The 121,356-nt window shown below is 38.6% G+C and overlaps 3 pseudogenes; all 3 read left to right on the top strand.

The window, feature by feature from the left end:
• The first annotated feature begins 17,605 nt into the window (after positions 1 to 17,605).
• Positions 17,606 to 21,698, top strand: LOC143389491 (transcription factor AP-2 gamma pseudogene; annotated as a pseudogene).
• A 4-nt stretch (positions 21,699 to 21,702) lies between these two features.
• Positions 21,703 to 98,288, top strand: LOC143389492 (semaphorin-4C-like; annotated as a pseudogene).
• LOC143389730 (small nucleolar RNA U13) lies at positions 89,143 to 89,251 on the top strand (annotated as a pseudogene).
• Positions 98,289 to 121,356: the final 23,068 nt, after the last annotated feature.

Raw genomic sequence — 121,356 nt, 5'->3', positions numbered from 1 at the left:
CTATGATGTAACGACTCCAATTTCCTTAGGTACATACTCAGAATTACTAACACTGAATTATTAGGCATTTTAATTTTGAATTTTTTGCAGAACCTTAACACCATTTTCAATAAAATCTTTATTCTATTTATGCTCTCACTGACATTTGTACAAGGTCCATGCTAATATGATCTGGAGTACCTACTATCTTTTACTAGGTACATTTTTTGTTGTTTTAGTCCTAAGTATTCTTTTTATTTACTTATCTTTAGTTGCAGGTGAATACAGTGCCTTTATTTTATTTTTATTTATGTCTATGTGGTGCTGAGGATAAACTCAATGTCTCACACATGCTAGGTGAGCACTCAAACACTGAGCCACAACCCTAGCCCCTAAATTTCATATTTTTATCTTAGCCATTCTGACAGCACTGTGCAGGCTGCAGGAAATTAGCTATCTGACTGATGCATTAAATTTTGCATATAATTTTGTTAGATTCCAAGCTGTTAAGTAGCCAGAGGAAGAGCGTATTCTAAATGTGTTCTGGGTTAAAACAAAGATCTGTGATTTTTAACTCATTTTGTGCAATACTGCTGTATATTTTAGATCTTGGAAGTAGTTACAAACAATGTAAATCCAGTTGTTTGCAATCTATGGAGATTTGCACAGGGTCAGTGACCTTTGCTTCTAGATCTTGGAAGTTTAGGATATACTACCTTGAGCAGAGGAGCTAAACTTAGACATTCAGTGCATGGACAAACTCATTTTGGGGAAATTATGTAGGCCTGAAATTATTACTGAAGTGAGCAAGGTAGTCGTGGCTCAGAAACTGCTGAGCTGTCAATTATTCTATTAGTGGTTTGCTGAATGTTTCCCTATTAAACATGTAATTGAAGCAAGAGAGAAACTCATGTTTTAGAAGTGGAAGTTGGCACTTATCTAGGGATAAACTAATACCTTTGAGATGTAATTCCTCTTCCCTGGTTTCAGGTGATGAAACACATGGAGAGAATTGCTTAGCCAACATCTCAATTTTGTTCATTAATTTTTATATGGTGCTGAGGACAAACCAAGTGTCTCACATGTGTGTGGCAATTGCTCCACTACTGAGACACAGACCCATCTCCAATTTATAAATTTTTTTAACATTTTAATTTGTGTAACTTTAAAAAAATTCTTTTTTTTCTTTGTGACTTTTAGGTTTGAAAACAATTGTGTCATTCTATTCAAAAGTAGACCCCAGTATTATTGTTGTTTTGAGACAGGGGCTTTTTAGTCACATAGGCATCCCATTGTTCCAGCAGCTTCCTTTAGAGAGAATATCATTTATCTACTTATCAGCAGTGGAAACTCTCATTTATCATTGTGTAATTGTTGTCTTTTTAAAATTCCCACTTCAGTTCCACAGGTCTAATTATTCATAATATTTTAAGGTGTACACTGATTTCTCTAAGTTCATAACATACAGTAATGTGTGGCATAATCTTCTTTTGGTCAGGGATGGAAACTGTGAATAATGATAGCTACAACCTATAGACTATGCTTGTAGTAATATAAAATATAAATATCACTACATGGTATGTTGTTTGCAAAAATTACAAAATCACTTTTGAATGCATTCCGCAGAAGGTATGCCTATCACTTAAGGAGACACACTTGTACACATACTATATATTACAAGTAGAAATACAATTAGTATATGATTATTACATTTCGTATTTACCAGAGCTCTTTCAATTTTATTTGTCATATTAAAGCACCACCATCTGATATTACTGACAGTTGGGCATTAGTTCATCTTGAATATCTTTCAATTTTTGTTATTTTACGTAGTATTTGCTATATTCTCTCTCTCTCTCTCTCTCTCTCTCTCTCTCTCTCTCTTTCTTTTTTTGTAAAATTCACCTTTTCTAAACTACAGAGATTCGTACAATATGCTAATGAAATTTAGATACTCTTAGAAATATAATTAAGATTTTAATTTCTAATTTTTAAGCTCAGCTTTATATGAGGGTCAGGGGCCTAGTAAAACATTTGTATAGAATCTTATTGGTGCATATCTGTTTTTCCCAGAAGCAGAATTGGTGGTTAAGAGGGCATGCCTGATTAGGTAGTGCCAAACCATGTTACAAAGTAGCTTTATAAAATTATGTGGCCACAAGCAGTGTTTGACAATTCCAGTCACTTAATATTTTTGCAATTAATAGGTCTTTATTAATATGTGTATACCTTTATTGTCATTGTTTTTAACATTCTGCTGGGTATACAATACTCTCTGCATTCTGAATGTTAACATCTCTCATCATATTGACATACATGTATATATATATATATTTACTCATTATTTACAATGTTTTCTCCCTGTTAAGTGCTTTTTAAAACCTGTTTTTTTTTTGTACGGCGGAGGTACCTGGGATTGATCTCAGGGGCACTCAACCACTAAGCAACATTACCATGTCTATTTTTTGGTAAAATTATTTAGAGACAAGGTCTCATTGAGTTTTTTATTTTTCCACCATTGTTGAGGCTGCCATTGAACTCATGATCCTTTTGTCTCAACCTCCCCAGCTGCTGAGATTAGAGGTATGCATCACTACTTTTGGCTATTAAAAAATCTTTTGACTATTGTATTTCTTTGTTGATTTTTTTATAGCTATATGTACTATCTCCAGTATTCTTCACTACGAGCCTTTTACTAGAAATGGGTGATACAAACATTATCTCTATTTCTATGTCATACTTTCATATAGTCTTAATTACATTATTTGGTCTACATAATCCTAATTCTAATAAAGTTCAGCATGAGTTCCTTGTACTTGTTTTTATATTTTATTTAATTTTCATATTAAATGTAATAATACTTTTCCAGTAACACAATAATTTTCTTTTTCTGCAAAATTAACTTTTGAATTTGAATCTATAGATTTTCTGTGTAAGGTAAGATCATATATATTGTTTGTTTACTTTATTTGTTTTTTTTTATTTTTGGCACAAGAGATTATATTTAGACATACTTTACCACTAAGTTAAATTCCCCAACACTTTTCATTTTTTATTTACGGACAGGGTGTCGCTAAGTTTCTTAGGGACTCACTAAGTAGCTAAGTTTGGTTTTGAACTTGTAATCTTTCTGGCTCAGCCTCCTAAATCACTGAAATTAATGGCAAGTACAGCTACTTCTGGTGGAAAATATATATATATATACATATATTTAATATACATTTATTTCACCCAGAAGCTTGGTTTGGAATATTGGTGATGATGTAAAACAGCAAAAACTACATTTTTCCATCACATTTATACCATATCAGAATTTGCATATACACACCTCATTGTACTTTTGCGAGTTTAGTAAAGTTTGAGTACTTATTTTTTAATTTAGAAATTTAAAAAAATGACATTCCTAGAGCTTAGCATGTTATCCACCAATAATGAATACTTATCAAAGGAGCATGTTTCAAGGTAATGTGGTGCAAACCTGTTTTCTCAGTGGCTGGGAATGCTGAAGCAGGAGGATTGAAAATTCATAGCCAGCCTCAACAATAGTGACGCACTAAGCGAATCAGTGAGACCCTGTCTCCAAATAAAATACACATATTGCTGAGTACCCCTGAGTTCAATTCCCAGTACAAAAAGCAAAACAAAACAATAGAACAATGCAAAAAACCCCAATACAACAATACAAAACTAACAATACAAAACAAACAAAGAGTCTGTATACTTAGTGAATGACATTCACAGATTTTTCCTGTGAGGTTTTTGATTCAAACATGAAGATTCTCATTTCCTAAGCAAATGTTACACATAGAGCAAAGGAGAAATACCTAACAAATATTGAGGAAAAATATTCAGCAAACATATTAATACAATGTTGATAGATAAAAACCCAAGATAGAACTTATGAATACTTTGTACTTGGAGAAATTCAAAATATGATTGGCTTTAGAACTGGGTTTTCATTTGAATCAAATGTAAATTTACTGGAAAATTTGAGTCACTTCCAGGGCAGCATAATTAAAGTCTTCCATAGGATTTAAAAAATCTTTTTTTGAAAATTAAAGTTATGATACACAAATTGGAATGTTTTTGAGAAGAAAATTTCACAATGCCATTCCCTATAAATTCCAGGGGAGAAGTTGGGATAGCTTAAGATTCTCAGCATCACATTCTGTACCAGGTGGAAATGGAAAAGGCAGTGTCTGAAAATTTTGTTAATTTTTCTTCTATGTAAATATTTTTAACATTATAGGGAGAGTAAATTCAATAAAACTTGGTTAATTTACTTATATGCATCAAACACCATCAAACATTGTAAAAATAAGTTTAAAATTTTTATGTTTTTAGGTTTTTGGGTAAATAAAACAAAAATTAGTTTCTTACTATTGAATAAATTTCATAAAAATTTAAAAACCTCACATTATTCTTACTTATTTTACTTGTGACAATTTTCAATAAGTTTCTTCTCATTTATAATTTATGTATTACACACCTCTCTATTAGAAAATAAAATATTGATTTTAAGAACAATCAAATTTTTGTGCCTTTATGTATTAGGTTTGTTTGTGTGTGTGTGTGTGTGTGTGTGTGTGTTTGTGTGTTGTACTGCAGTTGTCCACTGCTTCATGACACCAGGCCTGGAATAAACATCTCAACATAAATGTTCCTTTATAGATTATTCAAATCAAATTAATGGGGCTCATATTACCACCAGATATAAAGTCACAATGAGATGATGAACTGAGAAGACTCAGGTACCTGAGAATGAAATGGAAAGTAGGGTAAAACCAAATGTCTAACAGAAAATGTTCACTCCCTCCATAGCATGATCTTTATAATAACATTTTTAAAATAACTTTTTTCCAAATGTATTTTTCCAGACACATTTTTACCATAATTCTCTTAAATCCTGTCTTTAAAACTAAACATTTCTACCTTTCTCCCTGGATCCCTTAACAAATATGTGATTGCATGAGACTCTGGGAATCCAAGAAATATAAGATGGTACCAGAAACTTGCAGAAGATATTTATATGTCATTTTATGGATCTCACCATTATTTGGGAGTTCTTGGGCTCTTTCACATATGCTTAATCCCAACTTTTTTGTTGCTACTACTCTTTTTCATGATGTGACCCTAAAGTTTTTTGGTTTGGAAAGAGTTGAACTTCACTTCAGCAGAAATAGTAGATGCTTTGTCTTCAAGATGAGAAGGAACCAGTAATAAATTATCTGTCAATGTAGCTCCCATTTTATTCCAAATTTAGAGGAGACAGACTTAGAAACATTGCCAATTTATGATGAATATAAGGCTTTTGGTTGCCTCTTTGCATGCTCAAATTGTATGTGTCATGTATCCTGTGATTTAGAAATTTTCCCTTTTATATGCACTTATAGCCCGGCGCCTCTAAGCCTTATTTGTACTAGGTTTTAGCTGTGGACTATGAAGATTTAATTAAAACAAAAACAAAAACAAAACTTATATTGTTCATACAGCTCTCTCATGTAGGTTTGACTCAAACACACATTGAAGTGAATATTTGAGTAAACTGAAGACTGTGTAGAAATTTCTGTGTTTTTTTCCCATGAATACCATAAGATAAGATGCATGTCTCTCTTCCATTTAGTGGAGAGCAGGAGCCTAAGTTATCAAATTAGCACTTAATTAACCCAGATGAGTTTTCCATTGACCAGCCCAAATCCTTTTTAAAATTGTCTACCTCTTTAACACTATTGGGTTTCTGGTCATCTTCTGTTTTTTTTTTTTTTTCTTTTTTTTGTACCTTCTTTAAAATAATCAGTCAACTCTGTTATTGAAGTTTACTTCACCTCACTCTCTTTTTTTCCAATACACTAACATATTACTGTTCAATATATTTTAATAAATGAAGTTAATTAATGGCTATGTTTATTTTAAAAAATAGGAAATTATTTTCTCACCTGCATATGGCTGGAAAATTTCCCTTGTTTTCAAATGAGAATAGGTCGTAAAAATTAGTCTTGTGAAGTATGATGAAAATGATGATTCTAAGCCTTCTATATAATATATACATTTCCAAACTCTTTGCAGGGAGATACATGACAATATTCAGGACCAATAAAGTACATTCAATCAAAGCAGACATACAATTGTTCAACTGGAATGTTATCCAGATGATTTAGCACCACAAATCTATATATTTGAGAATCTCTGAAACACAGTATATGAGAAGGTGAGTGAAAACTAAGTCCTCTAGTAGCACTGAAATTGGTTTTAATTTTTAATGTATAATTAGTCAAATCAGGTGTGCCTTGCTATTTCCTCATCTTTTTCAACAACATGAAATGGAGTATTTAGACACTGACTTCAAGTGACAAAAGTGAATTTAAAGGAAATGATATCACAGAATTTTTCAGAACAAAATCATAGAAATGTGAGAACACCTGAATATATATATATATATATATATATATATATATATATATATATATATATATATATATATTTTTTTTTTTTTTTCTTTCTTTCTATATATATATATATATATATATATATATATATGTATGTATATGTATATATATACATATTTGCACAAATGTGAGGGTAAAGTCAGTGGCCCAAAAGAATTGTTGGTGAAATATAATTATAACATGAAAATAATTAATTAGTGAGGTTGATGCATGGTTCTACAATTTTGGAAGATGATAACAGGGGTATAGTAAATAACATAGTTAAACTCTCAGAATGTGCCTCTTTACTCTTTACCTAAAATTTATTTTGGGTTTGGTGATTTCTGAATTTTCTCTGTTCAGGATATCAAAGGTGATGTCCTCTAATATCTTATCCTGTCTCACATTTGTGGCAGATTTACCATCTTTTTTGTCTGCAGACCTAAGGAATCATCTCACTCATTCTGGGAAAAGATCTGACTTTCCTAAATATTTGTTTGAAAGAAATAGTTTATTGAAGAATATTTCATAATCATTTTTAGAGTACTTTATTTTTTCTACATTTTATTGTTGTATTTTAGTTATACATAATATTGAGATGTGTTGTAAAACATTCAAACATAATACACAATAGAATTTTCTCACCTCCTACTCCTTGGTCCTTTTTCTTGACTGATCTCCTTTTGATTTTCAGGCAATTTACCCTCACTTTTTATCTTATTTTTTGCTACCTAGTTTCCATATATGAAAAAAATGGCCCTTATTTTACTTAACATGATGGTCTCTAGTACCATTGATTTTCCTGCAAGGTCATAATTTCTCTTTTCTTTATGGTTAAATAAAATTCCATAGTGTATATATAGCACCTTTTTCTTATTTTTTTCATTCATAGTTGGTCATAAAGGCTGATTTCATAGTCTGAGTATTTTTAATTATGCTGATATATATATATATCTTAAACATGGATATATATAGTAAAATGACATTCTTCAGAATAAATAATGAGAAGTATAGCTGAGTCATATACTCATTCCATGACTAGTCTTCTTCAGGAATATATATATATATATATATATATATATATATATATATATATATATATATATATATAGAGAGAGAGAGAGAGAGAGAGAGAGAGAGAAAGAGAGAGAGCTAATAAAATTTACTAAATGAAATAAAATTCTTCACAATTTTTTGTATACACATTCGCTTCCCTTAAATTTAACAGCCCGAAGGATGCATATGCTTAGAGAAGCTAGAACCTTCTTTCAAGAAGTTTTAGTGGACATTTTTTTTTATTTTGGAGATTGAATCTAGGGACACTTAACCATTGAGCCACATCCTTAGCCCTTTCTTATATTATATTACAGACAGGGTCTCACTGAGTTACTTAGGTCCTTTCTAATTTGCTGAAGTTGACTTTGAACTCATGATACTTCTTCCTGAGTCCCCAGAACCACTGGGATTACTGTTTTGTGCCACCATGCCCAAACAATGAACAATTTTTAAAATTTTTTTCTTCTTTTTTTATTGATTTTATTGATTTTTTATTGATTTATTTTATAGATTTTATTTATTGATAATTACCCTTCTGATGGAAATGGACTGGATTTTGGTGTAGTTTTAACTTGCATTCTCTAAGTGATAAAGATAATAATAATAATAATAATATATTTATATATTATATATAATATATATATATATATATATATATATATATATATATATATATATACCCTGTAATTTATCTTCTTCTTTAAAGTGTCTTGGCAGTAACTTGAAGAACTTTAAGTGTAATTTCATGTAACCCTGTATCATTGTTATGCATTTTATTGCCCATTAACAACTACTTCCTAACAGTACTCACTCTACTTAGTGATACATTCTCCTCATGATTTTTCAGGTTCACATTACTGTTCCACTAGGGTGAGGAACAACCTGTGTCTCCATTTTCAATATCATTCATCTTTGTCAGAACAAGAGAGACATATTCCATTTAACAGAAAGTGTGGAGCTGTAAAGCTTTCAGCTGCCCTGAAAGAATCACTGTTCTTTTTTCACAAGGCATAATCCATCTTCTTTCAGTCCTGGTAACAAGTTCTCCAGAATACCCTTTTAAAGATACCTTGAAGATCTCCAAGCACCACATTTAAAAAACTTCATATTATTTTAGAATCTGCTTTCTCCCATTCTCTGGCACTCTCACATCCAGCAAACTCATCACTACATTAAGAATTCTTTTAAAGTCCAATGTATACTATTGGACTTTAGGCGATATATATATATATATAGAATTGGGAAATCTTAGGCCCTTTCAGGTAAGTGAAATCTACTTGGATATTTTTTTTCAACAAACTTATGCATGAGATATAGGTAAAAAATTCTTATTTTGAGGAACATGAATTTCAATTTTTTTTCTACCCCCGAAGCTGTAGTGGGTTGTCATCTATTCACATTGTATAGTCTAGAGTGGGCTTATTCATTGGCTTTAAATACTCTAGCTTTATTTACTTATGGAAGTAACTTTCTATTTGAATAATTAACAAAATCTTTTGGCAATTAAAATATTATTTTAATTTAGAATTTTTTTATTTTCAAAAAAAAAAACATAATCAAAAGGTGAATTTATTTGTTGAAATGAGCATGATGCCAATCATTGAACCAATGGGTTCTGTAGAATAGAAAGAGATTGTTCACCAGTCATGGGGCAGTGGGAACCCCTAGTCAAACCCTCCTTCCTGAGCATATGGTTAAGGGGCATTTGTAGGATAAGGAAGCCAGTAGTCTGCTGCAAGGAGACAGACTGGAGGTACTGAAGTGAAATAACTGGGGGTTGCACCTGCTGCATCAAACTCGGAATTTTATATGCCAACCTTTCAGATGATGGTGGGCTCAGCATGCACTGAGGGTGGAACTTTTGACATGCTAGTGTCAGAAGGCCACCATCAGACATTTGTGAAGGCCCAGTGAAGTGTCAATAGATGAAGTTGCCTCCACATTCCTTGAAAACAAAAAAAGTGACCACTACTATTGTGATCCTATTGTTAGATATTTCAGCTAAGCTATTGGTACACACTGCTCAGCTGGGTGACTTCTAAAATTTGAGCCATAAGCAAGTAACAAAGAGTGGAAGAAGTCACAGAATTTTTCTAGGCTTGCCCTGTTGTACTGGGAGGCTTCTTTCTGTATAGGACTTCTCTATATGCAAATGTAACTTCACTAGTTTTTAATTGTTCTCTTACGTCAGTTAAATTTGTAGCTCAGCCAAACACCTTGTTGGATTATTGGTGATGTTAACCTCATCTTGGTTTCTCGCACATTGCCTCTTTCTTCTTCTGTTTTCTGTTTTCTAGAAAGCATCTCAAGGTCCAGCCTACCGTAAGGAGAATTTGGATTATGCCTCACTTTTTACAGGGTGGTTATCCAGGTACCTGGTGACATACCATCACAGCAACTAGAATATGTTTGGGAGAGTATTTTGAGGCTGCACAAGTATTCAATTTCTCCTTGAAGTTTTCATACCAAGTTTGGTTTTTAGTAGCTTTTTTCCTGATTATAATGTTCTGGTGAAGACTATTTCTCTTATTCCTTCTTTGTTTATTATCTATAATTCTTTTATATGAGGAAGACTTAATTATCCAATCATAAGTTTATGTTATTGTGGATGAAAAGTTATTTCATTAATTGGGCTATAATCGAATGCAATTATGATTTATTTTGTTAATTCAGCTAACAATATTTGGTCACTGAGAGTTCTTTCATTTGGCTCCCATATAATTTTAATACACCCAACCCCTTTTTACTTTCCCTATTTTTTCTTGTCTACATGTCCTATGCTAAACTTTTATTCTCCCTGCCTTGTTCCTAGAATGCAGCACTTCTACTAGAAAGTGTTACTTAGAAACTTAGGTCTGGCTGGGTGCAAGGTATTCTCATTGCTTCTACCCTAAGCACTCTCAAAGAGAAACCCAGAAAACATGTATATAAACTCACTAGGTTTAAAGACAGGCCTCCTCTGCAGTCTATTACTGGGACCCTGAACATGATTTTTTAAATTATGGTTCCTTGGCTTCAGTGCTTTGAACTGAAGAACTTCTAAAGGACCTCAGAAGCAGAATTTTTGATGTCTTTAGTTCTTCCTCCTCCTGCTCTTCTTCCCCACAAAGGAGAAGAATTTTCCCCCATCACTGTGTCCCAGTTGACCTTCTTTTATTTTATCAAGGAAACAATAATTTCCCAGGGAAGCTGCAAGAAACACCATGAAAACTGGAGGATGCCCCAAAGTCTTCAAAATCCACACAGGAAGACATTCATACCCCAGTTGCCACAGTTACTTACAAAAGGAGGATTCAGCCCTCCTGCCTCATGTTTGTATTGGAAAATATGAAACCATATCCTCCTGTTCACAAAGACGTAGACCAAGCTTTGATGGTCTCACTACAATTAAGCTAACGCTCCTGACACCAACCTATATTTCAAGTGCCCAAAGCTCAGAGGCAGGTTGTCAAAAAGTCATTAGGCCAGCACAGCTCCATGTTTGTGGAATGTTTACCGTGTCCCCTACATTTGGGATTTCCTCTGCCACCCCAAGGTTGTGAGCTCCTAAGAATTTTCCATTCGAGATATGTATTCACAGATTTTCTTCCTCTCCTCCTCTCATTGTTTCTTACTTGGGGTGATAGTCATGTCAAGGCATAATTCTGATTGAGAGCGGGAAGATTTTTGTGTCGCACATGTTGGCATACATTTTAGACTCATTTTCCATTTTTCTGTTTGAAATATTGAATCTCTGATACTAATCCATACCCTATTAGACTCTGACTACTTATCCTAAATTGGATAAAAATAATCCTAAAAGAATAGAAGTATTGGCAGTTCATTGGAGGCATGGTGTATATTTGGACTTGCCTTTTGCTTTGTCAACAATACCTATTATAAAACCAGTCACATTTTCCTTGTAATACTTCTCAATGAATTTTCAATGTTAACAAATATGTAACTTCCTGACTGCCTGTCTCTGTCGCCTGGGTCACATTATATATTTTTATATACATATATATAATCCTACTTGCTATCACAGGTACATTCTTGAGAATACTCTGACTTTGGCAAATAAAAATTCTGTGAAGAAATCACTCCCCCAAAACACTGATTGTATTGAAAATTCAAAATATGGTGAGCTTCATACTTCAACAAGTTTATATATAAAACCATGCATGTGTCTACTTTATCTTAAAATAGATTCTCAGATTCTTGCTCATGGCTTCTTCAGTAGTGCTGTGAATACGCTAAGAGACTGTGTTTGGCATGATTGCTGACTTCCCTTTCTATCTTGGATAATATTTTCTCAGTCATGGTTTTAACTATTCCTGAAGTCTTATGTGATATTCCAGCAGTGCAGTCCTCTAGGGTTCCTTTTGTGGCAGTATGGTTTGCTTGTGAGATGTGCCCAAAAGCTGGTGAGTGAGACCATGCAAGGTATATAGGTGAAATAATTGGGTTATGAGAACTTAACCCGAACTGTGTATTTTTCCCTGATGGTGTTTAATGGGATGGTAACTGCAGGCAGGTAGAATAATGGCTTGAGAAGGTGGGTCAATGATGCATGTATTTGGGGTATGTATTTTTGATCTGGTGAGTGAGTCTCTTTCTCTCTTGTTTCGTGGTGCCATGTCCTGAGCTGCCTTCCTCTACCACAGTCTCCTGCCGTGATATTCTTTCTCACTTGGGGTCCTGAGTAATGGAGCCAGCTGTCTAGGGACTGCAATCTCACCATGAGCCCCCAAATAAACTCTTCTTTCTAAAATTGTTCTTGTTGGGTCTTTTGGTCACAGAAGTAACAAAGCTGAGTAAACCAAGGGGCCCCTGGATTCTTGGCATTCTTGGGGACAATAAGCAGCATACTTTTAGTAATCTCACTGACTTCTTTTTAGTTACTTTAAATACATGATTACATATGGCCCTTAGGATAAAAGAATTTTTAGGACTAAAACAAGTTATTAGAAGAAAAACAGATTCTTAAATGAACATTTCACTTTTTAAATCCTGAAATGAGAGAAGCGGGTTCAAATTCTTTCTGTGATAGTCTGTAGTGACTACCAATGGCTTCTATAAGAACTGCCTGATATTATTCCAATAAATGAGAAAATCATGGAATTTGACTTAACTCCATCTCAGAAGTGAGTCTTGTCCAGGGTGGCTGGAGCAGCAAGACCAGGTCTCCCTGACTGAGCTGGGTCTGGATTCGAGGTATGAGCATAGGTCTTATGTTTGAGAGACCAAGCAGGAGACAATGTCAATTTACTGCTGCATCTTTGCTGACCTGATGGAAGGGAAGGAGGCCCTCACCCTACATGAACACTAGGAGACACCAATGGGAAATGTCCATTCCAAAACTCCCAACTACTTCAGGAAGAGCATGCACTGGAAGTCTTTGATCATCTCACTCAGGGTTCCCACACATTCCATAGCAAAGACATGACCTTTTAAAAATGCCTGCTTCCTGGAGAATGGAGGGCCAATGACCTTCATGTTCTCAGGTAGTGTGGCCACACCAAGCCTCTGGGGAGCCCTTCCACCAGGTGGTCAATGCCTTCAGGAAATATTGATCATGCATATGAGACCATCAAAAGCAAAGACTTTTTAAAGTAAACCAAGTTATAGGATTAGCTCTGTAACATTCTTGTAGTTAGCTGTCCAATGGTGCTCTCCACCTTCAAGATGAAAGCCACTTTCTGTCCTGTGACAGATTGAGGTTCCTCCTAACCTCAATCCAAGTCAGTTTTTCTTACCACTGTATTTGGCTGCAGTTCTTCTGTGTAGTTAAGGTATGCATCATTCATTCAAAGCCTTGTAGTGTAGTTTTTGAATCTCTGGACATCAACAGAGATATCTGAAGTCTTTTGGTCACAGAAGAAACAAAGATGAGTAAAACAAGTGACCCCCAGACTTCTGTCATTCTTGGGGACAATGAGATAGAGAAAATTTAAAGTCTGAGGTCATTCTTGTTGCAAGGTTTAAAATTAGATCTGTCATCTCAATTTGCTTAAAAGTTTAAAGCTGGAAGTATTTGTAACAAAAGCCTATGAAATTACTCTGAATTGAGGATTCAATAATTTGAAAGTATAGTTCTAATACTGAAACTTAGATAGTGCCAGAGTACATGGATTTTATGCAGTGAGAATATATTGTGCTTCATGGAATTTTCCAAAGATAGAAATAACTACTGCTTCTTTTTTGAAGAAAAGTAAAATTTTGAAAAGTTCATGCAATTACCAAACTAAGAAGTTCAATGCACACACTGGGTTATGCCCCCCTGTGCTACTGGGCTCTTAAAGAGGCACAGAACGATCCCAAGAAGTAAGAGGATGATGTGACAATTTTACAGAAGCCTGCAACTTCCTGCCACTGCTGTCACCAGGGGGCCCAAATTTCCAACCCTAAGGCCAATTGGCTTACAGAGCCCAGCATGGGGCACATCTCAGTGTGTCATGGCTGCAATGCACTAGTTTGGATGGATCCCAAGCTTCCATGAGAGGAACTTCTAGAGGCCTCAAGGGCATCTGTATCATGGTCCTCCTTGATGACTGTCATTGGTTTGTGCTAAACCAGCAGGACCTGAGCTTCAGTCAGAGACTTCAAGTGTCTCATACAGTTTCTTCTCTGCATTTTCTTTTTACCCACATTAGTATAAATGCTATTTGCAAAATTGAGACTGGAGGGTGTTCCCCCCAGGGCTGCAAACACCCCAGCTACAGCATGTTGTTTCCCAGTCCCATGAGAGAGCTGGAGGTCTCTGTGAAGGCTTTGGGCACTTCACTACTTCTGTGGTGGGGAGGGACATATAGAGGGCAGCCCATGCCTATGAGCTGGGGAAAGACAGAGGACAGGCCACCTGCCCACAGCACAGGAGTATCCCTCAGATGTGTCACAAGGGTATTCCTTTACTCTTCAACCCGGGTGACTCTGGATTCTCTGGTGCCATCCCCAAGGCCAGATACTCTTGCTCCTCTGGGTATTGAGGATGGAACCGAGAGCCTTGCACATACAAGGTGAGTACTCTACCACTGAACCACAACCCCAGCCCAATGTTTTGTTCTTTAATTAAAACTCACCCCTGTTATTTTTGTGAAACTGTGACAGTAATCTTCAGATAGAAAATTCTGGTTTTATTTTTGGAGCTTCTTATGCATATGCTATTATTGTATAAATTAGCGTATACTTGCATTTGGAAACATGGTTAAATATGTTTTACCTCAGAATAAGGGTAAATAGAAAGATGGTATGATAATCTCCATATTAAAAAGGGAAAATGATTCATTAACCAATTGGATTTAAAACATTCTGGTGTATGACATGATTGATTGCATTTAAGAATAAATACAGCATTCCATTTAAAATAGAGATGATTATTCTTCAATAATAAAATAAAGGATTGTGTCCAACTACAACTAAAAGACAAATATTAAAAAAGAACAAAACATTGGAATATAAACTTGTTCTTGTTAGGGTCTGTAAACAAGTCAGGATGGTGCCTGGCATTTTGCAGAGGGAGTGGTTTGTGGAGTAAGGCCAGCGAGCCATTAAGTATGGAGATTCCTTATTGGTTTACTGTTGTATCTAGTTTATGTTAATTAAGATAAGCTGTGTGGAATATATATATATATATCCCTCCTGTCCTACAATAAACGGCTCCCCACTCCTGCTGTATCAATGTACACAAGTTGTTTGTCACCCCCGGTTATTTTGCTGCAGCCTGACTGCGGCATGTTTTTAAATTATTTTGCAAATCAGTCCAAGACATAATAAAAAATTTTAAGAATACACGTAGCCAGACATGGTGGTGCACACCTGTAACCCTAGAGTCTCTGGAGGCTGAGGCAGGAGGATCTTGAGTTTAAAGCCAGCCTCAGTAAATTAGTGAGGCCCTCAGCAACTTAATGAGACCCTATCCATAAATAAATATTTTAAAAAGTGCTGTGAATGTTGCTTAGTGTTCAAGTACCTTAGGTTCAGTTGCCTGGAGAGAGAGTAAGAGAGAGAGAGAGAGAGAGAGAGAGAGAGAGAAATGTAAAATGGACATATAATAATATATGTAAACTGCCTAGCATCAGATCCATTTGTGTCACAGCCATTTAACAAATGGTAGCTTAGATCCTGCAAGATCAGCTGGCTTGCCGTGGAATTCATGAATCTTCTGAATTAAGTTCTAATTGTTGGGTTTGCTATAACTTGTTTTATTACCCTATTTTAGCAACAGTACATTCAACTTTATCTAATAATTGTAATATGTGTGTGTGTGTGTGTGTGTGTGTTTTGTTAAGTTATAAGCACCACTAAAGGCATTCAAAGCTTTTAAAATACAATGTAATTTGAATTTTTAAAGTAGCCTTATTGGATTATAACTTACATATCATAAAATTCACCTGGTATAAAAATTCAATGCAAAGTGTAAAATTCAATATTTTTGGTAAGTTTTCAGAGTTGTGCAAATAATACCATACTAGTTTTAGAAAATTTCCACATTTCCCCAAAGATCTTCCAAATCCATGTACTCTCAGTTCCCATACTGCAGATTTTATAACGTATTAAGTTTTGCTTTTTATTCAAGAATGTTAGGTGTGAGGTGGAGAAGAGATGTAAGGGATCTAAGCACAGAGGCTAGAATCTCTCTCTTTCATTTCCTCCCTACTTTTATGTATCATGTTTATATTTATTTAACACTCAGTTTATACCATATTTCCTACTGCCCTCTGCCAGTTCAATGTCACTCATGAAAAGGGCTGTCATCTATAGTGTGCTAATGGAGTTAAGTAGTTTAGTGGTTAAAACACCTAAGATTTATTTTAGTCTACAGGACACATTTCTGAAATGTTTTTATGTATAATTTAAAATTTAAACACATGGAAGAGAAAAACATTTAACAAACACAAGTAATATCACCTTATTTTACATGGTGCCCAACTAATTAATAAGTACTTTAATGTCCTTGATTTAATTAATTTACTATTTTTTTATGTCTACCTTACAAGAAGAGAATTTAGACAAAGCAATAGTTTGTTAACAGCAAAACTAGGATTCAAAACTAAGTATATAAAGTCACATATGGGAGAATACTGATAACTAACAGTGAAGGTAGTGAAGGTGTAGGTTGTAGAGATAGAGAACAGAGATAAATACACAGGTGCACAGAGATTCCATATGATCACAGAGATCACATGGTATAATCATATAAAGAAGCTTTCAGTTCTTCCTCACACTCAGGAATAACTTCTCAGCTCTTTGGTATCCTAACATATTTCCCTGAAGGATATTTGAAATATATTGTCTTAAGTTTGCTCAACTATAGGCATAATGGTATCATCCTTGAAAATAGTCTTGCAAGTGAAGCATGGAGGCTCATAGAGATATTTAACTTGGTCTAATTGTGATAGTAAATATGATAGTATATGTGACTCCATTTTGTTTTGTGACTCCATTCTGTAAAACAAACATTCCAAGTACATGAGTAATGACTGGGGCAAGATGTTCTTTTCCTTTTGCTACAGAAACATTTAAGAACATGGACCTAATGGGGCATTGTTTCTGTAACTAGGGTAATGGGGCCCTGTTTCTGTAACTGGGGCAATTGGGTTAACTGTGATTGGTTAGGCTTCCCTCTACCTGACTGCATTCTCCCACTTCTGTAACCTGGCTTACTTGCATTGACTAGACCCCCATATGTCCCTTTTGCAGTTTTCAGGCTTATAAGGAGTGCCCTTGCAATTGTTCAGAACTGATCAGTAGAACATCTTTATGTTCTGGTCACTCACCACCAGTGTGCTTCAATAAAGGTTTGATTCAATTATATGTGAGTGGTCTAGAAGTCAGTTTATGAAACCCAGGACAAAGCTTTAACTATAACACTGGCATGTATAAGAAACTTAGCAAATTCTGCCTTGTGGTGGTATCAGGCAGAAAGCAGCTGTTTACTAGAACAAACAGGTATGGTCACTCTACCTCAGCACATAAACTCAAAATGGAGAAGCTCACAGCAAACTACTGCTTTGCAGAATGGAGTAAGAAAGGTTTAGGCACAGACTGAGACAGGTGTTCTATACACCATGGAGTCATTAGGGCAGGCACAGTCTGACAGCTGCTGTTCTATACTCCATGGAGTAAATCAGAGCAGTCACAGCATGAGAACTACTGTTGTGTGCACCATGGAGTCACTCAGGGTAGGCACAGCCTAAGAACTGCTGTTGTGTGCACCATAGAGTCACTCAGGGCAGGTGCAGCCTGAGGACTACTGTTCTACACACCATGGAGTCACTAGAAAAGGCACAGCCTGAGAACTACTCTTTTACACAGCATGGAGTCACTCAGTGCAGGCACAGCCTGAGAACTAATATTTTGTACACCATGGAGTCACCCAGGGCATGCACAGCCTGAGAACTGCTGTTGTGTACACCATGGAGGCATCCAGGGCAGGTAAAGCCTGAGCACTGCTTTTCTACACACTATGGAGTCACTAGGGCAGGCACAGTCTGAAAATTAATAATTGATTATTACCCAAATTAAGAAGTGAATTACAACTCTGAATAGGAAACACTTGGAATTTAGTCTTTGAGTGACTCCTTTAAGCACATGTTGGTGGCCCTAATGGGGAGAATCACAGCCTCTGGAACAGGAGTCCACTATATTTTTCCTTTGCTAGCAAAGCAAAAACTTATTTTTCCTTTTCTCAAAACCATGTTCTCATCATTGGATTGGAATCAGGGATCAGGACTGAGCTTTCAATAATAAAATGCCACTAGGCAACTGAACTCCAAAAAGGGGGGATATAGCTGTTTATTTTCAGAAGTATCTTTGCTTTGTTAGTATAAAAAAGGATATTTTAACCTTATCACTAAAAGCTACCCCACTGAATTAATGTTTTAGTGCACTTTACTACCTAAGAATATACCTACTCTAGTTCTTCCTTGGAAACTACATCAAGTGCCTGAACTAGAAAGAAAGTTCCATTTAATTCTGGTGAAGTGCTCAGATATGCCCAAGAAATTATTGCTACATTAATATATATATATTTAGTTGTAGATAATTTTATTTTATTTATTTTTTTCTATGTGATGCTGAGGATCAAACCCAGTGCCTTAAAATTAATGTTTTCCAATGCATATTTTTCCGTTTTACTACTCATTTGGGTGTGAACAATCTGTTAATCATACATAATTTTTGAGAAACCTATAGGATCACTTAATAAAACCCAAACAAACTCATTATGCAATACTAAACCTAACATTACCACCAGAATTGGAGCTATTTCCAATCCATGCCTGTATATTAATATGAGATTACATGTACACTTAAAACATTTTCATTTTTTTTAAATTTGTAAGAAATATATTATGTATAAGTCCTGAGTTATATTCATGAATCAACTGGAGAAAAATTAGTAAACATACATATTTCCCTATCAAAACACCATAGTTATCAAAGTTTTTAAGAGGTATAGTGAAAAAAATGCATGTTATCTGATATTCATATTCATTTCATAACAGTAATGTGACTGACAGATAATTCAATATGAATCCTCAACTTATGTTAATACCAAAATTGAATTTGTAGGACATTTCAGTATACCTATGAACTCCTATGTGTTTCTTGAGTAAAACATTGAATATTCAATGCCAATGGTGACTGTAGATTTTTTGTCTTCTTCATCTTCTATATTCTGCCATTCTCCATTTAAAAATACTAATAATCATATAACATATGAGATACATTTCTATATCTCAGAACTTATATATTTTTATCAAATTTCATACATATTTTCCAATGTATCTGCTTATGGATTCTCATGGGGGCTGACATTATCATTCACTACATCACTCAAAACCTACTATGAAAGATAATTCATTATTAAGCCTAAACTCTTTGTTCTCCCCAATAAACCTACATACTGTGCACATTTAAGTGGATGTTGACTAAGACATTCCATTATTAATGGTACACTTACTGTGTCATCATTTATTGACTTATAGGATACATCATTGCATCGCAGAATTTATATATATATATATATATATACACACACACACACTCTCACACACACATACTATGTATCCAAATTCCCCACCTAATGTCCCTCTGTGATTCAGATCATACATGATGTTATGTTTTGGTCTAATTTTTTCACTGATACATTCTTATGTATATTCATGTTTCCCAATACTGATATTTTTCCTCTAGAATGAATCCTCACCCAACTCAAAATTTCGTGTTAACTCTAAGTTTATTCTATTAACTCAATTGAATTTCACAGTATATATAGAGTTGGTGTTGCACGATCTCTTGGCAAAATCTAAACAACCTTATTGTACAATACTAAACCTAATATTACCACAAGACTTAGAGCTATTTTGAATCCATGCCTCTGCATGAATATCAAATTCCATGTGTATTTAAAACCTAACTTAAATTTTTCTGTTTAAATTTGCATGAAATATATTATGTATTCGTCCTGGGATACATTCAGAAAATCCTTATATGTCCCCATTGAGTCATGTGCTAGTACCAATTTTCAGCAGCTAGCAAGAGCCAACCTTTAACTTTTCATGAGTTTTACAAATCAGTGTTAAAATATAGTCATTGGGCTGGGGATGTGGCTCAAGCATTAGCCAGCTCGCCTGGCATGCGTGCGGCCGGGTTCGATCCTCAGCACCACATACAAAGATGTTGTGTCCACCGAAAAATAAAATAAATAAATAAATATTAAAAGAATGCACTGCCTGATACCCTTCATCTTTAAAAAAATAAAAATTAAAAAATAGAATATAGTTATTATTTGAAATTAAATTATGACTCCAACATTTGCGGCTGATGAGCAAGCACGTTTGGCACAGTGTTTGCTGCAAGCTGAACTACCTCTGGAGCACAGGCTTGGACTTACCTGGCTTGGGATTGGATGTCCTGACTTGGTGCTTCTGAATGCCCTGGAAACCCAGTGCCCAGACCTTCCCGCAGGGTTTTGAGGACTCAGCCCCACCCCCACCAGCGCATCTCCCACCTAACTGCAGGGCAGCATCTTTACAGCTCCATCACGCTGCAGTCCCACACTGGAGTCCTGAATACCAGCAGCCACCCTACTTTCCACCGCCCTAGCAGCAGTTGGCTTACACTCAGTCCGTGGATCCCTACTCACATTTGAGCAAAGCCTATGCTGCAACCATTAGCCCCCTGCACCAGCCTGTGGCCGCCAACAGTCAGCAATGGTCCTGGCCTGGCCTCCAGAGTCAGGAGGAGGCCGCCCTGCCTTTACAACTAGGGCGCCTGGCCGGCCTGCTTCCTCAACTTTCTGGGATAGAGGGAAGTGCTGTGGGCATCCTCGGGGATGCCTACAGCCACTCAGATCTGCTGTTGCCCCACATGCACACCCTGAGTGCTACAGGCCTGGCAAAGAACCTGGGGCTCCACAACATGGCTCACCAGATAGAAGAGGTGAAGAATGTCAACCCAAACCTGCCTGGGCATGATCAGACGGTAATCTGCAAAGGTCCCATTTTCCATGGCTTAAAACCCCCTGGGTCTCTCCTGTCAGAAAGAGCTGGTGATAGCCCTGATGAATCCTATGAAGTCTTCTGCACGGCTCTGGGAAGATTGTCTCTCTTCAGCTCCACATCCAAATGTAAGAGACTGTGGCTGAAGTGCAGAGGTGATTGTCACTTTCTGAATGCTTAAAGGCCTCTCTGCTGGGAGGTGTTTTCAAAAAAACAAAGCCCAAAACTGGCTGATAGTTGTGGGAAAAGTTGGACAAGACTGGCCTAAAACTTCCAGCTGGGAGACAGAAAGCTGCTCTTGTGAGCCTCCTGACATTCTTGGTGGAAGGAAAAGCTGTTCACTTGGCTTGGGGCTTTGCATATGGCTGTGAAGTGGAGTTTTCTAGTAAGCCAGTGGCCAAATATTTAACCAGGCCTTACCTAGGAGAGTAAACCAAAATGGCAACGAGAAAGAATAACACTGTGGGAGGCTCAGCAAGTTTGGAAAGAATTCACGGACCTTCTCAATCAAGACCAAACACACAATGGCAACAAAAGGCACTCCCTGGTCTTAGAAACCTACAAACAGAACTGCTTGTCTTATTTTAGCCTGATTACCCACGGGTTTGGCAGCCATGTCATCTGTACTCCTGTGTCTGGGGTGCAGAACTACATCAAAGAAGCCCTGATTCTCATAGACAAATCCTATATTAACCCCAGAGACCAGAGTCCAGCAGATTCTAATAAGACTCTGGAGAAAATTGAGAAGCAGAGGTAGTAAAATGGAGGTGAGCACAGGGCCAGAGGGGAAAGGACAGAGGAATCCATCTCCACTGGGACAGACTGGAGGCACCCTTGCTGGGGGAGGAGATTCCAACCCCTCTTATCCAACTATCCAAAGTCCTCTGTCACTTGAGGCATGCAGGATCTTGACCTGCCCTCTGGGATCCCTGTGGATTCTCTAGCACTGCAGTGTCTGTCCTTGAACACATTATCCCAAGGTGATAAGTATTGGTTTTTGTTTTGTTTTTAATTGTTCAGCCTTTATTTTTTGGAACCCCATCCCTCCTTCCTCTGAAAGTGGTGCTACAGAGTTTTAGAACCTTCTCATAAGTTCCCCAGGGCTGACAAGAAATCATACGCCTAGCTGTTGAAAGTTTAGATTAATGATATTCAGATTATCTACCTACCTCGGTGATGGTGCACTCCAGGAGGAGGCAAAGGTACCATGTGCTCTGCTGCCAGTGAGGAGATGCTACATTGGGGCAAACCCGGTGCACAGAGGGGCCTTCTGGTTGTAGGAAACCTGTAGGAACAATTTCTACTGACATTTCATTTTTATTTTGTCTGTTTTTTTTTTTTTTAACTTTGAAAGTTAACTCTTCAAATGGGTGACTCTTTGGAGTGACACATTCCTGTAAGGAACTGAAAGTTTTATTTGCATATTTATTTCAGATCTTGATTTTTCAAGTAAACTTGAAAAGGGTGAGAACTAAGCATCTGCTGCTGCCTGTCACCCCTCAAAACCCTGTGGAGGCTCTGTATTTTGAGAAACAGTGTGTTGAGTGTACAGACTTATTTATGCATAGTTTAATGGGATCTGTAAATACTGGTGCACTACTTACAAGTTTTTGAGAAATAGGATTCGATTTTAATATTAACTTTTAATGGTGGTGGGGTAATTTATAACATGTCTTAAATTTTATTAATCTATACACAGGGTATGAAGAAGCAAGAGGATACACAGTTTTGTTCTTGGTTTGGAAGATTCTGTTTAATCAGGGATCTCTGTTCAGAAAGCAATAACTTCATATCTCCTTCTTGTGAGGCTCATTCGCTGTAAGGTGAATGTGTGTTATACTTGATATGGATGAAATGGAGGTTTAGAATTGAACTCCCTGCATGTAAATATTCCTCAAAGCAAAGTGTGCATATGATACCTGTATAATAAAAGTATTCTTGATAGAATCTGTGCAAAAATAAAAAAGTAAAATTAAATTATGTAAATGTGAAACTAATCAAATCATATTAAAAATACAGGTAATCAATTATCAAAACTCACCACTTTTGCTTTTTTATGGTGTCTTGCTATGCTCCCTGCACTTCAGGCTGTTTATGTGTCTTCTGTGTGTGTGAGATAGAAGTGTTCCATGGTGTGTGATTGTGTGCCTTTCAGTCACATCACACTGACTTGGCCATGATGGGAATAGTTATAATAGGATAATTACAAAGACTGGAAACTAGGGCTTTTATTTTCCTTATTAGTCTATTGTCAGGCAAAGACTAATAGGCTTATGACCAAGATGGTTCAAATTCTAACCTCTTAACTAAAAAAGAAATGAGAGAAAGAAGAAAGAGGAGAAAGGAGAGCTTCTCCCAGTGTGCTAACCTTCATATGTTGCTTTTCTCTGCAGACATCTATAATGCTCTGCTGGCCTCTGCCTTGCCTTGGGTGTCCTTTAGCAGCTCTTCAGAGATGTCCAGTAGCCATGGCCTTGGCTTTGCAAGTCTAAATCAGCGAATGGTAAGTCAGCTGTTGTCTCTGCTCCTTCCTCAGAGAGAGCTTACATCTTTATTTCTGTTCCTATAGCTCAAAAATTAATTATTTGAGTTTTAATGAAATTGAAGAAATTGGAAATTTCATGTTTTTTTTAATTTTAAATTTATTTTTATTTTATTTGGATAAATTTTTTCCTTATTGGTTGCCAGTAAATACTCATAAAGTAAATTTAGTCAGAATGGATTTATTGGAGCTATTCATTATTTCCAGTTCTACCAAATCTTTTTAGTTTGAGAATAGACTATGAAAAGGTTACTATTCCAGTGAGCTGATCATGAAAAACTAAAATATATAAATAAGTAAAAGAGCCAATGTCAGAGCCAATGGGATTAGTCAGCAGGCCACCACACAATATCTCTGTGATGAAAAGAGTCCATGGCTGCCTGATGGGCAATGAGCACCATCCTGGGACATCATATGAGAGGAAGCCAGGGGAAGGTTGTTCTGATAATAGGGATTTCCTTCCCAGGTAGTATGAAGGAAGCTGTGAACTTGATTTTTGGAGATGTATCATTCTATCTTAGGCCTCCAGTAAATTACTTTCTTTTTTCTGTTGCACAAATAGTAGTTCAGAGGATTAAATAAGTTAATACAATTAAAGATAAATCTTTCTACAAAATTCTAAAGAGGTAGACTGATTTTTCTGTGAAAGGTGAGTTAATTCATTCAGGAATTACAATTTAAAATGAGCTCTACCCCTTCTAAGTACATCATTGTAAGTATTGGTGATGTAGCCTGGAGTTGAGTATTTGCTCCCTTTATGTAATATTCCAAAGATCTGGGTGTAAGTACAGCCTTGAGTTTCTTTATCCCTTTAAAATCAAGCATGATGCTTAGTTATCAGATAGGTTGATAGGAAACAGCCGATACAAGAGGAAAACCCAGAACGTGATATTTAAATATAAAATATTTAAATTGCCCATGATTGTCCTCTCTCATTTTTTAAATGTGCAGGAGCATTCTGTGGCTTGAGAGTTAGACTTCAAATCTCATTCAATATATTGTAAAATATACTGTCATTGAAACCAGAGTTCATCTATTATTTACATTATCAAATTAACATTTTTTGGTCTGGTGATTTATCCAATACCATATTAACACCTAAACTTTTCAGTGGTTGCAAAGATTATAATAACTAAGTAAACACTCAATTTTTTATTTTATTTTTAAAATTTTTTTAAATTTATTTTTTAAATAAATGATAGCAGAAAACATTACAATTTTTATTGCGCATATACAGCACAATTTTTCATCTCAAGTTGTATATAAAATATGTTCACCCTAATTTGTGTCTTCATACATGTACTTTGGATAATGATTTCCATCACATTCCACCATCCTTGATAACCTCCTGCCTCTTCCCTTCTCCTCCTACCCCACTGTCCTATCTAGAATTCATCTATTCCTCCCATGCTCCCCCTCCCTACCCAACTACGAATCGGCCTCCTTATATTAGAGAAAATATTTGGCATTTGTTTGGGGGGATTAGCCAACTTCACTTAGCATTATCTTCTCCAATACCATCCATTCACCTGCAAATGCTATGATTTTATTCTCTTATTGCTGAGTAATATTCCATTGTATATATATGCCACATTTTTTGTCCATTCATTTACTGAAGGGTCAGTTAAATTATTTTTAAAAAGCCCAATGGTCTTGCATGTTGTGTTTCTGATCTGCAGAAACAAAAACCTGTTATGATTCAGGTTTCCCTGCAGTAGGTACTTTGGAGGTCATAAACATATAGACGAAAAAGTCTTCTAGTTTCAAATCTACTTATTTCCATTACTAATAATTTTAAAAAGTTAACAGCTCAGAATATGATAATCATTACAAAATGGTAGTACTAAATTCATCATGTATATTTAGATTACTTTCACTGCATATTTAAGTTAATTTTTCCTAAGAGAGTAGCATTCAGCTGATTAGGTTTAGTGTTTATGGCTGCAACTCTAATTGCATGTAATGTGTGTTTCAATGAATATTCCTTGATATTGCTACCAAACTTCATGCTCATTCCTGAAGTGTGATTTACAAAGCTTAATGTATCAATACTTCTTCTGAAGGATTATTTATGTGTTTTCTTTTATGTGTATGATTTTTCTTTTATACTAATGCATTTTATTTATTTCTGTATTTGTGTTGTTTTCTATTGATTTTTGAAAAGTAATAAAGCATTTCTTAGCAACACTTTTATGACAAATAAAGGAAAGGGGTCTTATGAACTGTACTGCGAAGGCTGAGTATCAAAGTCTGGGCAGGTTCAGGTGTTTCCAGTGACCAAAGACAGAGAGGAAGTTCCCAAGGGGCTGAGCATCAAAGCAAGTGATCTTGTGGCCATATTTGAGTCAGTGATTTTTTTGAGTTTCTTACTGGAAGAGAAAAAATATTGTAGTGATAGTAATGGATTTGTATTATCATTCATCATAGAATTAAATGTTCTTAAAGTTCATTTATTTTTTTATTTATACATGACAGTAGAATATATTTTAACATATAAAAGCAGAGTACAATTTCCCATTCTTTTGGTTGTACATGATGTGGAATTACATTGGTCGTGTATTCATCTTTGAACATAGGAAAGTGATGTCAGATTCATTCTAGAATCTTTCCTATTCCCATTCCCCTTCCTTCCCTTCATTCCCCTTTATCTAATCCAAAGTACTTCTATTCTCCCCCTACCCCAATGTGAGTTAGCATCCACATATCAGAGAGAACATTTGCCCTTTGTTTTTTTTTTGGGGGGGGGGACTGGCTTACTTCACTTAGCATGATAGTCTCTATTTCCATCCATACATTGGCTAATGCCATAATTTCATTTCTCTTTATGGCTTAGTAATATTCCATTGTGTATATATAATACATTTTAAAAGTTTATTTTTAAAAGCTCTGCTTGTGATGATTCTTCTGGAATTCTCATTTAAAGCCTGAGGGTAGGTTCCAGGTATACATTTAATAGAGTGGCCCTGACATAATATGCCTTACATTTTTATTTCAAGAAACATAAACTGTTTAAAAGCTAACATCTCACAATGCCTCCCCTAAAGTTTTTTAAATTGATAGATTTTTTAAATACCTTCATTTTGTTTATTTATATTTATGTGGTGCTGAGGACTGAACACAGTGCCTCACACAGGTGAGGCAAGCACTCTACCACTGAGCCACAACCCCAGCCCCAAAATTGATATATTTTAAGAAGTACAACTTATTTCCAATTAAGAAAATTCATGTCATTAGATACAGGTAAAATTCCTTTATTTAAAGAGACACTTTTATTGTTGTTTACTTTCAGGACAAGTTTAACTGTAATTAAATATCCGTTCAATTTTAATGCCTTGAACATGACTATCATTTTGCACCAAAATATTTTCCTCTTTAATTAGGGGTTATAAGTTTACTTATTTGGATTCCACATTAAAGAAGTACTCTCAATTATAGCTTTTGACCAGAAATGCATATCTAAGGCATTGTTACTGAGATGTATTTGGACTGACATGGTCCAACAAGAATCATATTCTTGCAATTTTTAAAATTATCTATTATTTTTTATTAGTTGCTCACAACAATGCAATGATCATGACATATCATACATTTTAATCAAATGGGGTATAATTTCTTATTTTTTCCAAGTGTACAGGTTGCAGAATCACATGAGTTATACGGCCAGGTATATACATACAGCAACACTAGTGACTATTTTATTCTTCTGCTTTTCCTATCCCCCCTTCCCCTCCTCTCTCCTCCCATCACCTCTCTCTACACAGTCAAATGTGACACATTTCTCTTCCCCCCTCACATCATCATACATGTATTTTGTATAATGATGAGGGTCTTCTTCCACCTTTCATGCAATTGATACAGGTGAAATTACTAACAAAATTGGATTTGACTGTTTACTTTGTTGCCATCAAAATTAAATTTGTATTTTCTAAAATTAAGAGTTGATATGTTTCATATAAAAGCAGATTGCTGAATATGCATTCTATTTACTTTTTAAAAAATTTTAGACCTATGAGGGCAAAGAAATTTTTTATTTTTAAGCTAATATTATGTTTTGTCCTGTTTGTTTTTAACCCTGCAAGATGCACTATGGGTATGAAGTGCTGTGGACAGGCCAAAGGTAAAAATGTGTGTTTTCAATATGTTCATGTGGTAGCACACAGCCCTTTCTTGGCAGTTACATAGCTTTATTTAGTCAGCTTCTACAAACTGCAAAATGGTAGCCTGGGGAAGCACCTTGAATCAACAAGGTTTGTACAGAATCTTCCCTGGAGTAATTATATGGAAGGTAAACATTCATCAGCTCTTGTTCTTTTCTGCTCCTCCTCTAGTTTAAGAGCCTCCATATTCTCCATAGAGCTTACGTTACCAGATGAGATAAACAGAATAAACCGGCCAGGTTTGTTGTAGTCAGCAGCCTTCGGAGAGGCAGTGTTAGGTGTGACTTTGTCTCCAACTATGTCAAATTATAGAAGTACCCTCAGAATCTGGACTCTGCTGGACTCAGTTGCCTGTTTCGGATGGTTGAACACTTTCCAGGAATGCTTAGATTTATTAGTGCTGTTCCTTCCTTGCAAAATGGTATTTGGATGCACAGGACAGTCTCCTGCCCTTGTGGAACTGTATGATAGGAGGAGACATCATGGTATACATCAACTCCTCATGCTGGTCCTTGGCTCTTGCTTGTGCTGAGGAAGTTTGCCTGGCCTTAACCCTGAAAATTAATTAATTACATCTTCTCCTGAAGCCTGTGGTGGACTTTCTAAGTGTTCCCAGGGAGCAGTCATCATCCTGTGCTGAATGTGTCCCATGTCATTTGGCTTTTTGCTTATGGTGTGGCCTCCCTGAAGTCTGTGAGTTTCATATATGGCCTGAGCAGAAAGTCAGGGCCTGGATTATGTTTACTTTGCCACTGTCATGTTGACCTTCTGTTTAGATTCTGTTAAACTCAGCTTACTTCTTTGCCTCCTTTTGATGACCTTTTGATGGAAATTCTGAGTCACTCTGAGCCAGTGGAAAAAAGTACTGATTGGTTTGACCTGGCAAGTTAGGCTCAGAACTGACCTATCAGCTCAGCTGCAACAACTAGTCACTTTGTCCAGTGAAACCATAGAAGCCATGGGAAATGAAAGCTTTACATGACCAGGGAGTGTAAAACCAGGAACTGCAGACTGTCTCTGACTTGGCATGGTCCAACATGTGATTTTTCAGCTTTACTATGGTGTGATAGTGATTTGCATTCTGTAGAAACTGTACTTTGAATTTTATATTTTAACATTTCTTGGGCCACATGATCTTATATTTAGTTTGAACAACCTGTCCTCTATAGCATATTGTGGTATTTGATAGGTTAGGTGTACTTAATGCATTTTTCCATTTATAATGTTTTTAGATGATGGGTTCACCACTTTGCAATGCCATGTTAAGTGAAGGAATATTAGTATTTGGAAAAGGGTGGTAATGGCTGATGACCACTTTGCCCCTACAAGATCATATCCCTAAATTCCATAGGGAAACAAAGCAAAAGCCTGCCTGTAAGTTTCTCATATTCCTCTGACTTTTATGATCTTCTGGGCCTTTGTTACTGAGCAAGGAGTGTGGATTACTTTCCCACCATGTGTTAGGCATTTCTTTCTCCTGAGCAGCCCAAAGTCATCACATCCTACTTTCCTCTTTTCTGAATTGTTTATACTCTCCCTGGATTATCTGGGACTTAATAGTACAATGATCCCTGGCAAACAGCAATAACTAAAGGTGAGGAATGACAATTAGAGCAGCTTATTTCAAAATTATTTTTGTGTATATTATCTGTGTGATTAGTATATCATGGTGACCACAATTTTTCCTTGAAAGTTTTCCAATCATCTTAGAGTAAGTAGTACCCAAGGCTCACTTGGTACCTTCCCAAATGTTGCTGGGAGGCCTTCTTGGGACCAACCACATTCTAACCTAGTTGGGTTGCAAATTCTATTTCTTTTCTTTTTCAAAATAACTATTCTTATTTTTTAGCTTCTTATATTATTCCTGATACACTGCAGTACATTGAGAATATTAGTGTGTGCTCTCTTTATAACCAAGGTGTCTTTGTTTACTTAACCTGTTTATGAATGAAATGCTTGTCCCTGTGGAGGTGTATTTTGCCCATGGCTTGCCATACTTTCAATGGCTCCTCATCCATGCACAAACAACTGCTTTGCCTCTTCTGGGGAATGAGAGATTCCCCTTTTCCCCATTCAGGGATCCTGGTAAAAGGCCTACCAACAAGGAGGGCCTTCATTCCTGGCCAAAGGCTGAGGTTGAATTAGCGACCTTTCATGAGGCAATTTGGATCACTACAGTGCATGTATCCTTTTTAAATCAAAGCACATGGGATTCCTAAATAGCAGGTCTAATTTGTAGCATAGCAATTGCTCCAGACTAATGGAATGTCTCATTTTGCTGAAAGTTAGTGGAGACCTTCCTGAGTAGGGGTTGACTATATTACTGTTTCTGGGACTCCCTCATCTCTCTTCCCCAAAATCATTGAAGTTTGACTCCTATGATGTTGCTCCATGGAAATAAGGTCAAATATCACACTACGGGGACACATGCCCCCTCTTGGACTGTTCTTTATCAGTGGAATTCACCATTTGTGAAACTTGGACTTCCTCTATTTTGCATGTGTATTAGAGCAATATATATCCTATCACAGGGAATCTACGTGTGCCTCTTCTCTCCCAAGACCCTCACAGCACATTTACAAATTGCAGTTAATTAACCTATCATAGTATCTTTAAAGAAAATGTTTTTTCCATCAATGGGATTTCTTTCCCAGAATCATTTGGCAGACCATACCAATAAATAGAATATTTAGTTCTCATGAAATTATTTCTGAGGGCCTCATCCTTGAATTTCCTGCCATGGATGTATACTATATTTAATTTTTGAAAAAAAATAGTGACTAACTAACTTTATTAGAAAAAGTAACAGAGAGCTTTCAGCATTTGGGGTATCTGGCCTCCTGCTTTGCTGGGCAGACTACTAATTGTTATGAGGACAACAAAGGGACATGCTACTGTTCTGATCTCCTGTGTGGCCATATGAAGTCTTATGTATTGAGGTAACTCAGAGGACCTCTGGAAGATGCACACAGATGCTTTCATTGACCCTGATCAGATCTCTGAATAACACCTCACAAATGTGAGGATTTTACATGATAAAATCAGCTTGGTGGCATAACTTATTCATGCATAAATTACATACTGTATATATTCAGATTGTCTATAGGCTTTCTAAGCAATTCTAACTTTATTTTTAATGTGAAAAGTTAGCAGAACTGTTTTAGAATTTGTCAGTAAAGAACTTCCAACAACTAAGACCTGAAAGCAAAAGATCAAAACAGATTTTCAAAATGTCATGGTGCCTCTCTGGCCTCTTTACTTTCAACTTGTCCAGGAGACTGTGCACATGAAAAAACAGAGTAACATACAATAGTGGTAAATTTTTTTTTTAGCTACATAAGTGCGTATCAAATGCCAAAAGGCACTGGAAGCTGTTGCTGGGGATTGTACCCACAAAACTTCAGGAAGCTAGTGGTGACCTCTCAAGCTGAGTTCCCAAACCAGGCTCCTTTGCCCACCATACAGCATGCCAGTCACTGAAATGAGTTTTGTAAAGGAGCAAGAGTTTTCCCACAAGGTAGCCAAACATGAAGATGGGAAACCTAAGTCTCATATTGACCTCCTGAGAACAGGGTTTGAGGACATTTATGGGATATGGAAACAGGGTATTTAAGGCATGGGCATGATTGGAGGTGAGGTAATCAGTGGTTTTTATAGGTGTAATCAACATTCATGGCTCTTCCTGGGTTGTGTGTTCAGAAAATGTCAGCATTAGCATGATATAAGGGTGGAGCTTTGGCCTTTTAACATCAATAGGACACCCATTACATACCTGAACAGGCCCATGGAAAGAGTCCTTTTAAAAAAAACAAAAACAAAAAACAAAACAAAATGAAAAACAGCCTTCTCATGCCTGAAAAGAAACCTAGGTAACGATTATCATTATAAAGCCTGTGCCAGAGGTACTGGCTACAGCAAGGCTGGTAGGAGACTAATATTATTTTGCTAAACTGAGTGACCTTCAGAGATAGCGATTTTTAAAGGGAATAAAAAGAAGTAACTAAGCAAGGAGAATAGGGTCTCAGAGTCAGAGAAGTACAAAGGATTGATTAGTTTAAGTGAGAGTAGGCTAGCTGTGTTTGCTATAGGCAAGTAATTGTCAAATTTAGGGTTCTTCCTTCCCTTGAAGACTTGGGAAAAAAACTCTTCTGATGATTAAGTTCTTGAGAATGACCTGAGTGGGGAATAGGAGGTTGACCTTGATGGAGCCTTTGTGCTTCAGAAGTTACATATTTACTATTGTAGGTCCTTCTTTTACTCCATGCCCAAGGGATGATTGTGGCCCATCTAGCAAGGGTTTGATTTTAAATATACTTTAATTGCCTCAGTATTACTGACATTTAATGAACATCTCAGATTGACCAATAGAAACATATTTTCAATTTATTTTTGAGTTGCTTATTTGCACAGCCACTATAGAGTATGTATGCATTTCATTAGAAACTGTTTTACCATTAGGTTTCCGAGTGTGATTTTTTTTTTAATTATGGATGCACTTTTTGGGAAATTGCACACCAGCTCAGGCTTCTGGAAAATTTCAATAAGCATGGGGAAAGGAGTCAGAGCATACCTCGATGGCTCTAGAGATAAGACTGCATTTTCTTCACCCTGGTAGCTAGAAAGCTTGCATATACATAACTGGAATTGTTCACTGAGGAATCAAAGCTAAAGTAAATACTTTTGTAAATTCCAGGGTTATGTTCAAAATCTCAGGTGTAAATCCCAGAGATCTCTGAGAGAGTGAGCAAGTAGCATGCATCCAGCTGCCTGCATCTTCATGTGAATGCTGCTTATTCTCTGCCTTCCAACTCACACTGATTATCTAGAAACCCAAAAGAGACACCTGTGAATTCAGATGCAGTTAAGTGAGAAAAGAAACAGAGCTGGATCCAATGCCATTAGAAAAAATGTTAACAGTGATTTGGGGGAATACTTACCTTGGCTACAGTTCCAATTTAGCATTTATTTGAGTGACATTGGGATGTCCTGAAGTTGGGCAAATCTTTTAATTTATCTGTGCTCTCATGCTTGTTAGTGCTTGCTTTGCAGGCACAAGGCCCTGGATTTAATCCCAGTACCACACACACACACACAAAAATGAGAAAGCATTCACTTATTTTCACCTTTCATCTCTGAGTATTTTTTTTCTCTTGAAAAAGCTGACACTCCAACAGTCTTTAGGGCAGTGTATTCACAGGGGCCACCAAAGCATTGATCAGTGTAATCATCTTTGGCCCGAATAATGAAGGCAGGGAAAGTCCTGAGCTTTTCACATGATTGTTGCTAGTTTAGTTTTCTTCATCATCTCATCTTCTTCTGCAAATTATTCAGTATTTTTTAGTTACCTCCTGAGGAATCTGTAGTAAAGCTGGAAATGACTGATGACTAAGTCATGGAATTGCTGCAAATTGCAGCACTTGGTGTGACCTCTTGATGTAATTGCCATGAGGGCAGCAATATCTGGTGCAGGCAGCCTGACTGTCTTTCATCAGGTGGTTGTACCTGGAGGGGAATTATTAGGCACTTCACACGTCTTCTTATTGTATCTTCACACAATCCTAAAATAAACTTATCCTAATTTCTTATAGGGGAGAACAATGTTTCTGTGGAAGATGGCTTCCCAGACTTTTGAAGCTTGCTCTGTGCATTTGGGGCCCTGTGGACATGTTTTTATTTCTATAAATAGATTTTTGTTGTTGATGCTTTTGTTTTGTTTATTCTGCCAAGCTTTTTTTGAAGAGGCTGAAGATGGTGAAGAGGAGGCAAGAGACAAGTAGCTAATGCTGTGGGCAGTGGGAGAGCTGTGGTGACAGAAATAGGTAGTTTACAAAATTTAAAAAAAAAAGTTGTGTTAATAAGATGTCCATTTCCTCTTACCCATGAAGAAATGCAAGATACAACAGTGTGCTACACAAAACATTTTCCAGAACCCTTGCATAGAACAGTATTTTCCCAATGGTACCATAGTAAAAACTGTTTTTCATTTTAAATTTGTGCATCTTGTTTGAAATTTCAGATTAAAATGTAAATAGCATATGAGATCTATAATATCACAGCATAGCAAGAGCATAAAACTAAAGAAAGAGAATTATGAAAGAAACAAAAGAAATTAACATAGCTGAATGCCTGGGGGATGCCAGAACCCATGCTCTGTGCTTTTTGCACATTTATTCACCAAATCCTCACATGGGCCCTGCTATGTAAGAATAAAGAAATTGTGTGAAAGATGACACAGATCATTATGAAGTCATAGGCCATCAGCTGCAGGATCCACACAAAAACTGCCTTGTCAGAGCCAGCATGGGGGATTCAGGTCAGAAATGCAATTGTGACTGTGAAGTTAAGATGATTCAGCACGGGGATCCTATTCCTCATTGTGCAGGGGAAGCAGTTTCTCTCAATGTAGGCAGGGACATAAAATGACTAAACCCTTTCAGGGATGTTTCTATGAAATTAAGTCAGTGTCTGTATTTCAGTTCTCCAAAAAATGACAATCCGAAAGGATTGTTTTTTGCAGGGCTATGGGCCTGTACAGGGCCTTGTGCATGCTAGGCAAGTACTGTACCACTGAGCTCTACTTCCATCCCAGGATCAGTGCTTTAAGTTCCCTAAAGATACCATCTACACCACATGACACACCCACTGTTTTGAAATTAATCACAAGGAGATACTCACAGAGGTGAACAGATGGTGTGTTTGCAAACTACTTATTGACTCATTCTTTTTTTAAAATATTTTTTAGTTGTTGATGGACCTTTAATTTATTTATTTTTATGTGGTGCTCAGGATTGAACCCACATGCTAGGCAAGTGCTCTGTCATTGAGCCACAACCCCAGCCCCCCACCCCATTGCCTCGTTCTTTACAATCATCATTCAGCTCATGTAAATAGATGAGCACATGACACATCACTACACCTTCGTTTTATGGAATACTGGAATATGCAGGCCTTTTCTGTTAAAAGAATGAAGTAAATATACTTTTGATAAACAAGCTTTAAGAAACTTTTGGTAAAGCACAGAAAAACAATGTATTACTGTTGGGAGCTGCCACATAGGAAATGAGCACCCCTTAGCCTTGAGTGATGAGAATGTGGAGATGTAGCAAGCCAGCCATAGGCTGTGTGTATGTGAACTATGGACATCGAACACACAAAGTGGACTGAACTGTTGTTGTCCCTCTGTTCTTTGTTCTTTTCACTTGCTCTGCCATAATCCCCACACTCATGAGATGGGTGTGGCCTCCCTAGATGTGAGTCAACCTGCTGACAGCAGAAATCATGAGGCTAGATTCAACCCCCTGAACCCTGACCCTTTGCCTTATTTGAATGTCTTCTCTCCAATAAAAGGGTTCATCTCTCTCTCTCAGTCTCTCTCTCTCTTTCTCTCTCCCTAATTTCATGGACCCCTAAGGTCAGAGGAACCATCACAGGATCCAAATAAAAAGGTATTTGTCTGTCTCTGTGTGGTTATTTCATGCAACCCAGTTCACCTGGAGTGACCTTGAGTGTTTAGTTGTGAGATACATCATACTACATGGTGCAACCATTTGAAATTCTTAGGATTAACATATATACTTTTGTGCACATAAATGTATGGAGTATTTGTGGAAAAATATTTAAGAAATTATTAATGGAATTTTTTTTTCTGGATATAGAAGTAGAGGTAAAGGACATAAAATTATTTCAAGTTTTAAATAACATGCATGCATTGCTGTTCAATTAAATACTAGGATTTGAAATGAACAGAGAAAAAATACTTTAGAGAATTTTAAAAAATTATGGCATTCAATTTTCTATTTTAACCTTTTTTAAAGTATGTAGTTCAGTTGTGTTAAAAATGCTTACATTGTTAGGCTACAGAACTCTGGAACTTTTTTATCTTGCAAAACTAAAATTCTGTACCACTGAATAAAAATTCCATCCCTTTGTCTTTTGGAAGCAAACTTTCTTCTTTGTTTTTATGATTTTGAATATTTTAAATACTTTATACCAAGTGAAATTATACAGTGTATATCCTCTTATTACAGACTTATTTTGCTTAGCATATTGTCTTTAAGGTTTATCCATGTTACGGCATGTGATTAGTTTTCCATTTTTTTATAAAGCTACCTGTATTCTACTATATGTACATTCCACATTTTCTTCATCCATTAATGTGTTCATAAATATTTTGGTTGTTTCTACTTTTTGACTACTGCAAATAATGCTTTGGTGAATATGGGTATACAAATACTTCTTTGATATCTGGCTTTCAATGTTTTTGGGATATATACTCAGAAGTAGGATTGCTGGGTTAGAATGTAGTTCTTTATTAAATTTTTTTGGAGAAACTTTCATGTTTTCCATAGTGGCTGCATTATTTTGCTTTTTTATCAACCACACATATGGATTGTAATTTATGTGCACTCTTCCCATAAAATTGTTTTAATTCATTTCCTTTACCCATTGAAATATAGTAAATAGTTCTTTCTTATCCGTGTTTCTCTTTCGGTGTTTTGTTACTATGGTCAACCATTTCTTAAAAACACTAATATTTGTTTTTATTCTTTGAAGAGAGAGTACCACAATCACATACATAACATTTATTACATATTTATAATTGTTCTATTTTATTATTAGTTGTTGATAATCTCTTACAGTTTCTAATTTATAAATTTAACTTTATCACAATTGTGTATGTATAGGCAAAATCTATATTATTGGGCATCCTCTGGGGTGTCCAAACTTGGCTCACTTTGGGATGAGGGGACAATTGTACCCTTAAGATGTGTAGGGAGACGAAGTCTTCCACGGACCCTGATTTCTTGTTGCATTTTCTTGTTGGATTTCCCAGAAACACAAGGCTCTGGCTGCAGCTTATCCAGGCAAGGTGTATTTGAAACAATAATCCTGAGAAGTTAGGTGCTGTTGCCCCTCAGATGAAAGTCAGGCCTTCTGCTGCTGTCCTTCCTGTGATTCAGGATTCCTCTGCTGTGGAGCACCCTGCTGTGTGCACATGCTGCATTCTGGGTCATTACTTAGGGAGGCCCAGGGTACCCACATGATTTTCACTGAGCCTACTCTCCTCTGTTGTGGGATGTTTTCTAAAATCCTGCCACTGTCTAGAGAGTTTCCTGGATTGGCAGAACTACAGCTTCCTGCCTAAGCTTTCCTTTATGCATCTAAAGCACTTTCAATTGTTTTCTTTTCTCTGGGTCTTCCACGTTGATCTCTTCCTTCAAATTACACCTTTTGCATAAATTCTGTCACATATAGCATGTATATGATAATGGCTAGAAGACATTATTTCTACACTTTTTGCAAAATTTAATGAATTAAAATCAATTTCATACATTTAAAAAACTCATTGCTTTTATAAATTATTGGTTAAGTGATGATTTAGTCTTGAGTTTCCTTCATATCAATATAATCTAAATCATTTATCTCTGTAGTGAATATATTCCTAATACAAGCTCTTTGACAAAAAATAAAAATAAATACCACTGCATTTAAAAATAACTGTTTTTGTTATAGTACCAGGGATTGAACTCAGGGCACTCTACCACTGTGTCACATCTCAGCGCTATTTTGTATTTTATTTTGAGACAGTGTCTTTCAGAGTTGCTTAGCATCTCCCTTTTGCTGAGGCTGGCTTTGAATTTGCAATCCTACTGCCTCAGCCTCCTGATCTGCTAGAATTACAGGTGTGTGCCACTGTGCCCAGCTACCTTTTTAAAAATTAAATTCATACATTATCATTATAAATAATATTGGGGTTCATTTTGACATAATTATACAAGCATGAGTATAATTTGCTCCAATTCAAGCCCCAGTACTCCTCCTTTTTCTCTTCTCTTCACTCCCATTTCTTTTTTTCTACTGGTTTTCTTCTACTTATTTATCATTTTGTTAAAAATAGTCTTAATAGATCTAAATAAAATATATTTCTATTTGAAAGATAAAATAACAAGTCCTCTAGAGATGTATCTAGCTATTAAGTCTGATATGGTGTCTTCATAAATACCGACAAGGACAGCTCCAGGACAGCAGCATGCAGCTCACCTTCTGTTCATATCATAAGTACCCTCTGCTCCCTGATTTGTGATTGGCAAGAATTCCTTTCATTTTTTTCCTTAAGAAAGAAAACAGGTCTTCCCTCGCTAAGAACTGAGGGAGAGCACAGTTTTTAAAAAAATATTAAAAAATCAGGGCACATTTCTAAAACTAAGTTGCAAGCAAAGAAGAAGGGAAGACAGAAGAAATGCCAGAACTTGTCCTCAAAATATGTCTGCAACACACTGAGCAATGCTCAAAATAAATCACATTTTCTGTGCATCAGGCAAATGAAAGTATTTTGGGTTTGAGCACTTGTCTTCTATTTTATATTTGTTTGTTCTTTTTGGAAGTTTGAATTTTGAAAATTCTATACAATTCTGTATTGCAAAAATGTTTTAGAGCTATCAAAAAGATTCTAAGACATGAATACAGGGACTGGGGTTATGGCTCAGCAGTAGTGTGCTCATCTAGCACAAGTGAGGCACTGGGTTTGATCTTCAGCACCATATAAAAATAAACAAAAATAAAGGTATTGCGTACAACTAAAAAAACAAATATTTTATAAAAAGAAGTGAATACAAAATTTCTGTGGTAATATTTTACATCCCTAAGTAATGAATGAAAGAGTTAATTAGCTCTATCTTCTTGAAGTAGATCAATAAGTGTGTAGAATCAATTAGCTTTCACCAATATCCAGACTTTATTGATACACCTTCCTGTCAGTCAGAGCAATGAATCTTAAAACTGAAAGGAAAGAGTTTTGTCTCAGTTTCCTAGGGGTCCTGTACCAAAGTACCAGAAACTGGGTGGTGTGAAATGACAAAAATTTATTCTCTCATAGTTCTTGAGGTTAGATGTCTAAAGACAATGTGCAGGAAGGGATGTGTTCCTCTGAAGGTTCTAGGGAAATATCTGTTCTTAGTTTCTGATACTGTCAGCAATTATTGGTGTTCCTTGGTTTGCAGATGCATCACTCCAATCTGTTATCATGTGGCATTCTATTTCTGTTACATCATTGTTTTAGTCAATGGTGCTTCACTGTGACCAAACAACCTTACAAAAACAACTTAAAAGAGGAACAGTTCATTTTGGCTCATGGATTTAAAAGCTCAGTTCATGGTCAGATAACTCCATAGCTCTGGATCTGAGGTGAGTTGAACAATATGGTACAAAGATGTGGCAGAGGAAGTCAACTCAGGACACAGAAATAAGGAAGAAGAGGGAGAAGTTTAGTCACCAGGGGAAAAATATGAACTCCAAAGGCACATCCTCCAGTGACCTACTTCTTCCAGCCACATCTTGCTGTGCCTAGAGTTATCACTCAGTAAATCCATACCAATGGATTAAACCACTGATTAAGATAAAGCTCTCACAATCTAATAATTTTATATCTCAATATTCTTGTATTGTCTCACAAATGAGCTTTTGACTTCATGTCTAAAACATAACATTCAGCCCAAACCCCTAAAAGCTCATATCTACTTCACAGTGCAAAATAGACTTAAGTCTATTTTAAAGAGACACATAGTCTTAACAGTTTTAGCATTATCCAAAAGTCTAAGTCCAAACCCTCATCTGAGATTCAAAGCAAACTCATGAAAGTTTTTTCCCTGTAAAGATCAAAAGTAAGTCACATATAACCTATATAAATTTGCATAGAGTAAATATTTCATTTCCATAAGAGAGAAATAGGGGCATAGATAGAAGGGATGGAACCAAACAAGAACAAAATCCACCTGGGCAAACAAATTCTGAAGCTCCATGTCCAATATCTGGAACACATGGCACCACAATTTTTCCCAAAGGGCTTGTATAACTTCACATCTGGACTTGCTGCTTGTAGCCGACATGGCCTTCCTCTTTGCTTTTTTTCTGATCTGTTTCTACAGTTTTCCTCAGCAGATGCTCCCTGTTACTAACACCCTTGAGGATCTCCAGTGCAGCTTTGGCTTCCTTCTCAAATATTCATGTATCATGTCTCAGGGCTAGCCCACTAACTCCAAACCTACTGCACTTTGCTGGTCTCCCAGATCTTTCTTAGAAATCCCAGTGGAAGCCTTCATGACCCTAACTTTATCATCCTATATTCCTTCATTAAAAAAGCACCACATGCTTGAAGCCAAGGTCTGCCATCATCTTGAGCAGTACACAAACCTCTTACACTATTGGCTACAGCAGCCTTTGAGTGCCTGGGCAATTGAGCATAATGAAACAACTTCTTAGACCCCTCACCCTGTGCAAGAAGAATCTGCCCATGGCTTCTTGTCAATGAAATTTTTGTTTTACGTCCTTAAATCTGAAATGGGTATGCTCTTTCCAATTTCCAGGATGCCCTCAGTCAATCTTCCTGTTTTCTGTATGCCAATTACTTAGCATCTCTTTAGTGACTATAAACTCTAACAATCACAACTACCTTAGTCCCAGTTTTATTCACACCTTTCTGGCCAAAGTCCAAGATTTTCAAATCTGTGTGCTTTGCTTTCTGTTTCTGATTATCAGGATAAATTGGCTAAAATCCACCAGCAATATCCAAGCCACCACCTGAATGCTGTACTTCCTTGAGATTTCCACCACCAGATTAATTTAATCACATTTAAGTTAAGTGTCACAGAAAGTCTCAAGACATGGGCAAAATATAGCCAAGTTATTTGCCAAACTATAACACTAATGGCCCCTAGTAAAATTTCCAATAAAATCCTCCTCTACTGAAACTTCATGAGCCCAGTTCTATCAGCATTCTGGTGTTTTAAACTCCCAGGAGAATCACAAATTAAATTCTGTTTACAGTATTCTAAAGCTTTCCCAGCTTATGTCTCTAAACTTTTCAAAATCCTTCCCCAGAAAACCAGCTTTGTAAACCACAGGTTCACAGCAATGCCCCACTCTCATTACTGATTTCTCTTTTAGTCAGCTTTGTTTAACTGTGATAAAAAGATGTGACAAGAACTACTTAAAGTAGGAAAAGCTAATTTTGGATGGATTCAGAGATTCAGTCCATCATTGGACAACTCCATAGCTCTGGGCAACAGTGAGTTCTTGCTCTCATGAGATTGGATTAGTCAAAGGTGAGGAAGAGGTGAGGCCAGAGATGAGGCAGAACATTATGGTGGACAGGCATGGGAGAGGAAAGCAACTCATATCATGACAACCAGAAAAGGGAGGGATAGAGGGGGTTGGTATTTCTGATTTTTTCCCAAGGGACAAAATATAAATCCCAAAGGCACACCCCCAGTGTTTCCTTCAGTCACGTACTACCTGTCTACATTTACCATCTAGTTAATTCCTATCAGTGGATTAATTCACTGATTGAGTTAAGACTTTCATAATCTAATTATTTCCCCTCTGAACTTTCTTTATTGTCTCACACATGAGCTTTTCAGGGACACCCCATACCTAAACCATAAGAATTCTTTTCTATTTTTGTTTTTCCTCTTCTTATAAGTGCATTGGTTATACTGTATTAGAGCTCCCCTTAGTCAGCTCACCTTGATTATATCTGCAAAGACATTTTTTTTGAAATAAAGTGACATTTAAAGATTCCTGGAGTTGCTAGGGTTTGAAAATATTTTGTCCTTACCAAAACTCTTGTTGAGACTTGATCCTCAGTGTGGTGGCTTAAGGCCTAAAAGGTGATTAAATCCTTAGGAGTAATTAATGCTTGTCTTGCAATAGTGAGTTCTTGCTCTTATGAGATTATATTAGTCAGTGAGAGAGTGCTTATTCTAAACCAAGTGTTTTGCCTCTTTGCATATACCCACTCATCACTCTCCTAAGTGATGCCATCCTGCATGTTATAATGTAGCATAACTTTATTTTGTACTTTCTAACCTTCAGAATTATGAGTCAAAATGAATATCTTTTCTCTATGAATTATGTGGTCTTTGACTTCTGTCATAGCAATAAAAAGAATAGATTAAGGCAAATTCTTAACAACATGACAACACTTCAACATGATAGTGGTCACTGTAATGGTTAATTTTATGTGTTAAGTTGACTAGGATAAGGAATGCCCAGATAGTTGTCAAAATATTATTTAAGTATATCTTGGAGGTTGTTTTTGAAAGAGATTAGCACTTGAATTGGTAGACTGAATAAAGAGGATTGCCCTCAACCTCATCCAATCCATTTAGGGCCTGATCAGAATAAAAAGTTGTAGGAACAGCAAGTTTTCTTCCTGTTTGAGCTGAGATATTGGTATCCTCCTGCCCTTTGACATTGAGGCTGGTTCTGAGGCCTTTCAGACTCAGATTGGACTTAAACCTTTGGCTTCTTTCTTCTTAGACCTTCAGGCTTAGATCTTGCACACAGCAGACTGTGAGACTTCTTGGCTTTCATAATGTTGTATGCCATTTACTAGAATAAACCTCCATATATCTTCACCTGTTTTATCTGTTTTATGTATCTGTCATCTGTCTGAATTTCCTGTTGATTCTTTCTCTGATTAGTCTTGGAAAATATAGCCAGGAAAGACAAAGGTGGCATAAGTGATAGTTTTCTAAGAGAAGAGGTATTTTCTCATTTTGTTTGATTTGTTTTTTAGAAGGGATGAAGAACTAAGATCTGAGGTTTAATAAGAAATTTATTACAAAATGCTTTTGGACTCTTCATCAAACAGAATGTGTGTGTATAAAAGAACAGCAACTCTGAGGGCTATGTGGCATTAGAACCAGAAAGGAAGCACAAGTTTGAGTCAAGATGAAGAACAGTGGCATATAATATTCTGTGTATCAGGCTTTGTTTTAATCATTTCAATAGTGCCCAAGCATGAGGACAGTGGCCAGAGGTATCCCAGGGCATTGCTCATGTGAGGATGCTGAGTTATGTCATTTTTTCTGGGCTCCTGTTCATAAATGCCTGTCACCTTTTTTCAAGTTTTCACATAGAAGCAAAGATCCCAAACTGTGCAGTGCCTATATGGTTTCTGTCTTCCTAGCAAGGGTGAGACAGAGAACAGGCATGGTTTCCTAAGTTCAAAAGGCAGCATTGAGGAAGCATTCAGTGTTGGGAAAATGCTTTCTTTGTGATTGATGCAGGCAAAGAATCAACAAGGCAAAGGGAGAAAGGATGAATTGAGGATAAATGTGAGAAGTTGGAGGGGTATGATCCACCTTCAGAAGAGGAGGGAGTCTACCTGATTTCTGCAGCCTTACGTCACTTGGCCTCCTAGCTGGTGGTCAAAGAATATGCCTACACTGATTCTTATCTATTTATAATTCATTATATAATTCTCAAATGCCTTTTTAAATTTATGTTCTCATGTAAGGTTAATTTGCAGTTGAGCTTGCTTCGTTTTTGCTTTCTGCTTTGTTTTCTTTCTCCTAATTTTAGCTTCATTATTCCAAGTTATTTCTTTATTCAGGTACCATTTTACTGATTAACACCATTTTATTCTGCATGCCAGAGGCTGATTTTGTAGTCTTCATATCTATTTCATCTATTTGGCAGCCGCATTTTGTTCCCAAGGGATCCAGTCTAAAGGTCATTCACCTGGGAAACTCTGCTCTCAGTGTTCTATTAACTGGATGATTTCAGTTGTAGGTGCTTTCAATCAAAACCAACTGACTGTAGTTGGTTGGTGTAACATCCAAATCATAGATTAGGAGGCTGTAGATCCTTACTTTTCCTCTCAGTGGAATCCTGGGTGTGAAGATTTCTGGGTTTTGTTTGTTTGTTTTGTTTTTTGGTACCAGGGTAATTTCACCACTGCATTACATCCTTATCCTTGTTTATATTTTATTTTGAGACAGGGCCTCAATAGGTTACTGAGGCTAGCTTTGAACTTGTGAACCTCCTGCCTTAGCCTCCTGAACCACTGGGATTACAGGGGTGTGCCACTGTACCCAGTGATTTCTGTCTTTTATTATTCATTAGTTTAAGATGGAAATATTTTAGTAATGGCAATATGTAGATGAAATAGTGGGACTCTTACTGTGTGAAATTTTGATAGGTAGAGAAAATCTTGTTTACATGGCCTGGTGGGTAAGTAGGATGAATACCTTTGTTCCACCACTGGGTGGCTTCATATGAAGTGTAATGGCAAGTGTCCCGATGGCCTGCAAATGGGGATGAGGACAGATGGCAGAGACCCAGAGTGCACAAGAAGTCTCTACTTGTGTGACCAGGTGGATGGGGTCCCATCACCACAGGAAGTTTATATGCCAGAAGCTCTAAACTTCTTTCCGTATCACTAATCACTGTGGGCTTCACTGGCAATCTTCACATTAATGAAGATGTTCCTTTATTTGTTTACTTTTTTATGGTGGTCAAATACACATAATTGACCATTTAAAATCAATTTTCAGTGAATAGTTTATTGGCATTAAATACATTGTCCTTGCTGTTTCATCATCATCATTATCTATCTTCAGAATTATTTGTTTTCCCAAAGGGAAAATGCATAGCCATTCAATACTGACCTTTCTTTTCTGAGCTCCTGTGAGTACCATCATTCTTTCTGTGTCTATGAATTTGGCTACTCTTGATACTGCATAAAAGTAGAATCATATGGTATATGTCATATCATGATTGGCTTATTTCACTCAGCATAATATCTCTCATGTTAGAGAAAGAGAGGGAAAATATATATTTATCTATTCACTTTATTTTAATTAATTTTGTCAGCTCTTGGTTTAATTTGTTCTTTGTCCAGGCACTTTTGGTATAAAATTTTGGCATGATATCTTTTTATTTTCATCAATCTCATTATATTTCTTTTGCAATTTCTTTCTTGGCTCATTGGTAATTTATTTCAAGGTATGTTGTTTTATTTCCACATATTTGTACATTTTCCAGTTTTCTATCAATCATTACTTTGTTTTTTTTCCATTGTGATAAAAAGATACTTTGTATGATACAGATACTTTGAATTTTACAAAATTCATTAATTATTCTCTTATGATTTATGGTGTTGGAAAATGCTGCATGTGCATTTGAGAAAATGTATATGCTTATTTTAAGGCCGAGTGTTTTCTATATCTTGTTAGGTCTAATTGGTTGATGATATTGGCTAAGTTCTTTTAATTCATTTTGATCTTATTCTATTCTGTCCAGCATTGAAACTGTGCTACTGAAGTCTCTGACCATTCTTTTGGGTATATCTAATTTATGTTCAATTTTTGTTCTTTTCATATTTTCATTTTATGTTCAGTGTCAATGATTTCTATTTAATTGAAGGGATTTAATGTTTGCTACATATATATTTATTATGATTTTTACATCATTTTGGTCAATAGATCATGTTACTATGTTATTTGCCTCTTGAAACAATTTTTGGCATCCTCTGTTTTTGACTGCTATTACTAATAACCATGCCTGGCTCTCCTCCAAATTTCATAAACTATATTGTATACTTGAGTCTTAAGTGAGTTCCTTGTAGGGCATTTAGATCAATCCTGTTTTTTTTTATTTAAACCATTACAATAACGTGTACCTTTGTATTGGATAATTGAACCCTATTTTATTTAAAGTAGTGACTTCTACTGATGGCCTTACAATTGTGTGTGAGGATACCGGGGATTGAACTCATGGACACCAACCATTGAGGCACATCCTGAGTCCTGTTTTACATTTTATTTAGAGATGGGGTCTCATTGAATTGCTTAGTGCCTCAGTTGCCATTTGGTAATTTGTTTTCTCTGTTTTACATTTGTTTTGTTTAGTGGCTTTCTTTGAGTTTCTGTTGTTCAGAGTTTTTTAGACACTTCTATTTTCCCTTAGTGTAATTTCTGTATTTTTTTTGTAATTATCATAGATTTCATATGTAACATCCAAAAGGTAAAACAATCAACTTTAAATTAATACCAGCTTAATATCATCACATACAAAACTCTTTAGTACTGCTTCCTTCATTTTTATTATTGGTGTTACAAATTACATCTTTATGTATTTTTTTACCCATCAACATATATTTATAACTATTTTATGGCTTTGGCTTTCAAATATTATAGGGAAATGAATTGTAGCTATAACTAAAATTTCAGTAATTACTGGTCTTAAATTTATCCATGTCCAATTTATCTACAGCCCAAGTGTGCCAGAGTAGTAGGGTGGGTTACAGACAGACCAAAGAAAGTGACTGAGTACAGTTTGGAAGACATGTGGTTCACTGGAGAAAGCTTGTGAGAGATTCGTGACTGCTGTAAGAATAGTTCAGTGCTGACAGGCTGACAGCAATTCTGCCCCTCACAGTACTTTGCTAGCTAATAGCTCTTTTCTCTCAGTGTTTTGTTCACTGGTGGCTGGCTGGACAAGTGATATATATCTTTTCCACAAAGTTCTCTGATCCATGTCTGTCCCCACTCAGAGAAGGGTTTTTATTTTCTATTTTTTTGATATGTTAGGCTGCAGAAGCAGTGAGGTCATCAGCATTAGCAGGCTTAGCCTGAATAGATCCTGAGGAGCAACTATCCTGATGTATATGCAAGAAAGTAGCTTTCTACACATAAAACTGTTGTTGTTCAGTTTCCAGTGTGCAAAAAAATATGCCAGTGTCCTTTGAGACAGTATGCATCCAGACTTTCCAGTTTAGTCTTAATTTCATTATTCCCTTAACTTGCTGAGGTATTTTGGAAACAGAGAGGGGACATTCAGGGACATAATGTATCATTGAACCTCTTTGCTTTAGGGACAATGCACCACGTACTTACATTTACTGGAGAACTTGATACTCTTATATGGCTTTGAGTTACTTGTTAGTATTCTTTTATTTCAACTTGAAGAACTCTGTTTAGCATTTTTTTTATAGGGCAGGTATAATGAAAATGGACTCTTTCAGCCACTGTTTATGTGAGAGAATGATTCAGAAGAATTGCAAGTTCAAGTCTATCATGGTAAACTTAGTGATGACATGTGACTCAAAATAAATTCCAAAAGGACTGGGCATGTTAGAATACTTTGTTAGAAAACTGGCCTAGCATGAATGAGGACCTGTGCCCCATCCTCAGTACAGCAAAAAAGGAAATAAAAACAACTTTTTCTAGTAAGTCCAAAACCTATGATTTCAGGAGATTTATTTTGTTCTTTTGAGTAGACCAAGTTTTATTGTTTCTTTGCTTGTTGAAAATTGAGCATTAAAGAAAACAGCCACCACACTAGTTCTGTTTATGAGTAGACCTCACTAGCCAGCCTCCTTGAAGGCTTGTGCCTTCTGAGAATTCTTATGCAATATCTTCCCTACCTGTTTCTCTCTCTTGCCTCCTTTGCATGCCTGTTTGTGCTTCCACCCTGTTTGAATTTCCCTGTGAGTATACCCCATCTTTTTTATAGGGACTTTGAGCTGCCCTATCATATTCCTCAGTCAGTGGTCTCCTGCTTTAGGCATCTGTAGTTTCTATAAGAATGTTTTCCATAAATTCTACATATTACTTCCAAAGGTTTCTCCTATTCTGAGCCACTTCTGGCTCTTTGAGCACTTAAATTTTGTGCTTCAGGAACCAATTGCTCAGGCAGAGTTGCAAATCATTCTCTGCTGTCTCTGGGTTGTGGAAGTAACTGAGTATCCAGCTGCTGTACCCCCTAAACTGCAAAGTAGGGCAGGGGCAAGTAAGAATGAAAAAAAATTCTTACCATTTTAAATTCAGCTTCTTTTAAAATTTCTATTATTCTCCTATAAAGTTCTTTTAGTGTTTCTAGTTGTTCAATGTTTCTGTTAGAGATAAGGGCCTGGAGTTTACTTGTCCACTGTCTCATTGCCATTATTTTTCTTTATTTTTAAAATCATAGTTTTAGTAGCAAATCTGTTGCAAAAAGTGCACTGTGTATATTTTAGTAATCTGTATTTTTTATTTGCCTTTTTTCATGGTTTTAAACTAGAAAAAAAATATAGATTCCAGTCAGTGATAAATGAAGAGCATTTTTGTTTTGCCCAACTATCATGTACAAAGAAGGCTTTGGGGGCTGCATGTGGTTAATATCACTTTACAGAGAATTAGTAGGCTGTCCTTAACTGAACATGCTTCCTCCAGACAGCTCTGCTCACCAATGAGAGACAGCTCAATTCCTCCAGATTCTGCTAGAGACAGAACATGTTACCATTGAGACTTCAAGGGCACTGAAGATGCTCAGTTTCCCAACCCTGAAACCCTTCTCTTCCCCATCTGTGCTCATTTTCTTGTCTTTCACTTACATTTTTTGTCCAACTTTCCCTGAGGGGTTTATGGTTGCGAATTTCACTCAGGGCTAAGTGAGGCCACTTCATGGACTCACTAAATAAACTGTATCTTTTTCTAAAATTTTCATTTATTTATTTATTTATTTTTTAACTTCAGTATTGAGAGTGGAAGTAACTGAGGGTCCAGATCCAGTGCTAGGACTCTAGTGCTTCACCACTGCTACATCTCCAGCCCTTTTCATTTTAAGAAAGTCATGCTAAATTGCCCAGACTGATTGTAAACTTGTAATCCTTCTGCCACAGCTACATGAACACTTTTGCCGGGTAATGTTGTCAAACCCCAGTGCCACTAACAAGCCTCAGGTCGAGGCTTCTGGTAACTGTAGTTAAGATTGAGGGGCCCTGTTTGGAGTGGCTTCTCAGGCCTTGGTCCACATCTCTTCCCAGCAGATACCTGGAGTGGGAAAGGCAGGCTCTCCTGAGCAGAAGAGCCTGACTTACCCCTCTGACAGGTTGTTGAAGGACAAGGGGCTCAGGGACCTGGGCAGGCTTTGCAGGGCCCAGGTGATGAATCCAGTTGACACATGAGGCAGAAAGAAGGCTGGCCTGCATCCTGCCCCAGGAGGAAGAGTGGTAAACACCATTTTGATATAATTTTTAGGAAAGAAGATAACACAAAAACACAAAATGCACTTGTGCTCCAGGAACTCAACTTGGAACTGAAGAAGCTTCACAGAATTGTATTCCAAATGAAAGGGTCTCTGTTGCCACCCATTCTTAATTGTTCATTATCTCATCTTCTGATACTATAATCAAAAGCAGTGTCCTAGTCTCTTTTTATAAAAAAACACCCCCTCACTCTGCTTTGCTCCCTGCAAGCCCTTCCTTCAGTCCCCACCTCTGCAGGACCCCTTCATGAGTACCAATTCTACCTTCGTCCATAAAGCCTGAAAGACTCCCATAGCTCTTCATTGCTGTGGGATATGGACTATCATTCCTATTTTGGTATTAAAGAGTTGCCTTAGTGTGGCCCTAATTCACCTCCTGGACTCAACTTTCTCTTCTCTCACTTTCCTAAATAACAGTGAAAATCCACATTTAATTCACAAAAGACTGAAAAGTGGTGACTAGATAAGCATATGATTAATTTTGTAGCTCCTAAGAGCATATGGATCACTTATATCTATTTTAAGCAGATTCGCATTTAAGCTGCACACATACTGTCTACATCGTGGGACAATCATGCCCAGAAAAAGATGTTTCTGGCAGCGATGAACCATGTATACTATCATGGTTCCATAAAATTATAAGGAAGCTGAAAAATTCCTACTCACCTAACAATGTGGTAGCTGGAGTACTGCAATGCATTACTTACATGTCAGTGGTGTTGCTGCTGTAAACAAAGCTACTGCTCTGACAGTCTATAAAAATGTGGCATATACAAGTATACAGAAAGCATAATTCTTAAGAATGATAATCACTGTGTTACTGGATTATGGAATTAATATACTATACTTTTTATTATTATTTTAATGTGTGCACCTTTTGCTTGTATTTTAAAAAGTTTACTGTATGACCTGTTAGGTCGGCAGCAGCCTCATACAGCTCCTGCTTACCATTTTTCTTGATTGCATCAAGTGGTCACATCAAAGAGTTTTTCTATATCATCCATTTGTGTAAATGCACTCTGTGATGTTGGAACAATGATGGAATACTCTGTGACACATTTCTCAGAACATGTCCCCATCATGTACTGACACAGGACTGTGTTATGATATACCATAGTATTGTAGTTAATTGAAGTTAGTAAATTGAGACTTAAAAATCTTATACAAGTATGTGTTGAGCAAAGGTAAACATAAATCTCTTCATAGTAATAGAAAAGTGATAGTAGGAAGTCTGTCTTTTTAATAAAATATACCAAAATTATATAAATGAAATTACATTCACTTGGGGAAAAATGTCTTTTAGTAAATTGTAAACACCAAAAGACATAAGGGAGGCATGTGCACAGTTTTAGTTTTATATTCACTTATGTATGAGTGAATATCTTCAACACATCTTTTATAAAATTATTTTGTGTTTTAAAAGAATGTAGCAAAAAGATTCCTTCTGCTTAAATTACTTGATGTGTCAATTCCTCATTTAGTGCTTTTTTTTCTTTACACAGTAGGATTTTAGTAGCCATAAACTGTAGCTGATGATCATGAGCACCAAGGCAAATGTGGGATTGTAAGTAAAGGTGGCAGAGAGAACCTGAGTCATGGGGAGCCAATGCCCAGGAGACTGCTTCCTGATTGATACCTTACTCGATATCTGAGAATCAAAATAATCTTCTAGAAAGACTATCTAAGAAAACATCTAGCCTTCCCAAACTGCATTTATTTGGAATTAAAAAACTCATTTCCTGTCAATATCAGTTTTTTTCTTTCTTTTTTTTTTAGTCTCCACCTTTTTTTTCTTGCACAGACCAAGAGGAAATAAACCTTACTCCCTTATTACTCAGCACAGTTCCAAAACATACCCACCTTAGTTCCTGTAAATTAGGGAGGTGAACTGTTTTCTGTTAGCTGATGGTGAACCCAGCACTCTACTGAGGTCCTTAGGTGTCCACCACCAGCATGTGGAAATTCAGGCCTTGGAGTACCCAGATTCTGGTGCTTTAAAAACTCATGGGTATTTATTACTGTTACAGAAGATGACACTTCTCTTTCTGCTGTTGTTTCTTCTTTCACAATGTTCCTCCTTTGCCTTATTACATGAGTCCTAGACAATGGTAGTCATGTGTAAAACACTATCTCATCTTCCCTGGTGGTGGGGAAAGGAGATGGGTGTCAAGGAAATCATGGTCATATCTATTTTACCCAGGAAAGAGATTAAGAGATTAATACAAAGTTAGAGTTACAACAGGTCAGGAACACTTAGATCTTCTGGCTTAAAATATAAAACATATATGTGTATATAATATATATATTGTGTATATAAAACATATATGTGTATATTATATGTATATATATAACTTGACTACTTATGAATTTGCATGAAATAAGCTGACATAAATAGAAACAACTTATATTATAAAATGTAAACATTTTTTGCTCCAGGAACCATTTGTCAATATATGAAAGTAATATAAAATAATATATATCAAAACTATTATAGGAATGCTATATTCACATCCATTTTAAGTGATTTTTTCATAAATCTTGTACAAATCATGGCTTTTACATTGATGACATTTAGTCTCTGGGACTCTCTTACTTACCTATCCTCTCAGTCTTAGTGTCCCCATTCCAAAGAAATGATTACTTCTTTCTCTTTATTTTCTCTTTCATCATGATGAAAATGGTTGAATAATTCAGACACAATATATTATTATTGTTGTTGTCATTATATCTCTAATTAACAAACCAAAGTATGATTTCTTTTATTCTCTCCCCACTAACCCCTTCAAACTTCATTCACTTTCATCCACATTCCAAAATATTTCATCTTTGTTTTGAAATCCATTTGTTAACTTAATTAGGTTGGAGAATGATGTGTTAAAATCAGCCATATATAGGTTAAAATCCATGGAATATGAATTATGTGTTCCACAAATGATATTTATTATTATATAATTTATTAATTGGTGAGACATATATGAAATAATTACCTAGTAGATTATACCATACTGTGGTAGGATTGTAGAAAGAAATATGACAAGTCCTTGCTTCAATAATCTTTCTACCTAGTGGACACAATAGGGATGTGAGCAGGATATTGCCATATAATCCATGTTATATAAGAGGATGGTTCAGGAACATAACATGTTTGTTGAGGTTTTTTTTTTAGTGGTGACTACATATGCTGACAATTCTTCTTCACACATCTGACTAGCTTAATTCCTTTAACATTGTTTTCCCTCTAATTTGAAATTGGCTTATTTTAAAGTGAATTGTCCTGTTCCTGCCTGCATTTATACACTCTCTCACAAACTGTGTTAGTTAGCTTTCTGTCACTGTTACAAAATACCAGAGAAAAACAACTTAAGGAACGAAAGGTTTATACATTGTTTCTGGATCTGTGTTAAATAAGAGCATCATGGTGAGAGGTGGAGCAAAGCTGCTTTCCTCATGGCAGCCAGAAAGAAAGGAAGGGAGGGAGGGGGGAGAAAGAGAGAATGAGCACATAAGAGAACACAGAAGAGGGAGGGGCTTGATACAAAATATATCATTTGAAAGCCTTCCCCAGTGAATTACTTCCTCCAATTAGGCCCCACTTCCTAAAGGTTGTTCCACATCCTTATAGGACCATAGGTTGGCAAACAAGCCTTTAGCAAATGGCCTTTGCACAACATTACATATCTAACTCTTAAGAGGCCAAATCAAACCTATATCACTTTGTATCCTCTATGAGTGTCCTCCTTTTTATTCATGGCATTTTTCAGACTACTGCCTCCATCTCACAGTGTGAGGCAACCTCTAAATTCCCATATCCCTTGCAAAGCCAAGCATACTTTTATCTTAACATGTGTAACAAATTGTGAAAAATGAATACAGAAGCACTAACTTATTTACCCAAAGAAAAAACAAGTATTTAACAGTTGAAGGTAGTAAATAAAGCCTGATGCCCAGAAGTTTCTCCATCTAAAATGTAGAATTGCTATATCCAATTCGTTCTCCTTTGTAGGAATGGGCAATGTGAAACTAAACTCATGGCTGTCAGATATGTTGAGCAATTTATAGATAATACTGACCACAGGTCACATCTGGTTTCTTTCCCTTGTCTTTCTTAACAGCTTAATCTCACTGAAGAATAATTGTGCACATAAGTTTAGTTTCACTATTACTTTGATCCCTGGATTACAACCTCAAGTTAGAGTTCTTTGAGGTAAACATCAATTTTCTTGGTGCTCTAAGGGAGTCATGGTTGGGTTTTGGTGGTGCTCAAGGAAAAAGGCAGAGTTGTTAATCACCCTAAGGAGTAAAAATCTGCTGCTATAATAGAGCTTTCATATGTTTAGTACCTTGTTAACATATTGGCAATATGGAAGAACAGGTTTGCTCCAGAGAGCAGTAGACCACTAACTTTTCCAATTACTTTTTCAATTATGACTTCAGCCATAAAATAAAACCCTTGGGTGAGGCAGAAAGAGAGTTTATTTTGAATTTGAAAAAAAAAAAAAACAGAATGTAAAGAAAGATGTTTTAAATATGATGGAAAAAATCAATGCCTTGGCTTTACACTGCTACATGACTCAGACAGAAGAACTCAAATACTCCAGAGACCAAGCGTCTCTCAAAAAGTACTTCCCCATCTAGGTGGTTAATGAAGTCTTACTGAACATCTACCAGGAATTGTGGCGACCTTCCTTTGAGCAAGTGACAAATGTTCATGTTTGGAATAAAATTGTTACACTTTACACTGTGAAGGGTAAAGCTAATGGAGAAGTGTTGTGACAGTTCTGCTTGTACCGCTAACCAAGTTTCTGAGGATCATATTGCTGGAAAGGACTTAAGGGATTAGATTCAGCTACTACACAGTTAAGACTTCTCCCTTCCACATTTCCCATGAATGATTCTTAGTGGAGGTGTTAAAAATGCAGGCTCTGAAGCCAGAAAGTCCTGGTTTCATCATTTCTGGGCAAGTAGCTTAATTTTTCTGTGCTTCAGTTTTCTTAACTATATTATAGATCTGATAAAATGAAAATTCTTGTCGCATATTCTTTGCAGGGTTATTGCAAAAATCAAGTTGACCAGTTACCTCCAAAGCATTTAGAAGACTTCCCAGCATATAACAAGAGGTTTTACATATATTGGGGACTGCCATAATCTATTGTGTGATCCACATTTGTTGAATTTAAAATTAACCCCAGAGATGTTTATTATTTGGATAATTTGTTTGCCAGTGCTCTTAAATCTATAACCAATCCCTTCAGTATAGCTAGGAGGTGGCACAAAAATAGTAGTAATAGCAAAATATTTGTAGTCAATTAAACTTGAGTTTGAATGCTTGAATGACATAAACTTATTGACACTGTTTGCTTCTAGTAGAGAACTGATAATCCCTTTACAGAGTTGATTGTCATTAAAGAACATATGCAAATTATGCAGCCCAGCTGTCAATCACTGATTAGAATTTCTGTAACATGTGGCAAATGGACTCCATCATTTTTCATCTAAAACACAAAGGTTTTTGATCTCTTTCTCCCTCGCTGAATTTATAAAACAAAGCCAAAATGTCACAATTACTAATTCACTTTACTAAATAGACCAAAGGAAATTGTAGCATCACTTTTATTCACTAACATGTAACTTTGTAGTCCACTGACTGGAAGGGGCTGGGTACATGAGTCATCCAGTTGACACGCACCCTTTTGTGTCCAGATTATCCCATAGCTTTATGAATTAGGACTGAATAAAAAAGGCAGGAAGTGAAGTGCAGTTGAACTTAAAAGCTCCATTATGCTGCTACTTAGAACAATAAAGTGTCTGACAAAATAGCCACAATCACACTTAAGATTCTAGACTGCTGTTTAAATAGTAAATACTGCTGCAGAGCTTAAGAAAGGCACATCATTTTTGTTTTTGTTTTCCCAAAGCAAACTAAATCTAGCTTCAGATCCTCATCCCCAGACTTTTCAGTAAGTGCCATATCACTGTTTACAAATCCACTTTTTTAAATAAAATCTATACAAAGCTTGTAATTGAGGCAATAATTTTGCCATGTGCCTTTTTGTAGTCTGTATTGAAACATTTACAAGATCTCCTGAAAATCTTTGTGCTCCAGGACCTAGATGTCTCCAGTACGGTAGCCACATGTGGGTGTTGAGCCCTGAATATGAGGCTGGAACAGCTGAAGAACTGAATTGAAATATATATTTGAATTATACTATTATATTATATATAATTGGATTATATATATATTATATAACTGAATTATACTAATATATATATATATATATATATATATATAATTCAATTATATATATATATAATATATAATTGAATTATACTAATATATTAGAATAATTCAGTTTTCAGCACCACATATTAAAAACATAAATAAAATAAAAAAGTTCATCTACAATTATAAAAAAGATTCTTAAAAAACTGACTTCACTTATTTTTTTGAAGTTTTAAAAATGTAGTTAGCAGAAAATTAAAGTTATATACATTTATCTCATATTTCTATTTGACAGTACTATTCTAGACTTTATGAGATGAAAACTTTATCTAACTTATTTCTTTCTGACTTAGGTCCAGGCTGATGTTAGATGATAGCCTGTGTACAAGTAATAAGTTGCAAGTAATTTCTATGCATAACTAAAATGCAAACCAAAAAGTTTCAATTGTCTGGTTCTGTAGGGTATTATATAGTTTTGCAGCTAAATTTGTAGATATTATTCATGTTTTAATTTCCTAACAATTTAACTAAATTATCTGATGGTTGTACTAAGCAGAATTTTGTTATAAGTCAAAATTTTGATTATTTATTCTCTTCCAATTTTCTAGCTTATACTGGAAAGAATAATTAGTCCTACCCCAAGCCTGGTGGCTCACACCTGTAATCCCAGTAATTTGGAAGACTGAGACAGGAGAATCACAAATTTGAGGCCATTCTCAGCAATTTAGTGAGGCTCTATCTCAAAACAAAATATAAAAAGTGCTGGGGATGTGGCTCAGTACAAAAAAAAATTAGTCCTACTGATCAAATTATACAATTAAGGTAAACTGAAGTGTTACTCTGTGAACTATTTATGTGTGTATCTGAAAATAAGTTTCATTGAATTGTCTTGCCTTGCTTCCCTAAAATCACAGTTTCAGGAACTGAAAGTACTGATGATGAGTAAAAACTGTTTTCTTTTTACATTATCTGCTCATGTGTTTATGTTAATAAAGGCAAAGGAACTGTAATATTTTTTTAAATTCCATCCCTAAAGAAAACTTTGCAAAGGTCCTCATACCAGTGCTGACCCCAGAATTGCCTTACTGTGGACAATGTGATATATTGTTCTCTCTACCACATTGTCTAAGGAAGAGTCTTGCATGTTTTATTTGTGATATTTTATGAGCTTTAAAAAAAAAACCTGAAGCCATTTCATAGATGTGTTACTATTTTCAGGTATGCAGAACTCCATATTTGTAGCCTTCTGGAACACTTGCTTTGCTAACTTTCCCTCCCTTTTTTGTACAATACTGGGGATTGAACCTAGGGACCCTCAATAACTAAGTTGTATCCCTGCTGGGAGCCATCAGCCAAGTAGGTATGACAATCTCCTTGCCAGCTTACTCCCATGCTGTCTAGTGGAAGGACTTCTGAAAGGTGACCTTGCTCAAGGACCAGGGCAGTTTAGCATAATAGGAGATTAGGGTGTTCCCCCTTTAGAATAGGGCAGTTTAGCATAATAGGAGATTAGGGTGTTCCCCCTTTAGAATAGGGCATATCCTGCTGCTGAGTTCCTCTTGAGTTCTAAGGGTCAGACAGTATATTTTGGGAGACAGAAGCCCAGGAGTAGTGGATTTGGGCAGAGTGTGGATTTGGGCAGAGAATGTGGATTCTCCCAGAACGTGTTTGTAGACGGCCGGTGTGAGTTCGGGAGTAAAGAATTGCTGTTTGAATCTACAAGCTGTGTGGAGACTTGTGATTTGTGCCCAGCCAGAGACTGCGGCATATCCCCAGTTCTTTTAATTTTTACTGTGAAACAAGGTCTTGCCAAGTTGCTGAGGCTGGCCTGGCACTTGCAATTCTCCTGCCTCAGCCTCCTGATTTTATATCTTGTATTAAAATCTAAATTCCATTTCAGCACACAACAATTTTGGCATAGTTGACAAATAGAACATAAAGTAAGTTCAGGCTGTGTGTGTGTGTGTGTGTGTGTGTGCGCGCACGTGCACGCACGCAAGTGCACATGTATGCAGACTGGGATTAAACCCAGGGGCACTCTACAACTGAACAAACCTTTTATTTTATAATGTGAGACAGGGACTTCTTAAGTCACAAAGGCTGAACTCAAACTTGTAGTCCTCCTGCCTCAGTCTCCTGAGTACCTGAATTTAATGCCATGTGCTTCCTGACCAGTTAGGCATCTTTTGTAGGGGTGGGTACTGTTCTTTTCATTTTTGTATTCACTTGTCTAGAGAAATATTTAAGTGAATATTTACTTCATGATACATTTCCAATTATTCCAGTAATTATCTGAAGCATGGACTAGGCTCAATAGCAAATACTCTCATTTATTTAGAGGAAATGCATAATTCCAAAAATATTTTGGAGATATATTTAACAACAAACATATGTCCTCAAAAGGGACTTGCATACATTAAGCTGCTTCCCTAGGCTCAGCTGGCACCCCATGTCCCCATGGTAGCATCTCACACTTGCCTACTAGCACTCACTTGGGGCTGGTATAGGCCTCCTGGGCATGCATATGCATGGTCCATGGCTGTTACTCTATTTTGGGCCATTGAAGAAGGCAACACATTATGGCTTCTTAAATTTCAACACATTTGACATTGATAAATACAAACACTATGAAATAGCAAAAAATTGAGATTTAAAATGGAAAATATCAGACCACCTTCTGCAGAATTTATGCAAGATACACAACATTCTCCTGATAGTAAGACTCAAAATGTTACTATAGGTATTTTCTGAATAAAAGGATATATGTTGCTAAACTCTTTGATCACCATGGTTTTTTCCTTGTGGATGATAGCACCCCAATGGATGCCATTGTAAAATAACTTGTGGGTATGTATGAAAATGTGGAAGGTGCCATTTCCATGCACTGTAAAGTCTGCCTTGATCTAATGTCCACTCAAATAGGCCACATCATAAAGCATTATGGGAGGAGAGCAGCTGAGACTATTTCCTGGATCCAAATCTGTAGACCCAGCTCAGAGATCAGGCCTCAGCAGAAGGATTTGGTCATGAAACAAACCAGTGTCTGGCTGGATAGGGACCATATTCAGCAAAAGATAGGGAGGCAGAAGAATGGAGCACACTAAGCAGCATCAATCTTCACCAGACTTCTCTTAGGTGGTATTTCAACAAGCAGTGTGGAAAATCAAGACAATCAGAAACCTGAACAAGGTAGTGATGGTGACATAATAAATGGAGTTCCACAAGGTGAAAGAATTGGGGCCTTGAAAAGCTGAATACCATCAAAATCTAACATTATATCACCCATAGTAATTCTTGATTACACACTTCACAGTTTTAAACATTTGAATGTAACTTTATTAAAACAACCAAGTAATCTGCTTTGAGGAAAAACAGTTTTAGCAGTCCCGCTTTAACAAGGACTAATATTTTTGCATGAAATAAAAAGTTGTGATCAGAACTGAAGAAAGAATCTGGGAATAGAAAACTCTGAAAAGATTTAGAAAAATTTCTTTCAGAACTGCCGCAGTCTGGCTGGACAAGAATAACCGAGCCGCCACAAAGCTTTGTAGGTTCAAACAGCAACTACTTTATTTCAACTCTCACTGGCACTGCAGTCACGTTTTTCTGCCAACGCCACCCACCCACGCAGCCCTTCCAGAAACCCCCCACACCAGAAATCCTGCCTCCGGCACTTCCCCAACCAATGGGAACTCTCCTGGAATCCCCACAAGAACTTCAAAGTAGCCGGTGCCCCGAGGCATCAAGAGCCGCCCCATTGCCCGATGGTAAAGGTCAAATATACAATACAATCAAGCCAGCATCACAGCAATTATATATAGCTTAACTCAAATAATCATCTAAATTGTTTGCTGGCATCACCTTTCAAACATTCCCTCAGGCAAATGCTAGGCATCATTATGACTGACCTGGCTCTCAACACAGAACAAAACAAAATTTCAGATGCTTTAGTTGCTTTCCCCCTTAGAAATTTATCTGAACAAGAAAAGATCCACTAGAGTTTCAGTAACTCAGAGTCTGAGGTTTGAGCAGTGACATGAAGGGCCTGATTCACTTTTGTCTGAATTAAACCACAAAAACACTGTTATCAACTTACTTTCAGGTGAAAGTAGCACACATTTCACCATCCGGAATGTTGCCCAGTCTGTGTGGTACATTTTGTCCTTTTGCTGATAATTATATTCACTGATGGCCCTCAGAAGTGTATCTAATGAGAGATTTTGATGTTCTTATTTTTTATTTACACTGTGACCCCAGCAGATGCTCCTGCCATGAATCTTTCCAAATGGGATACTATTCAATTTAACCATTCTGCCTTTTCTCTTTGAAATATTGTTGTGAATTTCACTATATGAACTACTCAACTGATTTCCTTTCAAAAAAGCGTGATTTACAAGACAGAACCTTTGAAAATGACATTTAAACACTGTTTCATATTGTATCACCAAGTAGTACATTGCCAGGGAACTTTTATGAATACTTTAGAAAACTTAGGAGGCAGAACTGTTTTCTAAGTTGGAAGATGATTGCTACTGCTTACTCAGGGTTGTTTTCCACTTAGTTTTTGTGCATACTAGTCTCAGTGGCATTCCCAGTGTTCTCATGTAGCACTATTGTCTGCTTTGGGGGCTTGATGCAGACATGCAGGCCACACAGACTATAAATTTTCTGGAAGCCTTGTGCCAAGGAACTTCCTTTTTGATATTACTTAGGGACCAAAGTATCAGAAGGCTATGCATTACTGGGTATCCCAGTCAGTAAAATTAAAATTTTGTTTTCTTCCATGTATGAACAAACACACACACACACACACACACACACACACACACACACACACACACACTCACACATACACACTCACACATACACACTCACTGTTGGGCTTTGCCTCTGCAAAGAGCAATCCCACATTATGGTGGCTTTAAAAAGAAATAATATCAATAGTTTTCATGGTCTTTCAGTACCTATTTGGATTATTATTTCTGTGTAATCACACTGAAGACATTCCAGTGAAAGTCGTTAATTTTGAGCTACAGTTGTTGGCAGTGACGGCACTTAATTGTTGAGTGCCTTCTTCCTTAACCTTCCTGGAACACAGCCAGGTGTGTGATGCACAATTGTCAGAGAAATTATTCATATGCTGCTAAAAAAAAAAACTGGTTTTTGTAATTAAAGAATATTTTGCAACCACATTGGTTACTTCCCTAAGAAGTGAACACTATCCATCCATCGTAACCATGCTGTCCTCTCCTAGTCTGAATCCTGGATGGAGGTCCTTTTGGAAGGCAACACCAGGCAATGCTTTTCTTTTTTTTATTGTTGGTTGTTCTAAACACTACATAGTTCTTGATATATCATATTTCACACTTTGATTCAAGTGGGATATGAACTCCCATTTTTATCCCGTATACAGATTGCAGAATCACATCAGTTACACATCCATTGATTTACATATTGCCATACTAGTGTCTGTTGTATTCTGCTGCCTTTCCTATCATCTACTATCTAGGTGGTAGAGAGAGAAGAGGGGAGGGGAGAGGGAGGGGGGATAGCAGGCGATGCTTTTCTTCAAAGACAAGGTGAATGTGTGAGGAAGCCTGAATGCATAGAGCTGCCTTTTTTCAAAGTTGTACCAAGACAGGATAAATTGTCCTTGGATTGGAACATGACATGAATGGGAACTAAGGCACAAGTCAGATGGCCATATCTTTATGGGCAATTCTTTCTGCAGTAGACTCTGAGAGGGCAGGATCTTGCCAGTTTCTTAAACCTGGGGACTGGATCAAGGAAAGCAGTGTATTCTTGTCCCTGAGGCAAAAAAGGCTAAGAGCTGGGTGGAAGGAGGACCATTCCATGTGCTGTTTCATGCTGAGAAAATGCTTGAGCTGTGCCCAGGACTTAACTGCTGTGACTCAGGGTGAAACTTGTAAAGGCCAAGTCCTCCATAATTAATCTCAGTGGATGCCAATCCATATGCCCATCTGCAGCAGATGGTTATGTCCTGCAGCAGAATGAGTAGATGTTCTTTACACCTTAGCTCATGCCATATTCTTGCCCCTCGTAGTGCACAGCCATCTGGGGACTTGGTCAAAACTTTTGGTAACCACAGTGCTTTTCTATAAGTTGCTTTTTTGGGTTGGCTTCTCAACTTTCCAGCTAAAATCACTGTCATAATCACTGTATGTAAGTAGTTCACTAAATTAGTCAGAGGACACTTTGGATTTGTTGAAGGCACATTCCTTCGGATTCCCAGATGACTAGTGCTATTACATCAAAAGAATTTTATAGCAACAAGATTAAGCTTACTGGGGACATGTGTATGAACCAGAAAATTTCTGGGTCTGACACATGGAAAGTTCCTTCTGCAACAAATAAGTGCAAACTCCATCCAACAGGAAACCACAAAATACACAAATCTTCAAGGATTGTAACTTGGAGTCCAGTTGGAGACCTTCCTTCTATAGAAAATGAAGGAGTACATTTCAGGTAGAGTGATTCTGCTAACTTATGGGCCTGAAATACCTTAAAATATACACCAAAAGCACTTCCACTAGGATTAAAATTAGAAATAAATATTCATAGGTGCACTTCACTCAAATTATCAACCATCAGGAAGAGTCCCAGAGCTGAGTGTCTAAAAAGTATGCTCCTCTAGCATAGAGAAACTCATGGTGTATAAAAGACACTAGAACACTGTTCTCAACAACAGAGAGGGTTGATGGTAAGCCATGCTTCATTCACAGGCACCCTTGCCTGTGCTGAGTGGTGGCTTTAATTTTCTGTAGAATTTTCCAGTTATAAGCTTGAGCCTTTCAACTCCCCCATTGCCCCAAACTCACCTTGCTACTGCTTACTAAGGGTTGTTTTCCACTTAGCTTTTGTGCAGACTAGTCTCAGAAGCATTCCCAGTGTTCCCATGAAGTCCTATTGTCTACTTTGGGGGCTTGAAGGAGACATGCAGGCAACGCAGACTGTAAATTTTCTGGAAGCCTTGTGCCAAGAGTACCTTGAGTCTTTGCTTTTATTGAATTGCCATCCATGACAGATGAGCAGTGCACTCTTTTGGTGTTTTCTAGAAGGAACCACCTGCTTCTTTTCTTTTTCTTATTTTTATAGCATTTAAAAAGTAATGATTACCAAACTTCCCCTGCCCAAAAAAAAAAAAAAAACAATTAATGAATAGTTCTTGTCAACTAAAATGTTCTAGTGAAGCTCACTGCTGCTCTTCCATTTCTTCTTAATTTGAATGAACGATATCTCTACGTGCAATTACTATGGGGTGTGTTTAAAACATGGGACAATTTGCCCATACTCTGAAGGAAGATACCTCCTTATCACATGGAAGAACTGTCATAGAAGAGTAATGCAGTATTATATTAATAATTTGCAGACTAATAATCTGCAATCATGAACAGACTATTAGTTTTAAAAAATAAATGGTTAATCAGTCTTTGATCATTGTTTTGATTTTTTTTTGTTGCTGTTGTTTAAATGTTTCTTATCATACTTTTAAAGCTGACAGAACTGATTGAATGTTGATTATCTTGAAAGTATTTTGAAGATAGCTTTACAATGGCCTGTAAATTGTGCATATATATGTAGATTGATACATATTCTTGATTTGAAAATATGGTATATTATTACTGGTTTTATACAAAATACTGAATAGTAAAATTGTATAATTACATAATTAAAAGTATTACGCCCCAAAATGGGAGTGGCATAAGTTGAGGAGTCTTCTGAAATGTTATTCAAAAACATAACCTGATTTTATTTTAAATAATAATCATTCATTTGTTATAATCATTAAGAAAATTTTTTACCTTTTCTCTCTCCAAAAAATTTCCATTCCTTCTTAAAAAGTAAATTTTCATTTTTATAGTTTTTATACCTTCCCTTATTATTGGGTAGTGATAAATAATTTATTCCCTGCTCCACTGAATATTCTAGGGTTTGATGAGAATACATTCTTGAAAGAAATGAAAATATCAAGTTATTCCACTTACTACACTGTGATGAATATGCTCCACAAATATATGAAATTTTACCAAGCTGGGGAAAATAGTCATAAGCAGTATGAAACAATTTCTGATAAATTAGAAAAGTGAGGAGAAAAACATATCAAATGTTAGAACATTAATTAAAATAGTCAAGATAAACATTTATATTCAAAATTTTAAAATTCCTCAAGAAAAAAAAAATTGGATAGGACCAAGAAAAATAAATGAGTCATTTGTATAGATACTTCTATTTGGTTAAAAGTTAAATTCTTATCAGATGTTTTCCAGAAAGGAATTGGAGGCAAACACACATAATATCACCAAGACCCTGAAACTTGGCTCATGACCTATCAGCAAAATTCATTGTAGTCTAACATTTTTGGAATAGTTAAAGAAATTTGCCTACAGTAAAAAATTTGCTAAAATGTAAAATTTGTTTAATGCAACTACAGACTTGTTATTCCCATGTCACTAGTGTTCTCTTTGATTCACGTGCTTACATTAACAAGAAAAAAATGAAGTTTTAAAACTCATTTAAAACAGTATATTCTGTCTGGGCATGGTGGTGCATACCTGTAATCCCAACAGCTTGGGAGGCTGAGACAGGAGGATCACAAATTCAAAGCCAGCCTCAGCAAAAGTGAGGTGCTAAGAAACTCAGTGAGACCCTCTCTCTAAAAAAAATACAAAACCAATATATTCCATCTTACTCCATTTTTTTCTAATTATTGAGAAAGTGGATATAGCATTTTAATATAACTCAGGATCTTTATGAAAATTACTAGATATTTTACTTATGTTGTTTCACCCAGTACATTTGTGAAAACTGCAATTTAAGAATAAACATTGAGGGCTGGAGATGTGGTTCAAGCGGTAGCGCGCTTAAGCGTGCGGCCCGGGTTCTATCCTTAGCACCACATACAAATAAAGATGTTATGTCTGCTGAAAAATAAAAAATAAATATTATAAAATTCTCTCTCTCTCTCTCTCTCTCTCTCTCTCTCTCTCTGTCTCTCTCTCTCTTTAAAAAAAAAGAATAAACATTGATGTTCAATTTTCTAAAGCTATCTTAAAACAAAGAGTATTGTGCCGATAGAAGTATGAGAATTTTCTCAGGGTTCATGGAGAGACTTACTAGGCAAGATATATTAGCTTTCTGATCTCCAAAAGACCCCAGGATTCATCAAAATTAATTTCAGTCAGCCACACTGCTTCATGTCTGCAATTGCAATAACTCTGGGGTGAGGCATGACTATTGCAAGTTCAAAGCAATGTTCAGCAACTTATTGAGGCTCTGAGCAACTTAGAAAGACCGTGTATCCAAATAAAAAGTAAAAAATGGGCTGAATATGTGGTTCAGTGCCTAAGTGCCCCTGGGTTCAATGCCTGTTACCAAAAAAAAATCAGTTTAAAACTACACTTAAGACACAACTATCTTCATCATTTCATCATAATTAGTTTCTTAACAAATAAACCTAACAAGTGATAACTATTTTTATTGTTCCACAGGAAATACTTGGCAGGAATTCTTCAGGAAAGAAAGGTCCTTATAAATATTGCAAGAAATCCTTTGATACAACATAGTTTCCCTCATAGAAGACAGGTAGAATTGTTTTATGTGTGACCAGAAAGCAATTGTTGAAGTGTCCCTTCCCACAATATACATTATAGAAAGAAAAAAATTTAAATGGTTAAAAACACCCTGTTGAAACTTTCTTTCTGTTATACAGCACACTTAATGTTTTTCAAGCTTTAAATATGAATAGGAGAAATCTTTTTGTGTGTGTGTCCTGCATTTTATAAGAAATTCTTTTAATACGATAATGATCTTACTTTATGGAAGGTAAAAATGTAATCGAAGACATCAAACATATATCTATTTCCTTCACTGAAGTGTATAAACAAAAAAAATAGGAGGTGACAGATTCAATCTGATGTAAGGCATAGTTCACTATGCCTTGCATCTGGCACTTGTAAGTGTTTCTGTTTTACTATTATTGTAATTGTCTCTGGATATCTTCTTTTATTGCCACCAAAATAAAACAAATAAATAAAAACAAAAACCCATAATACACTCCCACATACACACACATAGACCAAAAAAAAAAATTACCAAAAATTCTAATAAATTTAGGAAAGAAGTTGGATCAGAATAAACCAAAAGGTGAATGAAAGGAGAAAAACCATAAAATAAGCAGAAGACTGGGGGTAGGACGTGGCAGGGTAAGATTGGGAAAGAGACATAAATGTGCACTTAAGACACCTAAATGTCAATACCTGCTAAAACTGGGGATCCACAAAGCTCTCTGTGCTTCTGAAACAACCATGTATTGCTACTTGGTGAAGGAGCAGAGCCTAAAGTTCTCTGTAGAAACTACTCAGTCCTGATTGAGTGGTACAACAGGAGGCAGAAACAATACATGAAATAAGGGGCAGGACTTGTTCCAGAAGAAGTTCATTTCCAAACAGAGGCTTTATTTCCACACTGGCTGGACCTGCAAGCAGCAGCATGGCAACCCAATCCACATTTTTAGTAGTTCTATAATTGTTCACTCTAGAACTCCCTCAGCTTCTCTGTACATTTTAACATTTACATGATAAAAGTTGGAAAAATATGACTTTGAATTATCCAACAATTTTAACTATTATGCAAAGTTTAAATACTAAAAGGTCATACATTGTAAAAGAAATTCATATTCTTGAATATGGTGAAGACAGATACCTACAGAGAACAGAAACCACCAATTACTGGCCCACGGCTTTCCAAGTTTCTGAACTCTCTCACTTTCTGTACTCACTTGCCTGGGGATCAACAGTTCAACAGAGTGAGGGCAGTCCATGGACAGTGCTTTGAGCTGTGTTTATACTGTTTTCTTTCCAAATGTCTGTGATATTATGAGATTAATATTTTAAGAGGATAAAATTATATTTATAGTGTATGTTATATGTGTATGTCCAAGGCCCTGTGTTAAATCTCTGTCATCAAAAATGTAAAATAAAAACAGAAGAGAAATGGGCATGGTGGCACACACCTGTCATACCAGCATCTAAGAGGCTGAGGCAGGAGTATCATGAGTTCAAGGCCAGCCTCAGGAACTTATCGAGGCCCTAACCAATTCAGTGAGACCCTGTCCTGAATAAAATATTAAAAATGGCTGTGGATGAATCCTGAAACCTAGAAGTCACAAAGCTAATCTGAAGAAATGCTAAACCCAGGGGCTAAATGTTTGTAGACTATGTAACTCAGGAGGTACCTGAGGACCCAAGGTAAATCTGATAGGGATCCATGCCAGGGCTCAGGACAGGCAGTAGGACACTGTGCTGCTTCCAAGGAGTTTTCAGTTAGTGCAGAGTGCTTCAGCCCTGGCACTATTGATATTCTGGGCTGTCCCAGCTGTGGCATGTGCATTGCAGGAGGTTTAGCAGTGTCCCTGTTATCTACTCACTTGATGGTAGTAGCACCTCTGCATAATTGTGACAAGCAAAACATTGCCATGTGTCTCCCCACAGACAAATCAACTCTATCATGAATGACTGGCATAAGACAAAATATTGATAATCACTATTAACAAGAACTATAATATGCCAAGTAGTGAGAAACTTTAAAATTCTCATGGAAAGATAACATCCATGGAAATTTCTATATCCTGACAGGCACAGTGGTTTACACCTGTATTCCCAGCAATTTGGGAGTCTGAGGGAGGAGGATTGAAAGTTTGAAGCCAGCTTCATTAACTTAGTGAGACCCTAAGAAATTTAGCAATATCCTGTCTCTAAATAAAATATATAAAAGGACTGGAGATGTGGATCAGTGGATAAAATGCCCCCTGGGTTCATTTCCTGGTACAAAAAAAAAATAACTTGTGTTTCTTGCTGGTCACAGTGGTGCATACCTATAATCTTAGCATCTTGAGAGGCTGAGGCAATAGGGTGACACATTTCAGGCCAGCCTCAACAACTTGGGAAGACCCTGTCTCAAAATAATAATAATAAGAAGAAGAAGGAGAATCAGAATAGGCTGGGGATGCATCTCAGTGGTAGAGCACTTGCCTAGCATATGCAAGGCCCTGGGTTACACCCTCAATACTGAAAAAAAAATTACATATCCTAGGTGATACTTATAATCAGAAGGAAAATGATAAGCGATATCTATACTATTCCATGACTGTGAAACTGCTCCCAATTGTATTGTGATTCAAAGATGACCAAAATCTATCCAGCAGGATATTTTATTGAATGCTCACAATAGTCTTCCAAATAGTTATTATAGTATGTACTGAGTGGAAAATAAACCAGAATACCCAGAAACATTATTCCTTTCAATATTAAGATGCTGAGGTTGATGCTTAATGTCTCCAAGGCTCACGTCACCATCACCACCACCCACATCCACCAAAATAATACTATCTATGCAGGGGACACACATATGTATCAACTACCTACTGTTCTAAGGTCATCAAATTATTTAATGCACATAAATCCCTATGGTATCATTCCATTTTACAGAAGGATAAGAGAAATTAGAGATTTAGCCAAAGCTAATGTGTTATAAATTGGTAGGTGAGGGATTTTTCACAGCATCACAAAAGTGGTTCCTCTTTCCAGCTGCACACACAGGGAGAGAGACATTCAATCCTCATTATTAATAGTTTCTATCTGTGCAAATTTTCCTACCCACCAGATTTAATTTGTAACCTCAAAAATCAATGCTCTTGACACTTTCATGGTCCTTTATGAATACACACAGAACCATGAAAACTTTTAGCCACCAAGTGTGCATGTACCCACCTAGATCATGCCCCACCTTCTTATTATTTCATGGTCACTATCAACATCAAGCAGCATTGATGGTGCAGGACTGAGTTATGCAAAAGACATAAGACAGGCTACAATTGGGGGCATGTGAGATGACCATCAATAGATAAAGATGCCTGGGCATCACTGATGTGAGGCTAAAATACTGACATGACAGTCACGTTACCCAGAGTGAGAAAGATGTCAAACCCTTTCCAGCAGCTCTTTTTTTTTTTTTTTTTGGAGGGACCAGGGTAACCCGGGATTGAACTCAGGGGCACTTGACCACTGAGCCACATCCTCAGCACTATTTTGTATTTTTTTTAGAGACAGGGTCTCACTGGGATGCTTGGCACCTCACTAAGTTTCTGAGGTTGGCTTTGAACTTGTGATCCTCCTGCTTCAGCCTCCTGAGATGCTGGGATGACAGGCATGCACCACTGTGCCTGGTCTACCCTGTACACTTCAGGGTAAGAAACTATCACAGGTGAATCTGTAAGCAGCTGTGCACCCTTCAGAGGTGCAATAGCTCTACCCTTTGCTTCAGGCCACTATAACAGTCCACCATTAGGTAGAGATAAGCCCTGGACACCACTGCCCTTTTCTTCCTGACCATGTCCATCCTCCGTAGTGTATGCCAGATGGATAACACAACCCAGATTGATGTGGCAGAAATATCTACAATGATCCCACTGAGAGAACAAAATAGCAACAAAGAATGTGTCCTACATTGCAGCATCCTGATGGTTCACAGTGAGAAGAAATGCCATTTCTTTGCCTAGAATGACCAAAGGGAAAAATAATCTTCAAATTAAGACATTTTCATTTTAAAGGCACTGATCTACATTATTTGGTGACAAAAGGAGCACTCCTATGAAAAAGAGGGACCTAGGGGGTTGCTTGAAAAATAACTCAAAAGTGTACAGTTGCGGTGGAGTCTGAGTGTCTGAGTGATGGAGGGGGCTGGGAATGTGCTGGGGGGGTGGTGGTGCATACCTGTAATTCCAGCAGCTCAGGGGGCTGAGGGAGGAGGATGTCAACTTTGAGGCTAGTATCAGCAATATAGTGAGGCTTTAGGCAACTCAATGAGTCCCTATCTCAAAATAAAATACAAGAAAAGGGCTGAGGATGTGGCTCAGTTGTTAAACACCATTGGATTCAATCCCTGGTACAAGAATAAAATAAAATAAAATGGCTTGTATAGTGTAAACAATGTGATAAAGGCAAGTGTTTGGTTCCTCAGAATGTCACAGTGGCTGATTCCAGGGAGAAAATTAGCCATAAGGTAACACTTAAATATGCTTTTGGAGGCCCTTGTAGACTCCTGTATGAAGAGAGTGATGTATGCTTGGCACAGTCTGGGGAAAGAGGGATGCCTGTGGGAGAGAAGACACAGCCAGGGGAGTGTGTGGCTTTCAAGGGGTAATTCTGGACACTCAAAGGGAGTAAGGAACCTATTTCCCCGACCTACAGCTGCACCTGCTTGCAAATGGGACAGAGCAAGAGGATTTAGTCAAGTTTAGCTCTGATTTAGACTGTGCTCTTGTGTGACTTTTTCTAACTTAAGGAAACTTCAGTTTAGCAATGTTGAAATTTTGCTGAGAGGTGACAGTATAGTTTTGAGTCCACAGCATGAACCCTGAAGCCAGGCTGTGTGGGTCCCCATGGAAATTCTGTCACTAACAACTCATGTAACCTTGGGCTAGCTTCTTGAACTCTATGAACTTCAGTTTTCTCCTTTCAAAAGAGGTTCTATGCCAGGCATGGTGACACACCAGTAATCCCAGCAACTCTGGAGGCTTAGGCAGGAAGACTGCAAGTTCAAACCAGCTCAGCAACTTAGCAAGGCCCTAAGCAACTTACTTATCAAGACCCTGTCTTTAAATAAAATATAAAAAAGAGCTGGGGATGTGGCTCTGGTTATAAAAAAAAAAAAGAGCTGGGGATGTGGCTCTGTAGTTAAGTTCCCCAGGGTTCAATCCCTGGTACCAAAAAAAAGTTACAGTGATGTTTAAATGAACAAATATACCTAAACCACTTAGCACAGTACCCATCACACAAGGGTTATTAATTAGTTGTGTGAGTTTATAAGTTTGTACTGGCTCCAAAGAGTCATATGCTAACATGTCTACCCAATTCCAAACTGAGTGTTATCAGTCATTACAGCAATAATTTGTTATACGTTTATCAGCATATGGCACATCAAGAATTTTAATATGTAACTAACACAGACTAGTTTATGTCAATTCTTCGCTTTTCTATAGATGACATAAACATTTAGAGGTTGTTCCCTAATCCTCAACCCACTAACTAATACTCGTGCTCTTCAATCTACAATAAAAGGATGCCTATAGGAAGTTAAAAACATTGTATTAAAATGCATTCAATACACTTAACCCACCAAATATCAAATCTCAGCCTAGCTTGCCTTAAACAAACTCCAGTGGTGTGAGTCTGCTGCAGAGCAAAATCACTGATGCCATACCTCTTTTTGTTGCGAGGGGGTACTGGAGATTGAACTCAGGGGCGCTCAACCACTGAGGCACATCTCATCCCTATTTTTTATTTTATTTAGAGACAGAGTTGCGCTGAGTTGCTTAGGGCCTCGCCAAATTGGTAAAGCTAAACTTGAACTTGTGATATTCCTGCTTCAGCCTCCCAAACTGCTGGGATTACAGGTGCAGGCCTGCACCCCTGTGCCAAGCGCAGAGCTCAATTTATAACATAGTGTTGTAAGGCTCATGGAATTCACTGAATATTGAACTCAAAGTGAAAAAAAAAAAAAACAGAGTGGTTGCCAAGATCTGCTCTCACATCACTGTAAAGTTGAAATATTTTAAGTCAACCCATCATAAGGTGGGGGCCATCTCTATTTATGGAGTGCTATCAATCTGTCTAGCACAGACTCGCTCATTATGGGGCCAAATAACAATCTCCCTAACCTATTTCACAAAGATAAAGCCATGAGGAAGAATCAAACTCACGCCCACTCCCTTCTAATCAACCTCTGCTCATCTCTTAGTTTAAAGGAAGAGCAAGCAGAAATCTGTCACCAGCTAGCTGGGGAGCATTGCTTTCTCTGGAATCATGCTTAGTACCACCAAACTTTATCAGCTACTGTTTGTTTACTACCCCAGAAACCTCAGGTCTTTTCCCAGATAATGTGGATAAATACAGCCTGGCCCTGAGGCTGTATCATCTGCTGCTCTACCTGTACTCCTACTATATACAAACCTAGCAAAACCATCATGGACCATAGGAGGGGCACACAGAACCCCATTCATGATCTGAGTAAGAATGTATCAGGACTCCAGAGTAAAAATGTATCAGGACTCCAGAATGTTTCAAATTGCTTTTTCTACCACTTTCTACCACTGGGGGATATTCATTTCACCCTTTTTAGCTGTATCTTATGATGTAAGCTACTTGAAATTGTGCATGATACATTAATCACAATATCTAAGGATTATAGAGAATATATTCTTCTAAGCACTTTTTCTAACTCCTCTTTGCAACCTTGTGAAGTATGTTGGTAATACTCCACTTGACAGGAGGAAAATCTGAGCTTTAATACATTAATTTGTGGGCTGGCATTGTGGCTCAGTGGTAGAGTGCTTGCCTAGCACAAGTGAGGCACTGGGGTTCAATCCTCAGCACCGCATAAAAATACATAAACCAGATAATGATATTGAGTTCATCTCTAACTTAAAAACTATTTTAAAAAATGTCTCTAGTCAGACTCTAACTCACACAAATATGCACATCAAATGTCTCTGTGACTTAAAACTGCTTCCTAGCTGGGCATGCCTGTAATCCCAGCAGCTCAGGAGGCTGAGGCAGGAAGTTGGCAAGTTCAAAGCCAGCCTCAATAACTTAGCAAGGCCCTAAGCAAGTCAGGGAAAACCTGTCTCGAAATAAAATTAAAAAGAGACGGGGCTGGGATGTGGCTCAGTAGTTGAGTGCCACTGAGTTCAATCACAGGTACAAAAAAAAAAAAAAAAAAGAAAGAAAGAAAAAGGAAAAAAAAAAGAAAAAGAAAAAAGCTGTTTTCCAACTCCCTTCCTCTTATGTAGTGAAAAATTCCACATGTATTATAGATAACTTTTTTTCCACTTGAAAAGTGGCTGCAGCATCCTTCAGAGCAAAAGTACTTCATCTCCCCAAAAATGTGCAGGCATAAACTAGATTCACTAGGAATCTGTGCCTCAATGAAACCTGAGGGGGAATGTGATCATACTTTCCAATTCACAAAATGTTTTTTATGTCATCTGCACAGTCAAATGCAAAGAAAAAAACTGAGGATTATCCACACAACGGACAGCAGGCTTTAGTGTGAAAATCCCAGCTCCTATCCCTGCCCCTCCCCCAATAAAAATTTATGGCAAGAACTTACATCAGAAACTGCAAGATTCTTGCTGAAACTGTATATGCTAACCATGGACAAACTGTGAAAAGTGATGACATGTCTAACCATTTGCTTAAAAAATCACCAATCTTGTTTGTGTTTACCAGTGGCTAATCTGCAGGTTACATCAGTTGAGGTCACATTGACTTTATACACCCATGTGTAGAAGTGGAATTAAAAAGTTACATTTAGCTGGGTTCAGTGGTGCACCCCTGTAATCTCAGCAGCTCTGAAGGCTGAGGTAAGTGGATTGCAAGTTCAAAGCCAGCCTCAGCAACTTAGTGAGATCCTGTCTCTAAATAAAATAGAAAAAGGGATGGGGATATAGCTCAGTGGTTAACTGCCCTTGGGTTCAATTTCAGGTATAAAACAAAACAGAAAAAAACTTGTTTAAATATGTGGATTGATAAAATAAAAACAACAATCATTCTTCATCTTTGAAGAGTGGAGAATCCTTGTAAAAATGCTAAGCAGAGTGTTTGTGAGGGGTGAATAAGGGGATTTTCTGGCTTATCAGACCACAGTACAATTCTGCTCAGAAATTCATTTTACCAATTAATTAAGAGATGCTCAGATATTGTGAAAACAATTTCCTAGAAATGGATATCAGAGAAAACAGGTTTGTAGCTGTAACTCCACTCCACTTCTTTGAGGCACAAACTTCTGGTACATTTTCTCCAGGACAAGCACTACCTAGCATTCTAGCTTTTAACAAAATGATTCCAATTCTATTTATGACTATGGAATTATAGAAGAAGGGAATCAATAAATTTTAAGTAATATGCCAACAGGTCATGATCAAATATAATAAGTTCCTGTCTTCTATTTCAGTCTCAATTTATGTTAGGTTCTAAAAAAGTGTTTACAAATATTTGTTTCCAAGCCAAAGGGACATGACATAAGCCCCCCACCCCCAGCTCCATCTGTTGGTGGTAGACAGAGTCTTAGTTCTGTGGCAGGCTTGAAAATTTCTTTCTTTATAGGATTCATGATATTCTAATTGATATATTTCATTCAGGGTACCCTCCCCTTGCATCCCTTCAACTCTCCCTCTTACCCCTTTGTCTATGCTACAGTTATGGTATATGCAGTTTCAAATATACCACAACAAAACCCACTATTCTATAAAATTAGTGTACTCAAAAAATCCCCCCTTTACAGGGGATTGAACCCAGGGACACTTAACCACTGACCCACATTCCCAGCCCTTTTTCATATTTTATTTAGCATCAGGGTCTCACTGAGTTGCTTAGGGCCTTGCTTTTGCTGAGGCTGGCTTTGATCTTGCAATCCTCCTGCCTCAGCCTTTAGAGGCACTAGGATTACAGGTATGCACAACCACGCCTGACTTGGAACTATAGTTTTTAGGAGAGGGGTCAAGGTACTAGAGTGCATGTTACAAGAGCAGCCCCTTGTTCTTCTTTTGCTGACATACTTCAGTGTGCTTTCATTTCTAGCAGCCCTTACTTCCAAGGCTTTATGGAATCAGCCAGGGTTTGAAGAAGCCATTACCTAAAGTCACCACCAAAAGGGAAAGGAAAACAAATTCCAGTGTACTCTTTGCATTCCCAGGATTATCCCTTGCTCTGTTCCATGTGTTCTCTGGCTGAAAGGCTGCCCACAGAGCAACCTGCTTTATAATTCAGAGACTGGGGAGGCTTCAAGTTGCAAGTCACATATTAACAAAGAGGATTCATCTCATCACTGCAGCCCAACAGATGCACACAAACTTCATACTTACTGCAGATTCTATAAGTGTGCTCCCAATTTGCTTTTTTGCTATTGGTGCCTAATGGAGAGTAGAAATAATGCCACTAATATTCTAGGGTCACACTACCTAAGGATTCAAGCAGGCTGCTGGGCTCCATCTCCAATGATAAAAGGATGGGAAATAAGGAGGAGAGAAACATTCTGAGCCTGTGCTGTCTGATCTCTGCCACAAAACTTCAACCCTGCCATCAGCTGCAAACACGTATGGGCACTGGAGATCCAGTGAGATACTGTGATATTCATTTACTTGTGTGTGGGAAGGGTGGAAGAAAAGCTACACATATTTGGAGTTTCAACAATAATTTAAAAAGTGGTATGACATCCTTGGAAAAAGAACTCCTTGCCTCTAAACTTAAAAGACATGGGAAGACACTTGCTTAGAATAAATCAATTTGGATGGATACAGCCACTCTGGAAAGCAATATGGAGATTCCTCAGAAATCTTGGAATGCAATCACCATTTGACCCAATTAAACCACATGGTATCTCATCAAATAGTGTGCCCCCAGGCCTTCCCAACCCCCATCAGGATCAGCAAGCTCTCTCTTCCCTTCTATGGCACTTACTGGATTAGGCCATGATGAAGTACTATGGGACTCCCCCCAAACATACCCATGTACTTGAGCTTAAACACAGGGACACTCTATGAGCTGCATTCCCAGTGCCTTTTCAAACTTTATTTACATACAAGTTCTTACTACATTGCAAAGGCTGGCCTTCAATTTGTAATACTTCTGCCTCAGCCTCCTGAGTGACTTGGAAGACAAGTGCCAGGGCTCCTTGCTGGTGGCTAGGGGCTTCTGTCCTCTACTGAAAGAAGCTTCCGGAGGATGAGAATCAAGATTTCCCACAGGGTATCATCCTTCTCTGCATCTACTTATGACATTACCATATTCCTTGTCCACTAGATCTTCTGGGAGGCACCAGCTGAGAAGAAGATCGAGTGTACTGAGAAAGGGAAGAGCAACCATGTGGATGCTCAGGCACTGCTGGCCTCCTGGGCCTCACAGGGCACTGTTCCCTGGAGTACTGTCATAGGAGGGCAGACCTCTCTTTAGCCTCAGCACTAGTGGCCCTCACCTAGGGGTCTCACTGACTGATCCCTTTATCCCCAAGATGGAGTGTTTCAACTGCATCTGCTTCCTGCAGCCTTACAACACCTCCCACCTGTATGTCTGTGGTACCTACGCCTTTTAGCCCAAGTGCACCTACATTGTGAGTGCTGCCCCACCCTGGCTGCCTGCCACCCTGGCCTCCAGTATGGGGTCCTGCCCTCATGCTCATCCTCCTGACTGGCTCCCTCTGCCTCTGGAACATGCTCACCTTCACTTTGGAGCATGAAGATTTTTGATGATGGGAAGGGGAATTGTCCCTATAACCCAGCTAAGGGCCACACTGGCCTTCTTGTAGGTGAGTGGATGTGCCTGTTTTGGGTGAGTCCCTTGGAACTTGACACACTCTGGGGTGTCTACACCTTGTTTATGGCCTGACTATCCTTCCATTTCCCACAGATGGTGAGTTGTACTCAGCCACCCTCAATAACTTCCTGGGCACCCAGCCTGTCATCCTCCAGAACATGGGGCCCTATCACCCCATGAAGGCAGAGTACAAGGCCTCATGGCTCAACAGTGAGCAGGGAGAAGGACTGGGGAAGCCCAGGGTGGGAAACCTGTGAGGTCCTTGTCACCTCATGACTGAACCTCCTTGCCTTGCTGCAGGGCCCCACTTCATTGCCTCTGCCTATGTCCCTGAGAGTGTGGGGAGCATCACAGGGGATGACGACAAGGTGTACTTCTTCAGTGAAAGGGTGGTGGAATATGACTGCTGTACCAAACAGCTGCTGGCCCAAGTTGCCCATGTCTGCAAGACATTGAGCCCCCAGCATGAGCCCTGGGAACCCTGTGGGCTGGGCAGCAGCTGACCCACTGCATCCCCTTGATATCTGCCAGAGTGACATAGCCGGTGCACACACACTGCAGAAGAAGTGGACCAAATTCCTGAAGTCACAGCTGGGGTGCTCAGTGCCCAACCAGCAGCTCTATTTCAACCAGCTACAGGCTGTGCATACCCTGCAGGGTGCCTCCTGGAACAAGACCACCTTCTTTGGTGTATTTCATATGTGATGGTGAGTTGGGCAGGAATGCTGGGGTGGGGATGAGCAGGTGTTCAGGTCAAGGGCAGTATGTGGGTGGGAGGGCCTGAACCATGCTGTCCTATAGGGACATCCAAGTGGTCAGTGTCTGGAACACTGAGTACTTGCCCCTTTTAAAGGCCCCTGGGGAAAGAAGGCAAGGCCCTGCCTGGTGGCACCTTAGATCTGCCTGCTGGTATATTCTTCTGCCCATGAGCATTTTCTGCTGATCCCTACATTCCTGCAATCTCTGGAGCTGGGGTGAGATGTTAAGGTGGACATTGGACCTGACCCTTGAGATCCCTCTCTCATTGCAACAGGGGTAATGTGGACCTTGACTCAGTCTGTGAGTACCAGTTGGAAGAGATCCAGTGGGTGTTCCAAGGTCTCTACAAGGAGGGGGACATGGTGGGGAATCAGAAGGACAGGCCCAGAGCACCACTGGGGACTAGGCAGAAACCAACCCTGGGTTGTTTGAGGAAGTGCAGAAGTGGGGTAAATACACTGACCCAGTACCCAGCCCCCAGCCTGGTTCACTGAGTCCTTTGGGCAGGAAGTGTTCCCTGTCAGTTCCAGTGGCCTCCCACCAGCTGATAGCTCCCCTGTCCATACCCCTACCCCCACAAGTGCATCAACAAATGGCACCATCACCATGGTCACACCAGTTCTCTGGAGCTGGCTGACAGAACCTTCATCTTCATCAAGAAGCACCCACTGATGGACAAGCAGGTAGAGCCTTCATGGGGCCAGCCCCTGCTCATGAAAACACCAACTTCACCCACCTGGTGGCTGACCAATTTACAGGATTTGACAAAGCCACCTATACACTGCTGTTCACTGGCACAGGTAGGTAAGCTCTTGGGTGTGCCTGGGGCTGGGAGACACCCAAGAGCCTCATTCCCTGTCATTGACACTCCCTTCTCCAGACTTTTCCAGGAGATGGCTGGCTGCTCAAGGCTGTGATCCTGAGGCCTGGGGTCCACCTGATTGAGGAACTGCAAGTGTTTGATAAGGAAACTGTGGAAAGCCTTGTGCTGTCACCAAGCAAGGTAGCTAATTAGACTCCATGCACTGCCATTGCACCCATTCCACCATCCCCAAATCAGGTTGGCATGGTTGGCCAGTTCAGCACACCTAAGTAAGCTCAGGGCAAGCCTGGGAAGTCAGGGTGTGTGCGGACAGGATTGGCACTCCACAGGAGCATTATGTATACCCTGGTCCCTGCAGGGCTGCATTCCCAGAATTAGTCCTGGAGAAAACTCATGTTTTTTTTTAGACACCTCTATGTGGGTCCAGGACTCTGCTTACAGCCTCCTCTCTGATCCTCTCCATACTCGCCAGACTTCCCCAGCTTTGACATGTTTATGGTGCCTTCCCAGCGTTGGTTTCTGCCTAGTCCCCAGTGGTGCTCTGGGCCTGATCCGCTGATTCCCCACCATGTCCCCTGAAGTGTTGTCTTTTTCCTTAACCCTCATACACATTTGCAGCATCCTCTGGATGATGATTTGTTTGCCTTTTGCAGCTATTATCACTTAAAATTTTTTCCCAGCACATGGAGTAATAGCAGAAAGAATATGGGGTTGTGTAAACACTCAGATTGGCAGTTACCATTCAAACAGAGAACACCTTATGCTGTGCTGGTGCTATTGTGAGAGCCAAGGGCACTGAAGGAAAATGTTTCATGTCTTCTGTGTGTATTGCCTCCCTGTTTTCTTGAGACTTGCACCTTTCTTTGCAGTGCTGTCTTCTGCCTCTTCTTCATATGGGCACCTCTCATGCTTGTGCTCCTTGGAGTCTGAGCAGCCCTGGGATGCATGTGGCCCTACCAACCCTCTCACTCCTCTTCTCCCAGAGAAGCTGCTCTTTGCTGGCTCCTGCTCTCAGTTGGTCCAGCTGCCCCTGGCAGACTCTGTGAAGTACCACATCTGTGCAGACTGTGTCCTTGCGCAGGACTCCTACTCTGCCTGGAGCGTCAACACTAGTCACCGTTTGTCTGTGGCCAGCTACTCTGGGTGAGCTGGGTTCTGCAAGGGCTGGGACCAGGAAGGTGTGTGGATACGGTGGTTGGAACCACGCCTCTGATACCCCTTTTCTCTGCCAGATCTCTACTTGTTCAGAACATGGGGATCTCAGATACCATAGGCTTTTGTGACCTTCAAGAAACTAAGAAAGGTAAGCTTTTTTGTGTTCCCCTTCCCCTCCAAATGGACCATGGTCCGCAGGTGGATTTTCCACATCACACCTCCCTGGCCCTTGGTCTCTTGCACTGACTCTGCTACCTTCCCTCTCTGTTGCTACAGTCAGGTGAATGCTGAAAAACATCACAATGGTAGTGGGCACAGACTTGGTACTTCCCTGTCCCTCTCCTCCAAGTTGGCCTATGCCCGCTGGATCTTTGAGGGCCAGGACCTACCTGCAGACCAGCCAGGCTCCATCCACTATGATGCCCGTCTCCAAGCCCTGGTGGTGATGACTGCCCAATATCACCATGCTGGTGCCTACAACTGCTTTTTAGAGGAGTAGGGGACATGGCTGGCTGTTGAGGGGTATCTTGTGGCTGTGATAGTGGGCCCCTCAGTGACCTGGAGGTTCAGGCCCCCATGGAATACCTATGGCTTATGTGGCTGGCTGTGGTTGCCCTGGGGGCTCTGTGCCTGGTGTTACTGGTTTCCTCTGGTTTGGTCACTTTGCCAGCGGCTTCAGGAAATCTGGAAAAAGATATCAAGGCAGCAGAGAGGACCCTGTTGTACCCACTGGAGTTGCTCAAACATCACATCAGTCCCCTTTCCAGCTCAGAAACAGAAGAGTAATTTTGAGATCCTGTTGGATATAGTAATTGGATGGTCCCCTCTAGATTGTGCCTGGACACGCTGGGGCCAGCTTGGAGTTGGGTCCCTATCTGCACCTCCTGGCAACCCAGGCCAGCCCCTGCCTTCTTGAACACCTCTTTCTAGGGCCCTCAGGAGCGGGCCTAAGGGCCTGTGATATTGTTTAGAGACACTTTTGGTTGTTAAAATGGCAGGTGTTGTCTACATCCTTTCATGCTCAGGTCAGCTCCCACCCTAAGGACTGTTCTGCCTCAGAAGTTCAGTTGTGCTGATGTTGAGAAAGAAAACTTGCCCTGTCCAAAGCAGGGCCCTTCCCCTCCAGGTTGCTCTGACACACCTCTCATCTTGCTCTCCTCAGAACACTGTTGTCACTTGACTCCATTTTGTTTCTTTGTTTATGTATTTTCTAATTCCACAATGATAAAGATCTTTTTCATTTGTATTGTGTGAATTATTCCTCCTTCAAATGATACCTTTTCTCTGGGGTCATTTTGCTTTATTCAGATGTATTATTTTTTGTACTGGGGACTGAATCCAGGGTTGCCACATCCCAAGCCCTTTTTTTATATTTTACTTACAGACAGCATCTCCCTGAATTCCTTAAAGCCTCACTAAGTTGCTGAAATTGTCCTTGAACTTGCGATCCTCTGCTATCAGCCTCCAGAGCTACTTGGATTACTGGTGTGCACCAAAATATGTGGTTTAATTGTTTAATAACAGCTTAATAGTTTTTTTTTTCAGGGAGAAAGCTGGCCTTTCCTGCCCCTACTCTAGTTATAGTTTAACTAGTCATAAATCTCTAGAATGACAGGTTGTTGTTGTTGTTGTTGTTCAGTCCTTTGGAAATCTCTTTTATCTGCTTGTGTCTGCAGCAGTTGTTAAATCTTCTGTTAATCTGATTATTGATCTTTGATGCATAATGTTCTTTTGGGTTTCTTTTAGATGTTCTCTTTTTTATTTATATTTTAATTATTGTTATTTTATTTTTGGTTTTTGGTACTGGGGATTGAACCCTGGGACACTCTAACCCTGAGCTACATTTCCAGAATTTTTATTTTTTATATGGAGTCAGGTTCTCACTAGGTTGGTTAGGGCCTTACTAAGCTGCTGAAGCAGGCTTTGATCTCCAGATCTTCTTGCCTCACTCTGAGTCATTGGGATTACAGGCATTCACCACCACACTCAACTTAGATTATAACTTTTAAAAATTAGTATATTGTAAATATTCATAATCATAGGATTCATTATGCCACATCTGTGCATGCCCATAATTTGGTCAATCTTGTATATAATATTCTTAACTTGGGATTTTTTTCTCCCTGGGTTTAATGTAGATTTCAGTCCTATAACTCCAAGTTGATAAGTCAGTGTGTCTGATTTTGTGAGGGAGTTTCTGCTGCTTTTATTGTCTTTGTACATCTATTCAAATGGTCCCTTTTCTCACTTTTATGTTTTGTTCATTTGTTACCTTATCAGGGAGGCCATCCCTGCCCACTGCAGTATAGCCCTTCACTGACTTCAGAGCACCTAGCACCACCATAATTATACATACACACATACAGTTTATGCACACAGATATATTTCAGACTAAGCATATATTTATGTATAAGATACACACATATGCATTATTCTTACCTTTCCATAAGCTCCATGTAAGCTCCATATAGTATCATGCTGGCCTGTAATCTCAGTGACTCCAGAGTCTCAGTGGGAAGATTGCATGCTCCAAGACAACTTGGACAATTTAGTGAGGCCCTGTCTCACAAAACAAAAAGGGCTGAGGAGTAGTTCAGTAGAAGCACACCCCTGAGTTTATTACATTAAACAAGTTTCTTTAATTTTTCAAATTATTATTTGCCCAAATCTACGAGTTGGAGGTAAATATTGATATTTAGTATTTTATACTCATTTGGGAAGATAATTCTTGACTCTTATAAGTCAGAAGAAAAAAACCAAGCTTAGCTTTTCAAAAATTGGTTACCCTGACAAAAATAAAATTCTAAACTTGCACTTGCTTCCATTCCCTGAATAATATAAAAGAATTGATTTTACAAGAACTACAAGAAACCTGAAATTCCTTGAAGCACCAGTTTAACAAATTTATCCCCACAATAATTCTGAAAATCTTTATTTAATTAAGGCAAATAATTGTGTCTTGTCAAATGGGAATATTGGACCTCTGTTTGTTTATTGTTTTATATTCCAAGGGGCTTCCCAGAAATGTACCAATTTAAAATCTTGTTAATTAGCCATTATTTAATGAGATTAACTATCATTATTTTGGAATACTAAGTATAGTGAAAATAATAGCTAAAGAATATAACTATGCTAAGCAATCAATAACTTGGTTTATTTATCCTAACAACAATGCAAATTTTATAAAGAAAGACAAGAATTAAAAAAAAAAAAAACAATGTTTGTCTGTTTGTTTTCCACAGATACATCGCCATGTATCCATGGAACACAATGCTGGTTAGTGTTCAAAACATTTATTGAATGATTGATTGATGGATATAAATAAATCTAATCATATGGAGGACCTATTTCCTCAACATTATTGTTAATTTCCTCCAGGTTCCATTGGGAACATAGGTGCTGCTCATTATTCCTAAAGAAATTGAGATAGAGAACTGGTTAGAAGAAGATATTCATATCTTCTGAATTTACTGCAAAATAGTTTCACTGATTTACAATAGCTATATAGTGGATGAATAAAGGTATGGAAAGAAATGTTACTTGCTGAGAATGATTAACTCAAGGTGCCTTTCTTTGTTTGGGGCCAAGCTCCAGATAAGACATTTACTTTCCTCAACTAAAAGTACCATGAGGTTTTTTCCAAAAATATAATTTATGAAGTGAATAACTTATAATTTATCAGAGTTCATATTTATCTTAAATATGTATTCAAATTTACTTCAGTCCAATCAGTATGAAACAACTAAAACTTTCACTAATTATGTGCAGATAAAATAGCCAACTAGTTGATATTTTTAATCAATAAACTCCTTGGGTATAGTTACCTATTCTTTGTAAATTTTTATTTCAATGAAAAAATTATTATTTCAAATAATAATTTCAATAAAATAATTTACCAAAAAAGTACATACAGATCCGCAATCACTTATACTAAATAAACATTGGAAACAAGATATACTCCATAACTTTGTGTCAAAACACAAGTGATACCAAATTGACCTGAAGCAATTTACAGTTCTTATATAACTCATTTTCAACCCCCAGCCTTATGTTGCAGCTCCACCTACCGGAGTGTGTCTTCCCCACCACACTGGGCAGGAGCTAGTGCTGACAGTTAGGGCACCATCATATTTGCAGAATGCTTTATACCTGATCTGCCTCCACTCATGTGTTTCATGCCTTTTCCCTGTCCCCACAGAAACTGCAGGTCAAGAAAGAGTATAGAGCCACCTTCAGTGAGATCAGTAAATCAGGGTACTGGCTGCTGTCAGAGATGGAACTGCAGGTGTTACTCATCATTACCAAGTGCTTTGAGGACATGAAGGTGGCTGCTTAAACTGTGGATATCAAGAATGTGGGTGCCTGAGTAGGCCAATGAATGGGCACTGTGGGAATCTCCCAAACTAGGTAGGGCCTTGCCCCTGACTGCCCACCCACTGTTCCTTCCCCCAGGACACCCAGATTCTCATTGAGGTGCACAAGTCAAGTTATGCCCGCCCTGGTGATGTGGAATTTGAGGACTTCAGCCAGCCTGTGATCTGTGCACACTCAGAAAATGGCCTGGACACCTGCTCAGATGGAGAGCCTAAGTTCCAGGGCCCTGGCCATAATTGTGCCAAGCGCTGGCCTTTTGGCAAGAAGAGCAAGGTGGGGGCCCAGAATGTTGTGTGAGAAGACACTGAGTGGGGACAGCTGAGGCCCTAATGAGTTGAGCCCAGCCACAGGAATGCTGAGTCCTGGGCCATACTTTTCCTCTTTGTTACATTCCTGGGCTGGAGGGAAGGAAGGCAAGTCAGCAGCACATTGGCCTGGGAGTCCCCTGAGACTGAGGAGGGCAGGATGTTGTCCTGTGGCATCTGTCTGCTGATGCTTGGGATGCTGAGAGAAGATCTGCTGGTGGAATTCGTGCTGGACTGACAGTTTGTGTTCCTGTCTTTTAGGAGTGCCGCTAACCCCAGATCTCTATCCATCTGATGGATCCTTATGCTCTATAGTTTTGGTATTTTTTGTTTGTTTGTATGTTTTCAGCATCAGACGTAAACCCTAACACCACCGGTTTATATCTTGGACAGCTCCTGACTCCCTAGTATGCCTTAGACACCTCCCACTGACACCAGCCATTCTGGTCTTTAGCCCTCTCCTCCTAAGCTGTAACCCCTGACCTTTCCTGCCTTCCACAGCCCTCTATGAGTGGCATGCCACTTTGGCCTGTGTCTGAAGACTTTCTTCATGCAAATGCCTCCTGTACCTCCTTCTAAACTGAGTCCAGAAAGCCCAGTGGACTATAGCATCCCTGTTCCTGCCCCTAGACCTAATAGTCAAGGGATGTAGGAGATGGGGTAGAGAGAGGTGTGACCTCTTTCTCTGAGTCTAATGTCCTCCTTGTTACCTATCAGATTTTGTGTTGCCCTTACATGTATTTTCTGTGTGATTATGCATCTTGATTTGGGATATTATTACTATTTTTTATTTCTTTTTTGCTTTTGCTTCTCTGCATCCATACTTATGTTCATCCTTCTGTCCATCTTCATTTTCTGCCCTTGCCTCCTCCTTGCCTGTCCCCTCCTGGACCCAGCTGGTAGTCACGCCCCCCCAACCCTCTTCCCCCTAGAGGGTGTCATGTCCTTGGCCTTGCCTAATGGGTTCCCTTACCAGCTATGTCTATGATCCCTTGGTCTTATTGAGTGAGATCAGTAAGTCAGTCAATCTGTGGCTATCATCCTTCCAGATCCTTCCAGAAGGCCATGGGGATAAGTGAGGACTGTGGGAGGAGGGATGGCACTGGCCCTCCCATCAGCAAGGTGGTGGACCGTAGGCTTGCTTCCTGCAGCCAGCTGGGTCCCACTCCTTCTTCACTCTGTCTATGACCTTGCTCCCAAGATATTTGGAAGGGGAGGAAGGTGGACTTGAATCTTCAGGAGTGTGCAGCGCCTGGAAGCTTTAGCTTCAGAATCCCAGACTCAACCCTCTCTTTCCTTTGCAGACTGTGGCTTCAGAGGATTTTAGCCACTTGCCCCAGGAACAGCAGAGAAAGAGGCTCCAGTATCAGTTAGAAGAACACAACCAGGAGCTGAAGAAGAGGTGAATCAGCGGTAGGGCCTGGCAGAGGGGCCAGGCAGGGGACTGAAAAGTGCCATTGGGTCATATTTAAAAGAATGTTGTGCTCATCAGTAGAGTGCTTGCCTAGCACAGAAAAAAAGTAACCATAAAATATTTACACTCAAATGCACCCAAAAATGTCACAGAGACACCAGCAGGGAGGTTTTATAGGTGATTCTTCATACGCCTGGAGGGAACTGTTGCTTTCGCTCCCATGCAAGGATTTCTAGCAAACAGAGTGAAAGCTGACAGCTTATTTAGAAGGCTGGGAAACCTGGGTTCCCAAATCAGTGAGCAAGAATTCAAGTCAATGGAATTATGGTCTCATTTTTCCTCACTTCTGGTTTTAGATACAAAATCCTGACAAGAAAATTTAATGATTTACTACAAAACAATACATGGCATGGTGGTGTTAGTTGGGTGTCACAGAACTGTATGCTTCATAGTAATCACAAGAGGAAATTTTGTGTTATGTCTCCTTCACCAGAATAGGAAAAGGTTATTTTTTAAAGAAAAAAATACATAATCAATTGGGCATTATCCCAACAATGCAAACATGGTTCAATATCAAGAAGCCTTACAGTCTAATCCATCACATTAGAGAGCTAAAAGGAAATAAAAGCATATGGCTAACTATTTAATAATTCAAACATTTAAATATTAAAAATAAAAATCTGCCAGGTTAAAAAGAAAATCTATTTTGGATATTGAAAAACTATCTATTTAGATAGAAAAACTATCTATTTTGGATATTGATTATATCAGTATAATTTCAAGGACTATAACACACACACTCATAACAAATATTATTATTAGTGGCACAGAATGTTAACTTGAGGCAGCTCTGCTCATGTGGGGCAAGGAGTATATAAAAAGTCTCTGTAACTTCCCTCAATTTTTCTATAAATCTAATTTTTCTCTTAAAATTAAAAAAGAGAGATCCATATATCTTAAGACATAAAATAAATAGTATCTACATCTTGCTCAGAAAATCTTTAAATATATGAATACTCTAAATTTATGTATGCAAAATTAATACTTAAATGAACATTTAGATCATTGAATTATTCTGACTATAAATGAAGTTAAATGTAATATATCTTTTGTTCCAGTTATTTTACTCATGGATTTAAGTTTAGAGCAATTCTTGAAAAAGTTTGGAAAAAACACAGACATGATTGCTTTATTTTGGCATTGTTCACAGAAATACCAGAATTAGAGATAATCAGGAGAAGTTGGAGACAATGTTAAGATAGTTATACTGGATTTGTACAATTTCAAATGTATAAAATTGAATTATAGCTATATGAATTAAGCACAGAAAACTTATTTAGTGAGACATATTTATATTTATCCAAGTACATACATAAAACTCATTAGAAATCTGCATAAACAGAGAAGTAGGCATTAGGGATGAAAGATAAGAAAAAGGTGAGTTAAGAGAATAGCATGAGACAAAATGCAGAAATTCATGAGATGACCCCTGTGCACCTGAGATGAACACAAAAGAGAAACAACTAAAAATTTATTTACCTAAATAAAAATCATTTCACCATTTATTAATCATTTTATCCTATTAGGAAAATAAAGTATATACATTTATTTGTTTATTATTATTGTTGTACTTAGGCTGGAGAAAGAAAAGAATGAAAAGACTCTTTCTCAAGGTGATTCAGAGAGTGGAAAAGCATAAATAAAGCAATGATCATGGATGACTTCTTGAGTAATGGTTCATCACCATTTTCTCTCATTAGAGTAAATACAAGAGGGAAAATGTTAGGAAATTAAGAAAAGTATAAAATCACCCCAGAGGAATAATACGCAGTGAAAATAATTCTTCTATTTATCTCTAGTGACAAATGTCAAGGAATTATTTTACAAAAAAGCAAAAAGGAGGATAAATATCTGAATTTTCTTTGAAGGATTTCTTTTTCTATTTTAACTTGATTATGCAGCAGAAATGGATTTCTCATTTTGAAACCAACAAAGGGTGGCATTTTGGCCTTCTCACTCTGACCTTGTGTGGATTTTCTATTTGCATATTCCATCTCAAGTGCAGTATTTCTCAGTATCAAGGACTAGATACACAGCAGAGCTGTGCTGCTTAATGTATCATCTGTTCACAATGGTTTTGCATAATGGCTCTATGTTACTTGGAGATGTGCACTTAATTGCAGCAATCCAGACAATACTCTGTAATGCTCCACACCTTAATTAGCTCTTCCACATATTAAGGGGATGCAAAGAGAGGGAAAATTCATCTAGATGTTAAAGGAGAATTCACATAGTTTTTCCTCAACTGATATGTCATAAAATATTAAATGACATTTCCTTTACTCTTAAGAACTTTTTGAAGAGTAAAGTATGAATAAATTCTACACATCTTTTGCCACAGTGGGAGGGGAATAGTTTATTTAAAACAATGGCAAACTGAGGAAAAATTATCCTATCCTAATGTCAAATTTAATGCATGTGCTCTTTACCTTGGCTTTCAAAATCGAAAATTAGCATAGATATCTGGACATACTATCTTAATAAGAACATCATTAATTATAATATTCTTTAAAGATCACTGTAGAGCCACAGTTGGTTTTAATTTCATATTTAGAAATATCAATTTTAGCTGTTTAATTTGATAAGGTAAAACATATAGAGAAAAAAACCTATGATGATAACACAGAAATTTTTATTAAAAATTTCAAATTTATTAAAATTTGTCTATGCTCAATCTTTGTCAGTGCTAGATATTTTTCTATTTTATAAAAATAAATTTTAAAACATATTTCTGATAGGATTTAAAATGCAAACAAGTAATATTAAAGATACACCAAGATATTATTGACATATAGTGTTAGCATCTCTTTGAGGCACTATATATTCTAAATAATTTTTTATTTTATCTAAGTCTCAAAACTTTATGATGTAAATATTTTTAAGCAAAATTCATAGAAGGAATCTATGGCCTCAAAAAGGTTAAGAAACTTGATAGGGCATAAATACTAAATGTCACAAATACTAAATCTGGCACTGACAAAGACTGAGCAGAGATATTTAGTTTGATTCTGAGTACTGAAAGGAGAATAGCAATATGGATGGTCAGAATCGAGAAGGACATAGATAACTTTATATAACTTCCTGTTTTACACTAAAGTGCATACTTCAAGTGAACTTCTCAAGTACATTTAGTTTGAAATATATGTTAGAACTTCATACATGTCCATTGATAAATGAAATTTGCCGCAGTCCGGCTACAGCAGAATAACCGGGGGTGACAAATAACTTGTGTATGTTGATGCAGCAGGAGTGGAAGCCATTTATTGTAGGATCTGAGCGATATTTATACATTTTACACAGCTTATCTAATTAGCATAAAATAGATACTGCAGTCAACCAATAAGGAATCTCCACACTTAATGGCTCGCTTTTGTTACTTCACAAACCACTCCCTCTGGCATTTGGCCAGGCGCTATCCAGACTTGTTTACAGACTTTAACATTTCTCTGGCAAAATAACAGGTGCCAATCTGACTTGTTTACAGACCTTAACATTTCCCCCTTTTGTTTAATTTAAATAATGACCATAGTGTTTTTTACAGAAACACCATAAATAACCTGCTAGAAACAGAGAGGGAGGATACAAAATGCTACAATACCAAGCTAATTGATGGCTCCATGCAAGAAGCCCTTGGAAAAATTATACCAGCAATGACACCATTAGCAAAGATATTGAGTTACAATTTGTTGTAGATTACAGTTTGTTATCTCAGTCCAGGTAAAGCAGTGTCTCAATAGATTAACTCACAGTCCAGGTAAATCACAGTCCAGGTAAGTTCTGCAGGCAGCTAGCTTAAGTTGTAGCAGCAGAAACAGCAACAGCTCCGAAGTCTCGTCCATTTCTCAGCCGAAGTTTCTTTCAGTTCTCAGCCGAAGTTTCCTCCAGTTCTCAGCAACACTGTAAATTTTTTCACCTTTGTTTTCACCCGCACTGGGACGAAGGCAGGAACTCCGGATGACTAAAGAAAATCCTGTAGCATTTCACTAAGAAAAGAACCTTCTGAACAATTATCTCAAGGTTTTTTACATTTGAAATAAGCCTTAATAGTACTCATTACTCATCAGCCTCCAGGTATGGGATACCCATTGTAGTTACTGGTCTTGGAAATGATCAAACTTCAGGGACGCCAGTAGCGTCTTCTGCCAGCTGTAGCATCCCGGGCAGCCCCAGATGGCCCTGGGGAAGAGTTCCAGAATCAAACTGCTTCCAGGCAGAGGGAGCAAAAGCCTGCGAGACTGTGCCTCCAGGTCAGGTCTAGATTTGGACTCACAGTGATGATTTGCTCCCCCGGGCAGTGTGGGGGGGGGAAGAGCCCGCAACTGCAGCTTGGAAAATTCTTGCTGCGCCAAGATCGGCTTGGGCAGGTGGCAGCCGCCTTGTCGTTTCACGCACCCTCCGGTATCGAAAAGTATTCAGTAATAGCTTTTTGCTGCAACTTTTTTCTTGATAATCCTTCTTCTTCTGATCTTTCTTTTTCTTTCTGACTAGAGTTTCTGGGCTTTTATCAACACATGCCCTAACTATTCTTGGTTTCACTGGGGTGCCTTTTTTCCCTTATCAATTTACTTCTCACCGCTTCCATATTTTCATCACAACGACAATACAACATTTCAAGACAAAACAAGACACAAACATACTGCATCAATCTTCTACATTTTCTCGAAATGGCCATTTTTCCTCTCCCCCTATCTGCCTAGGGACGAGCAGATTGCTCCCGTCCTATCTATGGATGGGCAGCTTTTTTCGTCACTTACCCCCGAGTGTCCCGGGGCTCCTCGTAAGGGCCACCATCTGCTGCAGTCCGGCTGCAGCAGAGTAATGGGGGGGGGGCTTCCACTCTTGCTGCATCAACATATACAAGTTATTCATCACCCCCCGGTTATTCTGCTGCAGCCGGACTGCGGCAGAAATTGATAACTGAATTATAACAGAATGAAAGGTTCAGAAAAAATGGAAAAAATAGCAGAAAAGAAGTATTCAGACCATTCTTTTAGTTATTTTCCTGACATCAAATTTCTTTGTATATCATGAAGTTATGATATGATTATAATAAAATTATGATATAATTCAATCTGTTATACAAACCAAGATATAATTGCATGGATTTTATGACCTATATAAAAAGAATTAAACTTTAATCATTTATTTCATCATGACAACAATCTTTATTATAACTTATAAAAATAGAATAAATATACTTTTGGTTCATAAGTGTGATGATTATTGGGTGTTCATGTGGCTGGTGTGGGAGATGTCCCTTGCTCTACATCTTGTCTCTACATCTGCACATTACTTATCTGTTGTCAAAAAAAGGCTAAGGAAGGTATTTTATTAGGTAAATTTAAACTCCTTCCTTCTCTCTTGAGTTCTTATTTCTTTTTAATAAGTGATATAATTCTACCTTACTCTTATCTCTCCTCCTGGGGCCCATGAGCCACCCTAGAAATTCTCTAAAAAGAACAAAATTACCTTCCAATACATATCACATACTGTCCTGTTCAATTTTCAATTTAACATACTGTCTTGTTCAATTTTCAATTTTTTATTTTTCATTTTTTTTTACAATTCTATACCAACTAAAGGATGAAGTCTAACTCTAAATAATGACAGATCTGAACTTTCTTGATCTCTTTACCCTCTTCACATAATTCCAGTATATTATATTTTCACTTCCCTGAACACAGTTGCTTCAAAATATGTTCAGGCCTCATCTCCTGGATGAAAATTTACAGAATAGCCCTGAAAAACTACCCTAAATTGTTTAATTATTGTATTTTGCACATAAAAGTGAACACAAATTTTTCATTATGTGGATTCACCATTTTCAGAATGTTAATAGTATTTGTATGAATGTCAATGTTAATTTTTTCTTACAAGCATAAATTCAAAAGAAATTGATAAAAAATTCTTTAAAATTATTAAGGTACCAACTAATTATAACAAACTAATGTTTCATTTACACTATTTTTATTAAACAGATGGAAGTCTGATGGCTTTGACAAATAGATAACATAGAAATCAAGATTCAGTGAGGGAAGGAGAGAAAGAGAGAAGCACACAGGCAACTTCACATAAAAAGTAGCTTTGAGGGCTGGGATTTGCTCTCCTAGTGTGGGTGGGACCTGGGTTTGATCCTCAGCACCACATAAAAATAAAGGCATTGTCTTCTGTCAATGTACACCTAAAAAGTATATATTAAAAAAAGAGTAGCTTTAAGTACTAAAAGGTTAATTTTTAACCAATAAATCTCTAAGACAACATGGATCTGAAAGTTTTTATAATTCTTACACTTTTTTAAAAAATTCTAAGTCAAGAACTTTCACACACACAAAAAGAATTCTGAGCTAGAACAACCACAAAAAAAACCTTAAAAAAATGTTTAGGAAAACTGAGAGCTACCAAAGGTTTATATTGCACCAGAGCCAGTACAAATGTGTTTAGGACAGCAAATATTTTAGTATATGAGAAGATAAATCTATACACAACATACAGAATGAACTTCAGTTTCACATAATTCACATATTGTTATTGTTTGTTGTGAAGCTTTTAAGAAATACAAATATCTTAAAAGAAACAACTGAACCTTGCCAATATAGTAAGAATTCTTGCCAAAAATGAACATATGTAGTTCTAACTCTTTAAGTATATTCTTTGCCAAAAAGAAAAGATGTATACTAAATCAGATTTATTTAAGTTTTCTAAAGTTAAATAGCAAAAATGCAATTGAATAAGTGATATTCTAAAATTGTTGGCTCTTGAAATATGCATCTTTTTTAACAAATTGAATTAGGAATGATGAGATTTTAGAAAAATCTTATCAATTTTAAGGAAGCTCGCTACTTTAATTTAAGTACCTTTTAACTCAAAACTTGGCAACTCAGAGATGTCACATGACTCAATTATATGCATGTTTAAGAACTGTATCAATTCAACACACACTCATTCAAATGCACATTTTACTGAGCACTATACCAATATCAATGGAGGTCATAAAAACATTAAAATACTGTTGCTATAATGGAGGATTTTATAGTCTAGTTGGAAATTCAAGACCCTAGAAATAACAGCAAACAAAAGGAAGTGCATAAAAATGTAGCTTAAAAGAGAGTCACAATAATGGTGGGTGCTTAAACAACATTTTTGGCTATGAATTAGCTTGAGTATGGCTTCATTATTGCATTAGCATTCTTCAAATATAATACCATGCATAAAAAGAGCATAATTTCATTTGGAAAAACAACAACAATAACAAAATAATGGAAAATAACTTTATTCCCAGAGAGTGTTGTTAAAGTCAAAACACTGAATAAATGAATCTATACAAAGTATTCTTTCATGTAAATGCTAAAATTAATTAAAACAAAATAGTCATGTTTAGTAAGGGGAAAGACATGAATAAGTTGTAAAAACATTAAAACTAACATGAATAGAGAAAATCATCAAAGAGCAGCATTTGTTTTCATAAAAAAACAGTTTCTCCAATTAATAATTATTTTGAGTTTTGGTGAGTGGGAAAAAGTTCCAAATATCAGAGCTAAGGAGGAACTTTGTGAAAGTGTCATCATTAGAGAGAAATGAGGAAATCACAATATGCGACTCTTTCCTTAGAAAGGCCTGGGGACTCATCCAACCTGAAGGCAATGGAGGAGCCTCTGCCCTGCTAAATGAAACTCTCACAGCATTCAGATCTCACAGATCTTCTCTTTTCATTTTCATCCATTTTGCATCTTCTTTTTCTTTCTAATCTCATTTCTACTAGAATTTTAGCTTCTCCAATGAATTGTCTTACTCTTTCCATCTTACAAATATGGTTTGGTTTCTTCACTGGAATTTTGGTTTTGCTTTTATTCTAAGATGCATTTCACTCAAATTTATTTCTTAGCTCTAAATACTACTCTCAGATTTTAAGCGTAGTTGAGCTAATTTTCCTTTTCTTTTTTCGCTTTTGATTTCTATATCTCCTATCAATATATTTCTTCTGAAATTAAGGTCAGAAAAGTTAGGGGGTAGCCTCCATTCTGCTTAGTCTGAAATATTGACATTTCCTCTTGCAAGCTTGTGTTTTGCTAGTGATCAATACAAAAGAGAAAAAAAAAACAGCAGAAATAATAAATTGATAACTCATTGCTATAAAATTTAAGTTCAGTCTTAAAACCAGTTCCAAAATAAAAATATAGTGACATAAATATGTACAAAAGATTTGATTTTATTATCATATTTTAACTGACTCGTGTTTTCATCTAAAATATTTTGAGAGGTCTCCAAAAAAATCAATCAAAGTATACATTTATATTAACATCAGAAAACTCTTTCTCTCTATTTAAAAAGATGTCATCCACTCAAACTCATTTCTACCTCTAGTGTGGTGCCTTAAGACCATCATATTCTATAGTCCTAAGGATAAATTTGGGATGCTTTCTTGGGAACTTTTAAATACTAGAGATATATAGAAATAATTTTGTCTTTGAGCAAAGAAGCCTATTCTTTATTTTACTTTTTAGATAGTACAATTAGTCTACATTGCTTTTCCCCTAGGATACTATAATTTTGGCAACTTTTCCATTCATTGTTCTTGCCCAAGGTACACGTGGGCCACAGACTTTGAAATAGAAACACATGCTCCATTTGAAGGACAAAGGTTTGTCCTAGTCTAGCCTCAGGGAAACTTACAAATGTGGGGGCTGCATCAAGAAAATTGGGCAAAAAACTTGAAAGAAAATAAAAACCATTCTCAGCTCACTAATGGAATGAAGAAATATATTTTTGTGTTTTATTTTTAAAATGGGGACTATCTCATAATCTCTGAAAACCAGCACAATGTCAGAAAAAAATTATTGCTTAATAAAACCACAGCAAAAATCACAGCTTACCAACAATAACTCTGAGGTTTATTTTTGCCCTTCTCTAATCCAAAGAGTCTCTCTTATTTTTGGAGCATAGTGCTGTCTCTGGCTAATACAAGTTTCCCTAGCCAGTGTCTCTCACAGGCAGGTAATCTAAGAATGGCAGAAGGCATGAAGACTGTCATTGTAGGTACTTTGCATGGCTTCCCATTATACAGGAAAGTACCTCTTATCTTCTCTGGGACTCATTTTTTTCTCCTCTTAAATTACAATAATAATTAAACTTACTTTCTAGTGTTTCTTGGGAAATTAAAATAACTAATAGAAAGAGTGATCCATGCACTTGTTAAATTAGTTTTCTTACTTCCCTCTATTCTCTCTGTATTAGTCAAGGTTCATTAGAAAAACAGATTCAATAGATTGTTTGCATGTGTGTGTGTGTGTGTGTGTGTGTGTGTGTGTGTGTGTGTGTGTGTGTGTTTGTGTGTGTGTGTGAGAGAGAGAGAGAAGAAGAAGAAGGAGGAGGAGGAGGAGGAGGAGGAGGAGGAGAAGGAGGAGGAGGAGGAGGAGAGGAGGGGTAGCGGGAGGAGAGGGGATACAGCTTTAGTTTTAGGCATTTACTGAGATTGATAATTCTAAAATCTGCAGAACACTCCTGTGGGCTAGAAAAGAGATGATGATGTAGTTTCAGTCTAAAGGAAGTCTGGCAGCTGAATCATGCTTCTTTAGAAGAACTCAGTCTTTTCTCATAAAGCCTTCAGATGATTGGATCAAATTATGACAGGTATTTTGTCTTACTGAAAATCTATTTAAATATCAGCCACATCTAAAGAAATCTTCATAGCAACCTCTGTAAGGGAATTTCATCAAAATTTTGAGACTTATTCAAGCCAAGTTGACACATAATGTTAAGCATCACACTTCAATGTAGCAAGCAGTAACCACATTTCAAGGCAAATGCAATCCATATATTCTATACTCTTGTATAGCAGAAAGTCTATTCCATTTTCTCAAAAGTAGGTGGGAAAATTCAAATCATAGGATAATGAAACCACCTAATCTTAATGTAACTAAATTTGATTAAACATTTTTATTGAACATTTTGGTAGATATTCCCCTCCTAAAGTTAATTGGTGCATCCTTTATTACCAGAAAAAAGGAGGAAGTATGTGTTACAATAGTTTTCCTTATTTCTGTAATAAGCTTTCTTTATCTTAACAGAACCAGATAAAGTTTGGGAAGTCAGGAAATGTCTCACTCAGAAGATCCTATTTAAGATTGGGAATCACAAAGGGCTATATGTTCATTACACTTTGGAGGTGGGTTGACAGAAACTAATATCCTAGTAAAGGAAAAGCTTATACATAGAATCTGAGGCAATTGTGAGCCAGCAGGAGATGGGGATAAAGAGAAGAAAAAGAGCCTTTCCACCACTCCAATATTAAGAAAAGGAGTCAGAGCAGTGGGAGGTGCTCTGGGAAAAGCTACCAAAACCTGGATTTTCGTGAGGTTTCCTTCTTTGAGGAACCAAATGTCTTTTAGGACCTGTCTGCTTTGAGCACCACTTCAGTGACTTCAGATCATTACCCCTGCCCCAGGGTTTACAATTGTTACCTGCAGATAATATCATTACTAGAATTACAATGAACAACATTCCTTTTTTTTTTTTTGAGAGAGAGAGAGAGTTGAGATAATTTTTAATATTTATTTTGAGATTTTGGTGGACATAACATCTTTATTTTATTTTTATGTGGTGCTGAGGATCAAACCCAGCACCCTGTGCATGCCAGGGGAGTGCTCTACCACTTGAGCCACATCCCCAGCCCACCAATATTCTTTTTTACATTTTTAAATATAAAATGTTTAAATAATTGGAAAAGTAGGAATTATATGTTTACAAATACCTGTGTTCCTGCTTCTTGGCATTTAGGATCTTAAAATTTAGGACAACATTGTTTCTAAGCCCTTTCATTAGGCAGAACAAGGAAATACATTTGAAAAGTCATGAATTCTTAGAATGTCAATTCAAATTTTTTTTTTAATATTTTTATTTTGTCTCTAACAATGAAATCTGGGTTTCTAATAACAATAACATGTAACATGATATATTCCAACAGGTTTGACTTTGATTCTGTTTCTTTAAATTTATTCTCTGTTCCATTATAGGTAATAGTTTATATTTATTTTGTTTTTTACCATTACTTCTTTTTTAATATGAGTATAATATACATGCATCCCTACTTACTTTTCCTTTTTTAAAAAAATGTTAAAATACAGCTGTGGCCCCTGCTTGTAAATATAATTATGGATATTTTCAAAACATGGAGATAAAAGTCATCCCTGCACATCATTGAAAATGACTTACTAATTGCTGCTTATACAATTTAGTATTTACCTTTGGTCTAACAATTTAAGACAAAATTACTTGTTAAGCATTTGTTTGCTCACTTATATTAAAAGTAGTTATCATGATTGTAAGATTTATAATTTTATGGTTCTACTTTTAAATTATGCATTATTTATCGGTCTTTTAAAAATTTTACAGATTGTAAATCCAGGTTGCTTCTGGATTATTATTAAATGAAGCAAATTGGACTATCCATAATGAAATACTGCAGTGAAATACTTTTATAACAGCATGTGTCTAGATACAGAAATAAAGCCATGCATACTGGAAGAGGGGCAGTTATATTCCATATGTGCTTTATTCACTGTGTCTTGGAACACTACTCACAATGTAGAATACTTTGTCACCTAAGGTGTTAGGATTTTCAGCACAAGGTATAAGATAGCCATACAAAGACTGGTTGTGTAAGATCAATGTTGGGAAATTGGAAATGGCAAAACATCCAAATCCAGGCATTAGAGTCATAGTCTAAGGTATTGGAATGAGAAAATTATTTTAAATCCTCAGCCGGTGTAGACACTTCAGCAGAGGGCTTGGAGTTTTCAGTCTAGTGCTGACACCTCCCTTTTAGTTGCTTTAGACTTAGGCCCAATGCATGCTTATGTATTTTGCTTACAACATGTTATGGCCTGCCTCTTTTTGACTTCTTGCAATATCAGTGCCCATTGTCCACTGTGTGATGCCACAACCAGCATAGCCAAACTAGTAGGTTCCAGTGAGGGACAAAGAGGGATGAGAAAAATAAACACACACACACACACACACACACACACACACACACACACACATGATTTTTAGGCTTTGGATTATCTGTTGAGTATGATGATCCTGTGTTTCAGTCAGGATGTTGAGGAATGTCACTTAAGTGGAAGTGGTTCCCCTTAAGAGAAGCTGCAAGTATTTATTCTTTCAGCCCCTTTTCTAGGTTTCATTCCATTGTCAAATGTGGGAATGTTTTGCATAACCATAGGTTCTAAAGATTTCCTCATTTACTTTAGTTTTGTTTTTATAAATGTCATGGTTTGGGTCTAGAATGTCCCCCAAAGCTCAGGTGGCAGTACTGAAGTTTTAAGAGGTGAAAAGTCTGGATTACAAGGGCCCTGACTTCCATCAGTGGGTTAACCATTCTAATAGATTAATAATTTGAATGGAGCAGGCTTGTAGGCTCATAGTAGAACACCTGCACAGCATGTGTGAAGTCTTGGTTTCCAGCTCCAGTACCAACAATAAAACAAATTAATGACTTGAGTGGAAGTAATGGGAGGTGTTGAAAAAGAGAAGCACATCAGGTTGCCTGTAGAAAGTGGGTCCCAGGCTGTGGCCTGGAGGACTGTAAGGTCCCTTACTGTCCGTCTCTCTTTCTCTCTCTGCCTGCTTTCTGGAGGCCAAGAGCTGATCACCTTTCCTCTTTCATGCCCATTCACCAGGAGGTTTCTGCAGTAGAGTTGGCTGACCACACTCTGCCACCATGAGTCAAAATAAACCCTTGCTCCTCAGAGTTGCCCTCCTCAGGTATTTTGGTCACAGTGACGAGGAGCTGACCAACACCCTGTGCATCTGTGTTGTGTTTTCTCTCAGGTCCATGGCCCACTTTAATATTTGTATAGGGATCATGACTTAGCTCATTTCCTTTTTGCTAGTGAATGATACCTGTTGCCCCTGATACCCATTGTGGACCAAGCTGCCTTTCCTTCACTGAATTGCTCTCTTGGCTTTGTGCAAAGTTGTCTGGCACATTTCTCTGGCTCTCCTGGTGCTCTTTTTCAGTCTATTGACCCTGTGTCTCTATCTCTGTCATTGGTTATAGTTGGTCTTTATGCCTGTGCAGATGGGATGAGTCTAGAAGTCTGGTGGACCAACTCCTCAGCTTATTTTTGGTTTTAAACTATTTTAGCTGTTGTCATTCTTTTGCCTTAACAATACAAAGTTGGTAGTGATGTTGTTTTTGTCCAAAAAGTCTTGATGTTATTTTGATAGGGATTTCTTTGCTCCATGTTTCCTGGTCCTAAGTTTTTTCCTACATCAAATGGTGTTGTGGCTTTTGCCTTAATCATCAAACCAGAGTTATAAGACCTGTTGAGAGGAGTGCCTGTTATGTCAACATACACTTCTGTTTGTTAGGTGCTTTCTTCCTGCTAGTTCCTTCTCTCATCAGTCCTTTCTGGACAGAAACTTCTTCTGACTCTTCCATGGAGCAGGTTTGCTGGTGGCAAGTCATCTGTTTGCCCTCACTGGAAAATGTCTCCCTTATCTCTTTATTCTGAAGAGTATTGTCAATGGATGGGGAATTATGAGAGCTCTTATCTTTTTGAAATTGAAAAATGTTTGCCAGTTTCCTTTGGTATTCATCTTTGTGATGAAAAGTTCATTGTCATTCAAAGGAGTGGTAGTGTAGAAAATAGTTTTTCTGTGAAGAGGACTAGAAAAATTGGGCCATATGTGGAGAGGACCATTCCATCATGTCAAGCCTGTGTTGTTTTATTCTAGGATAGGAGAGGTTTGGTGCCATGAGCAGACTGCAGGTTCCACACTCCCTAGCCTTAACTTAGAGACCCAGGAGAAATGTTGAAGCACTTGGCATGGTGGATGGTGACCATGACTGGAATCCCAGCAGTTCAGAAGGCAGAAGGAATACAAACCCCAGGACAGCCTGAGCAACTTAGGGAGACCCCATTTCAAAATCAATTTTAGGACACAAACCTTTGAAGTAATGAGTGAATTTCTTACTTGTTTTTACTCCTTCCTGGTAGGATTCAGGCCTGGAGGAGACGCTGGTTCATCCTGAGGAACAGCCAGGAAAGCAGTGACCCAGCTGTCCTGGAACACTACAAGCATGACCAGTCCAAGAAGCCCTTGTGGATCATCAACCTGGACCTCTGTGAACAGGTGCATGCATATGTGACCTTTCATGAGAAGGGGCTACCAGGTGGCTTTGTGTTCGACATCCAGACCAGGGATCGAACCTTTTACCTTGTGGCACAGACAAATATGGACATGCATAAGTGGGTGCAGAGCATCTGCCAGGTCTGTGGCTTCCAGCGGCTGGTGCAGAGCAAAGGTACAGAGAAATTGAACTTCTCTGGAGGCTGAGATGGCTCTTATGTTCCCAGAAATTGAACTCAGGTTCACTGGGCCACTGAGCCATATGCCCAGCCCTATTTTGTATTTTATTTAGAGACAGGGTTGCACTTAATTCCTTAGGCCTTGCTTTTCTAGAGGCTGGCTTTGAAATTGCAAACCTCCTGCCTCAGCCTTCTGAGCCAATTGGATTACAGGGTGTGCCACCATGCCCATCTTCTCTGTGATTATTATAGTTGAAGAAACCTGGGGTGCTCCACATCCACCTTGGAGAAGACAGGTGAGGGAGGAATGGTAATTTACTTTTGGATTTTGATGACAAGTTTCTTTTTGAAGTGGTCAGCCAGTTTGGACATTGTAGTGACATATAAACAGTTGTATGAATGTACTAAAAATAACATCATTTTATATTTTGAAATAGTGGCATTTATGACATGTGAATTACATATAATTTTTTAAAGAATTTCTTCAGGCTACTGAACACCAACCTTTTCAGGACTTGGGACCTGCTGGCTGGACTGTGCCCTGAGCAGGAAGATCTTCAACTCTGCAAAAATGCAGAGTTAGATAGTGAAGAAGTACAAGGGCTGCAGTCACACCAGCCCTTCTTGCTGTAGTACTGAGGTCCTGTGAGTTTTGAAAAGAGGAAACTGTGTTTTCATATTACACCAGGCCTTAGAAAGTGGGTGGGCAGGTGGGCCTGGGGTCAAGTGCTGCTGTGGAGCTCTGATTCTCATCTTCCATGGGGAAGCATCATGAGCCTATTTCCTCTATCATTTCATGAAGAGTATCTCAGCTTTTCATTCAGTTTTAAATTACCTTGTGTGATCTGTGTGGTGGGAAGCTCCTTGGTTCTCCATGCATGTCTTCCACCACGTTGTATCTGATGCTGCTGCACATCTGCTCAGCTGACTCCAAAGTTAGTTGATTTGGGGACAGCTTGGTGTAGGGACAGATGTCAAGCCAAACAGTGTTTGTTAGTTCATTGCCAGGGCAGGGACACTGGCTTGGGTACCAAGGGCTCAGTGAGGTGAGGTTTTACAGAATCAAGAAGATTGGTAATGGAATGATTGAGTAGTTGGTCAGTATCATTGTCTTCTACAGAGTGTATTCCCTTGGGCCCTTGGATTCGTGTTCATGAGGGGATGTTCTGTTAGCTAGCTGCAGGTTCAGTTACTACATGGAGGACATTAGTGTCATGTGAGAACTTCAGAATTCTGAGGTGTTTCCAGAAGAGAGCAGGTGATATGTCCTCCTTCTCAGAGTAGAGTCTAGAATGTTTCCCTTTAGCAGCTTCTTTTTGTGATGCTGGGGATTGAACCCAGAGCCTTGTGGATGTGAGGCAAGTAATCTATCAACTGAGCTATATCCCCAGCCCAGCAACTTTCTTAAAAAGTGAACAGTGGCTACAAAACCCTCCACCTTGTCACCACTCATGTTTCCCAGCTAAGCTGGGAGTTCTGAAGGAGTAAGGAGTCAGCATCTGACCTCTGTTCATGGAAGAGCCTATTTTCTTAATGTTTCTGACATGAGTTTCTGGTTTTCTATTAAGGTAACTGTACTTATTCACTGTCTTACTCTGAACCTTTGCAGAGCTGAAGATCTTTCTATTGGCCTGAGCTGCGTTTTCATAGGTACTCCACTTTCTTTGCCTCAAACTCACTTGAGGAGCCCCCTTGCCTGGCTTGGCCTGTGGAGAGCTTTCCAACATCTTTTCTCTGGATCCACCCCTGTGGTTGGTGAGGAGAAGCCTACACTCACACCATCCCTCCACAGTCACAGAAGGATGTGAGAGCAGCCCTGCCTGGAGCTTCTCCCTGAAACCAGAGACATAATATAAATCCAACTAACAAATTTTAGAGCTAGCCAGGACTGACTCCAGGACATATAGCTGGGTGACAGTGGGATTCTGCCTCAGCCAGCTATGATTTTAAGTTGTGATACCTGGCCTCTTTGAACCTGAACTCTGCCTGAGTGCATCAGCCCCTTTGTACTGGAAGCTCCCCCTGAAACCTTCCACTAGGTCCTGCCCTGACCCTGGCTCCCTCCTCACTGACCCATTTGGCTCAGCATACTGAGGTGAACCTGCTGAAAATCACATCATCTCCCGGAGAATATGAGCAAGTCTTTGACAGAGGTTCTGACTCTTTCTGTAAATTGGATCAAATACTCTCTGCTCTCACCCAGTGCTTCAGGCATGCATCATGGGGTCTTTAGAGAGCTAGAGTTGCTATTCCTGTAAGATGGTTCTGTGGAGGAAGAGATCCTGCATCTCTCAATCCCATGAGACACTTCCTGCAAGGTCCCAGCAGACACACCCTGGTATCATTAATTTCTTAAGGGATGCACAAGGACCCACCACAATACTTGTTTCACTGAAAAGATTTTTTGTGGCATTTGGGATCTTTTTTGTTCACAAAACTTTTGTCTTGGGGCTGGAGTTATAGCTCAGTGGTAGAGCACATGCCTAGCATGTGTGAGGCCCTGGGTTCAATTCTTAGCACTTCGCATAAATAAATGTATAGACTAAAGGCCCATCAACATCTAAAAAAAATTAAACAATTTGTCAATTCTATTTTTGAGATGGTCTCTTCAGGTTTTACCTAGGCTGGCCTGAGGTTCTGGACTTCAGCCTTCTTTCCACCTTAGCCTCTTGAGTGCTAAGACAAGAAGATGTTCCTCCTCACTCAGTCACCTCTTTTTTAGTCTTTGAGCCAACCCTGTATTTTTATTTCCTTTGCCACTTTCCAGTTGCTCACATAACCCACAAAAAACACCCAAGATAAAGCCTGAAGGATCAAGATGAGATTGGGAGGGACACAGTTTGAGTTCAGGTAGCAGGAAACAATTTTCTGACAGCTCTTCCCTTTGTAAAGAGTCTGGGAATGATGCTCACAAAGGAGAAACAGTTACCATAACAAATATGAAGATTCTATATCACATGTGGGGTTTGTTTCTGGGATTGTTTTGGAGAGTGCTTTTCTGTCCCTGGGGTATTGCAGGGATAGGCAGGAGGGACCTAGATCACATACACAGCAGGGTACATTCTGTGACCTGGTTGAGGAGGCTTATTAAGCATAGCTGGTATCAATATGGGAGTCCTCCCTGCCTAAGGCTGACCACACACCTTGGGGCTACTTCAGAGCAGAAAGAGATACATGACCAAAGAATTATCATGCTTGCATGGAGGGCAGGAATATGTAAGGTGCAAAGGTGTGCCTTGGTGTCACCATGATACTTAATATCTGTCCTTCTGAGGACCCACTTTAGGACATGGCCACCTTTTCAACTGTCCTTATTTTTTTTTTGGTACTGGGGATTGAACCCAGGGGCACTCTACCACTGACTCATATCCCCAGTCCTATTTTGTATTTTATTTATATACAGGGTCTCACTGAACTGCTTAGCACCTATAGGTTTCTGAGGCTAACTTTTAAATCTTGCTCCTCCTGTCTCAGACTCCAAAGTCACTGGATTACAGGGGTATGCCACTGTGCTTGGCCCCATCTGTCCTTACTTTTTATCCACAGACTCCCTGACAAATGATTCCTCAGCCTGTCAGCACTCCATTCCATCAAAACCTCAGCTGAACTGCTCATGTCAGCAGCACCTCCAAGAAAATAGACGCTCCACCCTGGCACACTGCAGGAAGCCTACGCTGATCACATGCAGCTCCTCTGTGGGGGAGGAAGGACAGCCCAGATGGTCCTCCAGAGCCCCACAGGAGTTCCTCCACCAGTACCTCCACTTGGACCAGTGTATGAGCCATGGCCCATGGAGTGCAAGGTAGGGATGATTGTCGGGGGCTCCTGTGTCCCTGCCTTAGGGCTGTAACATGGGACAAGCATGGTTCTGTGACCACACCACCTTAGGAGCGCCTTGGCCCCTGCTTTATAGCTGTAACATGGGACAAGCATGATCTCATGACTACACCAGCCCAGGGGCTCCTGTGTCCCTGCTTTATAGCTGTAAGATGGGATAAGCATGGTCCTGTGACCATATCAGCCAGGGGCTCCTGTGTGCCTGCTTCATAGCTGCAAGATGGGACAGACATGATCCCATGATCATACCAGTCCAGGGGCTCCTGTGTCCCTGCTTTATAGCAGTAAGACAGGAAAAGCATGGTCCTGTGACCATACCACCTTAGGGGATCCTGTGCCCTTGCTGTAGAGGTGTAACAGGACAAGCATGGTCCCAGGACCACACCAGCCCAAGGGCTCCTGCATGCCTTCTTTAGAGCTATAAGATTGGACAAGCATGGTCCTGTGACCACACCAGACCAAGGGCTCCTGTGTCCCTTCTTTAGAGCCGTAAGATGCGACAGGCTGGGTCCTGTGAACACACCAGGCCAGGGACTCCTGTGCGCCTACCTTAGAGCTATAAGATATGACATGTTTGGTCCTATGACCACAAAGGCCAAGTTCCCCTGTGCCCCTGCATAAGCTGGAACAAACATGTCCAGTGACCACACCAACCCTGAGCTCCTGTGCTCCTGCTTTGCAATTGTAAAGCCCAGAGAGAAGACCTCTCTTCAGGTAAGCACACAACAGAATGTGATCTAATTAACCTTCACAGTTCCTTGGCAGTAGCAAGTGATGATTGGGTCCCTGAAAATGTCCTTTTGTCAAGAATTACAAACACATCAGGGTATGGAGTTTCAGAACTGAAAACAAAACCTGGCTGCCTTGCCTATGCTGGTAGGAACCAGTCCTACCTTGCTTCTACTTAGAGCTGTGCCATTTCTTGTAGTGACTGCTATCCACAAGTGCTGTTTAGATTGAAAATATTTAAATTTAATGAAATTTAAAGTCCAGAGTCTGTCCAGGCAGAATGGCTTATATCTTTCTTCCCAGAGGCTTAGGAGGCTGAGGTAGGAGGATGGTGAGTTTGAAGCTAGACTTAGCAACTTGACAAGGCCTTGAGCAATTTAGTGAAATAATGTCTTAAAACATAAACAAATGGCTGGGGAATGTAAATCTATGTTTAAGCACCCCTGGGTGCTCTCCCTGGTATCAACAAATAACATAACATAAAATGACATAACATGCTATAAAATAAAATCTTGAGCCTCAATGATAACAGCCACACTTAGAGCACTTGGTGCCTCAGGTGGCTTGTTCCACCTGCATGGACTCCCCGCCAGGAATAGTCCTCTGTTTTCCAGCCCCAGCTGCCTCTCACAGGCACTGTGCCTATAGCCTGCACACATTTATATTTCATTTTATTCCCATTGTTTGAGCAATAAAATCCACGGAGCTGCTTGGCTCTGTCAAAGCTAGTTCTGGTTTGCTCCCAGAGCCAGCAGATCTCAAGTCATGCTTCTTATTTGTTGACCTAGAAATATTTAATTTATGTTACAAAGATTAAGGCAGATTGAGGTGGCTCACTTCATGTCATCTGTGAGAATGTTTTCATACACAATCTTTCTTGAGCCACCAAACCCTGGGCCTTGATCACATTTCACAGACAGCATTGTCCAGGGCAGGGCAGGTTCCATTGCAGCATGGTCTCAGGTTGGGGATTCTGGCTGCCAGAGTAGGGGCTATACCTTATATTTGTCCTCATTTTACTAATTTGTTTTGAGACAGGGACTCACTGTTGCCAACCCTGACCTAGGATTTGAAGTCCTCTGTGTCAGAACCTTGAGTAACTGGATTACGCACACACACCACTGAATTCAGCTTAGACCACATCTTATGGTACCTGATCCCCCGGAAGAACCCTGTACCTTTCTTCTAATGGTCCACAGCTCAACCTCCAGCACTCATGGAGAGAAGGGCTAAGTCCAGGACAAGAGGGCCAGCAAGTCAGGGCCCCTAAACTAGGCAGCTCCCTGGTCCTGTGTAGAGGGTCACTGGGGCTTCTGCTCAGTCATGGTGAGGTCCAGATTCAGTTTCTGTCATTGTCTGCAATTTTGTTCACTTTGTCAACTCCTTGACCTCATCTTCAGAATGGGAAGAGCTAATGCAAGGCTTTCCCAGGACCATCAAGTAGTCCATGACAGATCAGTCCTGCATCCTGCTATCCTCAGGCTGTACCCCCTCCCATTAATCACCAAGGAGTGGAGAGTTCCAGGTTTTAAAATCACATTTCTATACAAGCTACTTAACATTTATGCCTTGAAACTAATGTTCATGTCATGCCCGTGAGGATTTGTTGGATGCTCCTTTTGATGCAGGCAGTTGGGGGTCCTGAGACCCACCTTCCTGGGAGTGACAGACATCACTGTTAAGCTTGCTGCAGATTACACCTAGTGCAGAAATGCCAACACAATGTTGGAACTGCACTACTCACTCTTGAGACCCTGCTCATGGGTCATAGGGCAGATGTGCCAGTGTCCCTGCTGGAGCAGGAAGTCAGGGACCTCTCTGTGTCTGCTTCTTCTGTAAACCTCTGTTAATCTTTCCAGCTGGAATTCACCTCCTCTATGGATTACCCTAGCCAGATTTTTTGAGACAATAGTGAACAAACCCAAGGTCTTGTGCATGCTATGCGAGCATTCTACTGCTGAGCCACACCCCAAGACTTTTTAAATTTTTATTTAGGAGAGAGGGTGTCACACAGTTGCTCAGGCTGGCCTTGAATTTGAGATCTTTCTTCCCCAACTCCTTCAGTAGCATGGAATACTGGTGTGGCCCCGACTCTAGCCAGTTTTGATGATCTTTCAGAGAAATTGAAACTTTCTACCTGGTATTATGGATTTTATGTTACTGTTACAGCTCTGGGAAGATAGGAACTCAGGAGAGATGATAGATGAATGATAGACATATGGTCCAAGCCATAGAAGGAGTGTGGCAGAGGACCTGTACCTACACACAGCTGGGGGCTGCATTGCTGGGCCCAAGGACTCGGTCTTTCAGGGTTATCAGATGCACTAGCAAACTAGATATTCAAAAGAGAGTCTTCTAGGATATAGAGTTAAGATAACACACAAGTAGATGGTTGGTGGGGAAGTTATCTCAGTTTTCACAACTGTGTGAACAGTAGAGACACCAGGATGCCCAATCTTTAAAGCTGGGCAATGATTCATCCTTCTCCAGAACCTAGTGAGGAATCATCCCTGATGGCAGGGGGCAGATTGCAGATGGCAAGGGACACACCTACATGCATGATAGCCACTAAATACAGTCACCTCCTCTTTGAGTGAAATGACACAACCTGTGGTGAGACTTCAGGTGGTGAACCATGTGTCACAAGGGAAGACCCATGAAGAGTGCAGTGTGACCCAAAACAAGCTACATGTGTAGGAGCAGCAGGAGGCTGTCCCCTGCCTGCCATATGGATGTTCCTGTTTATGCTACCCTGGGCTCTGTCTCCTGTTGCTGCCTTCCTTATGCTCTAGCATAACCATGCAGAGTCTTGTTCTTGACATGATTGTGATTTTTCTCTGATTCTGCTCTTTGAGAGCAAAACAGCCCCCAGGGTCCATTACCAAGCCATACAGCAAAGTCTGGGACAAAGATTAACTGGAACACCCAGGCAAGACAGATACCAGACACTCTCCTGCAGAGAGAAAATTGTCCATTCTCCAAAGAATTATGACAACCCAGAGTCCACACAGCATGCCAAACACAGGATTCAGGACAGAATGCAGGCTTTCCCAAGATACAGAGATGCAGTGATATGAAAATAGTTCTTAAAGGAAGGGTCAGAGGCCAACCAGACTCCAGTTGTCAGACGCTCACTCTAAAGCCCTGTTTAACAGCACTCCACATGAGAAAGGAAAACACTCCTGAGACTAATGGAAAGATGGAGAAACCCCCCAAAGTCTGTTCTGTGAGAGGACCCTTAAGGTATGTAAAAACAAAGATATTCTGAGGAGAAAGAGAGGTGAGAGAGATTCCAGGAGATCTGCCTTGAGGGCATGATCAGGGTACTCTTCAGGCAGAAGCAGGGGACCAGAAGGAAAGGTAGCCCCAGGAGTGTTCATGACATAAGACGGAGAGAGCCCACCTCCTCTAAGTCCTCCAATTCATTTAACCCATTGTTTTGCATACAGGACACCTATGAAAAGTGAGCAACATATGCATCATTGATGGTCACTTTGAAATAAACACTGTATTCTTAGAGTTCTCGTCTATTGATAAAAGAAATAGGAGAATGGTGGCAGCATTTGAATATATATATATATATATATATATATATATATATATATATATATATATATATATATATTCTTTTTCCATGTATTTGAAAAATACATATAAAAGGTATATATCACTAGCATGTGATTGTAATGCACCTGTGTTCATTTCATTGAAATATTCACAAGACTGAAAATCTAGGGGACTTAATGGATTAAAACATGTATGGAAAGCAAAATTTATAAATTATTGAGTGAGGCTTCCTCTGGTTTCCTTTCTTCTTGGCTCCCTCACCTTCTGCAGCCACATGAGGCCCCTGTGACACATTGTCCATTTATTTCATGTAACTTCATGTCATGTTCATTTTTTCAGTTCTGGCAATTGAATCTAAAGGAGCTTGACCACTGAGTTATACCAAGCCCCTGTTTTATCATTTTTTATTTGTTCTTCTTAGTTATACATTATAGTAGAATGTATTTTGAAATATATATATATATATATATATATATATATATATATATATATATATATATAATGTATATATATATTTTTTTTCTTTTTTTTTTCTTCATTTTGGTGCTGGGGATCGATCCCAAGGCCTTGTAAATCTACCACTGAGCTACATCTCCAATCCCTAAAGTTGGGAAATGTATAATATTTTAAGATTTATTTTTATTAGTGCATTATAGTTACACATAATATTGGGGCTCATTTTGACAAAATTACACAGGTACAGAAAATAATTTTCTCCAATTCATCCTCCACTCCTTCCTCTTTCCCTCCCCTCTTCCTTCCTCCTGTCCTCCTTCCTCTACTCTGCTGATCTTTCTTCTATTTGTTTATAGTTTTTTAAATTAGTGCATTATGAATACATATAAAGGTGAAAGTCACTCTGGCATATTCACGTGCCACCATTCATGTGCATCACATATGTGCATAGGAACGTTTGGTCAGATTCATTTCACCATTTCTCCCTCTTCCCACCCTTTCTCCCTCCCCCTCAATCCCCTTTCTCTACTCCACTGATTTGGCTTCAAATTTCATGAGATTCCTACACCCCCCCTTATTTAACTCTAGCTTCCACATAGGAGAGAATGCTTCAACACCTGACTATCTGAGTCTGCATATCTCGCTTAGCATGATGTTCTCAGGTTTCCATTCATTTACCAGCAAATGCCATAATTTCATTCTTCTTTACGCCTGAGTAAAAAAAAAAAAAACTCCATTGTGTATATTTTAAATATAAAACAAGTAAAATAAAAAAAGAAAAAAGCACAACATTTCTGAAGGTGGAGTTTTACTTTTAACTATGGGCATGCAACTTCAATGGCAATGTTGGCGGGGGTGTTCTAGGATGCGTAGGAGCTGGGTAGGTGAAAGATGGGGATACCTCCTAAAAGGAAGACCAACTTAGGTAAGGCAACCTGTATGAGAAAGCTCAGGCCTTTCCTGAGCATGTAGTTATCCCAGCAGTGTCCAGTAGAAACGTAATATGAGTCACCAGGTAATGTCAAATTTTCTAGTAGCCACATTAAGAAAGTAAAAAGAGGGACTGGAGGTGTAGCTCAGTGCCAGAACTCTTGCTTAGCATAATTGAGGCCCTGGGTTCAATCCCCAGCATGAGCGGGGCGGGGGAGAGAGGGCGTGGAAGAGGGAGAGAGAGAGAGAGAAGTGAGTAAAGCTAGCTAACTTCAATGCTATAATTTACTTAACATATCCAAAATAGAACCATTCCAACATGTAAAAAGTTACTGAGATGCATACTAGCCACATTTCAAGTGCTGAGTAGCTATATGTGGTAGAGTAACTATATGCAGCCATGTTTTGAACCTGCTAGTCCACGTGGCCCAGGCCCACCCTGGGAAGACAACAGAATGAGGCAGATGGAGAGGGAGTTGGAACAGGCTTTTCCAATACTTTTTCCATGATGCAAGTTACCAGAAATGAAGCTCAAAGATGGGGAGGCACACAAGACTGAGGGAACATCCTCCAGAGCAGAGTTTTATAAATGCAAGACTCACAGGGATGGTGCCCAGGCCTGGCTGAGAGGATGCAGACAAGCAGCCTCAACTGTGGGTAATGATTTCACTGCCTGCCACAACTGACAGACAGAGGGATCTGGCCCAATTGGGCTAATGAGAAATTTCCAAGGAACTTGGGACTCGTTCAGTTTAGTTGGATCTCTTCAATGAGGAGATGTAAATACCAGGGAGATGCAGGAGGTACCTACCACCACAGAAATGAGCAGCAGAAAAACAAGTGGCAGAGAAAGATAAGGAAGCAGATGTGCAGGGAGAGGCTAAGATGGCTGTAAGAAGGCCTTGTATCCCCATCAGTTTTCAAGGTCAAGCTTCTGAGCATCCCCTGAACTTCTGACCTTTGGCTTTATGATATGTCCCTTACCCTTGAGTTAAAATCAGACTAACTTCCTCTCTCTCTCTCTCTCTCTCTCTCTCTCTCTGTGAGTGTGTGTGTGTGTGTTCTCCCTCCACTGTTTCATTCAGCTGCCCACTTCTTTCCTCATTTCAGAATATTGGTTTCTGTTCTTGCAATTAAAGATTTAGAAAGTCCTGAAAGACTGTCAGCACAGGGCTTTGTGACATTTCATGATTTTCTCATCCTGAGCTGGGCAGAAGGCAGAAGGTAGAAGGAATCCACATGAGAGATGAAATTGCCAGGATTTGACAACTGACAGGAGAGGAAGGGGTGCTTACATCAGCCTGGGTGACTGGAAAATAGATGGTGTCCATCGTGGAGGAGAGGGAGGAAGCCAGTCTCTGAGGGGAAATGGTGCTGTGTTCTGTAAAAGATGTGGACACTCAACCTTCTGCCTTGCCTGCAGCTGTAGAGATCCTGGGAGCCTGTGCCATGGATGAGGGGGACATATGGGGCTGGACTCCTCCTGCTCATCCCCAGGCTCACCGGAACCCAGGCCCGGCAGTTCCCAGGGCCTTGGGATCACAGGCTTTCATCTCCATGGCTTTGGATACAGTGAAGTGTCATTTCTGGTCCTTACTCTAGGATCTGTCTCCTGATCCACATAGCTACCACTGACATCTGCTCCTTTTTCCTGCACTTTCTCCCCTCCTTGATCTTCCTCTCTGTTTATGGTTTAGAAATGAAGCATCCCCAAAACTCATGTGTGAGACAATGGGAAAATATTCAGAAGTGAAATGATTAGATCACGAGAGTTGTAACCTATTTAGTGAATTAACCCACTGCTGGATTAACTGGGTGGTAACTGCAAGCAGCCAGGGGTGTGGCCAGAGGAAGTAGGGCACTGGAGATGTGACTTTGGGTTATATTTTGTCTCTCTCTCTCTCTCTCTCTGTTTCCCGGTTGCTATGTGCTCTTTCCTTCACCACATTCTTCTGCCACGATGCTCTGCCTCACCTCGAGCCCAGAGCTATGCAGTTAGCCAACCATGAACTGAACCTCTGAAAATGTAAACTAAAATAAACTTCTCCTCCACTATTTTTTTTTCAAGCATTTTTGTCACAGTGACAAAAAGCTAACTGAAACACTTCTCTTCAGCAGCTATGGACAGGAAATAACTGTCTTTCTTGTCCCAAATGTAGAGAGCTCACTGTAACCAGAAGAAAAACAGACAGACTCTGTGGTGTCAGCTTCTAACAATTTGTACAACCACACATGCACACACACACACATGCACACACACACATTCATTCTCTTTCCTCCCTCCTTCAATCCCTCCACCTCTTCCCTCCCTTCATGTAATGGAATTAGCCATAAGGCACTTCTCCCTCACTTTATTCTTCTGTCTGTCTCTCCCCCTTTTCCTTCCCTCCTTCATTACTCTCTCCATCAGCTAGATTTATACAGTAACCCTCTTTCCTTGGAGTGAATCTTTCAAAGACTCTGGCCACTACAGGAAAAGCAATGGCAGGTGACATCTGAATTCCCTGGCTCTGCTGCCCTTGGGTCTCCAGACTGAGGCAGAATCCTCTCCCTGACCTCTCACTGCACCCACACCATGCATCTGCTTGCTTACAAATGCACTCCACCTCTTTGCAGTGTTTCTGCAAAGTGCTCAGCTGCTTTTGCATTTGCTACAGAAAAAGAGAGGAGAAAAGACATTTACCCTAATTCTACCCTGTCTCAGCCTCCAAGGACTTTCTGGGTATTGAGTTTATAAGCTGATGAAAAGTGAATGATGATCATGATCAGAATTTCATGGCCAAAGAAACCGAGTCAATGTGCTCTCTGGGTTAAGGATTTTCAAAGAGCTCTCAGCATTCACAACCTAAGGTTCTCTGGGTTCTCTTCTCCGCCCAGTGGACTCTAAACATTTTTGATTGCTTGCCCCATCCGTAGAACTTTTTTGAGCATCCACCTCCAGTATATAGATATTTATTTATTTATAATTATAATCACGTACAACCACATGTCCAAAATTATGTATAATATAAATAGACATACTCATTATAATGGAAGTAACAGACACACTCAGAAAATAGAAATTGTAAAAGAAGATAAAGAATAAACATAAGTAGACATTTCATTATGTTCTCTCTGCACCCTGTGGATCATCTCATGCACCTCCTGGGCACGTGCTTGATCATCTTGTGCACCTCCTAGGCACACATCTGCTTTGAAGCCTCTCTGGAATTGCCCATCAACCTCTTCACAGCTCCTTCACAGATAATCTCTATTTCAGTTCCCTTCCTGCACACACACTTCCCCTTGAAGTCCGGAGTGGCTGCATGAATTTCTTTGTCCAATCAATGAGTCAATTCCGACTGGGCATCAAGAACTATGACTTTTCTTCTTTTTTAATGGCACAACAGAGCCTGAAACCTCCTGTTGGAATGTGTCTCATAAGAGGATCATCCCAAATGTCTTGAGTGGCTAAAATGAGCAGACATTGCCACCCATTTTGGATTGGAAGATTGGAAGCTTTTGTTACTGCAGCACAAACTAACTTATCTTAACTAATCCTATTTTGAAGAACATAAGCACCATTGTGATTGTGGTCATGGGCTTGTTCTCTGAGATCTGATCTCTCCTAGCAGTCTCACTGAGATGATACTCCTTGGTAGTGATGATAAGCCACTGCACCATGGAGGAGGAAGAGCAGGGAACATGGGATGAAGATGAAGAAATAGCCCAGAGTCAGAAGATGAAAAACAGAGATCGAGAAGGCACCATCTGGGAAGATTTAGCCCAGGAATTGATGGGCATTTTCCACTGTGGTCCAAAAGCTATCAGGATCCCTGGCTAATAAGCTCCAAGCCAGAGAGTGAAAGATGACACTGTAATCCTGGTTTCTGCATGTTGTGTGCCTTCCTAATAAAAAGAAGTTTGATTTCAGGCCAAAACAGGAATTTCTCCTTTTTAAGGCTATTCTTTCAACTCTCAAGACAGTGGATCTCTGTCACTTAGAAGTTTCCAGGAGAATTAAGTAGAAAAATACCTAGTTAACTGAGGTTACCTCTCCATGGAATCTAGAACACTGACAGCCCATTTCCCAAATGCCTCCCAGATTATTGACCCAAGCTATTGAATTTCACTGTGGAGTCCCACATGGTTAGAAAGAGGAGATTAGGAATTTGGAATTGTCTTTTAAATCTAATAAGATTTAACATATTGGTCCAAATACCCTAACTGAAACTAAATAGCAATAGAACTTTTTTTTTCTATCTCAAATAAACAGACTGCAGGTCTTGGGCTGGTAGGGCAACTCCACTGCATAAAATTATTCCAAATGTGTTCTTTTTCCTCTGCCACCTTTACCATTGAGCTTCTATCACCTGGGTCTAAAATGGCGGTTCCAGTTACCACCTCCATGCCTACATTCTATTCAATAGGAATAGCAGAAGAAAGGTATACCCTTCATGTTACAGGCATAAACTAGAAGTTATATACATTACTTCTGCTGACATATCATGAACCAGGATTTAGTCATATGGCCAAACTTAGCTGCAAGGAATCCTGGGAAATGTAAGTCTCCTGCTATTATTTAAAAAAGAAGAGGAGAAGGGATACCTATGGCTGGCTGGTATGCTGTGTGGCCTTCTTCAGGAAGCCTTTCTCCGACCTCCTCTTAGCCCCTGAGCTTTCATGGTGCCCAGAGCATTCATTGCAATTCACTGAGTTTTATTTACTCCTCTGTGTCCACTAGATGAAGCTCCATGAAGGCAGAGCTGCACTCATCCTGTTTATCCTTGTATCCCAGGCACTTTGTAAGGACTTGATGAATGTGCATGGGAGTCCTCCCTTATTCTCACCCATGGTTTTGTTTTCCCTGGCTTCAGTTATCCCTGGCTATTGAACCCTACATATACAGTACAATAAGATATTTTGAAAAAGAGAACCCATGCTCATATAAAGTTTTTATTACAATATATTATTTTTTAAGACCTTTATTAACAGATGCTTGCAGTTTGTTGACTTTTTTGAAAAAAAATCAAGTTGTAAATTTTTATTACAAATTAAAAATGAAGTTCTTAAAAATCTCAACTTGGCCAGATATGAAGCAATATATTATTATAATTGGTCTAGCTTATTATTTTTAATCTCAGTATTACTGTGTTTAATTTGTAAATTAAACTTTATCATAGATATGTATGTATAGGATAAAGCATGTATAGGGTTCGAACTATCTACAGTTTCAGATATCCACTGGGGATTCTAGAATTTAATCCCCCTTCCCACTCCTGAAAAGGGGGACAACTGTATTGACTAAGTGAATTATTATGCAAATGAGTATGTGAAAAGGCAATCCTGAGGAACCTCTGACTGTTTCTCTTTCTCTCCCTTCTTCCCCGGTTCTGTCTAGCTTCACCTACCCTATCTCTCCATCTCTCCTTCCCCTTCTCCAGGCCTGGCATCTTGTGGTGTGCATGTATGTGGAAAGGAGGATGAGAGAGACAAGAAGCAGAAGATGAAAGTTGTGGGACAGTGTTCAACTAATCAGGCTTCATGAGGGAAGTGGATAGGAAAGAAAAGTGGACTTACGAAGTATCCGCATGGACTTCTGGGCATTAGAAAACCATGCAGAGGATGTAAACTATTTGGGAAATGTTTAAATTTATTCACCTGTGTTTACAGGATGCAGACATCACTTGGTGACTGGACAGGCTATGGCTCAGAGGGAAGGAAAATGTCAGCAAAGTAGAAATCCCAGAAAGCCTTCTTCACAAAGATTTCTGCCCACTGAAATCTTAGGAGAAATAAACAAATCTGCAAAACACTGTCAGTGGTTCTCAACTGTTTTCAGGTTGGCTGAGCTTGGAAAGTGTGCTTGTCTCTGCAGAGCCCCCTGAGATGTTTGTATCCTTAATTCCATTTACAAATCAACAATTTTAGTTAAAGACAACAGGATTATATCATAATACAAATCACAATATCATGCCCATGCATACATGTCCAAAAAGGTCAGTCATCAAAATTAAACTAAAAAACTATTTCTGAAGTTTACTGTTAGTATTCATTTGCTCCTGGTCATTGACTTTATTGATGTTTTCTGTCTGTGCTTCCTGGTTTGTGAGCAAAAATTTCAAAAATCAAAGGAAAAGTATATGGAGAAACACAAAAATTGGAGAAGATTCTATTAATTCACTAATTTTTTGGCAATTAAGAAAATATGTCTAAGACTATAAGCTCTAAAAACAAAATGGCAATAACTGTCTTATCCATTGCTACTGCAGCTCCTAGTAGAGTGTGCAGAATATTCTAGATACTAAACAATTATGTGTGGCCAACGACTTTATTTTAGGTATGGAACCTCACTCCAAGTGCTGAAGCATTTGAGAACTCCTGCACAATAGCAGCAGTCCTTGACAGTTTTCTTGATGAGCTCTTCCTTATGGTTAGTAAATTCAAGACTATAAGGCCACATTATCCCTTAAGACAAAAGGACACTCCCAATATGCATGATTTTTTTAACTCCAACTACTCCTGTGACTTTTGAAGTGACCTTGGATAAGTGGTCTACTGCTGAGCAGTTAGGTGGATCCCTGATTTGGGGGTCCAACCATTAGAATGTCAGTGGAGGGAGGTGTGCACTGCACACATGAAAACCTTCCACACACCATCTTCTACGTTCTTTTCCCCTCCACTGCTCTGATACAAATAGGTGAGCTAAACTTGGAAGCCATACATTGAAGATGGCAAAAACACAGAGAAAAGATGCCTGAGTGCTGGAAAAACAACTTGGAAGAGAGAGACTCACAATCCAAAACACCTGTTTAGATTCAATGTGAGCAAGAGACAAACTACTCTCATGTTTGAGCATTTGAGGGCCTATTTGTCTTCCTAGTCATCATATACAGTGGAAATTTCTTCATAAAAAGTTTGCAAAAAAAACATCAAGGCCCAGTTTTCTAACATTTTAGGTATATCTCCCAGGACAGAACATTCCACCTTAGGAACCATCTAAATATTTATGAGCTATCTGAAGTCAGAAACCCTTGGATTTTTTTTTCTTAGTTTGGCTAAGAAAGGAATTTAATCCATTTTCCAGTCTCTACTGTAACCTGTAAAGGACCATTTAATGGAAGACTGGTTGTGGATCAGTGCTTCAGGCTTGGGGACTGTCCCTTGAAAATGTCCTGGGGGCCATCAGGGTCAATTACTGCAGAAAGTCTGGATGCTACAAAATTGTTTCATCTGAGGTCAAAGATTCACAGAATGGCATTTGCTGTTATAATGCCGCCCACGAGCTCGGGGCCAGGGCTGAAGCTACCACATGGTTATCTGTTGAGATTGACTTTCTGTGGAGCAGAGAAAGTGCCTTAGGTAGAGTCATGGCCAGCATTTCTGAAGAGGCACAGCTGCCTAGCTGGGTAGCTACCAAAAGCTATTTGTGTAGGCTGTTGCCCTGTGGCTATCAAAGGAAACCAGCCCTCCCCTCCAGATGACCTGCCACCCACCCAGCTCCTTTTCTAATATGTGTAAGAACTAGAATTAAGGTCACCATACCCTGGTTGCATTCCAATAACAGCAACAAGCTGTCTATGCCTCTGGTTGCCACTGGGAAGGGTGAACCTTTAGAGAGTCTCACCCAAAAGTCAACTGCAAAAGTTAGAAAAGATCAAGTAGCCAAGTGATCTCACTCCTTCCACCAAAGCAGCAGTTTTCAGACAATCAAATAAAGCATAGAGAAGCAAACCCATCTGGAGGCAGTGAGGAAGACCCAGGATCACTCACTCCCTTGTGAGCTTCAAATTGGTACCCTTGGACCCTGCAGAGTATAGTTTTTAAATGGCACATCCAAAGACTCTTCCTAGTGGATGGGCCTAGTGGCCCATCCAAAGTTCTAGCAAGAAGCAACCTCCAGTGTACACAGCTCTGTCCCCAGAAGTGGCAGCCAAGCAAATCTGAATGTGGAAATCTTACTGGACTACAAAGACATTCTGCTTATCTGCTTTCTGCCTCTTGGATTCGCAGCATCTGCTGAGCATCCCAAACATGGCTGGTACTTCATATCCAGGGAATGAAAGAATAAAAAAAAGCTTCCCTTTTATATTGCAATTGGAAGCATTCACAGGAAACTGGCTACATAGCACTTCACAGTTGATAGGACATTTCTCACTATATTGTCTCATTCAGTCCCCAGACCCCATTGTGAGAGAGGAAAGACAGAGATCATCATCCTGTTAGTAGAAACTGAATTTCAGAGAGAAAGAGATGACGTACTCAAGACCACACAGTCAAGGGCAGTTGTAGGTGTGGGGTCACATCTTCAGGCTCTGAATACTGAATGATCTTTCTACTACCTTCACCACTGAGATTCTTTGATGGTAACAAATCATAAGGTAGGGGTGCTAGTAGCCTCTTATTCATTAAGATCTCAGCAACAGGCAAAGCTCAGATGGACTCCAATCTTTGGCCAATAAGGATATGCCTGGCTGGTTATCTCATTAGCTGCAGGTTCTGTCTCTTTACACTGAGAAAAGTGACCCCAGCTCCACAAGCATAGATCACAGACCCCAGAACAGAGTCTAAATGCTCATGCCGGAGGTCACTGTGGGTATAGTATAGGAGCAGATCAGAACCGCCTCACCCTCCTGACATAGAAACCAACACAAAACCCAAGTCAAACTGTACATGGAAAGTCACATCTGGGTGTTACTCAATCTTGGAAAAGGAAGCATTAAGCTTGAAAGCTACAATTCCTGGGTCCTGGTGTAAGTCATGAACTTGGTCCATAAAACTCACAAGTTGCTAATTTAGTGTTTAGTGTCTAAGATTTAAACAACAGCCCCATCAGCAAATTTTGCAAAGGCTGACCTATCTAGACTCCCCATAGCCTGCATGCTAAGAGTGTAGAATCAAATTCACCATAAACCCTACATCTAAGTCAGTCCTCAAGCATGAGCAGGAGGTGTGAGTACAGGGGGTCTTGTGTACTAGACAATAAAAGCTCAAGTCATGGGACTTTCATTAAAGTCTCATACTTTTAGATTGCCCAGGGTCTTCTCCTCATCTAAAGTAGAGAAGATAACTCCTTCTCCATGAATGACCAATGCTATGAATGCATTTTTGCCAACAGAAAACTGAGCCCCAATAATACAAAAATATATTTGACCCTCAAGGTCCTTCTTTCTTTTATTCTTCGAATTTCTCCTCTATTTGGTTTTTTCATCTCAAAAGTGAGAGCCAATTTCCAAGAAACTAAATCCCTCATGATGGGGCACAGACCAATGATTTAAGATTGGGAGTATTAGAGGATGCTGAATCCTCCCTCTCTGGGTTGAGGGTTGTACAATCACATAATGAAGGACACCCCCACCCCACCCCCCCACACAGACACCTCCTGAGCCCAGCACAATTCTGGAGCTAGAAGGAACACGGTTAGGATGATCAGGGGGTCACTAGCTTTTTCTTTCTGAATTTTGTGGCCCTAAAATGCAACTATCTCCCTATCCTGCTAAGGTATATGATCTGAGCTCATCTCTCACAAAACTGACTACACAATAATTTAAATGCTTTAAATTTCCCCCTCTTTCTGGGCACCCAGTTCTCACACAATTGACACAGACACTGCAGATCACTTGGCATATCCAGCACCAGAGAAGAACCTCACAGAATATGGGAACAGGTCCGAGAGGCAGAATGGCTGTGTGGAGTTCTAGATGACTAAGGGCCTGAGATTCCCCTGGCCACTCATCAATTGCTTGGCTCACGTGCACGTGGCATGTTGTATTCTGTGCCCAATACTGTGCTGGACACTGTGGGATGCACAGAAGTAAAACAATTTATAACAACAGCAACAAAAGGCCTGATATTGAAGAGGCCAGACAAACAGAGAGAGGATACTGAGGTCAGAATCCCAGATCAACGAAACATGTTCATATATGCTACATACTGAATACAGGATCTGCTCCAGGTACTGAGACACAGCGAAGCCCAAGACAGACAAAAACCTCCTCCCTCGTGAAGCTTACATTCTAGCAGGATATGTATTTCAGGGATTGATTGTGGAGTTCAGAAAATAAAATAAAAAAAAAAAAACATCAATAGTGTAGAGAAGAGATCCAGATGGCTAAGGTAAAAGTTTCAAGCAGATCTTCTCCCCACAGTCTTTTTTTTCAAGCCCATCTCAAACTGAATTCATCACTATGTCCTCCGCCCATGAACCCAGTCTCATCACTATCTACCCAGTCTTAGTAGCAAGAAACCTGAAGCATACCAGATAATTTACAATCAGGCTTGTCATGTAGCTCTTGCCTCCTAAATGCCTCTGAAATCTGTTTCCTCTGCCACAACCCAGTTCAAGCCATCATCATTTCATACCTACTATGGTGGATTCTGTCACACACAGCCTAGGTCCCTCTTTAATGAAAGATTTGCTGCCTCGGCTCTGGGAGTGCTGTTGGCACCCAGCCTCCAGCTGTCAGACCCTTCAGATTTTGCTGCTGCTGCAGAAATTTAGCTTCTCCAAGGTTTGTGCATTTCAGTTTTCATGCAGAGAACTATTTGATCCAAGGTTGGTGCCTTCAACCCAGGACGGTTCCCAAGAGCCGCTATTCTAGTTCCAGAGCTTCCTGTGGGGCTAGCTGAGGCTGCAGTTGGTCCTTCATCACAGCAGGGCACGTTCTTCTGCCTCCTCCCTTCTACAGGTGCTGATCTCAAGGGTCCTCCTGAAATGAGCACCCTGCCTGGTGGAATCCAACTTGTGATTCCAAGAAAATTGCAGAGCCGCCTCCTGACTTTTATGCTTCTGCTCAATGCTTCACCAATCTTATCTCTGATTACCTACAAAAACATGATATTTCTAACTTTTAAGATTTAACTTTTACTTTTATTGAAGTACTACAGAGATTATGAAATCAAATATAACTTAAGGATTAGACAGAAGAATGGTGCTCCCTTCCCCGACCCACACCTTCACCTTTTGCCATTCGTTTTCACATTTCTGAATAATGCTTATGCTTTTACTTGTTGACATTTTTTAGTTTTAGATATCTGTTGACTTCCTACTCTGAAAGATGACAGTTTAGATCATTTAAACACACACACACATTTTTTTTCTCTCTTCATTCTCCTGAAATTGTGAAGTCGCAGTTTTAATTGTTTGTTTTTTTTCTTGTTTTGACTCTGTCTTTTCACAGCTGACCCATGTTTTATACTGTGATTTACTTGTTTTCCTGTACATTTTTGCTTGTTTGTTTTCCTGGGTTGCTTTATTTGCTTAGGTATTGTGTACTTTTCAGTATTAGAGTCTGAATGTATGTGTCCTCACAAAATTCACATGTTGGAATTAAGACCCACTGTGCGAGGGTTAAGAGGTGGGGCCTTTGAGAGTTGTTTAGGCAACAAGGACTCGGCATTCACGAGTGGGATCAGTGCCCTTGTAAAAGGGTTTGAGGAAACTGCCCTTAGTCAGTTCTACCATATCAGACTCAGTGTTCATCCCTTCCACTCTGTGAGGATTCAGCAAGGAGGCACCACCTTTGAACAGAGAACAGCACTCACCACACAACAAATCTGCTGGTGCCTTGATCTTGGATTTTCCTGACTTCAGAACTGTGAGAAAATAAATTTCTATTCTTTATAAATTATCCAGCTAAGGTATTTTGTTTTACCAGCAAGAATGGAGTAAGAGGCCTTTACTAATTCCTCTCTAAACTCTCCGCCAGAATACTTCTCAATATGCCCAAACACACCTGGTAATCAGTCTACTGAATGTCTTTCTTTTTGGAGGGCTGGGGATGTGGCCCAGTGGTAGACTGCCTGCCTAGCAGGCACAAGCTGCAGTCCTGGGGAAAAATATTCTTCTTTTTGGAAACATCCTTCCTGGAGATCTCCCCTCTTTTTTTCAATATGGGCTAAAGCCCTCTGATGCCACTCAATAGTCCTCATTCTTGTAGAACACATTTTCTGGCAGTTACCTGATAAAGGGTACCTAGGAGGTCATTTTTGAGACTTGCATTTCAGAACACTGACTCTAGCTGCATACTTTAGGTAGTTTGGCTGGATATAGAATTCTAGGGTCTACACCATATTGCTTCAGAATGCTGAAAATATGGCTCATATCTTAACTTTCAATATTGTTGATGAGAAAACTGTTGACTCCTATACTTTTATGTTTCTCTCTCTCTCTCTCTCTCTCTCTCTGTGTGTGTGTGTGTGTGTGTCCTCTCTTCATCTCTCTCATTTCCTCTTCTACTTTTCTAAATATATTTTATCCAGATTCGGGATGTCCTGAAATTTCTTTTTATCTTTCACTTCTTGTTTGGACTTAATTTCTTGAAGGGTTTCCTCAACTTTATCTTATGATTTTTTTGTTAGATTTATTTCTGTTCTCTTATTTTTAATTTCTGAGAGCTTATTCTCTGCAATGCCTTGTTTTAATGTTTTCTGTTCTTTTTTTTCTTAAATACAGTGTCTTGTCTTACATCTCAAAGTATTTTAATAATAGGAATACTTTTGTTTTCCTTCTATACTAAGCTTTAAATTTGTTTCTTCTGAATTCTTTCTAGTTTACTGAGTTCAAATTTTGTCTGTTAAAATCTTTCATCCAATGTCTGATGGCCTCGCCTACTTATTTACATTCAAAAGTGAGGTAATCAGATGCTAACTGGAAGTTCCATTATTGGATTTCCCATTGACTTTAGCATACGGTGATTATTTGGGGAGTAGGCCTTTTGGTTTGGAGACCCCAGATGTTGATACCTTTAGATCCTTTATCTTGGATGGATTGCTTTACTCAGAGAAGAATCCTTGGAACTCCTCTTTGGGGCAGATAAGCCTAATTACTGGTTTTATGGAAAGCTAAATGGGAGCAGGAGGATGAGGTTGTCTTTAAGTCCCCCTATGGCTTTAAGACCACAGACTCTCCAGAGACTAAAGCTATATTCCTGTGCTGGGAATGTAGACAGCTACCTGGTGTGCAGAGTTGGAAAGAGAATCTTGTTGGAATTATTCCATAAACCTAATGCTGAGTGTATATTAGGATCACCTGGGAAACATTTTTAAAACTGCTATTTCTGGACCCTCTGCTTAACCAATTAAATTTGAGTCTCTCCTGGGCTGGGATTTAGCTCAGTGGTAGAGTGTTTGCCTAGCATGTGTGAGGCACTGGGTTCGATTCTCAGCACTGCATATAAATAAATTAAAAAAGGCCCATTGATAATATATATATATATATATATATATATATATATATATATATATATATATATATATATAAATTTGATTCTCTCAGGGTAAGGTTCTGACAAGTATATTTTGAAACTCTCCCAGGAAAATCATGCATTCTGAGGACTGCAAACCCTGGCTCTATCTACTGATCTTTATAAATATGTTCAACCATTTCTTCCATTACTGGTCACAATATATTTTTCTTTTTTCTTTTTTTTTTTTTTTTTGGCGGGAGGTAGGGTGCAGTACTGGGGATTGAGCTCAGGGGCACTTGACCACTGAGCCACATCCCCAATCCTATTTTATATTTTATGTATTTAGAGAAGGGTCTCATTGCGTTGCTTAGGGCCTCACCATTGCTGAGGCTGGCTTTGAACTCAAAATCA

Source organism: Callospermophilus lateralis, unplaced genomic scaffold, assembly GCF_048772815.1.
Source record: "Callospermophilus lateralis isolate mCalLat2 unplaced genomic scaffold, mCalLat2.hap1 Scaffold_63, whole genome shotgun sequence".
Classification (NCBI taxonomy): domain Eukaryota; kingdom Metazoa; phylum Chordata; class Mammalia; order Rodentia; family Sciuridae; genus Callospermophilus; species Callospermophilus lateralis.
Note: the sequence above shows the minus strand (reverse complement) of the source record. Positions and strands in the feature narration are given on the sequence as shown.